The 128,574-nt window shown below is 49.4% G+C and overlaps 1 protein-coding gene, 1 non-coding gene and 1 pseudogene across 4 annotated transcripts; 2 read left to right on the plus strand and 1 right to left on the minus strand.

Moving 5' to 3' along the window:
- Window positions 1–12,200: 12,200 nt before the first annotated feature.
- On the plus strand, window positions 12,201–120,000 carry ABLIM3 (actin binding LIM protein family member 3). Of its 3 annotated transcripts, XM_066272956.1 has the most exons (24): window positions 12,201–12,355; window positions 12,744–12,843; window positions 52,237–52,374; window positions 58,998–59,181; window positions 61,479–61,591; window positions 67,278–67,404; window positions 72,143–72,236; window positions 78,976–79,063; window positions 90,917–90,975; window positions 93,483–93,554; window positions 97,461–97,616; window positions 98,890–98,919; window positions 99,423–99,552; window positions 100,181–100,279; window positions 101,642–101,689; window positions 103,515–103,649; window positions 105,188–105,252; window positions 106,918–107,065; window positions 108,135–108,164; window positions 108,773–108,831; window positions 113,939–113,999; window positions 114,696–114,703; window positions 115,237–115,317; window positions 117,879–120,000. In XM_066272956.1, exons 2-24 carry the CDS (start codon window positions 12,831–12,833, stop codon window positions 117,990–117,992), a joined length of 2,052 nt encoding a protein of 683 aa, XP_066129053.1. In that variant the 5' UTR covers window positions 12,201–12,355; window positions 12,744–12,830; the 3' UTR covers window positions 117,993–120,000. The 3 variants fall into 3 exon arrangements, with proteins under 3 accessions (XP_066129053.1, XP_066129051.1, XP_066129052.1); XM_066272954.1 differs by lacking the exons at window positions 101,642–101,689; window positions 114,696–114,703; window positions 115,237–115,317; window positions 117,879–120,000 and having other exon boundaries at window positions 113,939–114,076; XM_066272955.1 differs by lacking the exons at window positions 97,461–97,616; window positions 98,890–98,919; window positions 114,696–114,703; window positions 115,237–115,317; window positions 117,879–120,000 and having other exon boundaries at window positions 113,939–114,076.
- On the plus strand, window positions 26,657–26,732 carry TRNAT-AGU (transfer RNA threonine (anticodon AGU)). The gene has a single exon. It is a non-coding gene; the product is annotated as a tRNA-Thr (tRNA).
- On the minus strand, window positions 110,897–113,932 carry LOC136333586 (kelch-like protein 9; annotated as a pseudogene).
- Window positions 120,001–128,574: the final 8,574 nt, after the last annotated feature.

Raw genomic sequence — 128,574 nt, forward strand, 5'->3', positions numbered from 1 at the left:
GGCTGGAATTGGACAAGTTATACAAAATCTCCCCACTTTCATTTCCTCAGACATCAAATGAACATCAATCCCATGAGGGCAGGGACTATCTCTATTTAGGACAGCAAAATATATACATTCTCCCAGCACATACAAAGTGTTGTGTGTTTATTAAAGAAATGAATGGGACCTTACTTCCTTATAACAATCTTTTTTTTTTTAATTCTGATGTTGGTTGTTACTTTTAAGATCCTGATTAGAGCCTAACCAGGTGGTGGCGCAGTGGGTAGAGCGTCAAACTGGGGTGCGGAGGACCCAGGTTCGAGACCCCGAGGTTGCCAGCTTGAGCGCAGGCTCATCTGGTTTGAGCAAAGCTCACTAGCTTGGACCCAAGGTCTCTGGCTTTGAGAAAGGGGTTACTCGGTCTGCTGAAGGCCCACGGTCAAGGCACATATGAGAAAGCAATCAATGAACAACTAAGGTGTTGCAACAAAAAACTGATGATTGATGCTTTTTCTTTCTCTCCATTCCTGTCTGTCTGTCCCTATGTATCTCTGACTCTCTCTCTGTCCCTGTAAATAAATAAATAAATAAATAAATAAATAAATAAATAAATAAATAATAAAATCCTGATTAGAGACCTGAATGCTAACGATGACTATTACTAGCTGGACCAAATAACTGAGCGGACACAGGAGGGTATGTGGTGCCCGTTACTGGGCCTGTACCAGTACTGGCAGTGGGAGAAACTGTAGGCTCTAGCGTCAGATCTCTGGGGTTCAAATCTAGCTCCACCACTATAGGAGCTTAGAGATTTGATTTATTCTCTCTAAGCTTTAGTTTCTTCATCTGAAAAACAGAGGTAATAACAATTCCTATCTTACAGGGCTCTTGGGAGAATTCAAGTTAAGTGTGATAATGGATGCAAAGCCCTCACTCAGCACAATGCCTGGCACCCAGCAAGCTCCTGATAAAGAGAGGCTTTATTGTGCTTTTGGCCTCCAGCCTGCGAATCAAGGGCACCTGCTCTGTTACCTCCGCAGAAAGCAGAGTAGAGAGACACGGTGCTGACATCAGAGCCTGGCCCCGGAGACCGGGCTGTCCGGGCTCCCTTCTGCTGCATGCAAAATCAAGAGCTCACCCCTCTCCCTTCCCACCCCACCTGCCTGAACAAGGAGTGTTGGGACAAGGATTCTTCTCTGTGCCCGCTTAGTCATGTTCAAAATACAGCCCCCGTGACGAGACGCACAGCATTTTCATTCAGCTAAAGGGCCAAAAGACACCAATAAAGATGTCAAAGCTAAAAATTGTTTGGAGAGCAAAGAAACAAATGAGGAGAGAAAAGCGCAGCCTTTGACTCAGTAATGAATTTTGCATAAAGGCTCCGTGTCGCGTTGCCCCAGAGAACAAATTGCCACACTCTCTGTATTTCATTTTTCATGAGAGAGAGGGAAAATGGGGGGAAGAACGATATTAGGAGGATAGTAAAGAAAGTGTAGCCAAGCATGTATCTTGATTTGAGTGCATGGACCTAAGCCATGTATATTTTATAACGTAGTGAAAGCTTGGAGCTAAAAAGCAGCATCTGGCCCAATCCTTTCATCTCTGAGATGAATACATTGGAGCATCTGGGCATTAAGTGGCACCTTCAGCTCCATAGTGCCCCACTCAAGAAGAGGAGCCATGGGCTTGTTTCTTCATCCAGTCCTGCCGGACTCGGGGATTTGGCCCCTGGCTGTAAAGGTATTGGCAGGAAACTTGGAGTCCTTCTTCTCCAAATGCACTCTGCTCACTGGTCTGTGAAGTTCACACATTCATTCATGTGATCTTTACTGAGCACTGACTATGGGCCAGACGTCACTCTTGGTACAGCTAGTGCTCAACTTACGACCACGATTGGTTCCGACAGACCGGTCGTAATACGATTTGGTCGTAAGTTGAGTAGGCTATATGTACAGTACTGTGAAATGATGTTATAAAAATCTTTAAGTCGTATTTCATCATAATTTTCTTTCATTATTGTTATATATCATAATTTGTTTTTGTTCATTTTATGCCATTTGTATCATCTCTACACCATTTTGTTTCTTATTTTTACATTCGTCAGGTTTAAGTAAAACACTGCATTACCACCAGTACAACTGGTTTAATATTTGCAAAGACAATTTCCTCTTGGTAGGCATCTTGGGAGGGATTTGATGAAAAATATCCAAGACACAAAACACAAATTGCTGTACCGAGTCTGGGATAACAGTTGAAATGGTGCACGCGGAGATGGTAGTGCTGCCGGAAGCCGGTCCGCACTGTTGTACGCCCAGCTGGGCAATGCTTGCGCTGCCAGACGCGGAGCAGTTGTGGCTAGCGACTGTGGTCGTAAAGTCGAGTGGTCGTAAGTTGCATAGGCCGTAAGTCGATCAATATTTGTACTTGGGTAGACCCAGGTGTCCGCTCCTAATGCATGTACCTTCCAGTGGGCGACACAGTCCATAAAAGTGCACCAAAAGAAAAAAAAAGAAGAAAAGTTGCACAACTTAACTTTTGAGGGTTTTCTATGCTCTGAGGGAAACAGTACCCTGTGACAGAGAGGAACCGGTGGGGGAAGGATGACAACTTAGAAGACCTCACTAGAAGGCAGCAGTCACTAGAGATGAGGTCTGAACCATGAGAAGGAGCCAGTCACATGGAAGTCAGAGGAAAGAGGGTTCGAGTCAGAAAGAACAGCAACCACAAACACCGGGGCAGTGTGGAGGCAGAGCAAACAGGAGGGAAGCCTGTGAGGCTGGAACAGAGTGGGTGAGAGGGAGATGCCAGGAGACGGGGCTGTAGCTATGGGCAAGGCAGCGTGCTGGCTGCAGGCGCTTGCCCATGGTCCCCCTGGAAGGTGGCAGCAGGATCGAGATTCAAACCAGTGGCTCCGGGCTCACAGTCTTCATGGTTCTGTGCACGCTGGGTTGGGCAGGCCCTTCCGTCATGCTGAATCACCCGGTAGTTCAGTGTGACCCTGCCACACTGGACCTTGGCCACACCGTGCTCCTGCTCAGGCCCTAGCTCAGGACAGGCCGCCAGAGGCCAAAGGAGCCTGTAGGAGGAAAGTGGTCAGAGGCCTCAAAACGGAAAGTAAACCCGTCTTCCCTTTGGTCACCGTGAAACATACAGGGGTCAAGTATCAGCCCTGCAAACACAAAGGGCTCATAGAGGCCAACGCTAACTGAACTGATGAATACATTTTCCTGATTAAAAACAAGAAAGAAATAAAATGAAATGAAATGGTCCCTGAGGCTAATGTCGCTTAGACTCTGGCCTCCAATCCTGATCCTCTCATCAGCCCCCCTCCCGCCCCCCACCTAAAGCTAAAAACTAGTATCAGTTAAGTGAATAGTGCTCCAGACCTATTCTTACACCTTAAAATGCATATGTGTGCTCTCCTAGGAGAAGATAGTTTGATTCTGATGCGTTTGTTTTCATATATTGTAGCATCCTAGGTGTGATGCATCCTCTTTTTCTCCGATCAGACAACAGGTCTTGAGAAGCTTTCCAGGTAATTACATAAACACCCACGTTGTTTTGCTAATTCTGTGAACTACTCCTCAGGATGAAATGCCACTGTTTATCTCCCTATGAATTGTCATTTCAAGTGTTTCCAATTTTCTTTGAGTTACAAAATAACCTCGCCTTGAAATCTCCTCCCCTTCCACTTCGGGAGGTTCCTCTATGGCAGACAGGGGCCTCCTCTTAGATGCCATTCCCAAAGGGAAGCAGAACCAGTCCCGGGAATGTCTAAGCACCTACTGGTTGTCCAGACCCCAGAGATCTTTCTTTTTTTTTTTTTCCTTCCAAAGTGAGAAGTGGGGGGGGGGGGCAGCAGACAGACAGACTCCCTCATGCACCCAACTGGGATCCACAAGGCATGCCTACCAGGGGGCGATGCTCTGCCCATCTGGGGCCTTGCTCTGCTGCAATCAGAGCCATTCTAGCACCTGAGGTGGAGGCCATGGAGCCGTCCTCAGCTCCCGGGCCAACTTTGCTCCAATGGTGCCTTGGCTGCGGGAGGGGAAGAGAGAGATAGAGAGAAAGGAGAGGGGGAAGGGTGGAGAAGCAGATGGATGCTTCTGTGTGCCCTGGCTGGGAATCAAACCTGGGACTTGCACATGCTGGGCCGACGCTCTACTGTTGAGCCAACCAGCCAGGGCCAAGACCTTTCTTTATCATCAACTCACTGTAAGACATTAGTCAATGCCAGTGCCTCTGGGGTGCTACAGAAGGAGCTTGCTATGAAGAACTCACAGGGCTCACAATCTAGAGCTCGGTGGCTGTAGGCAGGGGACCTGCAGGGTTCTCTCACAGCTAGAGCGCTGACTCCCTTTCAGAGGTCACAGGTACAGATTGCAATGTGTCACTCCAAGCAGTAGAGCACACTTCTCTGGTGTTCTGAGGAAATAACCACCACACACACACCGCTGACTTCTGTCTGTCTGTCCTTTTCCATGCCTTCCTGGGTATCAGGGGATATGATCACCTTCTGCAAGTTCTGCTTAAATGCCTAAGTTTAAATCTTTCATTTATAATGAGATGAGGGGAGAGTAATCAGCACCTACTTTGCATGGACATTTGTTTTATTGAGCACATGGCTTCTTATTTTGTTCCTGGAACAAGCCTGAGATACACACAAGAAAGGGATACTTGTAATACATATTATAATAATGTTTAGTGGACACTGTTATTCACTGAGTAGATCGAGACACAAGAATTAATTGGTGGCCCAGGGTCACATAGAGAGGGATTGAGGTCAGACCCAGAACGGGGTCTTCTGAGTCCCAGTCCCTTCCTCTGGCGCAAGGCAACTTTGGACTTCCCAGCTGTGTGGCTTAATAACAGAGAGAGACATGAATTCTCAGCAGCTTCTATAGGACTTGGAGGAATGCCATATACAGAGATAAAATTTAGGTCTTAAAGAGCTGAGCGAATAAAGCGGAAAGAAAGCCAAGTTTGGGGAAAGAGGGCATCGAGTTCATTTAACTGAACTTTAAGAAGAGATGAATAAAGCCCAGGGTCTGAAAGCTTGTACCCCACCCATTAATTAAATATGCTCTCAGGGACACTTTAGTTAGCCTGTCATGGGAGGTCTCTGTAGTGGGGTGGCAACCAAGCTAAGGCCTGGAGAATGAGGAGAGCACAGCTTTGCAAAGAAACCGGAGAAGAGAAACCTGGTGTGGAGACAGCAGAGGGGAAGTTCACAAGATGAGCAAAGTCACTGGGAGCCAGGGATCCCCTCTGTGCAGGGAGCCCGAGGGAGAAGGGGCATGAAATAAGGGGGACCCTCTAATGACTGGCTGGGGCAGGGGCGAGGGGAGCTCGGAAGATGGCTCCCAGGAGAAGACGGGACTTGAGGCCATCTTGAGGAAATGCCTGCAAATGACCGGCTTCATTCGAGGGAAGCACAGCAGAGGAGGGCATGACCAGCAGAACTGAAGGCAGAGGAGAAATTGTTGGCGAACAATGAGTGAGACTCAGTCCCTTAATCTGCAAAATGAAAGAACAGGATAGAAGACTCATTGAGGTCCCTTTTCGATACCAGCACAGCGACTGAGCCAGGAGCGGCCTGGCCAAGGAACTGGCGGGGTTGGCTGCATCACGCTCTCGGGTCGCCTAGATTCCCATGGGAGCTGGCCCTGCCCCACCTCCCGGCTTCTGCAGGGAGACTCTCAGGAAGGCGGCTGGGTCTGTGGTCGGATGTGAGCATGGGGCCCCAGCAGAACCTCACGGTGGGGATCGGCTGCCTGGAGCTCCTTTGTAGCCCCCAACACTCTGATCTCAAAGCCAGGTCCTTTGTTCCCCCTAGAAGCTTCCCAAAGACCTCAGGAACCCCTTTGATTTAAAAAAAAAAAAATCTCCATAAAACAATGTGAGGAACAAGAGGAAAAGCGTGGCCCCACCACAAAGCTGTTACAGTTAGAAAAACAGGCCTGTATCTTGCTAATTCCATGTAGGATTCAGGGCTTTCCAGGGAGGATGGAGGTGCAGACATGGAGTTAGGGAGCACCATACGAGCCCCATCTCCTGCAGGGAAGTCCACTCTTTGCTCAGGACCTGGGTTTCAGCACCAACAAGTGGTGCCCCTGAGGCAGGGGTCGGGAACCTATGACTCGCGAGCCAGATGTGGCTCTTTTGATGGCTGCATCTGGCTCATAGACAAATCTTTAATTAAAAATAATAATAACGTTAAAAATATAAAACATTCTCATGTATTACAATCCATTCATTTCCTACCACTCATGTTCATGGTTGCGGGTGGTTGGAGCCAATCACAGCTGTCCTCCGGGACAACACCAAATTTTTATTGGATAATGCTTAACATACATGGGTCATTGTATGGCTCTCACAGAATTACATTTTAAAATATGTGGCGTTCATGGCTCTCTCAGCCAAAATGGTCCCTGACCCCTGCCCTGAGGGATCAAAGGACCCTGCATCAGCCTAGCACGTGGTCAGACTTCCTCCAACTCAAACCGCAGGACTTAGAACCAAAAACATTAAAAGTGGAAGGAACCTCAAGAGTCATGTAGCCCAGTCCTCCATTATAAATGTGGAAGCGTGGGCCCAGCAAGGGTCTTCTTACGAGTCAGTCAGGTTGTTCAGAGGCACTGGATAACTAAAATGTATGAGCACTTACTGGGTGCCGGAGACTGTGCTAACTGTTGTCTCTGTCATTGCTGTTGACACTCACAGTGAGGTAGGTACAGCTATGATCCCTGCTTTACATGAGGAACCTTTGGCCCAGGGAAGTTAAGTCATTTGCCTAAAGTCACACAACTATGAAGAGGAGAGCCAGGTCTCTAATTCAGACCATTGTATCCCACTGCCCCTAGGTTTTCTTCACATCCTGCTGCATCAGGACTGTAATCAGGGCCTGTGACCTCCCAGGCCAGTAGAGCCACTTCCATCCTGGCTCCATTAAGCCTGAACCTGGTCTTGGTCATCTGAAGCCCACTGAGCTCTTCCACAAAGAAGCCACGAGACCTATGGCCAGCAGCCGGTCTCGCCTGCCCTCACACCTCTGGTCCCCCCCTCTGCCGCTCAGTTCTGCGTCTCCTCCTTCCCCCTCCCTGACCCATTACCAGCTCAGACCAGCTGCTCCTTCTTCTTCAGCCTTAGCTCAAATGTCACCTGGTGAGGAGACACCCCTCTTTTAGTGTCTCTTACTGCCCTCTCCTCTCTGACTTTACGGATTGCAATCACATATCTCCATGTTTCTTTCTGTATTGTCTCCTCCCCCGTGTTTCTGCCAGGCACCCTGCTAGGCACGGAATAAACACTCAAGTAGAAGCCATTCCATAAATGGGTCGATGAAAGAACGAACTAAAGAAAAAAATCTTTTTTTTTTTTTTTTGTATTTTTTTTTTTCTGAAGCTGGAAAGGGGGAGAGACAGTCAGACAAACTCCCGCATGCGCCCGACCGGGATCCACCCGGCACGCCCACCAGGGGCGACACTCTGCCCACCAGGGGGCGATGCTCTGCCCCTCCGGGGGGTCGCTCTGCCGCGACCAGAGCCACTCCAGCGCCTGGGGCAGAGGCCAAGGAGCCATCCCCAGCACCTGGGCCATCTTTGCTCTTGGCTGCGGGAGGGGAAGAGAGAGACAGAGAGGAAGGAGGGGGGTGGAGAAGCAAATGGGCGCTTCTCCTATGTGCCCTGGCCGGGAATCGAACCCAGGTCCCCCACACGCCAGGCCAACACTCTACTGCTGAGCCAACTGGCCAGGGCCGAAAAAAATCTTAATTCTTCTTTGAATGAATGTCTGCCAAAATGTCTCAGATCTTGTACCTATCCAAGTGATGTTTGTTAAACCTACATAATCCAAAAGTTCACCTGGAGCCAAGGTACCGTATTTTCCCGTGTATAAGATGCACATTTTTTGAAAAGTTTGGGGTCTAAAAACTGGGTGCATCTCTTACACAGTCGTTGTAGATTTTTTTTACTTGTATTTCCCACTTTTTCTTGCTTGTTTTTGCGCTCATTGTTGAAGACAGTGATGCATCATCAGACACAGATGAGGACAAGCTGATGGATGGGAGTTTTGACAGTGATGAGGAGTTGTATGAATTTTATAATGAATAAAACTTAAGTTCAATAACTTTACGTAATACATTTTTTTTTCAAATTTGGGGTCCCAAAATTAAGATACGTCTTATACATAGGATCATCTTATACATGGGAAAATACAGTAATTAGTGGTGTGTCCTTCTGGGTCCTTTTCTATGCATTATATGTATGGATTATGTTGCATTTATACATATGCCCACAAATATACATATTCCTAAAGTAGAACATACTGTATATATTTTTCTGAAATTTTCTTTTTCATTTTATCACCCACCATTAAAATCCCCCCTCCCCAACCCACTACCACATGTAGATCTGTCTCATGTTGTTAACAACTACATATCATTTTCAAAAATACTGGCCCTGGCCGGTTGACTCAGTGGTAGAGCATTGGCCCGGTATGTGGATGTCCTGGGTTTGATTCCCAGACAGGGCACACAGGAGAAGTACTCATCTGCTTCTTCACCCCTCCCCCTCTTGCTTTTCTCTTTCTCTCTTTCTCTCTCTCCTTCTCCTTCAGCCATGGCTCGATTGGAGTGAGTTGGCCCCAGGTGCTGAGGATGGCTCCATGGCCTCTGCCTCAGGTGCTAGGAAGAACTTGGTTGCTGAGCAATGGAGCAATGCCCCAGATGGGCAAATCATTGCCCCTGGTGGGCTTGCCAGGTGGATCCCAGTCAGGGTACCTGCAGGAGTCTGCCTCTCTGCCTCCCCTCCTCTCACTAAATTAAAAATAAATAAATAAATAATAAAATATAAAATAAAATAAAAAAAAATACTCACTCCTGATGGGATATTCAATAGTCTAGAAATGGCGAGTAGAAACTATGGGGACCCAAGCACCTCTTCCCACCACTCCCACGCCTCAGAGGCCAGAAGGAGTTTGTATTCAAGATGAGAACAAGTAAGAGTGGATTCATGATCGAACAGGAGCAGCGCGGGGTGGGCTGAGGAGGGAGCGTATGACGCGGAAGACGGGTTGCAGAATGGAGCTGGAGGGGAACAAGAGGAAGGCAGGGAGAAGGAAAAACTGGGGACCTAGGCCTGTGTTGGCAAATCACAGCAACGAGGGGGCAGAGTGTGGGACAGGGGAGCTGGAGAGGACCCCCGCCAGGAACAGGAAGTCAGGAAAGCGGGGGCCCCTCTGAGGGGAGCAGAAGACTCAGGGAGTAGCTGGGCAGCAGTCTGGGTGACGCTGGCCCTACCGGTCTCCTCTTTCCCCTTGAAGAAGGTGGGACATTTGCCTCTCAATGGTTTTGCCACCTGGTTTTCCAACATCCAGGAGCATTTGCCTGTTTCCGAGTGACGCCTGTTTATCTCCACGCTGGAGTCTTAAAGTTCAAAATAAACTTCCAAACAAAGGGCCCCTCTGCTCGGTGCTTCTCAGCGCCATTCTCCTGAGAGGACGGAGCCAAGAGCTACTTTCCTGATGACTTTCACAGCCGCGTCCACTGAGAATCCCACCCTCGGCTTCCTCCTGCGTCTTTCCCGCCTGCCTCCATTGTTGTGGACATCCTCACCGGGATGGCATTTTTAGCTTCTTTTAACCCTTTTCTTCCTGTCCTTATAATCATGCAGATTGTTTCCCCAACAGAGGTAATTTGGGGCTTTTCTAGTGGCCCAAGGTTCAATGGTCTCTCCAAACAGCTGAATTCACCTGCTGCCAGTTGGATTTATTATTTAAGAAAAATCCTAGACAAAAAGAATTTGTCCATGAAGCTCCCTGGAATTGGAAAATTCTGAGGCATATTTCCATGGCCACCACCCTATGGGAAAAATACTCACAGGTCTACATAAATGGGAAATGACAGGGCCATCTCTAAAGGTAGGAGTCTGTGAGGGGTGACACCAATAATTACCATACATCATTGTCATATGCACTGTTACACTCAACAATTTTAATACACCCAACAATTGATGAGGTAGGTATCATATTATACCCATTTTACAAAGGAAGAATTTGGGGTTCCTCGAGGCTGAGTATCTCGTCCATGGTCACACTGTTAGTAAGTGAGGGATATGGGACTGAAAATCAGCTGGGCTGGAAACAGTTTTTGACCTCTTAACCAAGACATCATTGGGTTTAATTAATATTCATGGTTTGCTTAGTTACTTATTATCTACTTCCTGCGCCCCCCCCAAAATAAAACTTATGCTCCAGGAGGGGATGGTCCTTGGCTGTCCCATTCACCACTGTATCCCCAGTAGCCAGCACAGGGCTTAGCACAAGTAAATATTCAATAAATGATGGCTGATTGAATGAATTAATGAATGAATACCAAGCTTTTATTTGACTATGCCTTGTAATTGGAAAACTTCTGAACATTGAAGCTTTGAATGATAACTATGTTCACTGAACAGTCTTGTTAATTTTACGTATTTATATTTAACTAAACTTTCTCCCAGGGGAAAAAAAAATCTTTTCCCAAGCATTAGAACCTAGCAAGTAGCATGCAACAGGACAATCAAATGAGAAACAACAGTCTGAAAACATACAGGGCCTCTAAAGAGATCTTTTGGAATGATTTAAATATTTATTAATCACTTATTATGGTTCGAAGCTATTCTAGGCTTCTGCTCTTTTCAGTAGCAAACAGTGGTCTGTGAATCGTCTGGATATTTGTTTCAAATGCAGAGCAAGCAAGCACAAACCTGGGAATCTGCAGTTTTGCAGATATCCTGGGTGGCTGTTTCACAAACAAAACTTTTAAGAGATTTAGGGTTATTCCCCCTCCACTGGAAACAAATCTTATTAAACTATCAAAATGTGTTTCAAATCCACTGACCAATTTCTCTAAAGATTCTTTAATCACTATCACATCTTGAGGTCATGACCATATCAGTTTTTATTTGTTTTTACCTGTGGAAGGCAGAAACACTGAACTTACCTAAAAGGTATTTTTCATGTTTTAAGAGAGGGGCTACCTACCCTGACCCTGTCATCCCAGACCCTGGGGTGCTAAGTCACTTCCTCATGGGACCAAGCTAGAAAAGAGAAGGTCTGGTGCTGTTCTGCCAGAAATTGCTCGTGTCCTAGGGCAGGTAGCTCAGCCTCTCTGACCCACTGTTTCCTGGTCCTTAAGTTGGGGTGTGGGTGTTCATAGCTGTTTGATTCAACACACGTTCTCACTAGGGTCACTTGATAGAGCCGGGATCGTGTGTCTTCCCTGTCTTGTTTTTCTACACTCAAAAGTCATGCTTCTGTGATCATGAATGTGGTTCAGAGGATGACAAGGAGGTAGGCAAAGGGAATGCAAAGAACCCCACCCCACTGAGTTAATCACAATCCCCAAAATCAGAATATAGATTTCTATAATACACACCCAGGAGAACTGATTACAAAACCAAAACTAAACAAACACTTTTGGACAAGAGCTAGATGGCTGTACAAAAAACTGGGTGGACCTGTGAGATTGAGTCATGAGGCCACATACCTGCTGTTTGCCTCAGACAGGGAAGGGTTTCAAGGTAGGTGTTACTACACTTCCCACTTTGAGGGTGGCACAGTGTCAGAGCTAGAAAAGATTTGAAGTGCTCTGTCAACAAATATTTATTAAGATGTACCATACACTGGCGCTGTTCTAGATATTGGGGGTCCTCATAGTGAACCTACTGACAAGATCCACACGTTCATCGCGCTAACATACTAGTGAGGAAGAGAGATGATAAAGAATTGTAACGAATCAGTGATAAGGGGCATAAAGGGGGAGATAGGAACAGAAGTTAAGAGGCTGGGAGACTCTCCCAATGTGTCATCTGTTTGTCCACACGCTCCCTTCTACACACAAGGACAACTAGCCAGAGACAGTAGTGACCAAGCTGGTTAGAAGCAGAGTAAGACATGAAAACCGTCCTCCTACAAAGCCAGTCCTTTCTGCACAGCCTCTCTCGACGTTACTTTATTATCCCTGTCATTGTCTAGCTCTTAGACCCTAAGACCGAGGGAGGGAAACAGAGCTCAAGCACCCCCTTGTTGGCCCCAAGACACAAGATTACCCTCCAACCCCCATCACACCCCAGAACCCCGGGAGAACCCGGGTTGGGCGGGGCCTGGACACGCGCCGACAAGTCCAGCAGGTGGCAGCAGCGAGCTGCCGCCGCCCCCCCCCCCCCCCCCCCCCCCCCCGCGCTGCCACCCTGCGAGCCCGCATCATGGATGTCGAGCTCTCCTATTTCGCTTTGCTCGCCTTGGAATTCGAGACCCCAGACGAGGACCAGGATTCATGAACCCGTCGCAGGGGCCCGGGCAGGGGCCTCTAGCTCCCGACGCTGGCCGAGAGGTGGGTCCCGGGGCGGGTCGCTGCTCTCCGAAGCCGGGCGGGGACGCGCTGCCGGAGGAGCCGGCGCCCCGCGCGCTGCCCCCGCCCTGCCTCCCTGTGGTCCACACCCCCTTTGGGCTCCCGAGCCGCTGGGCTGGAGTAGTTGGGGGTGCGCGCGAGCAGGCGCTGCCAGCGCTCTTCTGCCTCTGATTCTGGTCCGAGGGCAGCAAGATCTGGGCGCCCGCGTCCTCCCCGCCGCCGCCTCCTCCCTGCTCTCACCTGCGCCCATTAGTCCACTCGCCTTCAAGGCCAGTGGCTACAGCCCAGACTGAGAGGGGAGGGGACAGCAGAGGGAGAGAGAGCACCTGAGGATACAGACCTGGCACTGGACTACCTTTTCACCCCCCAGGTGATGAGTGAGGTCGGAAGATCGGAAGATTTTAAAAGCAACCAGGGCCTCCGTATTGAATGAAAGACCTAGTGCAAACGCATCACCATGAACACGAGCAGTAAGTGGGTCCTCCTCTCCTTTGCCATGGGAACAGGGTGGGGGCGGGAGGTGCAGGAGCCTGCGCCGCTGGGGCTGCCTGGAAGGAGGAAGGAAACCTGGCATCTAGGTGGACACATGGCCCCGGACTCCTTTTTGGTCCTTAAGTGCTCCTGGGCAGAGGAATAGGGGGTCTGGCTTTTCGTGATAATTTTGCCAATATTTTATTGGCAGCACGACTTGCCTCTGCAAGGAAGGCTGCGGTTCTCCTTGTAGCCATGCCTGGGAAGGCCTGGGAAGCAGTAGTGTGGCCATTGTCTGACGGTAGGGGCTCCGAGGAGATCTCTCTGTCCACAACTGGAAAGCCTTGGAGAGCTAGGCTTGTCCTGGAGCTGGGAGGAGCAGGGAGGCTGGCCCTCAGTGGGTGGGTCTGGAGATTGTTAAATACCCCTCTGCCCAGCACCTGCAGCCCCGTGGGCCCGCTGCTGATTTCATACACAGCAATAGGCAGGTTAGCCATCCCCAGAAGGAGAGAGAAGAAACAAGCCCTTCGGCCAAGGTCTCTAACATGCCAGAAGCAACAACTGCTTTGCAGAGTCAGGACCAGACATCTTGCTACTGGGCTGGGCCCCAGCTGTTGAGAAATGCAGTCAGAAATACAGGGAGGCCCAGTCCATTCTTGCCAATGTAGTCACTGGGACCATGGGCACCATCCTGAAGGGGAGGTCTGGGTCAAGTCCCCTTCCTTGCTCCTCACAGGCTAAGCTTGTGTGGGTCATTCCAGCAGCAGGTAGGGCCATTGAACCAGGGGATCCCCTGGAAACATTCACTTCCTTGAGTCTCTGACTTTCCCATCAGTCTCCTTTCTGGATCCCAGACTGCTCCTCTGTGAAACGAGAGGAGTTGATGAGAGACCCTTCTCATCTGAGAATCTACAAGATTCTTCTAAAAAAAAAAAAAAAGCTAGCACTAAGCAGCAAGACCGGAAAAATCAGTACCTTCTGAGGCTGTGTTTAGACCAAACCCACAATTTCCTTACCTTTCCTCCACATCAAGGCCGTTGGCAGGGAGGAAAGCAAAGGGAGTGAAAGCCACCGAGATGGAAATGACTTGTATTTATTTACTATGTGTGTGTGTGACTTCTCTCTGCTGCCTGCCTTTGTGTATTACGTAGCTATGCTAAGCAAGGAGGGAGGCTGGACTCCCTGCGCCTCTCTCAGCCAAAGAATTTGCCTCTTGGCTCTGCCAGTCTGGAACGGGGCTCTGGCTTCCCACCAGGCTCGGGAAAGAGCACAGTTCTGTAGACCCAGTCGCGTAGTGGGCCACATGTTTGCCTCTGGTGCTTCCAAACAGATAGAGATGTGAACAGCCTGTCACTTCTCACTATCCCTAACACACGCTGAATTTATCGGAGTCCTTTCTCGCTAATTGACAGGAGAGAAAGGTGGCTTATCTTTTTTTCAAGTAACTAAGGAATAAAGTAACAAGCCACGGACCCTGCCCTCCTCTCTCTCTGGAATTGTGAGGAATTCTTGTCCTGTTAGTAACACTTAGTATTCTTTAAAGAGCAAAACAGAGATTCCTACCTCTTTTTTTTTTTTTTTTTCTTAAAGAGATAACAACCAATAGAGTTGAATACCGCAGAAAATGAAGACTGACAAAAATGTCATTCTGGCTTCATATACTTTTTCTAACGAGGGAGAATGTATTTATTTCCTAGGAATGGTGGAATATCAGAGCAGAATGACCTGGGCAGCTTTGGGGGTCCCTGAGGCCCCCATAAAAGGAAGTGCTACCTGGGGCAGCACTGTGGAGAGATTCGCCCAGCGGCTGGGCTCCATCATCACGAGGCTCCTCCCCCCGCTGAGAGCCTGCAGGTGGAGAGAGGAGAAATCAGACCTCAGTGGAGTGAAAGGGTGACAGGTCATAAGGGCCTGGGAGCAGAGTGTTGACAGGACATCTCTGGGGTGACCTGATCTAAGCCAAAATGCTCTCCCCTTTGGGATGTGACATTCTTAACTTAATCCTGGTGCCTGAACTGGAACCTAAGAGACACTCGTACTTAGTTTTTCTTTCACTTTCGTTTACCGGGTCCTCGCTTTCCACCAGCCACTGTGCTAAGCATCTTACCTGCACGATCACTGCAAACACCCAGCCTGGGAGGTTGGCATCATCGCTCCACCTGTATAGGTGAAATCTGCGGCAGGTTTACAATAGCTTCTTCAAGCCATAGGATGAGTAGTAGGATTATGAAAGGTTCTTGGATGCATAACATTTGACAGTGCGTTCCATTCCTAACCCATGGTTCAAACGTCACTATGGAAGTGGGGGCAAAGCATGAGCTTGTTACTGAGTTCCTCGTCGCTTCATCTGGAGAAGAGGAGCAAGGGGCTGCGGTCTTGGACGGCGTGTAAGAGTTGATAGAGCTTGGTCCCTGGAATCAAGTGGTCCTGGGTTCCAGGTCTCACTTTTTTCATTTACTAGCTCTGTGGTCTTCAGCATGGTTGTCCCATTGCAAAACAGGACTAACGGGACCTCCCTCGGTGTGGAATAGAGACACGTGTTAATAATGCGTTGTGTAAGATTCAGAATTTGGTACCTGGGCATAGCTGGCATCATGTCAGCACTGGTGGTCAGACTGTCGTCGTCACTGCGGTGCTTGCTTTGGCTGTTGCCAGTGTTGACGGTATGACATTAGTAAGCATTATGACCTTATGACATCATTCAACCTCGTGGACGTCATACCTGTACCATAAATTGAGAGGGATTCTACAAGTGTGATTTTCAGGATTAAACTGGGTTATGAGAAAAGGCTTTGCAAACATATGTATCTTGTTTTTATTAGTGAGAAACATGTCTCAGATGGCACAAGCTGGGGAGTGTCAGCGACACGTCAGTGTGTGTTTTTGTTTCATCGAAATCTTTTCTTTTGAAATCTAGCTGAGCCCCAGGACACCGCAGAGCAGGAATTTGAGAGAAAGGGGTAATTTTGGAGATGAGGGAGTGTGGTGGTGGTTCAGACTTGGCAGAATGCAACAGGTGGGGTTCGGCCCTCGGAGCCATTAAGGGAGGGGAAGGAGGGCTCCTTGCAGGGAGAACGAGACCCCAAAGGCTTGGGCAGGACATGCGGGGCTCAGGAACCCTGGGCTAACACCATCACTCCAGTCCCATTGGCGGAGAGCTTCGAAGGAAGAGAAACAGCAATCGTCTCTGCCCTGATCTCTATTTGGAGGGTCTACCATCCAGCCTTTTCCTCCAACAGCCTGGACTCGGCTTAATTCCAAGGATATGTCCTTTGTCTCCTGACCGACTGAGGCAGCCCATACCTGGTTCCTGCCCTCCGCTCCAGCCCCTCCACACTGCCCCATCAACCCTCTGCACCACACTCTGCTTAAAATGCAGATGCCCTCGCTCTTAAGATGCAAGAGGAAACCCTTCGTGAGACCTGCAGAGCCCCACGTGCCCGACCTTGCTCACAACCCCATCTCACCCACAGGCACCATTCTCTGTGTCCCATTTACCTCCTTCCATTCCCTCTAACACCTGTGCCTCCCAACGTTGCATGTCTGGTTCCTCCCTCCCGGAGACCCTCCCGCTCCAGCATCAGCCCCTGTGCCACGCCCACCCCTTCATGCGAGCTGGCCTCCTTACCCTCCAGAGCTGCAGAAGCCGGGGCAGTCCCCAGCCCTGCTCACAGCCCCTGCTGTCTGCTCTCTGTTCCTTCAGGGCCTCGTCTGTCATCACACACGCATCCATGTGATCACAGGCCACTCTCCTGAACCCACACAGCAAGGAAGGAGCTGGCCCCAGTTCCCTGCTCTCCCACAATCCCCAGAGCCAGAAGGATGCCACCACCTAAAGTGCACATTTTTAGGCAATGATACTTTTCGGTTATTTCTTGTCAGTGTCTCCCATTCCCGTGTTGGCCCCAGGATTTCCTAAGCTTCTAGGTCCAAAGCCAGGGAAGACTGTTGACCTTGGCGTGCCACGGGCCCTGAGCACCTGAGTCAGTTCTATGTCCCATAAATGTGGTGTTTCTCGCTCGGGTCGGAACTCCCAGAGCTCCTAAGAGCTATGGCTTCCTTGCTGCAAAACCCAGCGCTGGCTTATCCTTGAGGTAGAAGCATCATGCGTACCGTGTGCAATGATGCCAAGAGCCACCCTCCCTCATTTCACAGCTTCCTCCTGTCCCCAGGCCCCTTCCATCCCATGATGGGTCTCCATCATGGGTTGGCATGCAAACAAGTTTTACTGAAAAGAGTACTGAGGGGTCATACAGCCCCCACAAAGACGGCATAGGGTAAGCAACACCGTGCCGGGGCGGTAAGAACCAGAGCTTTGGGGTATGGATTCCCAAGTTCAAATGCAAGGTCTCTCTCTGGTGTGCTCTTTCTGTGGTCTTGGACAGGATAGTTCATGTCTCTGAACTTGAATTTTATCATCTATAAACTGAGCACTAAACCCAGTGTACATAGTGGTTGTGAGGGCTGAGTGAATTAACAGGAGAAACTCATTGACACTGGATCTCGGGACAGGGAAGGGAACCCAGAGTTGAGCTGTCCACAGAGTAGAGCAAAGTTCTGGAATGACGGTATCATGAGAGGCAAACCCTCTGGTTGAAAATTAGCCCGTTTGGCTGGTATTGTCACCAGCCCGGGTTCTGTACACAGGGAAGCCGGGCTTTCAGGAAGATGACTAAGCGGGTGTTGTATATGGCACGGGTTGAAAAGGGCAATTCAGGAAGCTAAGATCCTAGATGAGACAGCCACCTAGTTTAGAAATCGTCTGAGGGCCAGGGTGTTGACGGTTGTAAGAATAGAAAGAAGTGGAAAGGTCCTTTAAAAAATAAAGTCTGCATGGCCTAGCACCTGATTGAGTTATGGGGTGAAGGAGAGGAGGAGTCAGTCAGGGTCCTGGCAGGGAACAGACCGCCAATGTGAAGGAAGCTAAATAGAAGTCTTTGCAAGCTTGCAAGCATGCGAGAAGGGTGTAGACAAACAAACAAGGAAAGCTGGACGGTCCAGTGCTAGGAGGCTAGTAACAGCAGCCCATTACCACTCATACCACAACTGTCCCCAAGCCTGATGGGGCAAAAACCAATAAATGAACCAGAGACCCAGCAAGCTGTAGGTAAGGCCTGTCTGCTAGGAGCTGTGGCCCCTGGCTGCAGGAGGGCAGCCAGCACATGACAACCCCAAGGAGGGAGGCCAGGGAGTAAATACCCTGACCTCTCCGCTCCTGCCCTGTGATCTCCCGCAGAGCTCCCCATCGGCTCAATCCAACCAAGAGCCAGAGAGCCAGGAAGGCTGTTGATGTCCCATCATGACCAGCTTCCAGGGTTCACTGCAGGGCAGAGTAGGGAGCTGCCTCGGATCTGGGGAGGCAGGGAGTTCCGAACTGAGGACACGCAGCAAACGGAGCGTGATGACCCTCTGCTGATGGCACTGACCAGGTCAGGAACTCGAAGAATTCCTTGAGAAAAAGTGCCATTACACATACAAGCACAGGATGCCCTCTAAAAAAATTCTAAATTTGCAAAACAGAGATGAATGTATACTTTATAAGGACAGAGTTGTTGTTGTTTTTAATAGTTCTTCCTAAATGAAGCAGCTGTGGACAAATGGTTACTTGAGGCTAAGGGGGGGGGGGGAGATAGAGGAATAATGTAAGGAACAATTGAAAAAGCATATAACAATGTGATGAATGTAACACATCTCTGCAAATCACAATGTGATTTCAAGAGTCCTAGCATTGCCCTAGAGGAAGTGATATCAATCCTGAACTCCAGCTTTCCTATCTGGCAAAAGCTTTATCTTGCTCAGATAACATCTGCTGTGGTGAATGGTCCACAGCTGGCTGATACCCAACCTTAGCCAGATACTATTGTAAAAGAACAGAAAACAACCAGAAGTGAGTGAGCACTTCTGCCAATTACATTGTTCTCCTGTAGCTCTTAAGGGCACAGAATGGGACTAAACAGCTGCATTCAGATTCCAGCTCTGCTCTTTACTTGCTGTGTGTCCCTGGGCAAGTCACTTCACTTTTCTGTACCTGACCTCCTCATCTCTGTGATAATCACAGCGGGTATAATAATAATGCCTCTCTCATACAGTTGTTATAAAGAATAAATAAGTTAATCCTCGTGGATATGCTCGTGATTGCTTGAAACAGTGCCTGGCATGTAGCAAGTGTCTGTAAAACGAATAAAAAATAGTGTCTATTAGTTTGCCAGGGCCGCCATAGCAAAGTAATGCAAACCGGTCAGGTTGAACAACAGAAATGGATTCTCTCACAGTTCTGGGGGCTAAACGTCCAAAATCAAGGTTTCAGTAGGATTGGTTCCCTCGAGGGTCATGAGGAAACATCTGTTCCAGGCTTCTCTTCTTGGTCCACGGGAGACTCAGTTGATCCCAGGGTGCCGGGATTCAGTTGACCTTAAGACCAAAGTTAATTCTCTGTCCTATAAATGCTGTGTGCCTCACTCGGATCGGAACTCCCAGAGCTCTTGAACCCTATGGCTTTCTAGGCACAAAACCCACTGCTGGCTCCCCCTCTGGGTGGGAGCATCATGCATACCACACACGCGGGTGCCAGGATCCACCTCCCTCCCTTCATCGCTTCCTCCTGCCCTCAGGCCGCCCTGGGTCTTGTCCCTGTGTCTCTTCATGTGATTTCCCCTCTATGTGCGGTTCCGTGTCTACTTTTGATAATGATACCAGTGCTGTTAGATGAGGCCCACTCTATAACTTCGTTTTAACTTGCTTACCCCTCCCTATAAAGACTCCATTTTGAAATAAGGATAGTGGGGGTCAGGACTCCAACATATAAATTTGGAGGGAGACTATTCTATCCGTAATGTAGTATTTGTTAAGTAAATGACCCCCCAGAAGAAAACTTCACTGTGGGTTGGCTTCCCCTGAATATCAGCCATTCCCCAGGGCTGCAGTAGGGTGCTGATAGTTGATTATTAAACACACGTGTCACAAAGGTTATCTGCCCAGTTTTGATGTTTAAACCCTACTTTCACCACCTGAGAGCCTGGGGGGAAGAGTGCACACGCAGGAGGCTCCCAGAAAGGAGGCTGCAGTGGCTTAGTGGTCCACAGTCGGTCTCTCTGCAGAAAACACGCTTCCCACCCAACCCTCCATTCAGGTCATTATGGGCAACTGTCACATTTCAACAGTGTAACGGAACTTACAGTCATGGTGTTGGTTTTCAGTCTGCCTAGTTCCTGGGAATGTCCAACACGGGGAATAAGAATTGGATTGCTCATTTGCTCACTCAACAAATACTTACTGGCCAAAAGTCTGCACTGGCCCTGATGCTGGGGACTCAGCAGTAAGTATAGCAGACATGGCCCTTGCCTTCAGGGGCAACCAGGGCCAGCTGGTGACCAGCCTAATAGGATATGTTTTATCTGCCCTATACCAGGCTTTCAATGAATTGAATCATTTGCCAACGTTGGGAAATTAGGGAATCAGAATTAAGATTTATAGCTTCTCTTAAAGAAATAACTAGAAGCCCTGGGCAGGTGGCTTTATTGCTTAGAATATTGTCTCAGTATGTCAAGGTTACAGGTTCAATCCCTGGTCAGGGTACATACAAGAATCAACCAATGAGTGGATGAATAAGTAGAACAACAAATAAATGTTTCTCCCTTCCCCCTTCCTTTCTCACTCAAAAAAAAACAAACAACAACAAAATAAAAAACCCAATACTTTTTTTTTTTTCTGAAGCTGGAAACGGGGAGAGACAGACTCCCGCATGCGCCCGACGGGGATCCACCCAGCACGCCCACTAGGGGCGACACTCTGCCCACCAGGGGGCGTCGCTCTATTGCGACCAGAGCCACTCTAGCGCCTGGGGCAGAGGCCAAGGAGCCATCCCCAGCGTCCGGGCCATCTTTGCTCCAATGGAGCCTTGGCTGCGGGAGGGGAAGAGAGAGACAGAGAGGAAGGAGTGGGGGGTGGAGAAGCAAATGGGCGCTTCTCCTATGTGCCCTGGCCGGGAATCGAACCCGGGTCCCCCGCATGCCAGGCCGACGCTCTACCGCTAAGCCAACCGGCCAGGACTAAACCCAATACTTGTAAAAAAGCAAAGAAAACCCCTGGAAGTCTGCATCCCCGGCCCTATTTTCCTGTTGGACAGCAGTCAGGAGGACGGCCTGCTGTCAGTGGGCACACTGGTCTCTAGTGTGTCACAGTTGCCACCACTTCCTATTAAAGTTGCAAAAGAACAGCTTAATATTTTTATGCTACCTTGCTACTGTAAGCATTTGAATTTTTAAACCCCTGTCTAGAAGATGATCCATATAACAGCACAGTGAGAAGTGTAGCTTCACACAGAGACGTGGCAACTGCAGCATAGCTGTTAATTATTATGAAAGAAAGTCCTGTCTGGAGTTCGCGATTGATTGACACTGCCATGCTATTGAAGTCCTCTCGAAGTGAGCAAAATCCGACTGCATGTCCTTACTCCCTCAGCTGAGCTATTCCCAGAAGGGAGATATCATATCCTGTTGGCTATGGTTGGACAAACAATGTCCCACCCCAGCTCCTAAAGGTCAGCTTTGTTTCCAGAGGAACGTATGAGTGGGGGATTAGGCACAGACCAAAGGAAGGATATTCTGGATAACTGGTTCCAGCTCTGGGCACCTTTTCCAGCCAAAGGAAGGTGCCCTGGGAGGCTGAAGGTTCCAGAGATTGCCATGGCGTATAGGACGTGCCTGTGTAGTTGAGGACATCTGGTCAGCAGCGTGAGCTCCATAACACTCAGGTCAGTTTATATACCCACCCAGCTAAGGAGTGGTTACTGAAAGACCACACACTGACCCCATTTGGCTACCCAAGGCCTCTCCTCTGCCAATCTGGGCTTCTCCCTGATAAAGACAGCGAGAGAGCGGATAATGTCAACAGCATTTCTTCAGATAGGGCAGATTTTCTCATTCCCCTGGAAGCAATCAGGGTAGCAAATAATTCATAGAAAGCAAAACACACTGCCTGGCACATAGTAGGTACTCTAAAGATATTTGATGAATTCCTTTATTCACTAAAAGCTCGCTCTCTTTTTCTTCATAATGAAGACCTCCCTGCTAAGCTCCAGGTTCATGTTCCCAACCATCTGCTAAGTTACCCACCAGGATGTTCCAAGACATTTCAACCTAAATTTTAATAAATTTAAATTAACCTCCAATTCAATAAATGTATGTTCTTCAAAGAGAATGAAGGGGGAAACACGGCTCCAGCTCTCTCGGGCCGGTTGATTGCTAGAACCTTCATCTGCCCAGTCACCTATGTTAGTCCTTGCCTATGTTTCCTTTTCCTTCATACTCCCATGTCCACTGTTGTCCACATCTGGTCATTCCTACGTCTCAAATGTGGCCTCAGCTCTCCCCCTCCTCAACTACCATGACTTCTCAATGTCTGTGACAACAGGCATGGCAGCCATTGGAGTGAAAGGTTGGGTGGGGGTGGGGGTGGTGAGGTTGATCTCAAGTTCGGCGGGAAGGAACGGAGCCGTGTGGGCTGCTGGCCACGTGATTCCAGGCTGCACGGGCAGGAAAAGGCAGTGGTACCGCTCCGCATAACCCTGCTTAGCTACGTCTGATGCATTGTGTTCAGGGAGGACAGTGATCAATTGGAGCGTGTCCAGGGAGGAGTGGCCAGCATGGTGGAAGGACTCGAACGTGCCAGGGAGACAGCGCTGCAGGAGCTGTTGGGAGATGCCGGAGTCAGCCCCTCGCACTGGTTTTTGTGTTCGCCTGAGAGTGTGGGTGACAGTTTCACCCGACGCTATTGGAGTGAGCCGGCCACACAGAAGTCTCTAGCCTCTTTCCTGAGTGTATCACCAGGCAGAAAAGGGGTCCAGACAGGCTCCCCTTTGCCGTCCTGTTGCTCCCAGGGCCGGAGCTGCTGCTGTGTTCTGCGACAGCCCCGCCCCTCTCCTGACAGACCTCCACGCTCTACTGCCTGTATCATTTCCAGAGCTGCTTCCTCGCATCTGCTCAATTTTGTGCGAAGCGCAGGTCTTTCTCCATGGGTTGTTATCTCTTGCCCTCACCAGCACCAGCTGGGCCAATGAAACAACTGCGTTGCACTAGTTGAGTGACACAATTGATCTATTTTAAGCACCTGAAGCACCCTGGACCAAGTGCCAATCTTCCCACAGCAGGCTGCTCTCAGCATGCGGGAGCAGGGGCAGCCAACCGGAGGCCTCCTGCTTTGTGAAATCTGGGGAAGCAGCCCAGGGATCCGGACTTTGCCTGGCCAAGGACGATCTAAGGCAACCATAAAATTAGACATTTTCACAGTCAGCATGCACCGTTCTGGAAGGGCAGTTGCCAGTGAGGCCAGGATTACATGGTACAGGAACCTCGAGTGACCATAAATCCCTCTTTCAAAGGGCAGAGATAGAGCCTGGGCCCCTTAGATGCAGGGAGAAGGGACGTGGGAGGGAGCGTTTTTGGAACAAAGAGAAGCCCAACCCACATCCCAGATGCCTTCGCCTCAGATCAATGTTTCCTCCTCCTCCTAATCAAGAGACATTCTTTCCCAACTATAGCCTATCTGAGCGTCAATGTTTTAGAAATAATATTTTTTAATCCTTGCAACAAGCCTTCCTGGGCATTGCCTGTATTCTGATCTAAAGAAGGTCTCCATGTTAATGTTGGCTCACACCATCCTTCCCAGAACTTGCCACCGTCAGTAATTGTTTTATCCAAGAGCTTGTTTTCTTCCTTTCTGTCTATTATCCCCTTTCGACAATAAGCCACACGATGGCTCTGTGACAAGCCTGTCTTTTTTGTTCACTGCCAAGTCCTCCCAACACATTGCCGCGCTTGACACTGAGTGCTGACTGTTAATAATAACAGTTCACATTTCTTGAGCATGTACTGCATACCAGGCACAGTACTAAGCGCTTCGCTGACGGAAGCTCCCTGAAACCTCACAGAAGGCCTGGGAGATACACACTAACGTCATCCTCCTCTTACTAAGGAGAAAAGGTCATTGGCCCCAAATCTCACATTTAATAGGTAATCAACAGCATATATGAATAGATGAGTTTAATGAGGAATATTTATATCTTCTTTTGCATAGAAGGGAAATGAGCTTAAAAAGTTAAGTCACCTGGCCACGGTCCCACGAGCCAGGAAGTGGCGGGACAGGTGTTTGCAACTATGCTGATCTGCCTCCTTCACCCTTCCTGCTTCCTCCTGTTTGCTGTCTTTCCCCATTTTTCTGAGATGAAAGTCACAGGGGGGAGTGGGATTTGGTGTCCCAGCACTGCTGTCCCATTCACTGGGCAGTGACACCAACCCCTGTGCTGGGTATGGCAACATGCCAGACACTGTGAGATCAAGGTGCACAGGACAGGGAGCAGGACCTGGGACTATCTCCTCCCAGCATCCCTGGGAGACGAAGAAACATCACGGTGTTGAGAGGGAAGAGTAAAGAGGAAGACGGGTCCGAGTCCTTTGGGAAACCTGGGGAATACTGTGTGGAGAAGACCTTGAGACATGAATAAACTTCTGTCAGGTGGAGTAGAAGGGAAGGAAGGGGCATTCCAGATGGGTTTATTCACTCATTCTCCCAGGCAAGCATTCCACAAACCCTTCTTGTGCAACTTCTGCATCCCGGGCTCTTGGCTCGGGCAGAGGGCGAAATAAACAGAGGCGGAGTGTTTGGGGAAATGTCAGGAAGTCCAGCTCGCGTACACCCTATAGAGTGTGAGTAGGTGGAAAGTAAGGAAATAAGGCTGGGGAGGTGGGGAGGATCAGATCCTTGAGAGTTTTAAATGCCAGCCTAGAGAGTATTTGTTACAGTCTGAAGCCAATGAGGAGCCAGGAGGGGTTTAGAGCTGAGCAGTGACCCGACCAGAGCTGTGCATTATTTAGGACCATCTCCCCGGCAACACGTACCTGATGGATCAGAGAGCCCGGAAGCAGGGAGAGGCAGGCTAAGTGCAGCGATGCCGCTGTGAGTGGGAGAGGGGAAGGCGTGGGCTGCAGAGATGGTGGTGTGGCTTGGTAGCCCTCTGAGCGTTAATGTCGGTGTGACCGCTCTTACGCCCACAGGTGGACCTGTTATCCGGTTCTGATTTCTGGGACTGTGTGAACTGATACTTTGAAAACTAGGTTACTGACCAAATCAAGATGCCTCGATAGTGTCTTTGGTAAGCACTGGAGCTGTGGAGTCAGACTGCCTGGGTTCAAATTCCAGCTCAGCCACTTACTAGCTGTGCAGCCTCCAGAGTCTCGCTTACCCCAAAGCTTCAGTTTCTCCTTCAGATGGGAACATTAGGGGAGCGCTGAGTGAGGGGCTGGACCCGAAATGCTTAGTACAGTGCTTGACACCCAGGAAACAATATGATTAATAGCGGTCAAGTAACCGGATACATTGGTGTTGGGGAGACCCCCTTTAAATATACAAATTCATCAGTGCACAGTACTTTTAGGATACAGCCACTCCTGAGCATCCCATTGGTACAGGGGAACAGAGGTATGTTTTGATAACCCGGGACTTTTGTTTAGCTAACATGTAAGGCGTGCCTATTCTACATCAGACTATATTCTGAACTTTCCATGAATTACTCGCTTTTAATCCTAGGCATGAGTCAGAGGTGAAATTAATGTTGTAGGGGACATTTTTTATTGAGTAGGAAGCATGTCATACTAGAGCAAGGTTGACACTCTTTTCCTGTAAAGGGCCAGGTAGTAAATAGTTGGAGCTTTCTAGGCCATGTGGTCTCCGTAGCAGGAGAGCAGCCTAAACAGTGTGTCTCAAATGGACGAGGCTACAGTCTAATCAGAATTTACTTAGAAAAATAAATTATGGAGAGGGATTTGGTCCGTGGGCTCAAGTTTGCTGACCCCTATATCCCATCTCTTCCAACTTTGACATTCTGATCCAAAATGATAGCATAGGAATGCCTAATCCTTCTCATTGAGTTCATGTTTATAACTACAAGGGGAGTTTGGCAGAGCAGATGCACTGGGAATATAGACACAGGAAGGACCGGACATTCTGTTTGTGGCCTTCATGTTCGGCATTCCCCTGAATTCACACTCTGGTGTTATATGACTCTTCTCAAGTGGCCACCAAATGCCAGGCGGACCAGGCTGCCCGGGAGCTGTTCAGGAGCCAGATCTCAGGCTGTAGAGAATGACATTCAGGCCAGAGACTCTCCCAAGTGGGAAAACACAGACATTCCGGGCCAGTGCTCCAGTGTCCAGGGCGAAGCCTGCTCCTGCTTTGCTGCCGTTCACATTCCCCTACTCCAAGCCCACATTCCCTTATAATGAAACACAGTGGCCAGAGTGTCTGTCTGACATGCCTTATCATCTCTCCTGATTCTTTGCAAGAACTTCCCCCGATTCCATGTAGTACTAATGGCTGTGGATGGTGGTGTTCAGTGCCTCCCCCAGGGGATGGCATATGACCTAGTCTAGCCAACCAGAGTTTCCGATCTACCTTAGCCACAAGGATTTATTTGCTCAGCGGTGGACATTAGACCCAAGAGAGGCCTGCTCGGGTATTTCCTGAAGTTAGATAGGAAGATATTGGGAAGGAGAAGTATTCATCCAGTTGAGGTTACTGAGCTAAGGAGATGAGGGTCGCGGATACTGTGGCCACGTTTGTCTAACATGTGAGAAAAGACTGTCTTGATGATAGAGAAGTCAGATCTCTGACCGTTTAGTACAATCCCTGCATCCAGCCAGACCTGAGGCCAGAGGCTACCTACCACGCCCCACCCTGAGACCTCTCGGTTGCAAGAACCAAATTAAAAAAAAAAAATCCCTTGGTTCAGGGTGCATTCTAAATAAAGGCACTTTTATGGCCCTGGCCGGTTGGCTCAGTGGTAGAGCGTCAGCCTAGTGTGCAGAAGTCCCGGGTTCGATTCCCGGCCAGGGCACACAGGAGAAGCGCCCATTTGCTTCTCCACCCCTCCCCCTCTCCTTCCTCTCTGTCTCTCTCTTCCCCTCCCGCAGCCGAGGCTCCACTGGAGCAAAGATGGCCCGGGCGCTGGGGATGGCTCCTCGGCCTCTGCCCCAGGCGCTAGAGTGGCTCTGGTCGCAACAGAGCGACGACCTGGAGGGGCAGAGCATCGCCCCCTGGTGGGCAGAGCGTCGCCCCCTGGTGGGCGTGCCGGGTGGATCCCGGTCGGGCGCATGCGGAAGTCTGTCTGACTGTCTCTCCCCATTTCCGGCTTCAGAAAATACAGAAAATAAATAAATAAATAAAATAAAGGCACTTTTATTTATTTATTTATTTATTTATTTATTTATTTATTTATTTATTTTGCTATTCTTCCCATCCTACAATCACCCTCATGTATCAAAATCCTAGCCATCTTCCGGCTAAATTAAAGATGCTTCCGCTCCTGCTTTCTCATATGCACTCCTGTGTGATTTTTTTCCCTCTTCTGAAGTCCCCAGCCCTTGCTTAAAACATCCTTATGGTTACAGGTCATTTGCTATAAGCCAGCATGGTTTATTCATGTGCATTTTGTATCATTCCTAGATCATATGCTCCTAGAGGGCAGGAGCCATGTGTCAGGAGGGTAGAGTATATTTGCTCCCAAACTGCAAGCCCCAGACCACTGGGGAGTCGGAGTATTACTGCTGGAGATGACAAATCCGCATGTGCACCGCGCTTTAGATGCATAATATTCCATCAAATGCACGGGGTTGAGAAGTTCAATATGGCGGAAAGCTCCCAGAACTGTTACACGCCACACCAATATAGAGAGGTTACCAAATATCTTCGACATAAAAAAGGGAGCCCTCAAATGATCTGGATGTGGCTACATGGATGCATACATATGTAAAAATTGTTGAGCTTAACCCTTCAGCTTTGTGTACTAGACTCTGAGCAAGTTATGCCACAATAAAAAATAAAATCTAAAATAAAAATAAGGGAGTCCTCCCACTTGACAAGCCTGCCTATCACTAGTCAATACACAAAAATGAATTTGAGGTAGATCATAGACCTCCATAAACTACAGCTACAACTATACAGCTTCTAGAAGAAAGTACAGGAGAATATGACCTTGAGGGAGGCAAGGACTTCTTAGAACACTTAAAGCAGCAGAAATGGGCAAGAAATTCTAACAGACACTTCACAAAAGAACATATGCAAATGACCAATAAGCCCACAAAAAAGTGCTCAACATCATTAGTCATCAGGGAAATGCAAATTAAAACCACTTTTTTACACCCACCAAAATGGCTAAAATTCCTCAGGCATTGTGTGGGTAATGTAAAATGGTACAACTTTGGAAAATGGTGCATTTCTTAACAAATTCAGCACACAGCTACGGATGATCCGGCAACTCTTCTTCTAGGTGTTCACCCATACCGAGGAGATGAAAACATATCTCTTGCAAAAAAGATTTGTGCAAGAATGTTCCTGGCAGCTTAATTCATAATATCCCAAAGCTGGATACAACCCAGATCTTCCTCTACAGACAAAAGCAGAAACAAATTGTGCTACAATTACACAATGGAATACTACTACTGAGCAAACAAACCAACTGGTGATACATGCAACAGCATGAATGAATCTCAGAAGCATGCTGAGTGAAAGGAGCCAGACACAGAAGAGCACATGCTGTACGATTCCATTATATGGAGTCCAAGAGCAGACAAAACTAATCTATGTGGAAGGAAATCATAACAGGGTTTGCCTCTGGTTAGGGGGAAGAGTGATTGTAAAAGGTGTCAGCAAATCATCTGGAGTGATGGACATGTACCCTATCTTGATTGAGATGTTGTTTACATGGGCTTATATAACGGTTAAAACTCATTGTAATTATCTATTTCATTATTTGTAAATGATATACATACACACAAAGAGAGAGAGAGAGAGAGACCCTTTAAAAGATTCCTAGGCTTAGAAACAGAACTGACTCCAAAATTCAGCTCACCCAACTCTGTGACATCTGCTAGTATCCTCATCAATTCAGTGGGCCCATCCTATTACTTGCTTACCTCAAAAGGCTGTTTCAACTATAACACCTGGGAAAGAGCTTGGTAAACATTTAAGCATTGTACATTCCAACTTATTTTGTTCAAGTGTCTCCCTGGCCTTGACACTCCAGTTATTAGCCTCCTTGAACCCACCACATGCTTCCTAGCCTCAGGGTCCTTGCACGTGCTATTTCTGCACCTGCTCTGTACTTGCCCCTGGGCTTCCACGGCTGGCTTCCTTGCCTTTGTAGTTTCAGCTCAAATGTTTTACTTTCATATTGCCTGTCCCCAACCCTTATTCTGTTCCTTTATTCAGCTAGTCACAGTTTGTAACTATTTGTTTATTTACTTACTATGCATCTTTCCCACAGAGCTGTAAACTCCCAAAGGAGAAGAAAGATGCCTGTTTTATTTACTAGTGTCTCCCCAGTCCTTAGTGCATAGAAATCAGCCAGTAAATATCGCTGAATAAATAACTGCACCAACGAACATGAGCTTTGGTGCTTGGACTCCATCTGCTTGTGCTGACTCTGTACTTTCTGCTCGGAGCCAGGTCTCCCCTGAGGCTTGGGGGATGCCCATGAAGTGACACCAGGATAATGCTAGTTTCACAATAGTGTGCTCTCTCAGGGAAAGCTTTTTCTATCAAGAGGCTCAGGGAAACTGTAGGATACCTTGTCTTTAGGAAGACTGGGACACCTTCTATGTGTAGCTATGCTCTATGGTCCCTCTGTTAGGCTGTAGCCTGGGGTTCTGCATCTTTCTCTAGGTCAAGAAGAATCCGAAGTATAAACAGGCTACCACACAGGGGTTGTCCTCTGTCTCTAGGGCCCTCCGCATCCAAGCCCAGCACAGGGCCCTAGAGCAAGTGCAATGAATGCCTGTGTCCACATCCATCATCTTATTTGCCACTTTTCAGACCTCTGACCCACCTTGGAGAACTTTTCAGCCTAATCCCTCCCCCTCTAATATTCAAAGCACCGTTTTGGGGGGCGCAGGGCTTTCTGGACCTGAATACCGTTGCCCTCAGTGAGGCCGTTTTTCTCCATGGTGTCAGCCCCAGGCCAAGTAGCTGCCCCTGAGTCCAGGGCACTTGGGCATTGCCCACAGCTAATCTGCCTGCAAGAACTCTCTGAAACCTTCTGTTTAAAAACTGGAATGTGTTGGCTGACCTGGATTATTTGGGCTGCCCTGACGTCAGTGCTGTGGGGAAATGCTCTTTGGCACTAGCAAAGTCCACTTGACGGTATGAACTCAGGGAATGCTCCGGTAAGAATATAAGGGGCTTTGAAATAGGGAGATGTGTACCTCTTCCCCCACATCCTCCCTCCGTAGTCAAAATTCTACTTTCTCGCTGTCTCCCTTGAAGTCCGTATTCTTTTCAACAGATAATGTCAATAAGCCCTTTATGTAAGTAGGATTTGGGGCTACTCTGTTTCTCATCAGAGAATCCATCCTGTGCCAATGAGTTTGGGCCTCGGGCCCACATGTTAATTATTGTACCAGGGCTCCTGGAGTCGACTGGGGACAGAATGCCTCTTTGGCGAGAAGAGAGGTACTCTGGTAGGATTTTTTTTTTTTGAAGCATTAATCTAGCTTAGAGAGGCTGACGGAATGAAAACGCTGGTATGCTTCATTGATGTTTGCTCCTTCTTCTCTGAGCTCTTAACTGGGGTTTGAAAAATCAAATGTTAATGAATCTTTGGGGATTTCGTGAACTTATATTGGCAACATGGCAATAACCATTTTTTTGCTGACATTAGTTCCAGGAAATAATAATAGTATTTTAGGATACAGAATGGTGGGAAGGAAGTCTAGCGATGTGATATGTGTGTGTGTGTGTGTGTAGAAAAGAAAGCCCCCTGAACTAGGTATCCGAAGGGGTGTGTTGGAGTCTAGGTACATCTCTTCAGTTCCCTAAGCCTCAGTTTTCTCATCTGTAAAACAGGTAGAATGTTATCTTGCCAGACTCATATGTTTAATGACTGTCAAATGAAGCAATGAATGGAAAACTCTTTGAGTTGGCCTCTGTTTTGCTCGTTATTGAGTAGATGCCTTCTTCTCTTAGCTATTCTTTGAGAGAGAAGGCAGCATTTATTTGAATTGTTGTTTTTTTATTACATTAGGTTGCTGGCTATGTTTCTTCATTATAATTCTACACAGAAATTGAGCACAAGGCAAACCCAGCTTTATTTGGGTTGTAGGTAAATGGGGCAAGGTAGAAAGAGTCCGTTCATTGTGAATCTAATATCCTTATATACAACTGTCCTAATTTCAAGTATTCCATCCCATTGTTAGGCCATGCATCTAACCGTGCGTTTCAGTATCTCATTCAGAAAGCATGGTCTCTATAATTAAATGATGATTAAAAAAAAAAAAAAGAGGTGCAGGACAATAAGCGTAAGATAGAAACTTTTCTCCTTCCTTTGTGTCTGGAAGGACAGTGAGCAACCCAGACCAAGAGAGAAAGAACCCTTTCATCGTGCCCATCAGAGCAGGTGACTAAATTGGCCGACAGGCCCAGAATTTCACCCTTCGGCTCCTTTTACAATTCCCCAGGTGGACGGGGCCTGTCACCGGGATCCGTCAGGTCTAATTTGGGAAGAGCACCCTGCATACGGCTCAGGAGGCCTCGCTTTTGACTACTCCCCTCGGCCATTGTGCTGACACTTCTCAGATGCTCCCGAGACCGCTTCTACCAGTGACTGCCATCACAAGGGCAGTGAAGCAGGAGCAGACAGGACCTCCTCCTGCTGAAAGCCATCTGCCTCAACGTGCATTTTCCAGGACGTGTAACGCGTCTGAACATGGAAGGACCCCTGGCGTGTCTGTTGTGGAGTGGGAATCTCCCTGCGTTGAGAGGCAGTGGGATGTGTTTGAGGGAAGAGAAAGCAAGCCAGCGTGGTTGTCCTCTATGGCTGGTGGGCAGGCGGGTCTGAGATGAGATGGGGGAGACTGGCAGGGAGAGGCCGTGCAGTGCCTCAGAGACCATGACAAGGGGTCGGGCTTTGTCCCAAGAGCAAAGGGAAACCACTGAATGGTGTTAAATGCCACTGGAGGAGGTGCGATCAGAATTAAGCACAATCGGATTTGCATCACGAGATGAGATTTGCATTTTGAAAGCCTCACTCTGGCTACTGTGTGGAGAAGGAGTGGGAAAAGGAGGCCAGTTAGGACCTGTTGGGACCCTCCAGGCTTCAGATGATTGGGCTGAGGCTAGGGGTTGATGGTACAGGACATCTGCTCCAAGGACATGACATGGTCTTGATTCCCTGGCAGCTTTTATACCCTTCGTACTATTGAAAATAAGGATCTGGTATGTATATTAGTTTGCTAAGGCTACTGTAACAAAACACTACTTGTGGGTGGCTTAAACAACCGACAGTTATTTTATGACAGTTCTGGAGGCTAGAAGTCCGAGATCAGGGTGTCAGCAGGGCTGGTTTTTTCTGAGGCCTCTCTCCTTGGCTTGTACGTGGCTCTCTTCTCCCTGTGGCTTCACGTGGTTATCCCTCTGTGCCTGACTATGTCCTAATAGCCTCTTCTTATAAGGACAGCAGTCATACTGGCTTGGAGCTCACCCTAATGTCCTCATTTTAACTTTTTCATCTCTTTAAAGACCCTGTCTCCAAATATAGTCACATCTGATTCCCGACATACTTTATTTTCTTGGATTCCCTATAAAGGGTATTTAGATCACCTGTAGCATTTCTATTCTTTGTTATTGCCCACCCCCACCCCCACAGATCCTCCTAGTAACCACGTTATGTATAGGAAGAGCTGCCTGACCATTTGATGGATTTCATTTGGGTTTTGCTCTTCCACCAGAATGTCGAACTTGACTGTGCTGTGATGTCTATTACAGCGTGGTTCAGCCACAGAAAGTTACTGTCCTGGTGACTGGGTACTTCTTGGGAACAGGTCTGTTGCATTTGCCTTCCTTGTGGGCTCAAGAAGTACCTGTTTTAGGAAACAGCAGTCAAGTTCATCCTGACCAAAAAACTTGACTCCTCATTCCATCCTGCGGGTGTGTCTAAATGTTTGTCTAATGCCCGCAGGAATATTCCAGGGCACATAGACACGAAAAGCATCCCTCCTCAGGTAATGTACATCTGCTAGGGAAATAAAGCAAGCACAAAAGTGACAATATTACAAGGTATACTCTGCTCTTGGTCAGTGGCTTTCAAAATGTGGTCCCCAAAGCAGCTGCATCAACTTCACCTGGGGACTCAGCCCCCACTCGGACCTACTGACTCAGGAATTCTGGGGGTGGGGCCCAGCAATATGTGTTTTGATAAGACATCCCAGGATTCTGAGGCATGCTCAAGTTTGAAAACCTCTGCTTAATCCTAAGAAGAGCATGCCCTAAGGTTTTCTTTTTTGTTTTTTGTTTTGTTTTGTTTGTATTTTTCTGAAGTTGGAAACGGGGAGGCAGTCAGACAGACTCCCGCATGCGCCCGACCGGGATCCACCCGGCATGCCCACCAGGGAGCGATGCTCTGTCCATCTGAGGCGTTGCTCTGTTGCAACCAGAGCCATTCTAGCGCCTGAGGCAGAGGCCATAGAACCATCCTCAGCGCCCGGGCCAACTTTGCTCCAATGGAGCCTTGGCTGTGGGAGGGGAAGAGAGAGACAAAGAGGAAGGAGAGGGGGAGGGCTGGAGAAGCAGATGGGCGCTTCTACTGTGTGCCCTGGCTGGGAATCGAACCCAGGACTCCTGCATGCCAGGCCGATGCTCTACCACTGAGCCAACTGGCCAGGGCTTTCCCTAAGGTTTTAAAGAAAAAGAACTCCTATTTGGAGTGGGGTGGGGGGAGAAGGGAGCTGGCCATATTTCTAGACGTGTGTTTCCTACAAGATAGGCCGTGAAGAGTGGGTTGGAGTTTAATGTTTATGTAGATGATCATATTTACTCCAATTGCCATCTGTATGTTTATGTATTTCTTTTGCGAGAGTAATTAACAGCCTGGACTCTATAACTTGAAAGATCTGCTAGCTGTCCTTCCTTGCATTTTAACTGCCTTGGTGTGAGTTTGAGGCTTCCACCAACATATGCTCAGTTATAGAACGGGTAGTTATGGTTGGAGGCATTTTATTGGGATACTTTCCATTCAAAACACTGCTTGAATTGGAAGTGGAAATTCTCCCTCTATATTCTGAGACAAATAAGACCGAAGCCTTCTTGAATCTCATGGTGGGTAGGGATCATCTAATCCCCTGGTCAGCAAACTGCAGTTCACGAGCCACATGCGGCTCTTTGGCCCCTTGAGTGTGGCTCTTTCACAAAATACCATGTGTGGGCGCTACCTTGATAAGGAATGTACCTACCTATATAGTTTATGTTTAAAAAATTTAGCTCTCAAAAGAAATTTCAATCGTTGTACTGTTGATATTTGGCTCTGTTGACTAATGAGTTTGCCGACCACTGATCTAGTCTAATAACCCAGCTACCAAACCTCAGAGTTGGCCGTGAATGCTGAGTAGCACCAGGACACTCAGCATAGACACATGCCTCTTCTACTAGCCCAGTGAAGAATTCTGTAGCACAGGTGGGCAACCTATGTCTCAAAGGTCAATTCTGGCCCACTGCCTATCTTTATAAAGTTTTATTGGAATGCAGTCATGCGCATTCACCTATATATTTTCTGAGGCTGCATTTGTACTACAATAGTACAAAATTTTAATCCCCACCTTAAGACTTTATACTTTTAAGAACTCTTAAATTGCCAGTGACCCAAACTCAGTTCAAGCTACCCAAGTTAAATGGGAAGCTCTTGGCTCTGTACCTTTGGAGTCAAAGAAAGGTGTGAGTGGAATAGCTGCTCTTGAGATCCAAATAGACTGTCTTCTCTACGTATGACGGTTTCTACCGCACCTCCCATGATTGGGCTCTCCTCCTGCTCACACAATCTGATGAACACTTCTGCCTTCACTGCCCATTTTTGTTTTGCCCCACCCAGTTCACTCTGCTAAATTCAGGTCATTTTTCTGGTATGGTGGATCCTGCAGCTATAACATGAACACTCAACTTGGCATTAAAAGTCCTGGGTTCTGGCCCTGGCCGGTTGGCTCAGCGGTAGAGCGTTGGCCTGGCGTGCGGGGGACCCGGGTTCGATTCCCGGCCAGGGCACATAGGAGAAGCGCCCATTTGCTTCTCCACCCCCCTCTTTCCTCTCTGTCTCTCTCTTCCCCTCCTGCAGCCAAGGCTCCATTGGAGCAAAGATGGCCCGGGCGCTGGGGATGGCTACTTGGCCTCTGCCCCAGGTGCTAGAGTGGCTCTGGTCGTGGCAGAGCGACCCCCCAGAGGGGCAGAGCATCACCCCCTGGTGGGCAGAGCGTGCCCCTGGTGGGCATGCCAGGTGGACCCTGGCCGGGCACATGCAGGAGTCTGTCTGACTGTCTCTCCCCATTTCCAGCTTCAGAAAAATACAAAAAAAAAAAAAAGTCCTGGGTTCTAGTCCTCACTGTGCTATTAAATACAAAAACATGAGAGAAGATGTCGAAGCCCTGAAAATCCAAAACTCCCTCAATAGATAAAAGGGATTGCTTTTATTTTAGAATCAAAGCACAGTTAAGCTGGCACAGGCCTGAAAGTTCATCTTATCCTGCTGGTCTGGGTGGCAAAATGATCCCTAAATGCGTTTTATTTGATTCACATAGTGTTCTTTTTTTGTGTGTTTTATATTTGAGCCAGGCTATAAAAACTGGGAGATTTTACTTTAAAATCCAAAGCTCTGATTTTACTGAGCCCAAGTCCTCGCATGGCAGGAATCAGTCCAAACCAAGCAGGGGCTGCCCACCCTGCTTGGCCACACCCTTCATCTGACCCCAGCCCACTCGCTCATTTGCATGACCTACCTACCTCCTTAAGCACTGAGTTCATGCTCTCCCTCATTTAATACAGCTTTCCATCTGATTCCTATCTGTTGAGCCCAGCGATCACACAGCCCCAGCCAGCTTCCCACACAGGGGAAGCTTGCTACCTAGAAAGGCAGTCCATGTCATCTCTGGGCCGCTCTGACTGCTGGGAAACTTTTCCCTGTATAATCCATCTTTGTTAGCATTCCACAATGGGTAAATGACCTGCCCCAAATCTCCCACTGTGTTGGAGCATTAGAAATCAAAGATGTCAGTATGGCTCATCAAGCTAATGGTCTTTTTACTTCACATGATGGAGGTATTTCTTTCCCACTTCTTCACCCGCTCACTTACCTCCATTGCAATGTAGGGGTGGGAAAGTGTACATTTTAAAAAAAGTCATTTAACATCAATTTTATTTTTTACTGAAAAATTTACATTTACAAATATTCTGCAGAACAGGAGTTGGCAAACTTTTTCCGAAAAAGAGGGAGAGAGTGATTATCTTAGGCTTTGCAGGTCAACTACTCAATTCGGCTGCTTTTGCATATAAGTAGCCATAGATGGTACATAAATGAATGGGCATGGTTGTTTTCCAATAAAACTTTATTTACAAAGACAGACAGTGGGCCAAAATTGATTCTCGAGCCATAGTTTGCCCACTCTTGCCACGGAACCATATAGTGAGCCCACAAAAGAGGTGTGTGTCTATGCTGGGTGTCCCAATTCCATGTGTCTTGCAAAGGCCAACTCAGATACGGCATTTCCAAGTAGCTTGCCCTGGTTCCTCTGCAGGAAGTTATCTCTATGGAAAAAGCATCCCCATAGAGGACTGTGTTCCCATTTCACTTCCACCACCGACTTCTACTAGTCGACTACTCCATCCACCCACCGCTGCTTGGCTAACTTTGTCCATCTCCAGAGTGGCTCCAGGAAGCTTTCCCTGACAGTTTGGATGCTCCCATAGCATAGGCACATGCCTCTGGTTTCACAGAGTGCCTGCAGCAACAAGTGACTAAGAGTAGCTTAAGCAATCTAGACATATCTAGTTAACAGAATAGAAAGTCCAAAGAGGGGCAGATCCAAAGCAGGTTAATTCAGAGGCTCAGCATTGTCCTAAAGCACCTAGATTCCTTCCAGTTTAGGTGGCTCACCTTAGAGTTCATCATGGGCAGTAAGACTGCAGTTCCACTATCCCAAGTGAACAGCAACCTTCAGAAGCCAAGAGCAAAGATAACTTTCCATTCCACCAGACCTTCCCTTGTGTCTTAGCGGCCAGGAGTATATCATATGCTTTGCCTAACTCAATCAATTGTCAAAGAATGAGATTATTAGAATCAGTTTGATCAATCAAAATTCCCTCCCCAGCCCTGGCCAGTTATCTCCGTCATTTAAGGCATCATTCTGAAATGACAAGGTTGCGGCTTGATCCCCGGTCACGGCACATATGGGAAGCAGTAAATGAATGCATAAGTGGAACAACAAGTAAATACTCTGTCTTTTTCTCTTCTCTCTCTCTCTCTCTCTCTCTCTCACCCCCCCTTCTTCTCTCTGTCTCTCTAAAAGCAATCAATAAAAAATAAAATAAAAATTCTCTCCCCAAGTCTGGGAGATGTCACAACCTTTCCTGAAAGATATGGCTGCTCAGGGTTGGATAAACAAAAATGATTTCCCCCCAGGAAAGAAAGGTTAGCAAATGAAGAGATGGATGTCTGTTGGGAAGGAAACAATAGTGTCCCATGCCATACTCCTCTTCTTCTTTTCTGGCTCCTTTCTCACCATTTCCACTGCTGGAGAGTGAGTCACATGAAGGCCGGGACTTGTTCACCTCATTCATCATTGTGTCCTCAACTGTGGGTCATGTTAGAAACATGACTTCCAACATGAAGTGGTCCAGGAATATTTGTTTAGTTTAAACTGATAGATTGGGATTTAGATGGGAAACTGTGATAAATTAGGATACTTATTTCCCCATGTATAAGATGCTCCCATTTATAAGACATACCTTAATTTGGGGGCCTGAAATTTGAAAAAAAAAAGTATTTTATGAAGTTATTGAATTTAAGTTTTATTCATCATAAAATTCATACAACTCCTCATCACTGTCAAAACTCTCATCCACCAGCTTGTCTTCATCTGTGTCTGATGACGAATCACTGTCTTCAACAATGAGCACAAAAACAAGCATGAAATGCAAGTAAAAAAGTCTACAACCACTGTATAAGATGCACCCAGTTTTTAGACCCCAACTTTTTTGAAAAAATGGTGCATCTTAATACATGGGGGAATACGGTAATTGGTTGCAAGTGACAAAACTCTCCATTCTTTTTATTTTTTATTTTTTATTTTTTTAGAAAGGGACTATACTAGATTGGTTGGTATCATTAGGAAGTTTATGAGTGCAGGGGCTTCAGGCCTATCTGGATTCACAGACTAAAGTGAGGAATTTGAGGACCTCTTCATTCTTTCTTTCCATCTCTGGTAAGCTCTCTCAACGTGGGAGGTAAAATGGCACAGGACACCCCGGACTACCTCCTTCCGGCTTAGCAACCCAGATGGCTTCTCCAAGAGCTCCTATAGAAAAACCCCAGGGAGGACTAGCTCATGTGCCTGCCAGTCACGTGGAAGGAGGATTGGAGTTTCCTGATTCGCTGGGCTTGGGCCATTTTCTGGCCGTGTTGAAACAGGGTCAGCCCACCCAAACCCCATGGAATGGGTTCCCTTCGGGAAACAGAGGGTCTTTTGCCAGAAGAAGCAGAGAACAGATGCTGAACAAGCAAAACAACAGATGTCCACTACATTTATGGATGAAAAAAAGCTGTTTGCACGGCCTTATCCATGGGCCAAACAATAACTGAGAACCACTTGCTGAGACACACGGAAAGTAAACATTTTCCCCTACGCCCCCGGACTAGACAAACTCAGTCTGAAACTGAATGATGCTTTGTTTCCCAAAGATAAAAAAGGAACTTTTGTCCTTTGATTTTGGGGAGGACCTTTGTTTTTACAAACTCTTTTATTTCAAAAGGAAGCATTCTTCATTTTTCCTCCTGATATCTCTTAGTCTTTTTATTTATTTTTTCTCGGTTGCTTGCATGTCTTGACTTCTTCCTCCCACGTGTCTTGTACCAAGAACCTACTGAAAGATATTGAAATGCCATCTCCTCATGGTGCTTTCCTCAATTTTTTTTCTTTCTCTCTTTTTTCCCTTCCCAATTAGAAATAATTCATAAAAATCTTAGCATCCCTGTTTGAACTGCTTTGATTCCTTTACCAAACTCTACCTTAGACTATGTAGCGTTTTGGGACATAGAGTCACCATGCATTCATTTGGGAAGTATGCACTGACTGCCTACCAGTACCAGGTGCAGGGGTCAGCATTAGGTATACAATAAAGGGAAACAGTCCCCTATCCATCCTGGAATTCCTGTCGAAGTAGGAAGCATAGTTATCTTCACATCTCCACAATGTTGAGCTTCGTTTTATTGTTGTTGTTGTTTTCATTATTATTATTATATCAAGCTTTGGCATAACACTTAAAATAAAACAGACAGTGTGCTAGGTGCTTTTACATACATGACTTCTGATCCTTTCAAAAGTTCTGAAAGGTGGCCCTGGCTGGTTGGCTCAGTGGTAGAGCGTCGACCTGGTGTGCAGGAGTCCCGGGTTCGATTCCCGGCCAGGGCACACAGGAGAAGCGCCCATCTGCTTCTCCAGCCCTCCCCCTCTCCTTCCTCTCTGTCTCTTTCTTCCCCTCCCGCAGCCAACGCTCCATTGGAACAAAGATGGCCCAGGTGCTGACGATGGCTCTGTGGCCTCTGCCTCAGGCGCTAGAGTGGCTCCGCTCTCAACAGAGCGATGCCCCGGATGGGCAGAGCATCGCCCCCTGGTGGGCATACCGGGTGGATCCCAGTCGGGCACATACAGGAGTCTGTCTGACTGCCTCCCCGTTTCTGGCTTCGGAAAAATACACACACACACACACACACACACACACACACACAAATCTGAAAGGTAAATACTATTATCCCCTTTTTACATATACGGAAACTAAGGCTCAGTGACATGGCACCTTGCTCAATCTCATAAAACCTGTGAGAGGAAGAGACTGGATTTGAACCCAGATCTAACAGGTACCATAGCCTGTTTCCCTCTCCAGTGCACAGAAAATGCTCCATCAATACCCTGTAGAGCAATTAAAATTGGCTTCTGTTTTTTTGTTTTGTTTTTCCTGAAGTTGGAAATGGGGAGGCAGTCAGACAGACTCCCACACGCGCCCGATTGGGATCCACCCGGCATGCCCACCAGGGGGCGATGCTCTGCCCATCTGGGGCGTTGCTCTGTTGCAACCAGAGCCATTCTAGCGCCTGAGGCAGAGGCCACAGAGCCATCCTCAGCGCCCGGGCCAACTTTGCTCCAGTGGAGCCTCCACTGCAGGAGGGGAAGAGAGAGACAGAGAGACAGAGAGAAAGGAGGGGGAGGGGTGGAGAAGCAGATGGGCGCTTCTCCTGTGTGCCCTGGCCGGGAATTGAACCTGGGACTTCTGCACGCCAGGCCAACGCTCTACCACTGAGAGCCAGGGCCTAAAATTGGCTTCTGTTTTTCTGTGGTGGTCGATGCACCGTCTTGCATTTGGAATGCAGGACGGAGACATTGAGTTGTGAATGCTGTGGCGAGGACAAGTCTCTTTACCTTTATGCCTCTTGTGACCCCTGGCAGACATCTTTAAGGCTACATCCATTTGTCCCCAGCCCATACCTCCACAATTTCAAATACCTCTTTTTGAGGGGCCTTGGGCAGTGGTTCCCTCATTGGCAAAACTGTAGATTAGGGAATGTCTAGTAGAACTTTCTACGGTGATGAAAGCGTTCTATTTCTGTGCTAGCCAATTCAGCAGCCACTAGCCACGTGTGGCTATCGATCACCTGAAATGTGGCTAATGTGACGGAGGAACTGAATTTGAAGTTTGATTTAATGTGAATTAATTATAATGTGAATAGCCACATATAACTAATGGCCACCGAATTGGACAGTGCAAACCTAGAATAATCTTTATCATTCTTTCCACCTCTGCTCTTATACATATTATTGGGTTCTAAACAGCATTTCCTAATGAAATAGCATGAAGTACTGCAATGGAATGGAGTAGAAAAAATACCAGGCCATATCATGTGTATTTAGAATAAGTTTTGCTTGTGAAACTTTTGTTTTACACACTCGTGTCATGGGTCATTTGGCAAAATTAATTTATTTCAGTGGGTCATGGTAAAATAATAATAATAAAGTGTGAAAATCTCTGTCCCTGAGTAATGTCACCGAGACCTTGCGAATGACATACTTATGTGATGCTCTCTTAGCCAGCCTAGGGCTCTGCAAGACCTCATTTCAGGAATATTCTGTTCTCCCAGCTCCTACAGGCATCTGATGAGCATGTGACTGCTCTCAGATGGTAATTGGAAGTGACTTTGTGGTCATCTATCTGTCTGGACACAGATTCACAAACTGGTGGCCCACAGGCAGGATCCAGCCCCCACAGATAGGCCTCTCTGGGACCTTAACGTGTTTTTTTTGCAGGACAGTAATCCGCGGGGGGAGGGGGGGGGAGGCTTCTCCGCCTTTATGTAGGCCAGTGTTGCCAGTTTGGTCCCTTGGGTTGATTTTCCAAGAATGTTACCTGCCTGGCCCCTGAAAGTGTTTTGTGTAACAACTGTGTTTCATATGCCTAGGGTATTGGATTTGAAGGGAAACTGACAGGTCACAGAAGGCAACCCTCTTACTTTATAAATAGGAAAACAGTGACCCCAGAAAGAGGAGTGTCCTGCCTAAGGCCTTGCAGAAAGTGAATGGCGGAGTGAAGAGGAGAAGGAACTGATTCCCTCTCAGGGAGCAAGGAATACCAGATACTAATAGAAATCTTAGTAGGACAGAAGAGGAAGGGAGGGAGGGACAGACAGACGGACGGACGGACGGGAGAGAGGAAGAAGCTGGGATGTGCTGGAATGGCAGTAAGCTGTCCCCCAGCCCTGGGCCCGGCTCTCAGGCCAGATCTCAGTGAGGGAGCCTCTGTTGGGGCTTCTAGTGAGTGGGTGATGGCAGAGGGCATCAGAAGGAACCCTGAAGAACTTGGGGCAGTGGGACAAGCCCCTTGAGACACCAAAGAGGGGACTCCCAGGAAACCTGGGCCCTCTGTGAACTGAGGCTGCTTGGGATGGCTTTGAGAATTCCCTGACTCGTGTCACCTACACCTCACTTTGGCCTGTGCTCAGGAGAACTGTCCCTCATCTGGAAAGAAGGTATTTTGTTGCTGGTCCTGATGTGGCCAGTGTGGTGGGGACCCTGAGTACATTCCTCCCCTCACTGAGCCTCAGGGCTGCATCTGTGAAGGTAGGAAAGTGGATGACACTGGGCAGAAGGCGCACTGATCGCTGCCCTGGGGGAAGAGGAAGACACAAGTAGGTGACATGCCGGGCAAGCCCTCCCCACCACAGTCATAGCAGCTTTCGGGCTCTGGACGGGATCACAGCTCCAGTCTGCAAGCACCTGGCAGTGCATGAGAGAAGCTGGCCAGGGGGTGAGGACAAAGGATGAGGGAGGAACCATGGTGATCTGGAAGGGCTTATAAACAAACCCCAGGCTGCCCAAATAAAGCATGTCTGGGAGCCGCATCCAATGGAAGGAGCCCCAGTCTAGGGGATTTCCCTGGATGACCACCAGGTTATCGTGTGTTTGCATTCCATGCATGGTTTGCAGTGGGATCAATATAACCTAGAGGCCAATTCTTCCTTTCAAGAAAAAGTTCATAGCTTAAAGAAAAAAAAGGCAGAACCTCCAGACTAGATGTTTGCTCTATGCCCCCCACTCTGATACTGAAAACCTGTAAGTCAGGGGGAGCCGGGGACCAGCGATGATCTTGGATTTCCCCACAGAGTCTCAGGAAGCAAACATTGTATAAGGCTTAAAACCTCTGGCTCAGAGGCCAAGGGACTGAGTCACTCACAGCACAAAGACAATTGCTGGCTTCCTGAAGTTCCTATTTCCAACATGGTTTCCAGGATCCCAGACAAAACCCAGATAGTATTTTTCAGATAAGCTAGAAAAGCTGGAAAAGGTGCCACAAGGCCCCCGTGCAAGGCAGTCCTGTTCTCCCTCCTGGGGATGCTTGGGCAGGTCCCCTCTATCCCCTCAAGATACACTAGGCACGAGCAGGCCCTGTGGGGAAGGCCCCCAAGCGGGGGAAGACGAGGAGAGAACTGAGCCTCTCCTAGACCCGCTGGTGCCTGTCTGAACCCTAGCTCTACCGCTTACATGGGGAGTGACTTCGGGCAAATGAATTAACCTCCCCGGGACTCGGATTCCCCATCTTTGAAACAGGGACCGCACGGTGTCTGTCTCGAGCGGTTGCTCTCAGAGTGAGATGACATGAAGGTACAAAGCACTTAGCACGGGGCGTGGCACACAGTCACGGCCCGATTCATGGGAGCTATTTCTAGCTATTTTTACAGCTCCTTGGTGATTCTGGCTGGAGATTGTAAAAGTAGTGAGGGACAGAGCGGTGACCAGAGAATTGGTGTTGATTGACAGTAGCCATCCTAAAGAGGAAAAAAAAAGCCAAAGCTGACAGATACCTTGTGGATTTCCCCTTCTCCATCAAATTTCGTGTATTCCTCAGCCATTCTAACACAGCTCTGTAGATCATATTCTTAAAACCCCAGGACTGAGTGTAGCAAGATGGTATTTCCTTTCCCCACCCCTCTATTCAGTGACCGAGGCCTCAGGGCCAGGATGAGCGGCCCAAGACAGACAAGAGGGGCCGCTTCCTGGCTTTGGAGTTTCAAAAGTCTGTGCCCTCCAAACAGGAAGGATTTATTACAGAGCTACATATTCTAGAGACAGCATACATTAGAAAAGGCAGAAAGGGCTCCTTTACCCACCCACCCCCCACCCCCCCAGCTCACAAAAGTGATTCCCTGGCCCAGAGGTGGGGCGGAGAGCCTCAGGGAGGGGAATGAGGATGTGGATCTGTTTGCGTCCTTAGAAGGGGCCCTGTGTCATCCTTAGAAGGGGCCTTGTGTTGGTTGGACACCGCCCCTGTCAGCAGCAAAGGGGTGGGGCGGGGGCCAAACTGACTGAAACTTTGTTTCTGCTTGTCTTGAAATAGGAACCTAGTAGAGTTATAAAAAAGAAAAGAGATTTTTTAAAAAAAATCTTAAAGTCTCTTATTGAATGCAGTCAGATGTATAGCCTTTTTTAAAATTTTTACAATCATGAGATTAATACAGAAATGAGTGAAGCATTAATTTTTTTCTTTCCAAAGTTAGAAATAGGGAGGCAGTCAGACAGATGCCCACATGCGCCTGACCAGGATCCACCCGGCATGCCCACCAGGAGGCGATGCTCTGCCCATCTGGGGCGTTGCTCCATCGCAGCTGGAGCCATTCTAGCGCCTGAGGTGGAGGCCATGGAGCCATCCTCAGTGCCCAGGCCAACTTTGCTCCAGTGGAGCCTTGGCTGCGGGAGGGGAAGAGAGAGATAAAGAGAAAGGAGAGGGGGAAGAGTGGAGAAGCAGATGGGCGCTTCTCCTGTGTGCCCTGGCCAGGAATCGAACCTGGGACTTCCACACACTGGGCTGATGCTCTACCTCTGAGCCAACCAGCCAGGGCCTGAAGAGTTAATTTTATGATATATCTGGACAGCTTTCTGGATTTTCAGGCTGAATGACAAAATGCAGTTCTCATTTAGTTAAGTGACTTCACACAGGTGAAGCATGCATCATCCCCGTGATGGAAGGCAACCCGGCCCCCTTGCCTGACACCCACTGTGGTGAAGGCCCATTTGGGTTCAGTCCAGATCCTTCCTGCTACAGCTAGAGCGTGGCAGCTGGCCGTCTGTCAGGCGAGAACAGCCCGTCTGGCCAAGAGCGTGCCACTCTGACACATGTCCCCACTGCACGTTCCTGGAAGAGGCAGCATGAGCCATGTGGCCAGCCACACGCCATGACCATGGAACAGGCTGGTGAGCCCGGCTGAGAGAGGCTGCGGAGGAGTTTGTTGCAGCAAAGCTTTTACAATATCGTCTTGAGGGTGACAGACTGTGCTGCTGACCCGCTGATACGGGAAGCTATGGCCAGGCCGAGGCCATCTGTGCGAGGACCAAAGGATTCCCAGGGTGTCCCGACCTCTGCTTTGCTGCAGCTGCCAGCACCTGCAGAGCCCGCCTCCCCTGGGGACCAGGTGCACACACCTGTCAGGCTGTACTGCCTGAGCCAGCGAAGCTGCTCAGGGCTGGGCCTGGGGGCACAGTCAGGCCTCATCATCTGCCCTAGATGCTGACTCTGCTGGTCCATTTCCTGGTCTGTACTCTAGTACCTTCCATCATTATTTTTATACCTTTGTGAGATACACACACACATATTTATTTTTATTTTTTTGTATTTTTCTGAAGCTGGAAACGGGGAGAGACAGTCAGACAGACTCCCGCATGCACCCAACCGGGATCCACCCGGCACGCCCACCAGGGGCGAAGCTCTGCCCACCAGGGGGCGATGCTCTGCCCCTCCGGGACGTCGCTCTGCCGCAACCAGAGCCACTCTAGCGCCTGGAACAGAGGCCAAGGAGCCATCCCCAGCGCCTGGGCCATCTTTGCTCCAATGGAGCCTCGGCTGCGGGAGGAGAAGAGAGAGACAGAGAGGAAGGGGGGAGGGGTGGAGAAGCAAATGGGCGCTTCTCCTATGTGCCCTGGCCGGGAATTGAACCCGGGTCCCCCGAACGCCAGGCCGACGCTCTACCGCTGAGCCAACCGGCCAGGGCCACACACACATATTTTTAATCAGCTGGATAACGAATGGATGACTACTGTTGCAGAAAAATGAAATACCCCTTTTAACCTCCCCCAAGCCCACTTCCTCCCCAGATGCAACCACTATGGGCACTTTTGTGTGGCATGCAGTAGAGGTTCTGGAGTCAGACGGCCTGAGTTCAGATCCTGCCTCTGCCATTTACTAACTGTGACCGTGGACAAGCAATCTCAACTCTCTGGGCTGGTTCCCTCATCTGTAAAATAAGGGTAATAATAATTATCTCGTCATGAGTTATGAAAACTCAATGAGATGACATATGTAAATTGCTCTGCAGAGTTCCTGACAGTCACTCTCTAAATACTATGTCTTATCTTTCCAGACCTTTCCTTAAGCATCTTTACCCCTCCTATTTCTTCATGTATGGCTTCATTAAACTCTGCTATGCTTCTGCATCGTGGAACACTGACCTCCAGCCCACCTACTCTAATGCTAAACCTCAGCATGAGTCCAGACCTCTGGTGATGTAGCCTTTTGAGAATTCTCTCGCCACCTGTCCATGACCCTGGGACTGGGTACCAGCTCCGTTCCCCCAGGCTTGCCCTGTCCTTCATTCTGTGATCTAGAACAGTCAGCCTCATGCACTGAGGCAAGCAGAAATTACTGTGTGAGCTCAGAGGCATCCCTTCTCCCTTCTGGGCCTCAGCTTTCTCATCTGTTGTGAAATCACTGGACTCACCTTATTCATCTTTCTATTTATTTGTCAAGTATTTATTGAGCACATATTATGTGCCTGGTACTGAGGGTGCAGTAGTGAACAAGACAGACATGGTTTCTGCCCTCACATTGATCACAGTCTGGTGTAGGTAGCCTCCCAGTCCCTTACTGCCCTAGAAGTCTGGTTCCCGGTACTCACTGGATGAACATAGATGACATTACACATGCGTGACCCTTAGGGGTTACCAAAAGCAGCTCCCACCGTCTCCTTATCTCATTTTTCAGAAAACAGATTACTCACTTAGCATAAGTAAGCACACACAACAAACACACGAGCGTGTCCTCCTGGAAACAGCAGATGTGCCCAAAATACACCGCCCCAGGATAACATAAATCATAGCCTCTCATTCCCACAACAGGAAACACCCAATTCACACATTCCTCTGCAGGATTTATCAGAAGCATGCCAGCCACCCACCTCTGTGGCCTGTGAAACACATAAACAGAAAGTGCTCAGAGTTAAGGGAAGAGAAAAAGGTTGCTTAAGGTGACCAATGGGGCTTTTTCTTGACAATCAGCAAGGAAGGAAAACCAGAAAACCTTTGCCCAAGTTGGACAGGTCCAAAAATGGATATGACGACATTCAAAGCTGAGCTCCGCGGCAAGCAGTAGGGGTCATTTAGAAAGAATTCCGACACTGGATTGGAGATGGGAATACACAGCTTCAGAGGTCCTTTAACTTAATTATCGCTAATATTGAAGTCCAAGCTACATGCCAAGCAATGTCTTAAGCACTTCTATATAATTTAAGTAACTTAATACTCACAAATGACCTGTTATTCCCACTCTAGACATGAGCAAACTGGGAAGGGTACCACACACTTCACCGGCTCAGGGTCCCATACCCAGCAAGGGGCAGGACCGGAACCCAAACTCAGCCCTGCTGTCTCCAGTGCCTAGGCCATGAACCTGTGTGCCTGCCCTTCTCTCCCCTTCCAGTGCGGGCCCCACACCTCTGTGGTCTTACCACAGCAAACGAGATCGGGTCATGGGCCGTGATTCAACTCCCAAGTCAAAGGCAAGGTCCCTGCTGATAACTAGGAGGTACTCTTATCTACAGACCCCGCCCTAACCTTTCTGGCAGACATCTTTGAGATGCGAGGATCCACACTGAGGTCTCCTCGGTGTTTATGTGTTTATCGAACCCCTGTGAACACACCCACTCTGGGCTCTAACGGAGTGCTCGTTTTCCTGGGCCCCCTGCGCTGTTCATTGTCTGCTTGCTATTTCACAGTTCAACCAGGAGCCCCACTGTTTTCATGACACTGCCAACCAATTATTCACAGTTGTTATATTCTCTCTAAGTCAGTTTTGTCGCTCGTTTAATTATACCCCAGCCTAACATAGGTGCCTCTACCTCTGAAAGACCACTCTATTCGAATGTGGGAACATTGTTATCTACAGGGTCAAGTGACCCTCAGGGAAGAAAAAAATATTGTGCAGAACCACGTCAGTAGAGAGAGCATAGCTTAGGTCATGATTTTATAAACAAGAAAGCATGTCATTATCTGCCTCTAATGGTGACTAATAAATCTGATAACATACAACACAGTCAGTTTAAAAGTGAGGCTGGTTAATGGAGAGAAGAGAGCGTGGACAGAGAGAAAGACGCACAGAATCCGTTTTTAATTGGAGGGGACTTTATAAATCATCGTATCCAAGCTCATCGGTGACTAACGAGGGGATTGAGGGCAGGAGAAGTTAGATACGAGTTGCCCAAGATTATAAAACTAGGTAACAGCAGAGAGGGAACTGGAACCCAGGGCACTTCCAGTTCTACCTGTGACACAGAAACACGGGAGAGGAGGAACGGAGGGAGGGAGGAACAGCCAGGTGCATGAACTGGATGCTGAATTTGTTTCCTATGTTCAACTCACGTGCTCCTTTTAACTCCCCAGGAGGCCCGTCACCCCGCCCCTTCCAATATGTTGTTGTGCTCCAGCAATTTTTAAATTACCTTTGTAACATTTGGGAAGAATTGCAAATTTAGTTATGGAATTAAGTTCCATTTGCTTTTAGAACGCTGGAGCTTTCGTATGTGTATAAAAGAGGACTTAATGTTTCAGACCCTTGATTTTTAATCTCAGGGGCATGGACCAGCTGATGTTCTGTCTTAAAAAATTATACTGACAGCTATTGTCAACAGATTTTCTTGCTTTTATCCTTGGAAGGATTAAGATTGTTCAGTCCTGCAGTGCCTGGAAATTTGTGATTTTTTAAAAAAATCGATATGTATCTCATTGCACAGAATCTTTTGTTTCCAGATCAAATTCAGGCTGGGTGAATGTGTGTGTAATTGGTTCCTACTGTAAATTATTTTTTAAATACATCTTTAAAACTCTACAGGGATAATAAAAAATGATTTAAGTCTGAGGTGGTATTCCTGAATTAATTTGTACATGTTATTTTAATATAAACAAAGTCAACCAGGTGTAATTTATTCTTCCCCATTTCAGTGCCTGGTGTCCCATTTGTGAAGCTTTAAGGCTTCAGTGACCTCTGTGGCTGCCACTAGCCATGTGGCTATTGAAATCTAAATTTATATTAATTAAAATGAAATAAAATTTAAAATGAAGCACCTCAGTCACACTAGCCATATTTCAAGTGTCCAGTGGCTGCATAGGGCTTGTGGTTATTATATTGGACACTGTAGATATAGACTGTTTCCATAACTCAGAAAGTTCTATTGGACAGCACTGCTTTAGGACTAGTAATTGGGAATGGCTCTCCCAGGTGTCCTTTACTGGCCAAATAGCATTCGGCAGAAGGCAGAGATTCCCTGCACACACACTTTGGAGACATATCACATGATCCAGATGTTTAAACTTTTTAACTTCATGGGTTATTTCACAAGTAAGCAGAGCTAATGTACTTTGAGGCCATGGCTGCTCTCGGTTGTTGCTCTCAGGATAGGCAGTCCCTAACACATGAGGGGGTTCAAAAATTCATGTGTAAGTCAACATAGAATTCAAAAGATGTCTGCACATACGACAAATGTTATAAATCATGTGACTTTCTAAGATGAATCACTTCGTACCTTCTGAGATAAAAATGACTAGAAATAATAACCAGCAGAAAATCAACAATGAAATTTTAGTGTTTTGGGGTTGGAGAGTTATAGATTGGTGGGAAGAAAAACATTCTTCATGTATACCTACACACACACACACACACACACACACACACAGACTAAGATTAAGTTGCTGATTTCACTAGCCAAGGATACAAAATCTTATTGGAAATGAGGTGCCTTCCAGGGCAGGGTATCTCAGCATAGCTTCCCTTGACCCCCAGAGTTCCAGTTGACAGGGAAAGGTCTTCACACATCTGAAAGTCCAAATCTGGCTACACCACGCCCTTTTGTAATCACAATTTGTGTCGGCAATCTGTAAGAATTTGCACCAAATATGAATGCATTTCTGTTCATGGGGCTTTTTCCAAACATCAGACGTTTGTGGATTTCTGGCCACAGTCAGCATCACCAAAGCAGTACCCTCATCCTCAGGAAAGCAACAAAGTCAATGCTGGACACCCGATCAATAAATGGCCCCAGAAAGCCCATTTTCCCAATTCATCTCCTTACTCTGGTTTATTGCATTTCTATCTGACTCATCCTGCACACCTACTGGGGTATCGCTGGGTGGCAGGTCACACACTGGCTTGCAGGGCTTTGAATTGGAAGTGACACACAACTGCCGTTTATATTTCCTTGCCAAGCAAGTCACCATGTGCCATCCTTCATGTGCCTGGAAAAACAGATCCAAATTTTAGTGAACAGACGGAACAACTACCACACTAGGTCAAGAACCCCTAGACTAGGTGATCTCTAAGTTCCTTTGCAGCTCAAGGTTCCTGGGAGTCCAGAGTAACTTACAATATGCTTATCCAGAGGTTAGCCAGTAAGTCTACATGACTAAGTGGTAGACACCAAGAAGGGATTAAAAAGTACAAATTGGCAGTTATGAATAGTCACTGGGATGTGAAGTAGAGCATAGGGAATATAATCAATACTGTGATGAGCTGTGTATTGCCGGGTGGGTACTAGACTCATCAGGGAGATCACTTCATAAATCATATCAATGTCTAACCACTATGTTGTGCACCTGAAACTAATATAAAATTATATTGAATGTTGAAAAAAAATCAGTGAAGCATCTGGATCTCATCCCTAATTTCTGTCCCTGCTTCCAACTTCAGACGTACCAGAGAGAGCCAAATGTGCACCTCTCAACAGTCACATAGGGTACCGCACTTGTATTTGGCCACCTAGAACACCCCCAAGCCCACAGCCACCAGTCAGGGAAAACCTGGGTCCTTCCTTCCCTTTCCCCACCAGAAAGCTTCCCCACTGCTCTGCTGGCCTTTGAGCCTCTACCAAAGTGCCCATGATGGGAGTGACTCCCTCACAACAGTGGGCTCTGAATAAACAGCTTTTGCTTTTCTATGCGTGAATGAATGAATGAATGAATGGTACCAATTCCCCTTCAACCAGGTGGTCACCTTTCGAGCCAGAACTAAAGTGAGCCTTCTCCTAATAGAGTGTGAGCAGAAGTTTTGGGACTATTACTTCTACTTTGAGAGAACATGAATTGGGTGATTCTCTCTGTGGTGCCACTGGGGTCTTCTTATGAGAGAGAAAACTCAGCTCCTCAGCGACAGAGTTATCCCAGTAGCTTACACATAACGAGGTTGGACCAGACAGCAACTAATATCCCTCCCAACCCTGAGATTTTGAGTTCTGGGCAGATGCCTACTATTACTAAATACCAGATGACCAGATTTTATATACAACAGTCAAGCAAAGTATACCTCAGGGAAAGGAGACTTAGAAAAGTAGCCATGAGAAGGTCAAGGCAAGAGAACAACAGACTCAGTAAGCTAGGAGAGCTCTCTTAAACGTCATTAAATGCTGCCCGCTAAGTTCCGACCCCCAGTGACGTCAACCCTCTATCTCCGCCACCTCTTCTTTCTCAGTTATACTCTTTTGACATTTTCTCAACATTATGGAAAGTGCCGTTCAAAGGCGGCTTTAAGATATGTCCCCTTGTCAACCTCCTCCCAACCAGAGCGCCTCCCTCTGTGCCTCTTTCACAGAAAGTCTGTGTGACTGTTGATCATACTTGTTTTCTAGATGTGAAAACTGAAGTGCAGAGATGGGATGTAATTTCTTAACCAAAAGGCCCATGGGAGACAGTGTCGGCCACCCATTTCTTTGAGACCCAGAGGTCACTTGCGAACCCTAATTCCCTTTCATGAGTTTGGGGCCTGGCTTTGATCCAGACATCACCCAAGAAATGGTATTTCGGGATTAGTTGCCTTGAAATCATCTCCTTCATCTTTGATTTTTCTTCATTTATGAATTTGGCCTCTGTTATTGCAAGGAATGCTTAGGCTCACTCATAAGTCTCTGCCTGCCTACCATGATTTATGAACTCAGAGGTTAGTACCACTCCCTTCTAATGATGCCTTCGATGGGCAGGTTCAGCCTGATGATATGTAGAAGGCACTTTGCTAATAATCATTGGTGCCCTTTCTACTTTTCCGTCCACTTAAGATTATAATAATGTCTCCTGGCAGATTTTTTAAAGAACTTGAAGGGGCCCTGGCCGGTTGGCTCAGTGGTAGAGCGTCGGCGTGGCGTGCAGAAGTCCCAGGTTAGATTCCTGGCCAGGGCACACAGGAGAGGCGCCCATCTGCTTCTCCACCCCTCCCCCTCTCCTTCCTCTCTGTCTCTCTCTTCCCCTCCCGCAGTGAGGCTCCATTGGAGCAAAGATGGTCCGGGCGCTGGGGATGGCTCTGTGGCCTCTGCCTCAGGTGCTAGAGTGGCTCTGGTCACAACATAGTGACGCCCAGGATGGGCAGAGCATTGACCCTGGTGGGCGTGCCGGGTGGATCCCGGTCGGGCGCATGTGGGAGTCTGTCTGACTGTCTCTCCTCGTTTCCAGCTTCAGAAAAATACAAAAAAAAAACAAAAAACTTGAAGGCCTTCTGGATGGTGACCCCTTTGTTTCTTCCCACAGTTCCTTATCAGCAGAATCCTTACAACCCCCGGGGCGGCTCCAGCGTCATCCAGTGCTACCGATGCGGAGACACCTGCAAAGGGGAAGTGGTTCGTGTCCACAACAACCACTTCCACATCCGGTGCTTCACCTGTCAAGGTAGGAGGCCCAATTTCCCAGCTCCCCTCTCAGCTTCCTGGCCATGCCCCCACCTGAGCCGGGCCCAGAGGTAGGCAGAACAAACCCAGGCAACTGAGATGTAAATAAAGGGCTAAAGAGACTTTCCTTGAGCCTCTTTGGATAATTCTCCCTTTAACAGTGTGGTGGAAAGAGGGAGGGAAGGGGGTGGCAAGTGCTGGGATCTGGAAAAGAGAGGGATTCCCAGTGGTAGTGCTGACCCAGAAGGAAACGGCAATCCTGCAAGCTTCCCTTACACCTCGTGAGGGAATCCTGCCCTGTGCCTAAAATTCAACTGAAGAGCGAATGAAAGAGCAAGCTGTCCTGGCTAAGATTCAACATGGCTCTGAGGTGAACACCTGTTCTGTGACAGTGTGACGGTCCTCAAAGGCTAAGTTTAACAAGGGAGAAGGTCCACCTCGACTTCTGTAAGGTTTGTAATTTGGGAACAGATGGATGTTAGGTTACCTGTAATTGTGGCAGCTTATCCATGGTTAGTTTATGCGATCCTAAACGAGACTGAGCCCTGTGGGTTTAGAAAATGTTTGATCTAAAATATGTAACTTCTACCCGCTGGGTCTAGATTTGTCCTCATGAAGTTGGGTGAGCACTCGGTGCTCACTGTTCCCTGTTGCTGCCCTTTGTATACTTGTAGCCGTGTCTTCCCCATGTCTGGTGATGTTGCAGGTTCCTAAACTGGGCCTCACCTGAAATGATGCCAACTTGTATCATCATCCTGGAATCTTCTGCTTTGATCCACTGTGGTTTGTCGCTATCATTCTTAAAGCACAATGCCCAGAACTGACCACAGCCCTCAAGGTCAAGGTCTGCCAATACTATAAGAACCACATTGATGTGACTGATACTTCCTGAGGGGCCCCTCCACACTGTTGCTGTAGACTGAACTTAAAGTCAATTAAACCCCAGATCTTTTCATTTTAGTAACTGCTTCCAACCTCAGCCTCGTGTATCTGAGATTCGCTTCCCCTGCCATTGAGAAGAACCTGGGCTTTCTTTCCTGGGGATCTAACTGGACTGGGCACTAAGCAAATAGATTAAATAGGCCCTAGTTTGTTTATGGAAGCATATATGGGATATAGTTTGATTGATGGGATTTAAATTTTATATTGAGAAATTGCAAACCCCTTTAACGCAAGTTGACCTACAAGAGTATCTTGGTGGTGTTTAAATCGCCAGGAACTTGAGGTAGGACAGAGGGTAAAGATAATGGAATTGTTATAAAGAAGTTTGAGCTATGACTCTGAAATTATAGTCCTAAGAGAGTGTAATTTGTTATCTTTTATTTATGCCAAAATTTAATAGTTTGAAACAATCTTCCAGCTCCAGATTCTCTGGTAACTGGGCAGTTGTCCCAGTCTGAGCTGGCTCTGCTTATCTCTCTGTGCCTCGTCATGATGACATGGTGGGTCAACTGGCTGTGGTTAGCAAGCTGTTGCCCTGAATGGCTCCATATGGCTTCTCATCCTCCAGCAGGCTGGCTTGGACTCACTTGCATGGTGGTCTCAGAATTCAAGGGCAATAAGCAAGACTCGTCAAGACTCAGCTTCTGTCTTACTTGTCAATGTCCCGTTGGCCCAAACAAGTCAGATAGCCTACCCAGGTTCAAGATCATGGAGAAATAAACCTTGCCTTTCCTGAGAGGATCTGCAGCATCAGATTTCAAGGGTGCGAATGCAGAGAAGGGAAGAATTTGGCCACTTTTATAGTCTATCACAGGGAGATGATAGAATCATTTTTAATGAGGATTTTAAGGGGGATGAGGGAGGCTGTTCTTTTCCATGCCAATGTGCTTAGTTAGAGATGAAACAAACGAGAGAGTTTTCTTTCCAGGAATTGGTTACCTTAAAAAACTTTCTCATCTGGAAAATCAAATCTCTATGAATTTCTTTTACAACTCTTTTGAATGTGCACCACGGTGCTGACATGAGAGGAAGGAGTCTGAAGAGGCGGACAACAAAAATAAAAGCAGAAATCCTGCTGGGACTGCCAATGCCAGATTTAATCTCGATGATTTATGCTAAACCTTGAAGACCTTGAGCTCTTACCTTGATTGCTCTACGGATCACAGAGATCAGAGAGGAGGAGGCCAAGCCTGGAGCCTGGTCAAAGTAGGACTGTAATAGGAAGCCTGAGACTGCCTCTGACAAAAGTCTTCCTCCACATGGATTGATAGATGAGAAATAAACTGGCTCTGGAGGAGACAGGACGGAAATACGACTGTACCAACTTTGGTATAAAACTTGCATCAGAATGATTATCTAGGCCCTGGCTGGTTGGCTCAGCGGTAGAGCGTTGACCTGGCGTGTGGGGGACCCGGGTTCGATTCCCGGCCAGGGCACATAGGAGAGGCGCCCATTTGCTTCTCCACCCCCACCCCCTCCTTCCTCTCTGTCTCTCTCTTTCCCTCCCACAGCCAAGGCTCCATTGGAGCAAAGATGGCCCGGGCGCTGGGGATGGCTCCTTGGCCTCTGCCCCGGGCACTGGAGTGGCTCTGGTCGCGGCAGAGTGGCAGAGCGACCCCCCGGAGGGGCAGAGCATCGCCCCCTGGTGGGCAGGGCCTCGCCCCTGGTGGGCGTGCCGGGTGGATCCCAGTTGGGCACATGCAGGAGTCTGTCTGACTGTCTCTCCCCATTTCCAGCTTCAGGAAAAAAAAAAAAAAAAAAAAAAGAACGATTATCTATGGTTAGGGCACACAGGAGAAGCAACCATCTGCATCTCCAACCCTCCCCCTTCTCTCTCTCTTTCTCTTCCCCTCCCACAGCCATGGCTCAATTAATTCGAGTGCATTGGCCCCGGGTGCTGAGGATGGCTCCCTCAAGCCTCTGCCTCAGGCACTAAAAATAGCTCAGTTGTGAGAATGGCCTCAGATAGGCAGAGCAGCGGCCCCAGACAGGAGTCGCCGAGTGGATCCAGGTTGAAGCACGTGTGGGAGTCTGTCTTTCTATCTCCCATCCTCTCACTTAAATTAAAAAAAAAAAGTTACTATCCATAATCCACCTTAAATGGTTTGTGGATACATCGCAGGTGGTAAAACTATAAAGAAAAGCAAGGGAATGACAAGTGTACAATTTGGGACCATGTGGGAAGGGGATGCTTTAGGGAGAGGCCAACAGGCTTCCAAGGCGCTGGTAATGTTCTGTTTCATAACCTGGGCAGTGGATACTGGGGAGTGTACTGTATATTTTACTCTTCTTCTTTAAGCTGTACATACACATTTTATACATTTTCTGCATGCATAATATATTTCATCTAATTTAAATATTTAAAGTAAGGAGCTAGATCACCCTTAGGGGTCCTTCTAACGCTTTGATTTTGAAATTTCGTAGAACTCAAGTCTTGTAGGAAAAGTTGAAAATCAACAGAATTATATAACAGAATCCTGGCCTCTCAGATCTGGATGTTTCCTCAGTTTACCACCTAGCCACCCCCCCTCCAAATTTTACAAATGAGACAACTGAGCTCCAGAGAGGGAGGCAACTTTTTGAAAGTCACACAGCACCTGAGTGGCAGAATAGGAACACAGAAAGAGGTCCAGCGAGCCACAAACAACAGTGCATTCTCCACTGAATCATCCCGGGGCTCTGTGTGAATCCCCCTTGTACACATCGTATATATTTACAGTGAGTGTTTGCTCTGGATTTGCTCAAAGCACTTCTGACTTCTCTGTCCCATTATGAAACCGTACGACCTGCTTTCCTCTTACAGTAGCAGACTATATACAATATTTCTGACTCACAGAATGATAATGGCTTTCCTGGGCATGCTGGTTCTGCATCAGTTCTACATTGCAGACCCTCTCTGTGGCTTTCCTATTTGAATGTTGGACTCTGCTCAGCCTCGGAGACGTCTGCCCCTATGGTGCCAGCTTGCCTGCCATCCCCACGCTCCCCACGGTATTTCCAGGAGCCCCTGAGATGCTTATCAACCTTAACATCCTTTCTACCAAAAACTTCCTCCTTCGGCTCCTTGGGGGGAACGGAGGAACTGACTGTTCCAAGTGTTCTCGTGGCCTCCTGGCTTTCTCCACCAGGAGGGGTGGCTCTGGGGGTGGAGTCGGCAGGGGAAACAAAGGAGAGAAAAGAAGGGAAAAAACAGGAGCCATTTCCAATGGGATCGTAGGCCATGACCTAACTAATTCCACAGACGTGAGGTCAATTGATTCACCACCTGCACACCGCGGAACAGCCTGTACTCTGGCCTCGCCTGCCTTCCAGGCCCGCCATTGTTTGATGGGATGAATTTCATGAAGCCTGGTGGGAGAACCCATCCCTCCCTCCCACCTCTCCCACCATTTCCACCATTCGCCCTGCTTCTCCTGGGGCCTCTGGCTCTCCCTCGCACTGAGCTTACAATGTTTATTTTAGGCACATGGTAAGCCCTGAAGATAGCTCTCTTTCTCCCTAGACCCATAGGATGGTCCAAAGAAGAGCTCGACATTTTACATACAAGTCAACAAAGAGCCCAGACAAGAGAGGGCCAAGTTCATTGTCACCCACAGAGTTAGTGGCAGCGACAAGACCAAAGCCCAAGTGGTCTGACTCCCAAGCCAGCATGTCCCCTGCTGTGCTGCACTGGTCCCCCTGGTGCTGTGACATCTGAGGCTGCCCTCCTCCTCACTTGCCCTGGCCCTTTAAGCCTCCCTCTGGCCTGCAAGGTGAGCAAACACTTGTGAAATATTTCTGGCATCCACCTGGAAGGCCTTCCCATTTTAACGTGGCTGCTTTTGCAGAACAACTTTCCTTTTTCAAGGTGAGGTGGTATTTACTGGGGCGATGTCACCATGTCCAGGCCAGTTCTGCACCCTTATAGCTTCCATGTGCCTAAACATCTGAAACTTGGAAACTCTATCTCATAGGTTTCCCCATTACTGGTCATGCTTGAGAAAACGAACAAAGTCCTCAGAAAATCAATGTAGAAAACCGGAGTGCCCATTTATTCGTGTAAACAAGAGCCATAACTCTCCATTGTGCTGGCCTACGTTGCTCTCAAAGGCAATCTGTGTAGAAAGTTAAGCTGTCAGACAGCACTTGGTGAGCACAGACTCAGAACCCGGGGGCTGGTCAGATGTAGGAATGGGCTCTCCAGCAGCCTTCCTTTGACTGCTGGCCAGCCCCTTCCTGGCCGCCTCATCCTTGCTTTCAGTGGATCAATACACGCAGCAGGTCTGGTGGCCCTGAGAGCCATTTCATCTCTTGGATAAACTTTGCCCCTTTCTGCTCTGCCTAGTGTGTGTTGATTTCCTAACTCCACTCTCAGGGAAATCTCATTTCCCACATTCCCGACTCCTTTGGGGGAAGATAATCCCACATGATTCAATTGTTCAGACACCTGTAATTATATCTACCTGTCCTTCTCTTAGCTGTCCTATACATCTTCATGTTGTCCCCAAGGAGAGCCCAGAATGCCTGGTGAAGTACCTCATAAAATCGTGTTGCCTCTCTATTCACAAGCGTCCAGGCAATCGATCATTTCTGCAACTGTGCAATGGAGAATCATTATAATGTTCTCTCTGTTTTTCTATATGCCTAAGTTGTGTTTTCTTTTTTTAATAATTTTTTTAAATCTTTAAAAACTAGGGGAAAATCCATACTTGGCTTCTCGGTATTCCTCAAAGCCTAAACTTCTTAAGCTAGATCTGGGCCTCCTCCAACTGGCCTGTCAATATTTTCATGTTTTGCTGCCCTCCAATTCCTAAAAACACCACATGTTCCCTAGCCCTGTCTCCACACAAATGTAACTTGCAACTTCCTGCCTCTGTGCTTTAGCTTATTCTGTTCTTCAAAGTTCAACTCAATTGCTACCTCCTCCAAGAAGCCTCCTATGATCCCTCCCCCATTGACGGTGCTCCCTGCTCCTCCCTACTCACAGAATTTTCTGCCTGCACCAGCCCATGGCCTGTCACCCATGATTTATGTTCAATACGGTCTTATCCCTATTTCCATTATTAGCTCTTCACAGTTTGGGGATTGCGTTTCATCACGCATGACCGGGAGCAGATGTGCCCTTTCTGCCTATGGTGAGGACAGATTATAATCTTCAGATCAGCCATACCATTGCCATCCTAAATTGCATCCAGTTTGGGATTCAGAGTACATGGTCCCCATACTGCTCTTCACCTAGCACAGAGTCATGCATCTAAGAAGTGCCCAGGAAATTTTTAACTGAATGATTCTGTATCAAATTCAGGAAACCACCAGCTTATGCAGCATTGTGTGAGCCACATGGACTTAAATTTTCATCCACGTATGGAGAGGATAGTACAACACCAGTGGTCTCGGTTGGTGTGCACCTGAATCAGCTGGGGACTATGCTAAAATGCAGGTGCCCACGCCCCGGCCCCAGGGAGTCTGATTCAGGCTGAGGCATCTGCATTTTACGAAGCCCTCCAGGTGATTCCGATACAAGTGGTCTTCAGGCCACACTTTAAGGAACACTGGTCCCAAAGACCCATGAGTCTGATGTGCCACCATTCTCTGACCACTCGTGACCGCGTCAGACTCTGGCCTTGTCTCCAACAAGAACCTCATGCTTACAGACCCTCCCTGGATTCAATCTGCTCTTGTTTCCCTCCTTGTTTCCTCAAGTGTGCGGCTGTGGCCTGGCCCAGTCGGGCTTCTTCTTTAAGAACCAGGAGTACATCTGCACCCAGGACTACCAGCAACTCTACGGCACCCGCTGTGACAGCTGCCGGGACTTCATCACCGGCGAGGTCATCTCCGCGCTGGGCCGCACCTACCACCCCAAGTGCTTCGTGTGCAGCTTGTGCAGGTGAGCGGAGGCCAGTGGAGGCCAGCGGAGGCCGGGGTCCTCTGCCTGAGCTCCATGGAAGGGAGGAAATGGCCTTTCTCAGGCAGTTCTGGGGCTTCTAGGGCTTTTATGCTGGACACTTGAATTTCTAAGATCTCAGGGGCAGAAGGATCTGCCAGGCTAGTAGTGGTTTTCAAACATTTTAACAGCTGAACCCTTTTTATCAAATGCGATCTAATGTAAAACAATAATTTGTCCTGCAATGAGGGCAGAGTGAGGACCCGAGCCCCCACTCTCAACCTCCCACTTCCCATCAGAAAACCCAAAGGATGGCCCTGGCCATTTGGCTCAGTGGTAGAGCGTCGGCCTGGCATGCAGGAGTCCCGGGTTTGATTCCTGGCCAGGGCACACAGGAGAGGCGCCCATTTGCTTCTCCACCCCTCCCCCTCTCCTTCCTCTCTGTCTTTCTCTTCCCCTCCCGCAGCCGAGGCTCCATTGGAGCAAAGATGGCCCGGGCGCTGGGGATGGCTCTGTGGCCTCTGCCTCAGGTGCTAGAGTGGCTCTGGTTGCAACAGAGCAACGCCCCAGAGGGGCAAAGCATCGCCCCCTGGTGGGCATGCTGGGTGGATCCCGGTCAGGCGCATGCGGGAGTCTGTCTGACTGCCTCCCCGTTTCCAGCTTCGGAAAAATGAAAAAAAAAGAAAAGAAAAGAAAACCCAAAGGAACCACAGAGCACCCTGACCTCTCAGTACTCAGTTTGGAAACCACGCATCTGGCCTGGCTCCCACACCTCAGCCACATGGGCAACAGGGATAGCTGTTTATAATCTTCCTCCATGACTCTGGCGCATGACCCACCTCCCTAAGCCTCAGTTTCTTCATCAGTAAAATGGGTATAAAAACCATTCCAACCTTCACTGATTTGTGAAGATCAATGAGAGGATGCCTACAAAGACTTTAGCTCAGTGACTATTACATAATTGTGTCTGCTTTTATTATTCTTTTCATTATCATAATTATGATCATCTAGCCTCTCAGAATTTCTTATAGGTGAAGAAATGTTCACCCCCTCCCTCCATCCCACCCCCAGCATCCCAATCACTTGTTAACTTAGCAAATATACATTAAGGGTTCCATTGTATGCCAAGTGCCACATTAACGAGATAAAACATAAATAAGACCTCAACTCTGCCCACAAATACATTAAGATTTAATGGACTGCTCTGATTAAGTCATAAGTAAAACACGATTGGAATTTATATAGATAGATATAGACATAGATTATAGATATAGATATATAGATATAAATACAGATGATATATAGATACAAATAGGTATAGGTATAGGTATAGATATAGATAGATATTGGGAAAGGAATCTATAGATTAATTATTTTCTCCATAAAATAACTACCTGGTAGTTACCAATCAGAGTTTCTGACTGAGACCAATGACACAGTGTGTAAGAAGTAGAATTCATTCATTCATCCATCTCTTACAATCTGGGGCCTGGATTCCTAGACCCACTGAAGGTTAGCACAGTAGAGTAAGGTCCATACAGTATAAGATTTTGTCAGGCCCCATAGAGACATGGTACCTCTCCAAGGTCATGCCATGCCCTTGAGTCAGTGCCTGAACTATGATGCAAACACCACTCCACTACCCTTGCCCCCAGCACAACCTCCATTGCCCCATGCACGTTGCCAACCCAAGGGCAGTGGAGCCTTTGGCAGCCTGTGTCAGGGGTTATGCTCAGAGTGCGCGTCACAGGTGTCCCGAACTTCACATGCAAGAGTAGCTGAATGAGGGGATCGACGTGTGGGGAGTTTATATTTGGTTAGGGAGGCAGGCCCATGAATGAGCTTGAGACCTTTGAGCTATGGAACTCAAACTGCACAGAGGCAGAGGAGGGGAGGAAGAGGTTATGTGTGGGCTTCTAAACTTCCCGGACGAAATTTGGTTAAGTTCAGGAGTTGAATGAGTTCTCTTAGACATACAGGAAAAAAATCAAGTTGAGATGGAAAAAGTCCTCCCAGGAAGAAGCCACTACTGTAGGAGGAGTTACAGACCACTTCATTCTAGTGATAAGAAATGTGAGGTCAACGAAGTGTCATTATTCTCACAGTGTTAAAATTGTGTAACTAGCCCACACAGGCCTGCAGTTCTGGTCCTGGCTGTATGAATGGAGCTTGAATTTATCTGGTGTTCTGGAAAGCAAGCTATGTGTTAGCAAAGAGCTCTGAGGACATGTCAGTTCACCCATAGACACAGAATCCCTCCAAAGGAGAGGTGTTGAATTTCTCCCTCGTCCCCCTTGCAGGAAGCCTTTCCCCATTGGAGACAAAGTGACCTTCAGCGGGAAAGAATGTGTGTGTCAGACGTGCTCCCAGTCCATGACCAGCAGTAAGCCCATCAAGATCCGCGGACCAAGCCGTGAGTCCTCCCCATCGGGCACCCACTGGGCACCTCCTCGTCTGCGGGCACTGTCTCCCAGGACTCCCCTGTCCCAGCTCCGCTCATGGCCTGGAGGGAAGTACAGGAGGTTCCCACCCTGGAGGACTTCTGAATCATGACCCAGTTGGCACACGGCCCAGACTGACAAGCTTCCCTAAGCACAGATGCAGGGCGGGCAGCTGCCTGACTATAAACAGAGACAGCTTGTGCCATTGGGTGGGGCTTTTCTGGGATGAGCCAGTCTTCCGATCCTACCTCCCCTCTGGATCCACACTCCCGTGGGCCCCCGAACAGAGCTGACCTAGAATGTTGCTGCTAGTGGCTCTCCATTTTTACAAACTCCACTAAAAATCAGCACTCAGGCATGTCTTACAGAAGAGAATGTATGGGAGCAAACCACAAGGGCCGCGCTGGTGTCTTAGAGTGTGTTCTTGGACCATTCCGTCAGCTGCCCTGCAGAGCTGGTAGGATACAGATTCCCAGGCCCCCTCTGAACTTACAGGAATGGAACCTAGAGATCTTCACTCTTAATAAGCTTCCTGGGTAATTCATCTGCTGTTCCTAAAACTAAGGATCACTGTCTAGGGATGAGGGGGACATCTGCCACACTATAGTAAACATTACATGTTGTCATTTAGGGGTAGGCTGAAGATCAGGAGTGTACTTGGGAAGAGGCATTCTAATTTGTGGAATGTCCGTTCCATTCAAGTATGTCTGGCAGTGAGATGGCTACACCACTGTTCCCAGACACCCTTGTCAGGCTGCTGATGGTGTGCACCCACACATACACACGTGGAGCTGGCCCCCTGTATCTCAGGAAACCACGCTAGGCTCTGCGGTGCTCTCGTGTTACAGGACACTCGCTGACCTTATCGACAGAATCAATGAAAACCCATTAGCCTCCTGTGCGGCAAAGTGATGCTGGTGCGGGGGGCTGTCAGCCATCGCACCAGCAGAGCCAGCACGCCAGGGCTGCCTCCTCCCAAGGTGGGCAGCACAGAACACCCCGAGTCAACAGGGCTCACTCCCAGGGGCTCCATTAGGTCCTCCCAGAGTGGCGCGCTGGGGAGAAAGACCATGGGAAGGCTCCCTCCCTCGCCCGCCCTTCCTCTCAGTCAAATCGGATCTGGTTGCGGAATGTTTAGCCCTCCTGTGGATGTCCTTGATGAGGCTCAAGAACAGTGTGCTGCTCTGAGCAGGTTTCCATCTCAAGGTGGCCGAGTGCACACACCGTTATCTTCCATGACTCCTGGAAAGCATCATGCAGAATGACAGCAAGGCTGAGATGCCGGGATGCTGGGATGCAGGACTGTGACCCTGGGACGGATGCTGCCGTGGTCCCCGGAGACCAGTGCAACCACTTGTGAGGCAGTAGAGAGAGGGGAGCTGGGAGTCGGGGGCCTGCCAATCATCTGTGTGATGCAAAGCAGCTATATAGCCTCCCTGAGGCTCAGTTCACCCAGCTTTGTAGAAAGCAAATGTGTTAGTACACAGGAATCAGACTAGCATACTTCATGGTGTGTTATGCTCTCTAACTATAAAGTGAGGTATGCTGTTGACGTGGAGATTGAATCTAGAAAGCGCATCAAAGGAGAACGGGGAAGAAGGTTCCTGAATCTCTGGTTATTTCCCTCAGCTTGTGTTACTGTGTGCATTGGATCTCGCCTGAGAGACTCTTCAGCTGAGTGTGGGAGTCTTGCATGTGAGTGTGTCCTCACGGAGAGGCTGCTCGATGTCTCCACCATTATTCTGCAAATCAGGAGGCAGAGGATGGTGAGGACGAATGAATGATGGGAAGCAAGTGAGCATAGGGGCAGCTCTCCTGGGCGGTGGGGGGGTGGGGGGGACCCAGGACTGTCGCTCATCTTGTCTCTCACGAAGTCAAGACATCAATCTGTGGATCTGCAGACATATTTCACAGAGGTGTTCTCTGCGTGGAGGTCATCACTGTCCGTGCTGCAAATGACCAGAGGGAATGTGGGAAGGTCTGCTGAGTTCCCAAAGGACAGAGAGAACCAAAACCCGCTTCTAGAGAGCGCTAAGATGAGGAACGTATCGTGGAAAAGGAAAAAGGAAGAAAAATGTGGCGTATTTTTTCACTTATTTATTTTTAATTTTTATTTATTGATTTTAGAGAGAAGAAGGGAGAGAGAGAGAAGAACATCAATTTGTTGTTCCACTTAACTTAGGCATTCATTGTTTGATCCTTTTATGTGCCCTGACTGGGGATCGAACCCGCAACTTTGACGCATCAGCACAGTGCTCTAACCAACTAAGCTACCTGGCCAGGGCAACACCGTGGGGTATTTTTGATCTACGGGAATCCGAAGTTTCTTCTCTGGATGGTGAATAAAGGCCCAATAGCAGTATAGTACTCAAAAGAGGTCAAGAAGAATACTCAGGAACTGTTAAGAGAAAAAAATCATGTGACTTTCCATAGGAAGAAGACAGGTTTCCTCACTGACAAGAGTCAGCAGCAGTGACAGCATCACTGTCATCCCCATCACCATCACCATGACAACCATCACCACAGCTAACATTGACTATTACTATTGTCAAGCAACAGGCTAAGTTTTTTACATATAATATCTCATTTAATCATTCCAACTCTATTAGAGAGATAAGAGTAATTGTTTTATAGATGACAGAAATGAGGCTCACAGAGCATAAATGACTTGCCCAGAGTCACATAGGCAGGAAGTAACGGAACTGGGATGTGAGCCCAGGCAGTCTGGCCCTGGAGCCTATTCCCTGACATCCTCTACCAAAGACATGATGTGCGGATTGGGAAGCGGTCTGCCTCTGGGTTCATTGCCTAAAACAAGGTGGGGAGCCTGCTATGACTCACAGAACTCACTCATTTTTGCTGATCTGAGTGAAATAAATTGGAAACAGTTAAAAAAAACAAAACTAAAAATGGCTGCCTGGGGTCCATAGAGACCTCAGTAAATGGAGAGGTTTGGGAGGAACAGGCAGAGTCATCAGACCTTCTGCCAGCTGAGGGCTGTCATTTCAGGATAGAGAGGACCGTGTGAGGAGTGGACAGCTGGCTCTGCAGAAACCAACGAGGGACAGGGTGTGGTCGTGACAGGAGACTTACAGGCTCCAGGATGGGGGGGTGCCTGCGGCCCCACCAGGGGCCTAGAGTGAAAGGAGGAAGAAAGGTGGGGGGAAGGGTTCTGATAAACATGAAGCCAGAACAATGGCGGACCAGCAGTCAAACATGAAAGGAAAAACCGCATGGAAAAGATGTCCCAGAGTTCTCAGGAGGGGTCAGTAGGCCTTCCCCACCACAGGGAGATTGCTTCTGGCCTCAGGTCTGAGATTGGAGAATGCAGAGAATATGGGTTAAAAACAGGAGAACGTGAAATAATTATGACGGCAACCGCACGTTGGGCTCATACGTGCCACACACAGTGCTCAGTCCTTGTGGGCCCGATTTCAAGTCCTCCTCACACCAGTCTTATAAGGAAGACACTCAGATGAGGAAGCTGGGGCCTGGCAGTCACAGAACTAGCAAGTGGGGGAGCTGGGGTTCACTGCTCCCCACCGCCAGCCTCTTACCCCTCACTCTAAACTCTCAGCTCAACCTCTAACCACTATACATACTACCTCCCAAATTTTAACTCAGAGTGCTAAGTTCATCCCACTTAGATCACTACAACTTACAGAAATGAGACTCATTCTTAGGATTTGGCCATGAAAGCACGAAGTATTACTGGACAGGGAGAGAATTGTGTTGTTGGCCAATAACACGCCTATGTCCATGGAACCACAAGTGAATTTGATCAGTGGATGACCATTTCAAGCAAGGAAAAGCAAAGTTTAAGAAATGAAGAATAAGAGAGAAACTGTAGTTGTCTTTAAATACTTGAAGGAAATGTCCTTCAAGTGGAAAAAGAGGTCGATTATTCCTGATTGCATAAAATGGGAGGTCTCACAAGGAGTCGGGTCTCGGCTCCATATAAAGAAGGCAGTCCTAAAATTCCTGCTTGTCCAAAGACAAAGTAGACTTCCTCAGAAGGAGTGAGCTGCCATCCCTGGAGGTGACTAAGCAGAGGATGGTGCCCCCCTGTCAAAATGCTGCAGATTCCTGCATTGGGTGAGACTGTGACCAACTGCTCTGTGAATTCTATGCCCCTGTGGAATTATTTACCCTATTGGGGAGGCCCGTGGAGACACAAGTGCGGTATTTGTGGCCTGAAAAGCTAGACCGACACCTGAACCTTCAAGTTCTTCTATGCCAAGCATGGGCAAGTCACTCCAGACTCCCGGCTGTCAGAAGGAAGGAGGTGCCTAACCTCTCTAAACTGTTACATTCTGAAGCCTGTGATTATTGCAATGGGGGAGGGGGGTAGTTTATCCCAGGAGAAAAGGAAGGAAAAAATAAACCCCAAAATATTTCCCCAGTCCCCATCTGAAAGCCTGGGGACTTGAAGCATTTTGCAGTCGGAGAAGTGCCTGCCCCAGCCTGAGCTAAGAGATGCTAGAAAGGTGCTAAGTAGCCAAGAGGCGGGGACTGTGGGAGCTGCCTCGGTCAACACTTCATCAGGGCACAGGCCTCCCAAGCCTGCAGGGGCACCCCGCTCGCTCGATGTGCGGACTCATCATCTTCTCTCCCAGGACGGGCCCCCAGCTGGACGGGAGGGCCTCCAGCCGGGCTCTCCCCACGCGGTGTGCAGTTTTCTTTCTCCCCACTGCTCCGAGTGTGCGTTTGTCTCGTGGCGCCAAAAGGGAGGCTTGTCCTCTGGTACCCTTTGCCCCATGACCCTTTCCTGCTCCAGAGCGGGCCATCCGGTCAGCGAGGCCCCAGTTCCCAGCATCTCCCAAGTTTTTTGGATGCTGGCTCCATTTCCTGCCCCTCCCCAGACACGGGAGGAGCAACAGGCAGCCGCTGGCTCTCCCTCCCCCATTCTTTGGCCCCAGAACACATTCCAGAGTGATGGGGATGGAGAGTGAGGGCACCCTTCTGGTTTGGGACAGTCTCCTTTTTAATCCTTGCTGCTTGGGGAGGCGAATGTTTGGTACAGGAGCACACTGGGGAGAGGGCAGGCATGGTCAATTCTATCCCTCGCCTGAGCAGTGTAAGGCCTGCTCGTTCACACTCATGCCAAGCGTGGTGCTAGACAAGAGAATAGATTTAACCACGAAACACAAACCAGGCCCTTGCCATTGAGCGAACAGCCGAAGGGAGAGAAAAACTAGATGCTAAGCTTATCCCCTGGAGCAGTGCGCCTCAGACTTGACTGCAGCCAAGACCTTGGTAGAATGCTGTAGGTCTGGGGGGGCCTTCACTGCCGCTGGCACGTGTGCAGGCTGCAGGTGGCGCTGGTGCTGCAGGTCCCAGGTCGCAGGAGGTAGCAGGAGCTTCGTAAGCTACTGGAGAGCAGGCCAGGCAGTGCAGGGTCCTCTTTGGATGAACAGTGGTCAGGATGACAAGCAGGGAGCTTTCTGGAGGATCCCTGGGAGGTTTTTCTTTCTCCCTCAGACTACTGTCGAGCAGACAGGGCTCCCATGGCCTTTTCTCGCACCCAGTAGAGCTCCGGACAGGTGCCCGTGCCAGGGTGGGAGCCGTGGTGGGCACACGTATTCACAGAGAGGCACCCTTGACCTGGGCTCAGGGGCCCAGGCTGCTTTGCTCAGCAGCGTGCTCTTGTGTTTGCAGACTGTGCTGGGTGCAAGGAGGAGATCAAGCACGGCCAGTCGCTGCTGGCACTGGACAAGCAGTGGCACGTCAGCTGTTTCAAATGCCAGACCTGCAGCGTCATCCTCACCGGGGAGTACATCAGCAAGTGGGTCTCCCTGCCCTCCCGCCCCGGCTCCTCGGGCCCCCGCACTCTTCCAGGCCACCCTATCTGGCACTCGCCTGAGTCTCCAGTAGCTTCTCCCTTCACTTCCATCCTCTTCTCATCCCCCTGCTCCCCACCGTGTGTCCTTTGCCCGATGCTCTCCTCCCTTCTTCACGTGCTCGCCCCCTTCCCCTGGTCTCGGGTCCCACCCTCTCCTCAGAGGGGGCCTCACACCATCTCGTACCACCTCCGGTCCCCAGTACTGGCCCTCATGATGCCCTCTTTGTGTCTTTCACCCAGGCCAACACCATTTGCAGTTATTTATCCATGCTAACTTTTCAGTAATGACAATAATAGTAGCTACCATTTACAGAGTTTGTATTATATACAAGGAACATACTAACTGTTATGTATAGATGATCACAGTAAAACCCAGAACTACACTCTTGAGTTATTTATCCCCATTTTAAAAGCTGTGAAAACTGAAGCTTGGGGGAGTAAGTAACTTGCTCCGGTGATAATATTTAATGTCTGTCCTCACCAGGGTGGCGACTTTGTTTTATACACTGCCACCTTTAACACAGTGCCCAACCCGTAATCAATAATATAGTTGTTGAATGAATTTAATAGAGATATGAGCAGATGGTGGGCACACAGATTTAGAAAGAGGACCCACCTTTTAATGACCTGTGATCCGCAAAACTAGACAACCCCCTTCCTGCCAGGCATAGTGACTGCATTTATATACTTAAGTACCAAAAAGAAATGATGGCTGCCGACACCCACAACCCTGACATTTGATGACCCCAGGTGCCTCCTGGGTACCACTCACTGGCCCGATGCTGGGGCACAGCGAGCATGTTGAGTGCAGCGCACATGGTTTCCACTGTTAAGAAAGTTAAGAGTCTAATAAGGGAAGTAAGCTGTATACATAAAAAATCATGACCCCGGGAGCTATATGATAGGGAGCTCAAGAGTCGTTTTATTCCTTAAGACCTCTTTGATCATAAGTGACAGAAAACCCAATTCAAATTCACTTAAAAGCAAAAATGGAAGTTTACTGAGTCATAGGAATGGGAAGGCCAGAAGCGTACTGGCTGGCAGCATGGCTGAGTCCAGGGGCTTAAAGAGATGTCATCAGCACTTTAGAAGTCTCTCTTTCTCCTCCCTCTCTCTCTCTCTCTTTCTCTCTCTTTCTCTCCCAGCTCTGTTCTCCTCTGTGTTGAATTCATTTTCAACCAGGCTCTCCCAACTAGTAAGATGACCACCAGCAACTCTAATTTCCCCCCATCAGCTTAGCAAGCCCAGCAGAGAGAGAGGTCTCTTTCCTAAGAACTCCAGCAAAAGTCCCACAGTTGCCTCTGATTGGCCATCCTTGGGTTACACACCCATTCCTAAACCAATCACTGGCCAGGAGGATGTGGACCGCCCCCCCCCCCAATAGAGCCGGAGAGCAGCCCTCTGTGGCCCACAGTAACTGCAAGGAAGAGGGGTGGCCAGGTACTGCTACCAGCAGAAAAGGAGACATGCTGGCCGGACAGCACAGGTCAGTGTCAGAAGTCCAAGAGAAGGGCTGGGAAGATTCAGGGAAAGGAGGGATCTCTTCTAATTAATAAGAACTGGAATCTGGAATCTGTGAGAGTTTCGTGAAAGATGCTGACATTTAAACTGAACCTTAGAAAGGGGGGAAATTTTTGAAAATACAAAGAAGGAAAACTTCTAGGCAGGATACCTGGCCTAGGCAAGGGTAGGGAGATGTGGGACACATCTGTCCTGTTTTCTGGGGCTCAGGCGCGTGAACAGGTACAGCAGGGTGTCTGCAGCTGCAGAGGTGAACTGAGGTCGCGTCACTGAGACCAAACGAAATGCCATAGGAGTAGGATTTTAACATTCCCCTTTGTGCTTGCCAAGCAAGGAGTGCCCTTAGTGAGTTAGTCGCCAGCCAGTAGTCCTTGAGTCTGGGAGCTAAGTCAGAACTCTCCGGGTGAAGAAGGGTTTGCTCTGAGCCCCTCTCAGGAAGGCCCAGCCTGAGCTGCCCACCACACCTGGGTCCTCTGCAGCCTGGCTCTGGGCTCTTCAACCATCTGCCAGCGGAGTGGTGGATGCTCAGAAGCACTGGCTCTGGCACTGATGCCCATTTAGAAGCCCAGCCTACATGACCTTGGCAAGACACTTAATTTCTTTGAGCCTCAGTCTCTTCATTTATAAAAATGGGGATAAGGAGATGACCTACCACACAGCTTTGTATTGTATAAAGGCCCAGCAATCTGTGCTTTATACCTAAGAACTACCTAGTAAATATTAATTTTACATTCTGTTTCTTTTTAGAATCATGGATATTTCAAATTCCCAAAGGTCTTACTAACCCATGGGTCCAAATGAGGTGGTGTTGGCATTTTTACCCAGATTGGGCTGGCTCACTATTCCTCCCTCCTGACAAATGACTGTCCCCCGGCAGAGTCAGCCTCCCACACCCATAGACTGTGGAGGGTTGGGGGATGCTTGTTTCATGCTCTCACAGTCTCCCTGCCAGGCTTTGCTGGGTGTCAGCCCTCAATGCTGCCTCTCCCTCAGGAACTCACTGCCTGCCCTGCTGCCAGGGTGGGCTCCCAGCATCCCAACAGGGCAACAACCTGGATAAAGAACAATGATATGCCTGTCCCTTAGGTGTTTATGTTTGTGAGCCAGTTCTGTTACACTCAAAAGGACAGATGTCGTCAGCACTTCCGAGAGATGCCATCAGATCTAATCCTTAGCACTAGGCAGGGTCCAGAGCTGAACTGAGCGCTCTGATGTTCCCAACTACCTCCATGTTGGCCCTTGATAGCTGAGCCCCACACATCCTCCTTGAAGACCCCTCTCTCATCAACCATAGGGGTTTCTCTGCCTGCCTTTGCCAAGTGCTCACTGGAGGCCAGCGTTTTGCTGAGTCCTAGGACAAACTGGAGCCGTGTCCTTTATCCTCACAAAAATCTGGATGAGAATCCCGACCGCCTGGGTATGAATTCAGTTCTAGGTACAATGAGCTGGATCACCTACTGTGTGGGGGAACCGACAGTTCCGACCTCCTAGGATTGCCTTAAGGACCAAAGGAAATACTCTATATAAAACACCGTCAGAGGCCCGGCCGCAGCCAAGCAATGAATGTCAGTGGCTATTAGTGGGGGGTGGGGGGGGTAAGAATAACAACAGTCTTATTACTGCCTGGTAAGTTACACGCACTGGGCAAAAACGGAGGGGGCGGTCGGGAGAGGTTCCTGTTATCTACTGATCCAGGAACACAGTCAGATGGTTCTTTCACCACTGGTGAAAATTTTAATTAGAAGAGGAGCCCTGAAGGATATGCAAAGAATTGATCACATTGATTGTCTCCTGGTTTTCCTGGAAGAGAAACTGGGAGGGGCTGGTAGGAGGGTGAAGACTTACTTCCCTTTATGCCTTTGTAATGTGCCAAGGGCAAATATTATCTAGACTAAATAACTCTTAATATATTTTAAAATACTTTTTTTTAAAAGAGCCTTTTGGGGTAACGGGAAGAGACTGGGTCTGGAGAGCCTGTCGGAGGGGGAAGAAGGAGAGTATAGGAACATCAGGCCAGCAGCTGACCAGTGCTTCCCAGATGTGCTCCGAGTTTGTGAGGATGCAGATTCTCTGATTCCACAGATCTGAGGAATGTCTGGCAGTTTGCATTTTTGTTTGTTTGTTTGTTTGCTTGCTTGCTTGCTTGCATGTTTGGAGAGAGGAAGGGTGTGAGAGAGAGCAAGAAAGATAAAAACATTGATTTGTTGTTCCACTTATTTATGCATTCATTGGTTGATCCTTGTATGTGCCCTGACCAGGAATCCAACCCTCAACCTTGGCATATTGGGACGATGCTCTAACCCAGTGGTCCCCAAACCCTGGGCCACGAACCGGTACCAGTCCGTGGGCCATTTGGTACTGGACCGCAGAGAAAGAATAAATAACTTACATTATTTCCGTTTTATTTATATTTAAGTCTGAGTGATGTTTTATTTTTTAAAAATGACCAGAGTCCCTCTGTTACATCCGTCTAAGACTCACTCTTTTTTTTTTTTTTTTTTCTTTTCTTTTCTGAAGCTGGAAATGGGGAGAGACAGTCAGACAGACTCCCTCATGCGCCCGACCGGGATCCACCCGGCACGCCCACCAGAGGCGAAGCTCTGCCCCTCCAGGGCATCGCTCTGCCGCGACCAGAGCCACTCTAGCGCCTGGGGCAGAGGTCAAGGAGCCATCCCCAGCGCCCAGGCCATCTTTGTTCCAATGGAGCTTTGGCTGCGGGAGGGGAAGAGAGAGACAGAGAGGAAGGAGGGGGGGGTGGAGAAGCAAATGGGCGCTTCTCCTATGTGCCCTGGCCAGAAATCGAACCCGGGTCCCCTGCACGCCAGGCCGACGCTCTACCGCTGAGCCAACTGGCCAGGGCTAAGACTCACTCTTGACGCTTGTCTCAGTCACGTGATAAATTTATCCGTCCCACCCTAAAGGCTGGTCCGTGAAAATATTTTCTGACATTAAACCGGTCTGTGGCCCAAAAAAGGTTGGGGACCACTGGTCTAACCAACTGAGCTTCCCAGCCAAGACCTAAGGAGTTTTCATTTTTAACAAGCTCCTCCAGTGCTTCCAATTTGGGCCCATTCCCCGTCGGCTACAGGTCCTGGAACCTCCACGTGACCACCCCCCCAGATCCCCAACTTCCTCTTCCTGTGTGGATTTCCTCTTGCAGGGATGGCGTTCCGTACTGCGAGTCCGACTACCACTCCCAGTTTGGCATTAAATGCGAGACGTGTGACCGATACATCAGCGGCAGGGTCTTGGAGGTGAGTGGGTACAAATAACTGTGAAGATGTTTGACGAGGAAGGCCTGTGACTCCAAAGAGTCATCACTGAGGATGGAGAAAGTCACCCCACCCCCTTCTTCCACAGCCTCCACCTCCCCTGCTTCCTCTTCCCCAGAGTGGCTTGCTACTTGACCTTGAGCAGATAACCTTGCCTCTCTGGGAACCCCCAAAATGAGAAACCAGACAAAATTACTCCTGGCTCAGAAATGCTGTGATGGGAATATCAGTGATCTATCAGACCCAAGTAGATTACGGTGGAGTAATAATTAGGCTTTTCTTCCCAACCCTGCTAGAGAATGGAAACCGGTGGTGGTTGTTTTTTTTTTTTTAAGCACTTAGTAAATGTGCTGATTTAAGAACCAGCTTGTCTAGCAACCTGCTCCCTAAGCCCTTCTCTGGCTGGTCCATCGCCATGGCAACAGCTCTCCTCTGCCTCTAACGCACAGCTTGCTCTGCCAGTGAGAAATAAGCTGCAGCCCCCTTGCTGAGCCCCCTGGACACAGGCCTCCCTGGCCGTCCTCCCCACACCTGTGAACCCAGGAGGCCATCTCTGCTTTGGGACCACCTACTTTGAGTTGTTAGAAACAAGGAAGAGCCTGACCTGTGGTGGCGCAGTGGATAAAGCGTCGACCTGGAAATGCTGAGGTCGCCGGTTTGAAACCCTGGGCTTGCCTGGTCAAGGCACATATGGGAGTTGATGCTTCCTGCTCCTCCCCCTTCTCTCTCTCTGTCTCTCTCTTCTCTCCCTCTCTCTCTCTCCTTTCTAAAATGAATAAATAAATAAAATAAATAAATAAATAAAATTATAAAAAAAAAAAAAAAAAAGAAACAAGGAAGAGTTCGGTGTAAAGGAAAAACAGCCTAAGAGCGGGAAAAGTTGGGTCCTAATGTTTACCAAGCTGCTAACTCAGTTTCAGATAGGGAGTGAGTATCTTTGCCTTTCCAGACCTCAGTCTCCCCATCTGACAGTGGCTGGGGGACAGCATACTGGGTCTATCTTGTGGGCAGGCCCGCTCATTCTGAGAAATCTGGCCAGTTGACTGTGGCTATCTGGAGTCAGTACTGTGTTAAGAAGGATTCTGCAGCCACATCTGGGCTCAGCAGGAGAGGGACCAGGAAAGGACATCTCTGAGGAGATGCTCTGAAGCTGAGGCCTGAGGATGAGGAGACTGTCCCATGGCGAGCTAAAGGAAGATGAGCTTGGCCCACTCAGGAAACAGAGGAAAAGACCAGTGTGGCTGAATTATATAAACCGGAGCCAGAGGAAGGTGGCATGTGTCATTCAGGGCACATTATAGAGGGCTGTGTAGGAGTTCGGATTTTACAGTAAATACCATGGGAAGCCAGTAGAGAGCTTTAACCCAAGGAGCAACGTGGTAGGATTATGTTTATAAAAGACGATAGGGCGTCAGAGAGAATAAGCTAAACAGATGCGCAGAGCTGATAAAGTATTCAGCATTTCCAGGGAGCCGAGGAGTGCAACACGGAAGATAAGGCCTGAAACGAGTGCAGGTCGGGTACTGGGCCCGGGTTTCCAAGGTGGTGCCGGGGTGAGGGGTTCGCATGTGATGCACCTGGCAACAGGAGGCTGTGGACAGACCTAGCGGAAGAGACCTGTAGAGAGACAACAGAGGTACATGGGCTAAAGCTGAAGGAAAGAAACCGGACGTGGGAGACGAGCGAGGAGCCCTGGCCCTGTGGGAAGAGAAGGACTCAAGAGGCCCAGTGGCAGTGGAAACATCCACCTCCCTGTCTCTGAGATTATAGAAGTTGATTTCCAATAGCTCTGCAACGGGGAGGCTATGGGTAGACATGAAAATTGAAGGAGAAGAGGCCAATGGTTGGACCAAAGTGTCAGGCCCGAATTCTGGTGTTGCCCTCTGCAGAAGTAGGGGTGGCTGGGAAGGAAGCTGATCTGGGCAGAAACACGGTGAGTTCGTTCGGGACAGGTTGTGATGGAAATTCCAGCATGGCTTCAAGAGGGCAGCCAGCAATATGCATCAGAGCTCAGAGACAAGTTCAGGCCTGGAGGGACCAATATAAAAAATGCTAGGATTTGAATAATAGCCAGCACCATGGGGGCCATCAGGATTTCAGAGAGGGGGTGGGGAGGAGAGTGGGCTGAAGGCAACCTCGGGGGTTAGCTGCTTACAGGTGGCAGGAGGGAACTGAGGAGTTATCAGAGAAAGAGGAAGAGCAGTCGGGGTGAGGGGTGAACAGGGCAGGGGCAGTGAGAGGCCAGCCCTTCAGAAAAGATGCGAGGTCAGCGTGGCGGTCCGAGTCCGCAGGGCAGGTAAGGGCTGCGTGGGCTGTGAGGCGGTGGGGTGTGGAGAAAGTCACCTGCAGCAGAACCATTTGTCGGGTCTGCAGGATTGTGTGGGAGAGGCGTCCCGATTGTAGTGGGGTCAAGGGTCAGTGAGATGGGAGATCATAAAAGCAGACTTCTCTTTCGAGAAGAGGGGGGGAGGAAATCTTTGATTACACGCAGGGCTGCAAATGGGAATTTGTCCCAGCATTTCCAAGCTGCTCTGAAACTGTGTCAGTGGTGGCCGACCGTCTTTCCCTGCCCGTTACTGTTAGCACTGTGGGAGCCTTCTCTTCTCTGGAAGCTGTTGTAACTGCTTTTCAATTGATTCCATTTGTGCAAGCCTCCATTAGCATCTTGGGCATATTGGTTTCTTTTTTTCCTAGAGCTGGAAGAGACGTTTAGCAATCAACTAGTTCACCCTCCCCGTTTTACAGATGAGAAAAGTGAGCCCCAAGGCACGTGATGCTTATTCAAGGTCATGTGCAGTATTTACAGGAAAGAGGGAGCAAAAGCGAGGACTCCAGGCTCCTCTGTCCCACACTGCTGCCCACAGCTCCCAGCCACTTGGGTCTTTGAAGCCACGTTGTGTCATGAAAAATACACGGCTGGCGTGGAACGGACCTGGCTCCCAATTTTACCGCATCTAGCCATGAAACCTTAATCACGTCACTTTTTCTGAATCTTAGAGCCTTTGTCCATCAATGGAGAATGCAACTGTTATTTAACTCCTAATAGAATTTTTTTTTTATTTCACACTAACATAATGGATGTGTTTAGCATCTTTTGTTCTAATATTTGGTCTTTGACTCTGATTCTTGACATCTCATAAAATCCCTTGGACGCTTGGTGGGCTCCCAGGTTGGGGGCCGGACACCAGAAAGACTAAGTAAGCCGTGAGAAGACACTTAGAACTCAGCCTCATCCCACATCCACCCAGAAGGGGAGAGGTTCTGGAGACTGAGTTAATCATCACTAACTCACTGATGATGCCTAGGTAGCGAAGCCTCCAATGTACCAAAAGTACAGGGTAGAGCGAGCTTCCAGGCTGGCAAGCACGTGGAGCCCCGGAGGGCGGTACACTGCAAGAGGGCACGGAAGCTCCTCCCCTCCGCCCACACACCTTGCCCTTATGCGTCCCTTCCATCTGGATGTCCACCTGTGTCCTTCATTACATCCTTTTATAATAGGTTGGTAAGCATAAATATTCCCCTCAGTTCTGTGAGCCATTCCAGCAAATTATAAAACCCAAGTCAGGGGCCGTGAGAACCCCTATTTATAGCCAGTCAATCAGAAGTACAGGTGACATCCTGGGACTTGAGAATGGTATCTGAAGTGTGTGTTGGGTAGGGGGAGGGATAGGCCTTACCCTGTGGGGTCTGACACTCGCTCCTTGTGGTTAGCGTCAGAACTGAGTTAAATTCTAGGATACCCAATTGATGTCACAGAGAATTGCTTGATGGAGGAAAAGGAAACCGCACATGTCTTGTGTCAGAAGCGCTATGAGTGTGGTAGTAGTGTGAGGATTAAGGAGGCACACAGAAGCATGATTTTCCTTTATAGTTAGTCAGGACGTTTTTGGTTACAAGCGCAGAAACTATATTCAAATGGCCAAAAAGAAATGTATCGCTCCTATAATAATAAAGAGCCCAGGAGTAATTGGCTTCAGGCACAGCGGGATCCAGGGCTCAGCCAAGTGCATTCAGGATATCTCGCCATGTTGGCTCCACTTTCTTCTGTGTTGGCTTTATTCTCAGGAAGGCTCTCCTTTGTGATGGGGAGGCTGGACACCAGCTGCTCCAGGCTTACATCCTTGCGATCAGTCAGCATCCCCAGTGGAAGGAGAGCTTCTCTTTTCTAATAGCTCAACAAACATCCTGGGACTGACTCTTTCTAAACAACCTCAGGCTCATCACTAAACCAGTGCCTGGGACCAGACCTAGAATACGCGACTGGTGAGGTCAGCCCTATGCAGCCACGTGGACTGACATGGGGAATGGGAAGTCCCACCCAGGAAAGGCTTGATGCTATTTCTGGAAGGAGGAGGAAGGATGTTGGCCAAGCAAAAATAACAGCTGCCCACTACAGAGCCCACCACACTGCCAGGTACACAATAGGCACTTAATTAGATCCCATTTCCCCTTCCCATCCCCTCCCCAGGCCACCCCGCAGTCCCCCTTCAGTGACAGAGCTGAGTATGATGAGCACCAGGCACATGCCTTCCTTCCAGGCATGTATCCTCGCCGAGGAGAACCACATTCCTGGCGCCCATGCACTGTTTCTCCTAATCTTGTGTGTGGTTCTTCGTTCTCTCCATTATGGCCCCATTTTTCAGGTGCTAAATCTTTGCCATGGTTCTTCACTATTTTCCTGACTTCAGTTTGTTAACGGACAGGATATCTCATCTTATCTCATGGACTTGGTTTCCCTTAGGCTGGTTCCAGCTGCCTTGGCCTCCTACCCCCGCCTCCTTTCCTCCCTCCCCTGCTCAAGTTGTTTGCAACGTTCCCCCCCTCCCCCGCCAGGGTGCTGAGATGGGCACGGAGCCTTTCAGCTGGGGCTGGGTGGAGGTTGCATGACACTAGGAAGATGCCAAGCTTCAGTTTTGCCAACATGCTATTGCCACCCTGGAAAAACAGGTCTATAATCCAAACGAAAAAGAGACACAAAGTAGGAAGAGGCTACTAATTAAACCAATTATCCCTGTCACGTCCGGGAGAGTCCGTGCCTTGCGTCTCAGCTTGGGAAATAGCAGGCTTCTTCTGAAGTTTGAACACAATTGCTTCGGTGCCAAGAATGACATTTTATCATTGGTGGGAGCCATGCAAATACCCAAGACTAAAACAAGGAATATTGGAGGGGTTTTTTTATTCCTTTTAAAAAAAAACTGTTCCTTTCACATTCTTGCTAACTTTTTTAGACTAAATCAAATATTTCCAGAATTGGCAAGCCTATGCCCAAACTCCCTCCCCCCCAAAAAAAGGTTTGGAATAAGCCTTCAACATTATGTAATTATAATTTTTGAATTGGAACTCATTAGCATGAGACCAAGTGTCAGCTTAGGGGTTAGGGGGTGCTTTAACAATTCCTACCAATATCCATCAATTTCCCCTAGACATGCCCCCCCAAAGAACACCTTGCCCTAACCTGTAAAATATACCTTCAAAACAAGCCCCGCCTTCTGACCCAGCCGCTGCACCAGGCCCCTCCCATGTAGAAGTCCTGGAGCTGCCAGGAAGGGACCTGGAGCATCAGGGCCTCTTGGCTGGGAGTTTAGCGTCAGAACTATTCGCGCAAAAGTGAGCACTGGGCTGGCGACTGGCCCTCGTGAGTCTAGCGCCAACATTGCTACTGGCTTCAGTGAAGCCTGAGTCCCAACCTTCTCTGACGTTACTTCTTCCCCTAGGGAAGAATCGATAGCTGCAACATTTTCATTTTTACTTAAAGTAATGGTAGGAAAGGAAAGTGGGACCAGGGAAGGGGGCTCCCCCAAGGCCAGACGAGAGAGAGCTAGGGATAGGGGTGGAGGCCCCCAGGTACAACAGTCATGGGAGGGGTGGCCTGGGGGTCAGAGGCTCCCCACCAGGCCCTGGCTCAGCGGGTCCCTTTGTGTGTCCACTGTGGACTCCGAGTCTGTCCTTCGCCTGCCACTCTCACTGTTTTTGTCCTGTCTGTGAATCTCATACACTCTTTCTGAACCGATACTTTGAATGGTCTTTAAGTTGGCTCGACTTAAGTATAAGAAAACTTATATAACACAATAGGAAACCAGGATCACTTGCCATATTGCTTGTAACCAAAATAAATACTGTTCTAGCTTGATTCCATTGCTTGTGGAGGCTCCAAGTCTCGCACCTGTGCTCATTCTTTAAAAAAAATGGTAGATCAGGAACTTTGGGGTAGATGGGAAGTGCAAGCTGCACCAAACTGATACTTTCTCCTTGAAAAAAAAATATGAAGAATTAATAGAGGTCTGAAAAGGAGACCGTTGTTTCCATTGATCCATTGTTATTAAATCCTGGGCCTGTGTCCTATTTAACACCACCTGCTGTACCAACGGAGTGAGGGCCCCGCTCTGGGAGAAATGCTGGGATGTCCTCAAAGAAAGATGGCTTCCTCATCTGGAAATAAGGTGGGGCTGGTGGCCTCCAAAGGGCCCTTCTCCTGCAAGAACAGAAGTGCAGGTCTCCAGAGACGTCCCCTGAACTTCCATAGGGACCCATGGTGTAGAATTACTAAGTTTCCTGGGTGAACTTCTAGATAGTTCTGGACTCCCCTGGGTAGACTGTCCCAACCTCAGGGCCATGAAAATGCCAGCAACACTAATGTGTCCAGGAAATGTTCAAACCCCGCCTGCCCCGCTGGACGGCAGCCCCATGCCTGACCTCCTGTTTCTTCTTTTTATTTCCGTAGGCAGGAGGGAAGCACTATCACCCCACCTGTGCCAGATGTGTACGCTGCCACCAGATGTTCACTGAAGGGGAGGAGATGTACCTCACAGGTATACAAACCTGACCCTCCGTAAGGCATTCCGATCCAATTGTGGCTGGAAAGGAGATACAATCTCCTTTTATTTCAGTGTTATCTTTGCTTTTGGCTTATTTTCAAATTTGCAATTAATTCGCCCCTCTCTGGGTGGTTGGAGAAAGTTGCCGGTGTGGCTAATATGAAGTGACATGTAATCTGCCTCCCATCCCTGTGCGCCTCCGCCCGCTGCTTGGCTGGCCTGCTTCCCTGGCAGTGCTCCGAGCAGACTCCCCCGGCTCCGCCTGGGGGTGGGAGGTTGAGCTGAACAAGGCCAAGGGGTCAGAAAACCTCAGAGGGATGCTGCCTGAGTTGCAGCATCACAGCCTCTACTCCACCTCCCTCTCCCCTCCCTTCTCCCTACATCTCAGAGTGTCACCCAGGCTGCTGCCCGGGTCTTCCCACGGACTCTCAGGAGGTGCAGAGGAAAATGGGAGGGGACCAGCAGTCTCTTAGAAGCAGGTCAGGACTGGTTTCCCTCTGCCCCTTTCCAGGGCCCAACCCTCTGGCTCCAGGATTCTTGCAACTGTCTCCTGATCAGTCTCCAGGCTCTATTTAGTTCTTCATCCTCTGCCCAGTCCGTCATTCAAGGTCATCATGGTGTTCTTGGCACAGCCCTCTTAAGAGGTCTGTGGGGCCCCTCCTTATCCACCAGTTTAACCTAGCATTCAGGGCCCTATCATGACGTCTCAAACTGCCTGTCTACCCTTCAACCAACCCAACCCTTAAGCTGCCCAATTTCAATTGTTTCTTGATCCATTCAACAACTATTTCTCCAGTCCCTACCATGTGTGGGCTCCGTGCTGGGGTGCATAGTGAGTTCTCACCACAGTCTACCCCCATTGCCCTACAGTCCAGTGGGGGGAATGGATCGTAGCCCATAATCACACAGACAACGGTCAACCGGGACAAGTTTTATGACGGGGAGAAGTGTGGGACTATGGGATCACATCACGGGGTGAGGAGGAGCGTCAGGGAAGGTTCCCAGAGGAAGAGCTGGGACCTGAAGGATGAGTGGCTGTTAACTGGGCAAAGAGGGGAGGGGTGGGGTGCGCCAACCTGAGGGGACAGGATCTGCTAGGCTCTGAGGTGGGTAAAGAAATGGCAAGTGTTGGAGACCTCGGGGAGTCGGTGTGGCGGCCATGCATAGGTAGGTGGGCAAGAGCGGGCCAGGCCTGCCCTTGTGGCTGAGATGGTGCTCAGTCCTTCAGGTGAACTCATGGGCCTCATGCCTCCGGGTTTTGTTTGCGAACCTTGTCTTCAATAAGAACGCTTGTCTTCCCGTGCCCCCCTTTGAAAATCCTGTCATTCCCAACCCCTTTAGTCACCACCCACTTCATAAACCTCCCAGGTGCCCTGACCCCACTGACAACTTAACGTACTCCCTCCTCCCTGGGTCCCCATGTCCCCTTGTTTATACCTGACCCCCTCCAGCTTATGGTCGAGTATCGGCCTGTCCCTGAGAGCCCTTGCTCCTGGCCTTGGCCCCGCCGCCTTGACATTGGTCCCACAAGTACTCACTCTACAGGTGATCACTGTTGGCTGAACTGCTATGATTAGCCACCCCAGACGTGTGAATAATTGGCTCAAGGAGGAGCAAGGACCCTTCCTTCCGGCTTACCTACAAGGCAGATCTAAGGCCAGAGAGGCAGCCACATAGAGCATGTCTTCCTATCAAGCTTGTTGTAGCCACAAGTGCCCGGGTCCAGAAGCTCCTGTAAGACAAAATGAGTCCCTTTGCCTAGAGCAGGGTCTCTCAACCAGGGCACTATTGACATTTGGGGCCAGATAGTTCTTAGGTACGGGGACTGGATGTATCCCCTTCCCACTGTGACAAACAAAAATGTCCCAGACATTGCTAAGTGTCACCTGGAGGCAAAATCATCCCTGGGTAAGAACCACAGGTCTAGACATAGAGGGTGTGATATTGAGTAGGACACTTGAAACCACATCAATACAATATATTTAAAAATAGAGAGAGAGAGAGAGAGAGAGAGAGAAAGAAAGAAAGAAAGAAAGAAAGAAAGAAAGAAAGAAAAAGAAGAGAAGAAAAAAGAGAAGAAAAAAGAAAAGAAAAGAACACAAGTCTATAGCTATCCAACAGACTCTTCAATGCTGGAGCAGAAATTCCTGTGTTGGAATTTCTAGATAACCATTTTTAAAATGCTATGACTCTGCAACTACTTGTTTGTGTGTACAGTCACACAGGAGTTAGAGGTGGAAGGATCCCACAGGTCCTCCAAGACTATAAAGTAACAACCCCCATTATATAGATGGGGAAAGTGAAGCCCAGAGAGAAGAAGAGCCTTGCATGAGAACCAGAGCATGCAGGGGCCAGAACGGGACAGGCCTTATAACTCCCACTCCACAGCTCTCTGCACCTCACCTTCTGGGACCCAGGGCCTGCCTGCTTACTCAGGTCCCTGCAAGCCGCAGGGGTCTCAAACTCAACTCAGCATGTGGGCTGCAGAGCAAGATCACAGCCGTTTGGCGGGCCGCACTAGGTCTACAAAAGGCAACTGTTACGCAACACTTTTCTCACTGCAGTTGAAAACAAAAAAAAATCAGTACAACAAGCACAATTGTACATGCAGTTTACTCAGTGTCACAAAACGACCAGAAACTGTAGTTCGCATCACAACTGCTGTTAATTAAGCTAATATCTAGCTAGGATGCTAGAGAAATGAAAAATACAAGTAGGCCCCTAGGCTTACTTAATTTTATCCAAAATATTTTGAACTTCGTGGATTAGTCTGCGGGCCGCACAAAATTGTTCGGCGGGCCGCGAGTTTGAAACCCCTGCTGCAAGGACTAGACCTGCCATTCCTGTGAGCATCGATCCCTCCATGCCTGGGTCCCTGAGTGGTTCCTGCTGCAGGACCCTGTGTTATGTGCTAGGAAGCCCGCCTGAGTCTCCGTGACCACCTTGGGAATCTAGATTCCGCACTTGGTTTGAAAAATCTGTTGCATGGTATTCCTCTCCCCCTTCCCTGGCTCCACTGCTTCCTAAGTTTTGACTTAGGAAATCTCTTAACTCTCTGAACCTTGGTTGCCTAACCTGTCAAATCAGCTTGTAACAGTCCCTATGTAGAGGCATGCTAAGTTCCTGACACGTGGTAGATAACCTCTTGGATCATTCATTTAACAAAAACCTGCTGAGCATCGTCTGTGGGCCTGCTCTGTCCTAACAACTGGAGGTGTAGGAGTGAGCCAGGCAGACATGTCCCTGCACTCGTGAAGCACCTGTCCTCATGCACCACTGTCTCCCAAGGCCTGCCCCGACCAGAGCGTCTCAGAATGCTGGAAGAGTTAAGTGAGGAAGTGAACGGCTTTGTGATCGTGAGGCCTGTCACCATTCCCCTTAATTATCCCGCTCCCTACCCTGCTGGCTCCTGGGAGAGTGGGAGTAATTGCAGGGCCTTCAAGGACCTGCCTTGGGAGATGCCAAGTGATCCTGGAATAAGGGGGCCAGGCTGTCCAATGCCAGAGTCATGCTGACTTGGGCTGTGGGCGTTTCGGAGAGAGGATGTCAGCTACCGAGGGAGTAGGGGTGTGACTGTGATTGCCTTGGACAGCCTCCCTGGGTGGAGGCACCAGAACTTGAAATAATATTCCCCAGAAATGGCAAGGAAACTGTCCTCCCAGGGAGCAGAGGAGTGGTGAGAAACTGGCTTAGAGCCAGGACTCCCGGGTTCAAGGATCAGCACCTCCCCTAATGGACTGTGACTTTTCTCTGAGTCTCTTCCTTCACCTATACAATGAGAAGAATGACACCGCGTTTCATTCATCCTGAGGCCCTGCCAGGTGGCGGGCTCTCTGGGATGGGCTGGGTGCTCTGAGGTGAAGGAGGCAGGTGTCCTTGCTTCCGGGGTGGCGTGTCCTCTCAGGGGAGAGAAACCTGACCCCAGCAGAAGTGCAGACAGTCAGCGGCGAGCTGGGCTAAGTGCTGTGGAGGGGGAACTTGGGGACAATGGAGCACGTTTTAAGACTCCTCATCTAGTCAAGATCTTGAAAGCGAGTGGGAGGTGGGAGGGTGAAGAGGGAAGGAAGTTTCTGGAGGCAGAGAGAGAGAGAGAACAGCAGGTGCAAAGGCCCACGGTGGAAGGAAGCACCGCACAGCGGAGAAAGCGTGGCTGGCCCACACTCCCAGTGCTCTGAGAACAAGCACACGCCACAGGGCCCTCCTGCAAAACTGGGAGATGACTGTGAGGGTGCTCAGTGCCCCACAGAGCACACACAGGAGAGACAGTGTTAGGAACCTGCCGAGCGCATGAGCCCCGCTCGGCCAGTTCCATAGCCAGACTCAGAAGGCATCTCTGTGGAGGCAGGAGCTTCTTCCGGTCAGCTTATTTGTGTTCTAATTGCTCTGTGATGGCTTTCTGAGGGGCTCTAATTGGGAAAAACCTGACATCTGTCTGGATGAGAAATTCCAAGGCCCCAGGAGAGAAGAGCAAGTTTTCTTTTATTTAAATTCTGTTGTGCATTCAGTCTTCTCACTGTTCTTGTAAAGATGCCAAATTTCTAATCTGTTTGTTGTCCAAAGCCTCCCTTTGGGCATCACCAGGGAACTGGGTCACTGATTTTGTGCAGCAAAAATAATCACCAAAATGCTTCAGGTTCAGGGCAAAACTTACACTGAAGTCACAAAGGTGACAGTTGCTGGATCAGTGCGAGTTTTTCCGAACCCAGAATGTAGCTCACGGAGAATAACACTGGAAACAAGAATTCAGCTGCACACTTTTAAACAGGACCCTGTTGTCATTTGTATATTTAATTAAACATCAGGACGGAAGTCATTTATGCAATTCTAGGACAAACGCTACTCTGCTAAGGAAAATATTATAACAAATTATAGGCCTTGATAATAATAATAATTAATAAATAAATAAACTGCCACCAGCTGATATCTGTGGAGCACTTTCTATATGAAAGTTTTAAATACAATATCCCGTTTTATCATCATAACCCTATGAACCATAAATCATTACTCCTGCATTTTAGAGAATAAGGGAGTTTGGAGAGGTGATGTCCCTGGGCCGAGGTTAGCTAGCCTGTTTTGCTAGGGTTTCCTTTCATTTGTTATTAGAACTCTTAACCTATGGTTCATAGCTGGGCTTCTGAATCTGATGAGTCCCCTGAAATGACTTGCTGAAGGTTGCATGTACGTGTGTCTCTTTAAGGAGAGGGTCTGTAGCTCTCACAGAATTGTGTGGGGTCCATGGCCCAAAATAAAGAGCCTTAGTTCAGTGTGAATGCAAATCCAGAACGGTGCCCTGAAAGCTTCCTGTGATAATTACCCCAAACCCAGTCTATTTCAGGTCACCTTTTTTTTCTTTTTTTCTTTTTTTTTTTAGTTCAGATAATACAGGGTCCTGGTACCAGGAGGTGTGTGTTTCCAGCACAGCTGGGTTGGTATTTAGCTGAGGCATCTTTGTCCTCTCACAAGCACCATACAGGAGGTTCACTGAGCTAATAGCTGTCCAAGAGAGGTGTTGCCCGTTGTTATGGGTTATGGAATGCCAGCCCTCCGTCGTAATCAACTCATCTCATCAAACCACACTTGAAAAGGCACAGACGTCATCTTGGTTGCTATAATTTAGTAGATTAGCATTGTTATTTTAAATTGGATCTCTCTGCTGACAGCTTAGGTTGTAGGAGTTATGCTTAAAAACTTTCAGTCTCATGTTTTCCCAATCCTGCTACATAATTTTAGACTCTTCAAACATATCCTGCTACCGTGCTAAATTGGTATTTCCTAAAGTCTGACTCTACTAAGTGTATTTCATTTTAAATAGAGTACATTTTAATTTTTGATGAGCTGCAATTTTTTTTGGGGGGGGGGTACCAAACATCTTGAATCCTATAGCTAGGAGAGCGTAGTAGTTTTAAGTTCGTGTGTTAAAGTCTGTTTCCAACTTGCTCCTCTCCAGTCACCACAGACTCAAGACAGTGTGGCCATTTTCTCACCAGGCACATGTCACATCCACTTCCCTGGCCAATCTGTCCATGTTGATCGAAATTAGGTCCAGAGTAGCAATTTCCCCGGTTGCTTCCTCTATTTTCTGGGAAACAATATTGCCTGCGGGGCAAGTCAAGAACTTGTCAGATACTCGCAATTCAGCTCGAGATGTTTTATTAGTCTGGACTTTTTAGGTGACAGAAACCCCACTCAAATGACATCAGGCAAAAGAGGACTGAACAGCTCGCATAACCGAGAAGCACTCAGGAGTAGCAGCTGGGTTGAGAGGCCCACGGTGTCAGCAGGGGATTCCTCTCCCTGCTGCTTTTTGTAGGTGGCCTTGTGCTCTCCTGGCCCAGACTGGCTGCCTCTGTGAGAGGGGAAGGAGGGCATGGCCAACCCCTGCCACCATGTGTGCAGAGGGGTAGTGTCCCCTGCAAGGCTCAGCAGAGAAGTCCCAGAGAGAGTCCGAGAAGCCTGATTTGGGGCACATGCCCACATCCATGCTGGGCAGGAGACAATGATGGTCAAGTGGGCTAAGCTCACCCAATTGCCCATCTGAGAACAGGATAATAGGCCCCACGTCACCAAGCTGTTGTGAGGATTAAAGGAGGGAATGCAGGGGAAAGGCTTAGCACAGAGCCCGGCCCAACAGCTCCGCCAGCCTAAGCTTATGATAAACACCCAGTAAGGCAGAAATGGCCCTTCCCGGTGATGCTGTGCACTCATAAATTCCGGCTTTTGTCAACGTCATCATCATTGTCAATAACGCTTGGCACAGGGCTCAGCATATGTGCTTATAAATGTTATCATGATTATTTATCATGGTCAGTTTTTATTATCATTATCATATTAGTTATCATTACTATTTTTTAGTTAAGTACTACTGTTATAAAGAGCATAGCATAAGAGCTGGCACAGGCACTCTCTAGGTATTAGTTCTAATAATAACAACAACAATAATAAAAATATTTAGTGCCTGACACATGTAAGCACGAACACATTTTAATTACCGACCTAACTGTTACCTTCAGCAGCTATGATTTCCTATGAAGTACTCGGCACTGCCATTCATCCTCTCCTCGTCCCACTTCATGTCCGTGGTAACTAGCTTCCTGGCAGCTAAGTGGGTTTGCCCCGCAGCCTCTTTATGAAGCTTCAAGCCCACTTGACAGTGTCAGCTCCAAGCAAGCTGGTCTTTTCTACTTCTCCCGGGGTGTCCTCGTCCCTGGGCACGAGCCCAGCCTCCCAGAAGGGCACTCTGGCCGCTTCTGCTTAGTGACTCCACCTGCACAGCCAGTCCTCTGCTTGCTGCAAGCTCCTCGCCCAGCCGGGCCCCAGTCCTGGGGACAGCAGAGGAAACACCACCCACGCCCCTGCAAGCCTTTCCTTACTGCCTTCCCCTTACCCAAACTGGATCCTGGAAAACACATGTTCTTCTGGAAGGGGAGGGAAAACAACAATCATAACAAAAACAGCTAACACTTACATGGTGCCTGCCCAAAGGCGGACCCTGTTCTCAGTGCTCTGCGTGTGCAGAGGGCCACCCTCACCTACAGGAGAGAGTTCCAAGTTGCCCTGGGGATGTCTGAAAGCACCAACAGTACTAAAACCTATATATACGATGCGTCTGCCTATAGCTACATACCTGTGTAAAATTCACATAACATAAAAGTAACCATTTTAAAGTGTACCACTCAGTGACATTCAGTACATTCACAGTGCTGTGCAACCACCACTATCTAAATCCAAAACATTTTCATCACCCCAAAAGGAAGCCTGTACCCATTAAGCTATTGGTCCTCATATCCTTTCCTCCTAAACCCTGGCAACCACCAATCTGCTTTCTGTCTCTGCATATTTATCTATTTTTTTGGATACTTCATACAGATGGAATCATGTCATATGTGGCCCTTCGTGTCTGGCTTCATTCACGTAGCATAAGGCTATCCAAGTTCATCCGGGTTGTAGCGTGTACCAATGGTTCATTCCTTCTTACGGCTGAGTAATATTCCATTCTGTGGATGCACCAGACTTGTTATCTGGGTGGGGGATTTCAAAGGAGCCGTTCCGAGGCCCTAGCACGTCTAAGTGGCAAAGGTGGTGCTGCTGACATAGAGGCAGAACTCAGAAATTTTACCCTGTTGTACTCAAGAGAAATCAGAGAACCAGCTGGCTGGGATCGGGGGTTGGAAACTCAACCGCCTGCTTAAACTACTGAAATGGGTGAGAAGGGCTGGGAGGCAGCAGCAGGAAGGGTCGCTGGCCACCTGCATTCATTCATATTCAAAAATACTTAAGAAAACACTGTGCTGCCCAAACAGCCTTGGGTGGGACAGCTTCAGTCACTGCTCTATTTGTAACCCCAGCTAGGCATTCTGGGAGCTCATGGCACCAGCTTCAGTTTTGGCATAAAATATCCACTAATTCAAAAAAAATGATAAAGAGTTGGCAAATTGAATTTCAAGGTCCAACAGAGAGGTGAGTGGGTTCTCAAACATTAAATAAGTCCCCAATGTGACAGGTGCTATAACCAGTCAGATAAGACTGAATGCTGACTCGGCTATGGATTAAAAACAGCCTTAATACCTGGCTCGGGGACAGTTTGAGAGAATTAGATCTCCATCTCTGATTCAGCTGATGCAGAAACTGCTAATCCTTCACTTCCATAACCTTTGCAGGAGGTTCTAAGTGCAGAACCTGGAATTGCGGGTGACAGCCACGAGTGTGGCTCGTGGAACCAGGAGTCTAACAGGCAATAAATGTTGAATTTTTACAAGTTAGAGTCCTGTCTCATAAAATTGATTTCTTTATTTCATGACATTCCTAAGGGAACAAATTTTGAGCATTAACTGGTATATTTAGCCTTGAGGTTCTCCAATTTAAGGTCATAAATCACCCGGGGAGCTTGTTAAAATCACAGGTTTCCAGGCCCCACCTCCAGGAAATTGATTTCAGGGGCTCTTTCCAGGGTCCAGGAAGCTGCATTCACCGGGTGGTCCACAAGTCACCCTTTGACAAACCCCGTTCTAGTAAATATTTGTGTAGATGTTCAATCTAAAATCATAGCTGTTGAATCAAAGTCTAGATTCTACAACTTGTCTAAATCTCGAAGCCCAGCTTAGAGAATTCACCTGGCCTAAAATAGAATATCATGTTTCTTTTGTTTCTTCATTCACTCAGTGAGTATTAATTAAGGATCTGCTGCCCCTGCAGCAGGTAAGACAGATATGAGTCACACTTCTTATGGAACTTATATTCTAGTCGAAATCATTGCATTGCGGTAAATAATTATTTTCCCATACAGAGAAGCCTGTTAAGACGGAAAGATGACATCTGCATGGTTGGGAGAGAGAGTAAACATTCATGGGTGTAGCTACCACATGATGCAACTCCTCAACAATATCCCTACTGAGCATTACACACCCAGCGTGTGCTTACATACTTCCAGGGACAGGAAGTTCACTTGCAGAGTGAGCCTATTCAAATTTCAGACATTAAATTTTCCTTCCCTGAAACTTTTGCTTTTGATCCTTGTTCTCCTTTACAGACATGACGAACAAGTCAATCCCTCTTCCCACAGAGTAGCATTAAAATACTCACACCAAAATAAATCCTTCTCACCCTTCTGTGATGGTTACCATCCTCCTCTGGGTGCATACCACTGTCCTTTTTTAAAAGACATTCATTCATTTCTTTGTTAAGCTCACAGGAGCCAGGCAGTGTTTTGGGCTCTGGGGATAAAGCTCAGAGAAGAGGTCGCCGACCTCCCTCTCCGTTCGCTAGGGAGGTCCCTACTCTGTCAGTGCCCATTGCAGAGCTATTACCTAAGGGAGGAAGCTCAGCAGACTAGAATTTCATAGGGATCTTCATGAACAAACTGTCTTTTCTTACCTTCATTTATCTACATTTATTGCTGACCACCAACAAATCCCTCCACGCTTTAATTTAAATGATACTCTGCCAACTCCCAAATTTCTTTTTTTTCTTTCATGCTCAATTATATTTTATTTCTCCCTTTTATTTCTGACCCCTCACATCTTACAAACGTGCTTTCTTGTGTGCGGAGTGCTGAAGCGATTTGAACTCAGGTTTATTTCAGAACAGACATATCAGTGGCATGCAGAGACCATCTCATCTGACCCCTCCCTTTACACATGATTTCCCCCTATGAGAACTTCTGCCTGACCTTTTACCTTTGCTCTGCCTCTTTCACTTAATCTCCTGACCTCAGACATCTGTGTCCACCTCATCCATTTCCTACAGTGACCTGTAACATGTGCTTCCTGCCAGAGCCACAGTGGTAAACAACTCCTGGTGGATTTCGCAGCAGCTCAGAGAGGACCCGGAAATGCTCTCTCTAGTAACTCCCCAAAGCGAGGATCCCCACCCACCACTTGGTAGTAGACACGCCCTGAGGTGGCTGGATCAAGCCACAGACCCAGAGTCCCTCTACTGGGCTCTGAGAGCCATTGCACTTTACGTAGAAGGAATTAAACTCGTGCTGAATCATTAGGGAACACCCAAGAACGTCAGCAAACAAGAATCTGAGATCCCTATCCCACAAAGAGCAAAATGGCCCTAGAATTAGAATTTCAGGGATGAAAATAATCTCCAGGACCATTCAAAGCCCACCTCGTGGTCATTCAGATGAAGAGGCTGGGACCCATAAACAGGAGGTGTTAGGGGCCGAGCAGAAACAAGAGCCCAGGGCTCCTTATTCCAGGCCCTTCCTCTCTTCACTGCACTTTCGGGTCAGATTGTTCAACCTTAAACCAAGCCCCTGTTACTTAGCCAGTACTCCAGTGCTGGTGTTCCAGGCAGCAAACCATAATGGCGAGTAGGTCCTAAAAACCAAATCAGACAAACAAATGCCATCTGGGTGCTCAGGAATCTAGCCATTTGCTGGCTCCTTTCCTTTCAGGGCTGGTTACAAGAGGAATGGCACCAGGGAGATAATATGCTGCTATTTTTTCCTTCTAATCCAGGACACCTGTCCCTTCTTTGGGGAATGTGTAATATCTGGGGCTCCTTCTCGACATGTGACGGGCCACCTGTTGCTCATGCCTTTCCAAATTGGCCTTTCAGTGTGGGGCTGGCCAACTGGCTTCCCACCCACAAGAAAATGCGATGGACTAAATTTGAAGAGTCTGGAGACTCTTCGGAATTTCCAGGTCAAGACAATGCTCATAAGCAGAATATGCATCACGATACTTCTCCCCCTTAAACGTGATACCTCTGGGCAACCGTCATAAGTCTCTGAAGAGGAAGGAAGGCTGGGGTTCACCATGCTCTGTCGCTTTACTTCACCTCCACTGCCATGCATTCATTCAACATACATCTATTAACCACCTGCCACGTGTCACTCACTGCCAGTCGTCCACTCATCTATTCACCCCACAAACATGTACGGAGACTCCGCTGAGAGCGAAGTCCCATGCTGGGTGCTTGGGGGATCAAGCAATGAGTAAAGCCCAGCTCCTGCCCAGGAAGAGCTCTTAATTTAGTTGGGGGTGATAAATCCACACGTTACTATGATTTAGGGCCATACGTGTTGAGAGATACAAAGAACGATGGACAACAGCAGAGAGAGAAGCCCCTCTCAGCTGGCAGGTAAGAAAGTTTGCAAGAAGATGTTATGTGAGACGTGGACCTTGAGGAACGGCTAGGATTTGAACAGGTGGATAGAGTGCACCGGTGGCTGAATCCATGCAGCAGCAGAGAGCCAGGAAAACCAGGGGTCCCCCTGGCTGCTCTGTAGGGCACATATGCTGTTGAGGGAGCACATGGGGGAGGGGTGGGGGAGAGATTTTAATGCTGGTAGGTGTAAAACATCTGAGCCTTTGTTACTTCCCCCCCCCCCCCCCCCAGGTTCTGAGGTTTGGCACCCAATCTGCAAACAGGCAGCCCGGGCAGAGAAGAAGTTAAAGGTAAGCAAGCCCAGCCAGGTTTTTGCCACAGGTTGGGGGCACTGAGCTGTGGTAGAAGTCATTGCTTAGTGTGCATGCTCCCAAGTGGGTGCCTGTGTCCTTGGGTTTCCTTAATGGGAACACCCACCTATTAGGGCTTTTGAAGGGATTAAGACGTTGGGTGTGAGAGCACTTTGAAACCTGTACAGCAGTGTCCTAATGAGAGTCTGTAAGTGTTTCTGGGGTGAGGTTACACTTTAACCATTGCTTACCAAGATGGCAGCCTCTCTGAGGTACTCCAGCCCAAGGTCTTTTATAAACAATAACGGTTAATATTGTCACAGGGGTTGAGAGTTGGCAGAGGATGTTCACAGCTACTATCTGACGTGATTCCTTTAATGTCACAGGGCACATGGGGCTTTGCCTGTGAGAAAAGCAGGGTCTAAAGAGGGTGGTGATTTGCCTGCAGTAATGCACCAGGCAGCTCAGCAGGCGTCTCCAGGCGCCCACGGGACCAGCTGGGGTCCCATGTCCCTCTGCCCTCCGGTGCTCTGACGAGCACCAGGGAGTGCTGTGACTCTGGGTTCATGATCCAAGAACTGCAGGGAGGGCCCTGTCCCTGGGTCCCTGCTGCCGTGGAGGAGACACCTGGGGTGTGTGTTGGGGGCTCTCAGTGATCAAGGTGTCCTTACACACTGGCCCTCTTGTATCAACTTGGTCCCTTGAGACTGTATGAAGTCACCCGCTAGAGTTTCAGCTAAAAACTCATGTACAGTTTCTGACCAGCTGGTGAAATGGGTGTCTCTTTTGCCAACTCATCCACCTAATGTAAGTTTGGGGAAAGAGCCAGTTTATTGATGTATAAATTTTGAGCCATGAGGGTTTTTTTTCCTGTTTCTTCCACAGCCTCTACCTTTTAAGGTATTACAAACACCTAATCATCTTCTTCTTTGGGGTGTTTCTCAAATTTCAGTCACCCTTCTGCAACCCGGATGCTTTGTGCATATCTATGCACCACCCGTATCACTATACATACTGCTCACAAAATTTAGGGGAGATTTCAAAATGAATATGAAGCAATAAAAAAAAAAGAAGCATTTAATTTTTTTTTTATTTAACAAGAACATCAGAAAAGCAAAGGACAAGTCAAAGTTGTTCAATTATGCAAATGAGATGCAAAACCAACTTTTTTTTCAAAAGGCTAACAGTACGTTCCCCTGGTCCCCTAATTTTTGTGAGCAGTGTAGTTGATATTTTTCTTTTTCTCTGAGTGGACGCTCTCCTTGTGAGACTCTGCCTGTGGACATCTGCCTGTGAGAAAACCGAGGTCTAAGACAGCAGTGACTTGCCCACAGTGATGCAGCCAGGCAGAATTGTTTTTTCCTCAACTAAACTTATTTTAAAACAAACCTTTATCTCACCAAGTGGAAAAACCAGTATTACTTGCTATAAATAGAAGGTAACCATAAAATAAATTCAGTGAAAATGAAATAATTCTTAAGAATACATCTGGGAAATGCCAGCTAGATTATGTTGCCTGCACTCTCTTTGTTTAAAAAAAAAAAGGTGGGGGTGGTGTTGGGGCATTAGCAATTGTCAGGACAGTTGCTGAAATGCATTAGCACGACACTGAGACTTCCTCCTTGAGCTAAGAGGACTGAAAGAGAATTGTACCCTTTACTCTCTCACGCTGGGACTCGTATGATCAAACGTTCCCCTTAAATCCATCTCCCCAGAGCCACACGCATTCACAAGCCACAGATTGGGAAACACTGCTCAACAGCCCGGCTTGCAATGCTTTAAGTTGTAGGAGGAGAGATCTGAAAGGGAATTGACAGTCCCCGATGCCAGCCCCTTAGTTTTCCAGGGTAGGAATCCGAGACCCCTAAAATCACGTAGTTCATCAGTGATCCCTGGTTCCCTATCTGTTTGCTTTTTAACCACAGCGTGCTGCCGCTCTCTGAGATGCCCCAGGATTGACACAGTGTCGTGTTGCTAAGGAAGCCATTGGTCCTTCACTGCCATTGTTGAGAGAAAGACTTTTTAAATTGATCACATAGGTTGATGTCATTTTACTATACACAGTCAGTACCTTGTGCAATTACATGAAGTCCAGCCTACTTTTACGTTTTGTATAAACAAACTACCAAGGAATGAGTACTAACCAATTTTATTCATTTAAAATAAATACATATTGACTAGGATTACCCCAATAGAAAAGTGTTATGAGTAACTTCCTATCTAAAAGGCCAATGACAAATTTGTAAAAAAAACAAACAAACAAAAAACAAATTCATAATCAGTCCAGCAGCCTGAAGTCCTGTGCATTTCTGACTGCATTCACACTCAGACGTCGGGTTAGAAGGCAGAAAATAAAAGGAAAGTACAGAAATAGCCAGACAGTGCTTCTAATAGTATTGTTAACGCTCCCCCAAGAGCTGCGTTCTTACACCCCGTCTACCCCTTCCCACCAAGTCGGAGGCGCGGTGTCTCACCCCTTCTGTCTCCGTCTCTCGTCTCTCGCGCAGCACCGGCGGACGTCTGAGACTTCCATCTCGCCCCCTGGATCCAGCATTGGGTCCCCCAACAGAGTCATCTGCGTATGTATCCCTGTTCAGCCGCAGAAAGGGGTTGTTGTCCCCCAGCCTGGAATCTAAAGGGGAGCTAGGACCGCGGTCAGGTTTCCCATCCAGCCCGAATCTCCTGTTACCTCATGTGGCCTGACATATGCTGGGCTCTGTGCTGGGTCCTGAGGATACAGTGGGGGACAGGGAGGACATGGCCCCTGCCCTTGGGGGGCACGGATTAGTGAACACAGCTACAGGGATACTGTCGAGATTGGTGGGTGCACGAGAAAGAAAGTGCAACAGCGAGCGCCCTTGACAAGCTTGGAAGCCAGTTCCATGTGCGTCCCTCCCCATCACTTAACTGAGACAAGGGCAAGATACAAATTTGGGGTCAGGGTGCTATTCAGAGTGGGTATTGGATGGGATGTCGATGTGGAGACAGTGGTGTGCGATAAAGAGGCAGAAAGGAAGGAGAAGCCGTATGAATGTGGAAACATGTGCAAACATCAAGAAGAGCTTTCTGGTCACGTGAGAAGTCCGGGGATGGAGTAAAGCTTGTGCATGTGTCTGAGCTCCCATCCCCAGGGGCAATCAAACACAGAGATGCTCACCACAGCCAAGGATGTGGCAAAGGGGACAAGAGTTGAGTTAGATGACCTCAGAGGTCCCTTGGATATGTCATTTATTGCCAGATCATTATTTTACTCCTAATCCACATCCAGTTTCCTCCTTAATCACTGGATAATGCCCATTGATGGGACCATTTCCTTTCTTCCTCTGTTTAAATGGAAAAAAAAAAGATGTAAGAGTAATCACTGGTTGCATTTCAATATGGGTCAATACTGCCATGTGGCTCTCACAAAAGGCAAGTGTCTTTGATCATAGGCTGTCCTTATTGACGATTCCTGTGCAGGACATGAGAATTGGTTGTCCCTGGTGCTATGAATGGGGCCAGACCACAGCAGGATTACTGAGCTTAGCTGCAGGGCCTACTCCGTGAGAAGGTTATTGACCAAAGTGGACCTGTCTCCAGAAGACAGTTCCCAAGGTGTGTGAGCTCGGGATATTGAGAACCGCACTATGATGCCTTCAAGCCCTGGCTGGTCTCCCTCGGGCACTGAGGAGCTTTGCTCACCTTTGAGCAAAGCTCAAAGTGAGGCCCTGATGATGTCCACCCTGGAGGTCTGGAGGAAGCACCTCGGGCTGCCCCTGTGAGAAGCAGCTCGGCTACAGGTGACCTGGGGCACCTGCATGTGCCTTCCAGCTGGGGGCTGACACACGGAGATCAGTTACCCCCACACCCCGGTTCAGGCCTGTGTCTTCCCCTCTGTATCCTCCCACCCTCCCGCTAAGGGCACCTCGCCTTCAGCGACTCTGGGGAATGACTGCACCTGTTATGGGAGCCATGTTTTAAGTCAGACCATTCCAAACATGGCTTCCAAATTCCGGGGAGAATCCATCCAACTGCTTTTGGGATAGGAAATAACAGGCAGAATTATAGAGTTGTATTTTTCTGAAGCTGGAAACGGGGAGGCAGTCAGACAGACTCCCGCATGCGCCCGACCGGGATCCACCCGGCATGCCCACCAGGGGGCGATGCTCTGCCCATCTGGGGCGTCACTCTGTCGCGACCAGAGCCACTCTAGCGCCTGAGGCAGAGGCCAAGGAGCCATCCCCAGCGCCCGGGCCATCTTTTGCTCCAATGGAGCCTCAGCTGCGGGAGGGGAAGAGAGAGACAGAGAGGAAGGAGAGGGGGAGGGGTGGAGAAGCAGATGGGCGCCTCTCCTGTGTGCCCTGGCCAGGAATCGAACCCGGGACTCCTGCACGCCAGGCCAACGCTCTACCACTGAGCCAACCGGCCAGGGCCAAGTATTGGTTTAAGTTTTATAAATACTGAGGTTTGGTAGTAAAATAAAATGACTAGTGTACCTGGAGGGACAGGTTCATTCCAACTTTGCCCCACCCCCTACTGACTACTAGAATCATCTCCAGGTGACCTGACTTGGACCAGCTCCATGTGGTCTCTTCCTTCCTTCCTGGCTAATTATGTTAGGATGCCTGTGTCCAGTCACTGTAAACTCATTTATAAACAGTAACCAAGGCAGCTATAGGAAGATACATAAATTTAGTGTTTTAAGGTTTGGAGTAAAGTGCCAAGAAGAATATTGATGGGTTGAATCAAGTTTTCAAGGTGCCAAAAGCTCTCAAGGTCAAGACCTAACACCCCAGAACGAAAGGCAGCAGTTACTTCTGCAAGCAGACTCTCCTAATAAGGCTCCATTTACCCACACGCCCCAAGAGTGGGACAGATATGATGCCTGACCCAGGCAGGGTCTGGCAGAGATGAGATGGCACACTTCAAAGGGTTTAAGTGAGACAGGTTTTGTGACGGGAGTGTTTGCAGAGGTGTGGGCAGCATCCCGGGACGACAAGAGCAGGAAATTGTCACCACTCTCAGCCCAGGGAAAAAGGATGGTCAGAGCCAGGGCTATGGAATAGCAGTCCCAGACAGGAGCCAGGCCCAAGCACAGCTAGCAGGGCAGGTGCAGGGGTGACCGGTACACAGCCTCCTCACTCACCTCCCACTCCGCAGGTGCCCCCTTTGGCAAACCCAGAGCCTATGATCCAGTCCATGGGACCTCAGAGCCAAGATCGGTGCAAGGAGGAGTGGACAGTGGGTCTAGGGGCAAAGGGGAAAGAGTAGAACAGTGCCCAAACAGCAGGCGGACGGGACAGGGTGGAATAGAGGAAGGGCTTTGGGAAGTGCTTAACATACCAACACTTCTAAGGTCTCGAGGAAAGCTGCTCTCTCTACAGTCATCTTGGCCCTCAGACTTACCTGACCCCCAAAGCCCTCGGAGAATGTTATGGATAACATAGTCTCCAGAGATTCCTATCTAGTGGCCTCTCTTAATCAGCCTCACCTCGGGACCTTGCAAGCCACCATAGTTATGGGGGACAGGTCCTGGTTAACCACAGCAGACACCAAAGGAGCCATTGGAGGAGGCCGACATGGAAAGAACACGGCTTCAGGAACCATGAGACATGGACTGTCCATGCGAGGGGAAGCCGTCTCCTCACACATGCAGTTCTAGAGAACTGAACTCAAATGAAGTCAGGTAGTACGTAGTTCGAGGCTTGGTTCGGTCCTACGTAAGGAGCCACTTTCTGAGTGCTGCCCTGGGACAGCTGTAAGCCAGTGAACTGCCCACCCTGGGGAACAGAAAGGGCAGGCTCTCAGGTTAGGCTGGCTGGGTCGGAATTCTGGTTTTGCTACGTATTAGCTATAGGAGCTGGGGCAAGTTAGTTGCTTTCTCTGTGCCTGTTTCCTTATTCAAAAATGCAGATAATATTAGTACCTCCTCTTAGAGCCGTGAGTCGCCTGGATTCACTGAGTTGACCCGTAGAAAGGGTTCAGAACAGTGTCTCGTTCATAATAAGTGCTCCCAAACGTTAGCTAGTGTTTTCTATCGTGCTTATTTCTGTGTTCATTGTCTTCATCATCCTCTTCAGGAATGCTGTGAATGGGGTGTCTTCACTCTGTGGGGTCAGAAGGCAGTTTGCACCCAGGCTGTGTAGTTCAGACTAGATTCAAACCAACTAGCCAAGTGGTGCGAGTTGCAGAACCTTCTGAGCCTCAGTTTCCTCATCCAGAAAATAGAAAAGAGTACTGACACTTCACAGACACGCCATGCCATTTGGAGGAGACAAATCCCGTAAAGCACAGGGCCCCCCACGTCCCCTGTGCACACTGTCAGCCCTTTGGGATGGGTGGGCTCTGAGGCCTGTCTTGTCCTCACATCCTACGGGTCTGGCGTCCTAAAGCTTTGTCGTTCCTGGGAACTTGAGAAGCTCGTTCTCCCTGTGCCCGGTTTTGCTTTCCTCTGTCCTTTCCGCTCATCTTTCTGCTTCTTTCCTGTGCACCTGCTTCTCCCCCAGGCTAAGGTGGATAATGAGATCCTTAATTACAAAGACCTGGCAGCTCTCCCCAAGGTAAAGTCCATCTACGAGGTACAGCGCCCCGACCTCATTTCCTACGAGCCTCATTCCAGATACACGTCTGACGAGATGCTGGAGAGATGTGGCTATGGGGAGGTATGGCATCTCGCCCCTGTCCCCGGGGCTGCTGGAGGAGAGGAGGGCCCCTGGGTGCCCAGTCCCCGCCATCACAGACACTTTGCACTCCACAGTGTTGGCCCCAGACTCTTTCAAACTGGAATTTACAGTCGACATTTAAAAATCAGGCGATTTTCATCCAAAAATCTGGCCTTACTTGAATAACTAGAGCTGACGACACTACACCAGTATGTCCACCATCTAGAGATGGGGAGCAGTGCCCTGCTGTAGACTGGTCATGGGCTTCCAGTTCCCGAATGCCCACTGCTCCCTGAGAACCCCAGCATTGAAGCTGAGAACTTGTAATTACTTACCACTTGAACTATTGTTTTTCTTACAGTGGAGAAATTTTACACACAGCCCATGGCTCCTATCCCCTGCCACGCTTAATGGCCATTTGGGTTTATAATACCGGCTAGTTGGGCTTCTAGTGTTTGCACCTGGCTTTCGGTCCCTGTGCTCAGAGCAAGAGAGAAATTCTTAGAAAAACTCAGCCATCAGATGGCTTTTGAAATAATGAAATGCTTGCTAGACAAGAGAAAGTGTTCTCTGGAGAAGGCAGGGTGGCCACAACCCTGGAGGTCCCGGCAGTCAGTGTTCTGGGAGATTTCTAATCCCATCCCAGACTCTTGAGCTGAGATCATTTGGAGCAGACGAAGGCACAGATCTGGGTCCCCGTCCCTGTCCCACCGCTGTCCCTGTCATCTATGAAAGGGAGTGGCTTCCGTCTGATGTGAGAACCCGGTGCTGAGACTCTCAGAGTTCTAGCCCCTGAAATGTGCCAGCAAAAGGGACCTAATGTTTGGCAGAAGCTAACTCTCCACAGGGCAGAGATGGCCCTTGCTTGGCCTCACCTTTGGATCCCCTACCCTGGGCACTGTCCCCATGAACCACAGAGGGATCATAAGCTGGTAAAGGGACAAGGAAGGGTCACGAAATGACTCTGAGCTTGCGTGGAGAGGCCTGAGTCCAGGTGACGACCCTGCCACTTCTTCTCTGAGTCCCTCTGAGCCGTCCCGTTCCTTCTCTGGGCCTTGGGTTTCCCATTTGCAAAAAAGGGCATAATCTCAAGGTTTCCTGTCACCTGTCAGTATGGCTGATACCTGGGACTCTAGGGAGGGGCTATATGGACAGGGAGGCCAAGGGGCAGCTAAGGCCCTCTCTTTGCTTAACCATTTAACTGCTCTCTGTCCCTCCCTCTCACCCTCTTCTCTCTCCTTCCACGACTGCCTTCAAACTCCTCGCTTCTAAGTCGCTGGGAATGTTATCTCCCTACTCCCAGGTAATTAGCTGGTTTGGGGAGACCTTTTCTATAATTGTGTCCCTTTAGGTTGACCAAATAGGCCCTGATTTCACCCTCCCCAACCCCCCAAAGGACCTGAGCCCCTGACCCAACCAGGGCAGCAATAGGGAGACAGGAGCATGACCAGGAGGAAGGGGCGATGGCATAAAGGGTGGAAATGCTTGGGGCCAAACCTGATGTGCCCTTTCTACCCAGAACTGACCTCCCTGATGCTTCCGTGATCTGCGGCCAGGATGCCAGGGACCTGACCCACAGGCTCCATGCAAGGGCCTGTCAGTCATGGGTGAAGGCCCCGAAAACTCTCTTCACCCTTCCTTAGGCTGTGCGTGTGACCCAAGGAGCAGGTCCCTGTATTCAGAAGGGCAGCGCCATGCCTTAGCCCCTAGAATCTGGATCCCCTGTCACTCACTACCACCCCACCTCCTTGGGCCACAGGCCCGCCTAATTGCTAACCTTGCTCACAGCCCCCCTTTCTCCCCCAGGACATCTACGAGAACATGGACCTCCGGCAGAGACGGGCCTCCAGCCCGGGATACATCGATTCCCCCACCTACAGCCGGCAAGGCATGTCCCCCACCTTCTCCCGCTCGCCTCACCATTACTACCGCTCTGGTAAGGAAGGGGGAGGCCCCAAAGGGACAGGGCGAGCCTGGGGGACGCTCCAGTAGCTTGATGTCCCCTGCCACAGAGACAGAACAGGTCTTCCCCGAGATCTCCATCACAGCATGGCCTCTGCAGGCCTGTGGCCACCCAGGTGGCCGGCTGGGCCTCACTGAGTCCCTGCAGGTGCCCTTGGCAGGGGACAGGAAGAGCAGCTGCGGGAAAATGGGCGGTGAGCGGCCAGGAGAGGAAAGTGGCAGGCAGCCCAAGGCCCTCGCTGGGGATGACACTTCGGGCCTCATGCTTGGCCCTGCCCTTCCTCAGCAGCCCTGCCCCACCCAGGCCAGGCAGGCCAGCCCCGAGGTTAGGGGTGAAGCCAGCAGAGCAGTCAAGGGAGGAGTAGGTGGGGAAAGGGTGGAGATGCCCCCTGAAGCTTGGGGATTTTATCCTTCCACCACGGCATCTGACTTTGGGGGAAGCGGGAAACAAAGTCGGGCCAGTTTCTGCAGACACAGTGCATGCGCGCAGCCGTCCCCGCCGTCCCTGCTGCCGCCACACCATCGCCCCTCGCCTGCCACTGCATTAATGCCTGTTTTCTCTGCCTCTGTTCTTTCTGGGGACCACTGCCTGCCCGCTCCAGGGCCCGAGAGTGGCCGGAGCTCTCCATATCATAGCCAGTTAGATGTGAGGTCCTCCACTCCGACCTCCTACCAGGCTCCCAAGCACTTTCACATCCCAGGTAGGCCGCCAGCCCGGATTCCGGCAAGGATGCATGCTCCGTGGGGTCGCCGGGCACCCTGCTCCCTGCTCCGGCACGTGGAGAAGTGGTTCCTGGGAACCCTCCCTAACCAGTCACCCGAACTAACCCACCCTCCAGCCCCGGCACACCCACAGCCTTTAGTCCACTCACTTGACAGAGTCAGCCTTGGCCAGGACCGCAGGAAGCAGCCCAGGGAAATGCCTGTTGTGTCCAGGGACCGCGATGAGACACAACAGTAGTCAGGCTGAAAGTCAGGGACTTTTGCATCAAAACTCTTAAGAGTTGAATCTTGATCGTGCTGCTGATGTATAAACTTCTGTTATCCCTTCTGTACGGCCTGGCACTGGTTTGGACCCTGAGGTTCTGGCTGTGCCGAAACCAGCCCGGCTCCTGCCTTCATGGTGTTTATGTTCTGATGTGTGGAGAGAGATCATAAATGAGTAAACAAATAAGTAAAAGGATAATTTCAGGTAATGGTAGGTGCTGTAAACATAATAAAACGGTATGTAATATAGTGACTGGGGTGTGGGGAAGGCTGGGCTAGGTGAGGTCAGGGAGGGCTTCTTGGAGGTGGTGACATTGAAGCCAAAAAATGATAGGGAATCATCCTTGTGAAGATTTCAGGGAAAAACATCCTGGCAGAGTGAACAGCAAGTAGACACTGAACTGGCAGCAGGTCAATGTGGCTAGAGTTGGTCAGGCCGAGGGACAGTGGTAGGTGACCTTCTAGGTGGGATTTGGACAAGAGATCACCCTGAGTGACAGCAGAGCCGGGCCTAGACTACTCTCCCAATGCTGAGCTCAGGTTTTCACTCCCTACTCACTTTTCCCTAGGAGCTCATCCTGCTGTTCATCTACACCTTTCTCAACCGTCTCAGAAAGCTCCCATCCTGTCTGTTTTTTAGGAGGGGGGAGATAATGCTGAACCATGCTGCAGCATTCTGGGACTTCCATGTGGAATGAGGCACGGCTGCTGGGTGGAGGCTGGGGACACCTTCCTGCACAGGGTCCTGCTGAGCACGCACCCGCCTTTTAACTGCATGCTCACCATTCAAGCCCCAAGTCCCTCCCTCAGCACCATTTAAATCCACCCATTCCTCTCTCTTCACCTTTCTTGGCACCTGATGATATGAGGTTGGAAGTTCAGCTTTGGGAGAGGAAGTCCACTGGGGAGAGATGGTGGACCCTTGGGAAAACTTGATGACCATCTCTCTCTTCTGAGATCGACTGACCGACTGCTGTCTCCTTTTCTCCTGTCTCTCTCTCTCTTTCTCTCTCTCTCTCTCTCTCTCTCTCTCTCTCTCTCCCCTCCCTGCTGTCCCCTCTGGGTCTGTCTGGCAGCTGGAGAAAGTAACATCTACCGGAAACCCCCGATCTACAAGCGGCATGGTATGGTCAGAGGCAGAGAGAGCACGGCCAGGCAGGGGGTGTGGGGCAGTTAACACCTGAGCCGATGGTTCTGCATGCGTCACCAAGGACACATGCGAGGCTGCACCTCGGTCCTTCCTATTAACTGCCCTCCTCCAGTCACTCCAGGTGGCACTGCAGAAGAGTTTGGTGATGTTATAAAAGAGAAAGGGAGACCTCATATTCCCTAAATCCATTGCCACCTTCTTCCCAAACCCTGTCCCTATGCTTGGTGTCCTAGGTTCCATGGTCAGAGTCAGCCTTGTCAGCGTGCCCCTGGGAGACGCTCCCAGGGCTTTGATACTCAGCCGTTCATCACTGAAACCTGGCGGTTCTCGCAGAAGCACTTACTGAGCCTCAGTTGAATAAGCACGTCTCTTAGCTGAGGATGCAGGGACGCAGCTGTCACCCTGTCACCTCCCGTGCCCACAGGTCTAGTGCGATAACAGAGCTGGTGGAAAATGGAGCCGGTGGAAGCAGGCCTGGGCGGGGATATGAACTCCCTGAGCTGGTGGGAGGGACGGCACACGTGTAAATAGTAGCTCTGGATACTTAGGACCAGATAATTCAGACAAGCATCCTTGATTTTGGAGGGCGCTGGGCTGAGGTCCAGGGGAGTCTGCAAGCATGTGCACATCTGTGTGTGGCTGCAGAGGACATACCACATGGCCCAAGTGGCCACAGAAAGTCACCAACCCTGACAAAGCTAGTTTGACTTTGTATCCAGAAGAGGGCCCCAGATCCCAGTCCCCTCAGGACTGCATGGAATCTTCCAGATGGCTCTGAGAGGCAGCACCAAAGCTGGGAGTCTGGGATGCAGGGGGACTGAGTGGACAAGATGGGGGTGAAATGGCTTAATGAGGTTGGTTGGGGCGGGACCCCCATCAGAGAGGACCAGAAAGCCTTGGAGTCGAGTGCTGCGGGGGGAGGGGCACGGCCCGGAGCTGCCCGAGGCCATCCTGGACCCTCTGCTGCCCTGCTGCCCGGAGCCTGGAGTTCGTCCCTGCAGCTTCCCTCCTGAGGAACTGTCGTGAGGCTGTGCGCGTTTCCCTAGCCCTCTCTCTGCCCTAGTCAGCCTCTAGCCAGGCTTTGGTGCTGAAGTCACTGCCCTTGGAGGTTTTGTGCCTGCGATGGGTTTGATGGTCACCCACCCCTGTTGTGAAATTCACGTGGAAGCTTGAAGCCGGATGGCACGTGAGCCAACAGACCAAGTCCAATGCTCACAGGTGAAGCAACGGAGACAGAGAGGGGAAGGATTTGCTCACTGTTACCACTGAGTGGCTCCCTGTCCAGTGCTCCTTCCTTCGGTCATAATCTCCCCAAGAAGGACCTGGCGTTTCAGTGTGAGAAGGTTGACCTAACATAACATGCAGCATGGTCCTGCCTGCAATCCCCAGGGTGTGGCTTGCATCCACAGGCAGGCTTCTAGAGGGTAAGGAAGGTAAGGGCTAGGCTCACCTGGGACGTGTCTGCTCTGACTTGCAGGAGCCACGGCCTCAGTGTTCGCTTAGGAGCATACCTGGGAGTCCATGGAACGTGATAGAAGGGGCCCTGAGGTTCGGGTCCGATCCAGTGCTGGTCAAACTTGCTGTGTGGTCCTGAGCAAGCCCCTGTCCTCTCTGGTGTTCAGATCCCCAACTGTCAAATACGGGCATGGCCGCAGTGCTTTTCCAGCGCAGGTGCTCCCTGTCCCAGATGTGGGCCTCTAAGTGGCCTCACTCCCCTGGGCTGCAGCCTGGCTGAGACATGGAGAACAGCCTAGAACACTCTGCCTCCCTAAAGCGCTCTCTCTTTGCATCCTTTGCAGGTGATTTGTCAACAGCAACCAAAAGCAAAACAAGTGAGGACATCAGCCAGGCCTCCAAGTACAGTCCAGCCTACTCCTCAGACCCCTACTATGCCACAGAGTCTGAGTACTGGACCTACCACGGGTCCCCCAAAGGTAGTGTGCCCCACAGGGGAGCCAAGGCCAGAGCCCTGTCACTTACACCAGGGACCCAGGGAGCCAGGACAGTCACCCACTCCTTCACATGGTCGTTCGTTTATTTATTTGGCAAACACTGAGGGCCAGCCATGGGCCCTAGGGAGACACTGGGAAGCAAAGCAAACAAGACCATGATCTTGCCCTTGTGGAGAAGACACAGGTCCTAAATAGAGGGGAGGTGATACACAGGAGGTCAGAGGGCATGCTCTCCAGTCTAGGAGACGACCAGATCCTCTCAGATGCAGGGACTCTGCTGCTACAGGAGGGTGAGGAGGCGGCAAGCCAACAGAGCAGAGATGCATCTGCAAAGATCCAAGATGGGAGAGTGGGCTCCACGGGGGAAGGAAAAGGCTGTCAGCTTCACCCTGAGCCCAGAGCGGGTGGAAGGAGGTGGTGAGGGTCCAGATCCCACTGGGCCATATGGGTTTTGGTCCTTCTCTTAAACAGTGGAAAGCCATTCAAAGTGATGCCATGATCAGCTTTGTGTTTGTAAGAGACCACTTGGCTGTAGGGTAGAAAACAGTGTGGAGGATTGGAAAGAGAGGCTGTAGGCAGATGGAAGGCTGCTGTAGGCACCCTGGCAAGGGCTCTTAGTGGTCCTCAAGGTGCAACCCCAGCCAATCAGGCATCCCAAGCTGTCTCTTCAAGTATGGAGAGGAGCTTTCATCCAGTGCCGTTTTGATTCAATGCACACCTTTGGTTGAATGTTGTTCTAACCAAAGCTTCTGAGGAGCTGAGATGACCCCCTTCCCCACCCTCAAAGGAGTCTCTGTTTAGAAAGGAGATAAGACACCAGCACTACTATAACCCAAAGTGCACAGTGATCAGTGTCGTAAGACACAGATAAGTATTCAGAGGCTGCACAGGCAGAAAGGACCACGCCCATCAGGTGATCTGGTGGTGGAAGGGGGATCTTAAATAAAACTGTTTTAATCACAAAAGCATAAACAAAACAAAAAAGAAAAAGAAAATCCAACTCTAAATGGCTTAGGCCAAATCTGGATTTTCTGGGTCACCTGACTGAAAGTTTTTGTGGCACAGCTGAATCTAGAGGTGAATGAATGTCACCAGGACTTGTCCTGTCCCCTGGGTTGGGTGGCTTCATTTTCAGGCTGGCTCTGCCCTCATCACAGCAGAATGAGCTCCAGTAGGTCCAGGCTTACCTCCTACTCTTGGCAGAAAGAGGACTTCTCTCTCTCCAGTGTCAGGCAAAGTCCCAACACCATGGCTCATTAGCTCTGTTCGGGCAGCTAGCTTCACATGTGCCTCACAGCCCAAGAATGGGAAGGGAGGCTGGGCATCTCCACACAGGGAGGCCCACGGCGGAGTAGCCGTTCACCAAGCGCACTTGTGCAGGGCCACTCGGCTAGGAAGTGGAGGCGCATGGGAAACCCCCACCTGTCTGGGTTCTTCTGCCCCACCCCGCCGTACCCTCCCTCGGGAGCAGGCCAAGTGGGGAGCACGTGCAGGAGCTGATCCTAGCTGTCCTTTGGCAGTGCCCCGGGCCAGAAGGTTCTCGTCTGGAGGGGAGGAGGACGACTTTGACCGCAGCATGCACAAGGTGAGCAGGCCGCACCACTGAGATGCTTCAACCGTGTGTTACTGAGGATTTTTGCATTGGCGAGGGACAGGAACCAGATTCAAACCCACTTTTCTTTCAAACTCCTTTTTTGATGGAGAAAAAAACCCCGGCATAACTGAAAAGTCAGATGGTAGGCTGAGCTTAGGGATTAGGAGATCCGGCTGCTCAGAGAACTGTCAGAGGAAGTCGTCTCTCTGCTCTCGTGCGGACTCGCCTCTGCGCCGGCCTCGCGCTCCGCGGGTTCCGGTCCTGTCGTGGCAGGCGGGTGCGGCGCCTCTCCCGCGTGGCTGGTGGGAAGGGAAAGTGGCGCCACTGCGGGGGAAAACTGTTGGGCAGTTCCTCCAGAACACCAAGTGTAGAATGACCACGTGACCCAGCAGTTCCACCTCTAGATATATACGCCGAGGATTTCAAAACCAGTAGTCGAATATATGTGCATACAGGGTCCTAACAGCACTATTCACAATAGCCAAGACGTGGAAGCAACCCAAATGTTTATCAGCTCCCGAATGGATAAAAAGTGGTCTATCCACACAGTGGAACATGATTCAGCCGTAAGATGTGGATAAACCTCAAAAACATGATGCTTGGTGGAAGAAGCCAGACACAAGAGCCCATGTAGTATTGTACGATCTCATTTACATGAAATACCCCGAATGAGGAAATCCGTAGAGACAGAACACAGATGGGCGATTACCAGGGACGGGGAGGAGAGAGAGATAGGGAATGGCTGCTTAACGGGTACAGGGGGTTTTTTAGGAGTGATAACAATGTTTTGGAACTAGATAGAGATGGTGGTTGTATTAAATGCCACTAAACTGTTCGCTCTGAAATGGTTACATTTATATTATGTGAATTTCACCTCTCTATATAAAAAATAATTTTTTTTTTCTGAAGCTGGAAACGGGGAGAGACAGTCAGACAGACTCCCGCATGCGCCCGACCGGGATCCACCCGGCACGCCCACCAGGGGCGACGCTCTGCCCACCAGGGGGCGATGCTCTGCCCCTGGGGGGGGGGGGAGTCGCTCTGCTGTGACCAGAGCCACTCTAGCGCCTGGGGCAGAGGCCAAGGAGCCATCCCCAGCACCCAGGCCATCTTTGCTCCAGTGGAGCCTTGGCTGCGGGAGGGGAAGAGAGAGACAGAGAGGAAGGAGGGGGGGTGGAGAAGCAAATGGACGCTTCTCCTGTGTGCCCTGGCCGGGAATCGAACCCGGGTCCCCCGCTCGCCAGGCCGACGCTCTACCGCTGAGCCAAACGGCCAGGGCCAAATAAAAATTTTTGTTTAAAAACTGGGTGTCAGGAAACCCCAATAGGATTCCCGGGAAGGCTTTCGCCGACCCAGCTGGAGCCATCAGCCTGTCACTGAACTAATCACTGTGGCCAGGGCAATTCAGTCCTGTCGCTGGCCAGACCTGCTCTTTGTGCCCACCGTCAGAGTCCCACCCAGACTGCAGGACCACTCGTGAAAGGGAGATGAAGTCCCAAAAGAAAACACAAGTGCTGAAAGGAGGGAGGGACACGGGGAAGGCAGGAATGACAGAGGCTCGCTACAGGGAGACCAGCCACTCAGCCTTTCCCAGGCCGGTTCCATCTCAGGTTCTCGGCTTCCTTCTAACTTCCGCTCGCTCCTCCCCCACCCCAGCTCCAGAGTGGAATTGGCCGGCTGATTCTGAAAGAGGAGATGAAGGCCCAGTCCAGCTCGTACGCAGACCCCTGGACCCCGCCCAGGAGCTCCACCAGCAGCCGGGAGGCCCTGCACACCTCCGGCTACGAGATGTCCCTCAATGGCTGTAAGCACTGCCCTGGAGGACGCCAGGCGGGGGCTTTTCCTCCCTACCCCGTCAATGAATCTGAACTCCTCCCAGTCTGTGCTAGAAGACAGACTTGCCGAGGGCTGTGTGGGGCGCTCACTAAGACCACGCTGGTCCCTGAGCCGCCACTTCTGCTTCTTGGGGTGATTTCCAGTCAGGTTCAATGTAAACAAAAACATCTTCTAATCATTTGAATGTCTCAGGGATATAAGGGGCTACCTCCTGAGGTAGGGAGCCTCCTCTCACTGGAGGGACACAGGTGCTTTGCCTCTTGCTGTAATCTCCCTGTTCCCGGGCGCACGCATGCTCCGTCTGCCTCCTCTTATCTTACCCTGTGGGAGCCCGTCCTGCCAGGAAATCCTATCTCAAGTCAATACCTGATGGATAATAACCATGTCTAGAATAATCACCTCGACATATTTGTCAATACGTGATGAATAGTAACCTAATCAAGGATAATCATCCTGGCTCTAGAGATCAAAGATAGGGGGGCGGGCAGGAGAGACTGCGACAAAGCCAGTTTTATTCAGTGTTGTGTATGTGCCCCACACTATGCTAGTACCTTCTGGTATCATATCATATATTCTTTGCAGTCACCCTCCCTCCGCCTTTTACAGATGAGGAACAGAAGCATGGTTAGGTGACGTGTAGAAGTGAGGTAGCTACTAATGGCAGAGCCAAGATAAGCTGAGAGCCGGGTTCCCTGTTTGACCACTGAGGGGCATGGATTTAACCCCTGCCATGGCTCAGTGCGGTACACCACCAGTGCTGCTCAAAATTCAACTCCATTCAGTGGCATCGGTGCAGCAAATATCACAGAGCACCTGCCATGTGCCAGGTGCCAGGCTAGGAGCTGGGAGGGGGAGGGAGGATGGGGTACAAGTATAATTACCGCCCAGTGAGAAAGGAAGTAAGGAAAGAGGCCCCTCCTCCCCTCCAGCCTGGGGGGCCCAGGTATGGGAGTCATGTGTGCTTACCCCCTGAACTGTCTACCCACCGTGTCTGTCTGTCCCCATGAACACTGAGCCCTGGTTTTTCTCTCTTGCAGCCCCTCGGTCCCACTACCTGGCTGACAGTGGTATGTCCTGCCCGCCCACCCTCAGCCCCTGGTGTCCTGTGAGGGCCAGCTGAGTCCGCCACAGGTCCCCCGTAGCTGGGATGAGTATGTAGTGTGGGGGTCCCAGCACAGTCCTCATCTCAGTAGTTCCCCCTCCTCCATGTGTTTGCCAGCTGCTGGGCCACGATGTCTGGTTCTAGAGCCAGGGTTGACATGCCCGATAGCTCCCAGAGGGAAAGAGTGTGCACTCTCCCCCCAAGGCGAGAGCATGCCTGCCTGGGTTCCGAGCTCAGCTCCACCTGCACGGCTTTGTCCAGAGCCACCCTGTAGCCAGGATAGGTGTCCATCTCAAGAGGCTAGATGTGTGCAGGACAAGGCCAGAAGACCATGGAAATAGGTGCTTCTGGTGGGCCTAGCATTCTGCCATGGTGAGGCACCCCTAAGATGGTCAGTTGTAAGCCTGGAGAGCTGTGGAAGGAGCTGGTGGCCTCCAATTATGGCCCCTTTGCCCCGGGGTTGAGGAGTAGTATTGGGTTGAGGAGTAGTATTGGCCATTTGCAGCCAGATGAGCTCAGGGAGAGGGGCCCCCAGCTTGAAGCCCCTAGTAATTGCTTTGTCCTTCTTTTCAGACCCCCTCATCTCCAAGTCCGCCTCCCTGCCTGCCTACAGAAGAAACGGGCTGCACAGGGTAAGAGGCCATGCGGGGACATCTCTCCACGATGTCAGCGATTAGCTCATTGCTGTGATGCTGATGGCGATTGCTTAGGGGTGGAACCTGGACAGAGGCCATGGGGTAGAGGCGAACTGGAGGAACCCAGAGGCACTGACTGTCCTCTTCCCTGTGAGCCCTGTGAGCCCTGGGAGAACAGGAGCCCCCACGGGAGAGGCTGGTGAATGCCTGGCCCTGTGCTAAGCTCTTCACGAGCACTAACTCATTCACCTTGTGAGGCAGTTACTACAGAGGCATGGAGAGGTGGGGTGACTTGCTCAAACTCTCACTCCCATTCAGCTCCATTCAGTGGCATCTGTGTAGCAAATGTCACAGAGTACCTGCTATGCGCCAGGTGTGGGGCTAGGAGCTGGGAGGGGGAGGAAGGATGGGATACAAGTACAAAAGCCAGGATGCTAGCCCACAGCCCAGACCTGACTGCCTGCACCACTTGCCTGCCATGGTTTGGAGCCCTCTGAGCTCTTTGGTGGCCTGCCACATAAAACTTTCACAGAAACAAAGAGTTGGTGTAAGGACCAAAAGAGAATAAAAAATGAGGCTGTGAGACTGGCCAGGTGATGGGGGAGAGCGGGGACATTGAGATAGATGTTTATTAACTGAGCACGTACTAAGTGCCAGGCGCTGTTCTGCCGGGGGGTCCTGCAGTGGATAAAGTTGCTGCTCCAGGGAACTTGGGTTCTGGTTGGGGGGGACAGACAACCTGCCAGTAAAGGGGCAGTTTGCTGTCAGGTGGTCATAAGTGCTAAGATGGAACTCAAAGCAGGGGGTAGGGAGAGAGGCGGTCAGAGAGGGATGGATTTAAGCAAGGCCTGAAGGTGCAGAAGACCAGCAAGAGCCATCCAGATAGAGGGAAGCACAGTATCACAGGCCCTGGGTGGGGAGGGCACATGACCAGCATGGAATGAGCGTGGCAATGAAGCCTGACCGGGATGTCATAGGGCCTTGCACGGATGTCATCGGGCCTTGCACACTGGTAAGGACTTCGGAGGGTTTCCAGTAACTGTGCTGGGTGACCTGACTCAGATTTTTTTTATTAATTTTAATGGGGTGACATAGATCAATCAGGGTACATAGGTTCAGAGAAAACATCTCCAGATTATTCTGACATTTGATTATGTTGCATACCCATCACCCAAACTCAAATTGTCTTCCGTCACCTTCTATCTGGTTTTCTTTGTGCCCCTCCCCTCTCCCCACTCCTTTTTTTTTTTTTTTTTTTTTAACTCAGCAGCCTTCTGTTTATTATCTTAGGTTAGTGCTGGCAGACTCCCTTCAATGTTTTGCAGTCAAAGATGAACACAATTATACATTTACTACAATCACCTATAATTTGACTTACATAACACCAAAAGACAACTAACATTTTTTTACACATCTTTTTACATTTGTTAAAACAGCTTTCTATGTTGAATATTTTTAGAATGCATTTAACCATTTGATAAACATACTAAGTCAAACAATACAGATAACATCAGTTACCTTTTTATCTAATAAGTCAACGAACCGTTGGAAGATTCAACTGAAGGGGAAGAACGAGATCATCCATTACACATTGCAAAGATTTAACACCTTAGTCCTAGGAATGATTTGAAGGTGTCGAAAGAGGCGATTCTCTAGACTGTGACCCAGGGTGGAAATACTGTGAGAGTACAAGCTCGAATGCCACCAAGGGACTCTGGAAGATCAAAAACTTTATGCCACTCATCCTTTTCTGGGTCATATTTCTGGACAATCTCTACCATACAACGATTCCAAGAATATCCACCTACAACATAGATTTTATTTTCAAATACAGCAATTCCAACATCGCTTTGGCCTCTTAACATAGCAGCAATTGGTGTCCACTGGTCAAGGGTTGGTGAATAGTATTCACAACTTAGAACATCATCATATTCATCATCACTTGTTCCTCTGAAGTGACTGCCACCAATGGCATAGAGCTTGTCTCCAACTGTACACATACAATGCAGACTTCTGACTGTCATCATTGGAGCCTTCTGTGTCCATCTGTCTGTATCTGGGTCAAAACACATGAGCTCATTTTGGAAAGTGTTATAAGTAAAACCTCCTGAAATATACATCAAGCCTCCATATACTGCTCCTGCATGGCCATAGTGGGGTTCACTCGTTTTTGTAACATAGCTCCACTCATTCATTCTTGGATTGTAACATTCCACTGTGGCCAGTTCCCCAGCTTCATTTAGTCCCCCAACAGTGTACAAATGTCCTTTGAGGGCACTCAAGTGGAAAAACGTGCGCTTTTCATTTAATGATGCAAACTGCATCCGTTTATTATACCGAGGATCAAATCTGAAAACTGTATCAACAGCACCTTTTGTATCATAATTACTTTGACCACCAACTACATAAAGGAAGTTTCCAATGACAGCAATGCCATGCTGGTTACGAGGAGCACCCATGGGGGCTAAGGACCTCTACTCTTGTACCCTTTCATCATACACTCGCAATTCTTTTTTTCTTTTTTTTTTTTTCTTTTTTTTCTGTATTTTTCTGAAGCCGGAAACGGGGAGAAACAGTCAGACAGACTCCCGCATGCGCCCGACCGGGATCCACCCAGCACGCCCACCAGGGGGTGACGCTCTGCTCACCAGGGGGCGATGCTCTGCCCCTCCAGGGCGTCGCTCTGTTGTGACCAGAGCCACTCTAGCGCCTGGGGCAGAGGCCGAGGAGCCATCCCCAGCGCCCGGGCCATCTTTGCTCCAGTGGAGCCTCAGCTGCGGGAGGGGAAGAGAGAGACAGAGAGGAAGGAGAGGGGGAGGGGTGGAGAAGCAGATGGGCGCTTCTCCTGTGTGCCCTGGCCAGGAATCGAACCCGGGACTTCTGCATGCCAGGCCGACGCTCTACCACTGAGCCAACTGGCCAGGGCCACACCCGCAATTCTTTACTGACAACCAGCTGCTGCCTCAAAACTCCTCCTAATATAACCAAGTGTGTCGAGTCAGATCGAATGGCAGTTCTGTCAGACTGCATCACAGGCTGCATATACAGCATCATTCGGTAATTGCAAGCTTCCAGAAGCAAATTCACACAGGTATTGTCCGTTCCCATGAAATCTACTGTCTGCACATAATTGATGAGGTCCTGTGGTGTCATTAGTGGAAATCTAATATTCTTCATTAATTTCGCAGCATAATCCATCTGAGGGTCTTCCAACCTTAGCCAGCGACAGGCAGCCTTGAAGAGCTCAAGTTCAGTACAGTGCTTAAGACTATTACTGGAAAGCACGAAGGCAAGCCATTCGAAAGGGAGTTTGAGAAACTCCCCAGTACTCAATAATGCAGGAAAATTCTTCAGGATAAAATTATTGGCATATTTACCCACTTCTATAAGATTATAGGTGTTAGCTATTTGCCCAACTTCAACACAGTTATCTAAAGATACTCCTGAAATAAGAAACACTTTACAGAAGTCCAAAACAGGTAAAATGTGTAAAAAGCTGGCAGCTTCAAGTGTGTCCTGAAGATTATCCATATTAAGAAAAAGTTTTGCAGACCAACTTTGTTAACCCCATGAAGCTTAATGCACATTAAATCTTGTTCTTTCATTCCACCTGTGAACTTAGCCTTGAAATAATCACTAGCAGACACATCATAACTCTGTGAACGGGATAGATTTCCTCTCCATCACCTGATACCAGGGCCACATCACAAAGCAATCCTTCTATTCTAAGCTGATCAAAGCTTTGCAATACCACCGAACTGTGAGTATTGTTGGTAAAAAAAATCGTGTGGTTCTGGCCTTACTAGGCTGTAAATGTGCGGAGACGCCCATTTCTCAGTTACCTGGAGACACTTTCATGGGAAAGCCTCTTGCACAAGGATGCATGCCACAGAAAGGGGTTAAAACCACCGGAACGCTTTCGAGGAAACGAGTACGTGCGAAGAGCAGGAGCGCTCACTTTCCTTGTCAAGGGCAAGCAGTCACCATCGCACCCCGCAGGCGGCCCAGTTAGCTCTCCACTTCAAACGGTAGCGCAGCAGGCCCACAAACGGCTGTGGACCTCAAATATGACTGTTATGCAAATGAGTCATTACCGGATGGCAGTTAAGTTACCCGGTTCACCTAGGCCGGCGACTTGCGCTGCGGCTCTTCCCGCAGCTCCGCTCTGGGCCGAGGGGGAGGCGCTGCCACATACCGCCCCTCCGCGGCCCCTGGGCTGCGAGCCCCGGCACCTCAGCGAGCCGCCCCGTGCGTCCTCCACGGTCACTTAAACGTTGCCGCCGCTACGGGACTGTCTTGGAACAAGGGCCTAGCCCCGGACGCTGAGCCAGCCCTACCGGAAAGACCTAGTCCCGGGATCCCTCAGGCTAGGAGCCCTGACTCAGATTTTGAATGGGCTCCCTCACTGCTGTGTGGACTAGAGACTACAGGCCAGAAGTGGAAGCTGTAGACCTGTTGGTCTGGGTTGGCGTTGAGCATAGGGAAGGGATCTGAGCTCTGCTGGAGAAGGACGGCTGGTGTTGATAAACCTGTCTGTCCTGCTTAAGGGCTCACAGGTCCTGTACACTGTGCGCTCGGAGCCTGGACTGGCGTTCACACCACAGCTATTCATTAAAAGTATTTTCTATATGCCAGACACCACTCCCGGGCCTGGCATACATCAGTGAGCAAGCAAGACAAAACCCTGCCCTTGGCGCTTCTGCTCTTCATAGGGAGAAGCAGAAAACAAATCAAATTATATAGAATGTAGACGGCAGGAAGTGCTACAGGGAAGGAGGGGAATGTGGAGCAGGATAAGGGAGACGGGAGATCGGGGGAGAGGGCGACAGGCATTTTTAAATCGGGTTGTCAGGGCAGATCTGATGAGAGATCTGTGTCACGAGCTGTGACACACCAGTAAATAAATATTTATTGAGTGTTTATTACGTGCCAGCCCTGGGCACTAGGGATAGGGCAGTGAGTTCGATCACCCAACTCGAGACTGAGGCTCCTGCGAGGGCCCCGTGTCCCAAAGCCCTGGACCGTTTTCTGGAGCTGGGTGAGTACTTCAGGGAGGCGGAGGTGAGCCTGCCTCAGGCCAGCCCTGGCTCTGTCTCCCTTGCAGACGCCCAGCGCAGACCTCTTCCACTACGACAGCATGAATGCCGTCAACTGGGGCATGCGAGGTGAGTGCAGCCTCCCTGGAACTCACGGGACCTCAGATGCACTGCTCCTAGCTGTGGCATGACCCTCAATAACGGACAGCTACAGACTCACGCTGGGCTCTGTCCAAACCCCACATTCCCACTCCCGCCCACTTCCCAGTCCCTCCCTTTCCACTCCTCGCCCCTCATCCTCTCAGATCCCTGGCCTTGGGTGATCTCCAGGCCATCTGTCCCACCCGGGTTCCCAGAGGCGTCCGGGAGCACTGTTGTCCAGGACTGCTGAGCTCGAGTTCCCTGTCAGCTCTGGGTGCCCGGAAACACTCGGAGCCAAAGTGCACTGCTCCCAGCAAAGGTTCCCGAGCTCTGGGCCGCCTGCCAGCAGCGCTGCCCCGCCAGCCTCCACCAGGCCTACCGCAGGCTCGGGCAGGAGGGTAGCTCCAGGAAAGGCCTGGAGGATCCCCCTAAAAGATGGAGAGCCTTCTCTGTTTGCTCAGACTCATCTTACTTCTCTTCTAAATATCTCAAAAAAGTCATTTCCCCCCTTAAACCATGTCTCTGGATCAGCCCAGCCTGTCTCTAGCCACCCATTGTACTTCTGCCGGCCTTGGTTTGGGATGAATTCAGCCAGGACAGGGTCCTAAGGCAGAGGCCAGCGTAGTAATGCAGCGCAAAGACCAATGTGTTGCCACTGTGTGCGTGTCTCTTTTCTTTCTGCAGAGTACAAGGTAAAGGACACACGTAGACCCGGCAGGACTCTGAGATGCGGGGAGCCGCTACATTGGGGACCAGCAGGAGCATGACAGCACTGTCTATGCAGGAAAGGGGGCATCGATAAATAACCCCAGGGGTCCTCTTAAGACCAGCATTTCCAGTTCCTTAGTCCACTTTCCCCAATTCCCTTCCCATGACTCTTGCCTCCTGAAGTCAGACAGTTTCCCGTGGCCTCAGAGACTTTCTAGGGGGCCCCAAATCACCAGATATGAGACATTTACATTTAGAAGGTCTTGTGCCCACATTAATGCCAAATGCCACCAAGCTTATCCCTAGCAGATTAGGGGACTCTGGGGTCCTGACTTTTGGGAAAAGATGGCTTGAGGCTGCCTGGCGACCCCAAGGAAGACAGACCCAGTCCTCCCTCCAGACTTTAACCTCTGATCCTTTCTGGATAGAGAAAGGGGCCCAGACACTAAACGTGGCTGAAAGGGCTGGCCCACCTCCCTCACCCAGCCTGCCACCCCACCCCCATGCTTTCTCTTAGATCTACCCTTATGAACTGCTGCTGGTGACCACAAGGGGCAGAAACCGACTGCCCAAGGACGTGGACCGGACGCGACTGGAGGTAAGGCTGGGAAGGTGAGCAGGGGTCTGTGGGTTCGCAGGGATTCCAGCAGCTGCCTGGTCCAACCCAGCTCGGCAGGGGCCAGTGAAACGAGCGGCCTTAAGGTCACACCTTGTTGAAAAAGCAGAGGCTCTGACCCAGTTTCCTCAGCCCAGGACTGTTCCGTGCCGCCTCCTGTTCAGTGAGGGTCTGTGCTGCACCGGCACCATGTGTGCTCCCGAAGGCTGACGCCTCTGCAGGTGCAAGAGAAGAGCTGGCTTTGTCCTGCTCCCAGAGGCCCGCAGTCTGGCTGATGAGAAGAAATCTAGCACTGGTTCTACGCTGGACTGTATAGAAAACCAGTGCCTGTTGAGGGGAGGATGGGGAGGCAGCACTGTGCGGAGGTCAGAGCAGGAGAAGGTCCCTAAGAGGGCAGCTTGGCAAGTTCTCTCCCCCATAAAGCAGAGTGACTGTCTTGTTTCCCTCAAGTTGCCTAGTGACATAATGAAACAACACACACAGAGCCCTGGGCATTGAGTCAGGCGGAGTCCTGAGTAGCAAGCACTCCACCAATGTGTGATTGCTCTTAGAGAAGACCACAAAAGCTGGGCTGGATGACCAGGTTTCCACCAAGAGGAAGGATTTGGCTGGACTTTTAGGGTGGGAAGGTTTAGGTGGATGGGGGGGGGGGGCATCTGCAGCGGGAACAGCACAGATGAAGGCACAAAGGTGGCCCGAGCATGGCATTGGGCTTTCGAGCAGCCCCGTATATTTGGTGTGGAGTTCCAGTCCCTGGCCACTTTTGATGCGGGAGCACCTGCTGAACTTTCCACCCCAGGGTCTCTCCCCACCTCTCTCTGGAATGCCCTTCCTATATCACCAGCCTCCTCTCTCCTCAGGGTTGCATTCTAGTGATACTGTACCCAGACTTCCGCAGGGCCTCCCCAGGATGTGTCTGTCACTCACCTCTTCCTCCAGCCTCCCCCCAAGCCCTCTGTCTCGCATGTAGATCCATTTCCTCCGCCTGCCAAAGCCTGTCTGTCACCCACCACATGGCCCGGACTGGGAGAGGTGTCAGGAAATGTGTGTGAAATTGAATGCAGGCTTCCAGGAGAGGAGGCCCGGCACTCCTTGGGACAGGACGAGGCTGGTATCAGCCGCCATGACCTGACAGAGTAGGAATTCACTCAGAGGAGAGAGAGCACTGGGGCAGTAGGAGGGCGATGTGAGTGGCTCCGGAATCTCTGAGTCCCTCCAGCTCCAGCATGCTGGGGTAGCAGCGAAAATGCGGATCATTTGGTCCACTTGTGTAACGGGAGGCCCTCCTTTCACTGTCTGGCAGTGAGAGTGGCTTCCAGTGCTGAAGGGGACAGCTCCCGCGGCCGCCTGGTGGAGCACCAGGGTTAAGGGATGGACATGTGCGTCCTGGAGGACCAGTTGCTCTCCCACATCCTCCAGGGCACCCAGAAGCTCAGAGCAGGGAACTACACCTTCCCTGAGCATCAGAATCACCCAGAGAGCTTTTTAAAAATACTAATTCCAGGCTCCACCCTTAGACCAACTAAGTCACAGGCTGGGGAAGGAGCTCAGGCCTCGTATTTTTCAGACTGGCAGGCATGTCTAATGTGTAACCTGAGCTGAGACGGCTGGGCTAGAGACACTGCCCTAGCCCCCTGCCCCGTTCAGGCAGTGGACTGAACAGAGTCAATTAGCTAATATAATTGCTACCAACAGATCATCCCAATGGTTCCAGAAACTTTTCAAGCAGAATATATGCCACACAGTTCTCTCTTAAAACAATTTTAAATTTTATTTTGAAAAATTTCAGGATTCCAAAAAGGTTGCAAGAATAGTAAAATGAGCATCCAACTGCCCTTCACCTAAATGCACAAATTGTTAATATTTTGCAACATTGTAAGTGTCGTGTATTTCTAAATCTAAAAGATTTGGCCGATGTGTCAGCTTTCAAGACTGCTTGTGAGGAAGGGGAAGGAGAGCTGAGGGGTGGAGTGGGGGCTGCTGTGGAATGCAGAACCATGTTCATTTACAGCCTATTTGTTTTTACATAGGAAAGAGCTGAAAGGATATTTTATTGGGGTAAATATGGACAGCAGTGTTTTTTCATGGGCTAGCCTAACAGCCATCCAGATCATTTGTAAAAAATATATATATATTCATAAGATGAAATACACCCTACAATCTTGGCTACGCCGCCTATCTCTCCCAAAGGACAGAGGAGTAGCATTAACCCATGCACACTCCTGATCGCAGAATGAATGCACAGAGTGGGGATACAGAAAGGTGAGGTCAACCAGGATGCATCCAGGGGCACTTAGGTGAAGCGGAAGTCCCACCTGAATCTTGAGCAGGGGGGCCTCTCCAGCCAGACCAGCTCCAGAGGCCCCTCCGATGAAACATTCATTCAACACATCTCCACCCCACACCTGCTGGGGTCAGGCACCATGCCAGGCACTCTGCATCCAGAGGAAACATACAGGGACCGCTCTTGCATCCACCTGCCCCCAGCCTCCACCTCACATCCTCAAGCTGTTTCCTCTCTTTCCCCGCCCACTTCCTTTTAGCGCCACCTGTCCCAGGAGGAGTTCTACCAAGTCTTTGGCATGACCATCTCCGAATTTGACCGGCTGGCCCTCTGGAAGAGGAACGAACTGAAGAAGCAAGCCCGGCTGTTCTAGACAGAAGCTCTATAAATATATATGCACTTATATAAATATATATGTAAAATCTCTATACTGGAGCTTGGTATAACCCTCTTGTGTAACAGGCCATGCTGCCTGCCGTGAGACTTGCTTTTCTGTACTGTCAGGCAAGCCCACCTCATCAAGATATTTTTATGCTCCTCACTTTCTCTTTTCTAAATGCAGTGGGGTTTGGGACGGGATTTGAGGGGATGCCCATCCTTTTACTGGGGATCCTTTTTATACTGAAACATCTGTCCTAACTTGAGTCCCCCAAGGTCCAACCCTCTTTCCTAAAGGCGGTGCCTGAAGAAGTCTCTTCTCTCTGCTTCTGGCTCTTTCCCCAGGCTCCAGGGTGGAGGCTGACCATGCAGTTTTCATATCTTATTGGCCCCAGAGGGGCCCTCCCACGGGAGGATCCACAGCGACCTCCCAAAGTCACTGAGCACCTTTGAGAGCACTTGCAGAATGTTCTCATCTCCCACAATCAGGAGCTCGGCGCTCCCTGGGGGGATGCAGTTAGAAGTGTGGGCCTCTGATCTGCTCCTTACAGCAGTCAACAGAAGTGGACAGGGCCTTGGCCACCACTCTGCTCTTTCAGTCCTCCCCCTCCTGTCCTTGATCCTGACCTCTCCCTGGTCCAAATCTACCACTCATGGTAGGGACAGAAAAGGCACTTCCTTTTCTTCTACCACATCCAGCTGGCCTGTTTGCCTGGCCCTGACGTGGAGGACCAGAGGGAAGGCGGGGCAGGGGGGGCGGGAGGCCAAACGGGGCATCTGTTAGCATTGGAGCTGCAGGAATTCTTGGGAGCCTCCTCTCCCATCACTGCTCCCAGCACCTCCTGACCCCCACTCCCTGTGGAGGAGAAGCCCATAGTGCAGCCTGTATTCTCCAGCCTTACTACAATCTATGTGCCTGATCAACGCAGCACACCACAGGGCTCACGTCCCCGCCACAGCTCCCACCGAACAAGCAGACGGACAACCTCTAACTAACATCCCTCTCAAGGTAACACAGGCCTCGTTCCAAAGAAAGGTTCCTGGTCTGTGCCTGCTGGTCCTGCCGTCAGGGCCACCCAGCCAGCCCCTGACTCCCACTGCAAAGCTGGCCAAGTTTCATAGCGGAAACTTTCTGAAGAATGGCTGCTTCTGAGATTCCGAAATGAAGCCCTGGCCACCACCACTCCCGACCTTCCTGGATTTCCCCAGTGGCTGCGTGTCCTGCCTCCTTGCCTTCTAGAACAGGGGTTAAGCCTTAGCTTTCTCCCCGTCCTGACCTTCTACCCTGAGTTGCTGATGTACGTTGCGGTCCGTTTCTTCCTGGACATGCCTTGAGGCAGGCAATGTTGAGGGCTTGGAGGAAGGATGAATAAATGGAAATGACAATTATGAGTCTCAAGAGGCTGGTGATGTGACATGGCAAATGTAGAACTGAGTTCCACTCAACAAACCCTCCCTGAGCACCTGCTGTATACTGAGCACGGACGGGGGAGGGAGATGGGAACATGGGGATGACTGGCACAGGCTCTGGTCTGGGGGACATGCCTGCTGACTGCGGGTATCGTGAAGCGTGTCCTTGCACAGGACGGATGTGGAAGGCGGAACGTGACGGGAGACGGCATAGGAAGACGTTTGTGGCGTTACTGAAGAGCCATGTGCGGTTGGTACAAACAAAGGAGAGCTTTCTGGAAAAGACTGCCTTTGAGCAAAGTGCGGGAAGTGTCTTTGTAAACTGGGAGGAGATGATCACTTGAAAGGGTGAGAGGATGAGGGGCTGGAAGAGAGGTCTAATGTGCTCTCGTTTAAAATATCAACCCTCTCTGTAACTTCTCTTTGTGGCCAATGTTTTTCAACTGTCCTGACCCTTTAGAAATGTCCCCAGCCAGACGCAATCATTGAGACTCCCTCATTATCACTGGTTGAGAACTTGGCAAGATTGGAAGGGCTTTTGTTATTGTTGTTGGATATTTTTGTTTCCCATAAAGGCACATGATTTCAACCCAGACCTGTGTCCTCCTGTTGTTTGTAGTGGGAGTGGAGATGAGGGACATGGGAAGCACTGACCCATGCACATTGTTTCAAAATAAGAGTCCAGACAGTAGCTCTCCCATGGCCTCAGTCTTCCCTTCTGTAAAGTAAGAAGATTGGACAAGGTAAGCCTCACCCAGATTGGTCCCTGTAGAACAAGGGGTCCTGCAAGATGGTAGAGGATGCTCTAACAACACATAAGGTTCTGTGATCTACACAATAATAGTAATATTTCTCATTATTAAGTACCAGCAATGATCCGGGTCCTCTGCTGAGGACTTTCCATCCACCATCTTATCTAAGCCTCTGTAAGAGCCCAAGAGGTAGCCATTGCTCTTATCTCTATCTCACAGATAAGGAAACAGCTTTGAGAAGGCTACATGATTACCAATTCCAGCCTGCCCAACTGGAGACACCAGCTTATCCACTCTTATCAGTCAGGATGTTTTCCGTTCCAAGTAAAGAGTGCCTTCTTAAAAGTGGCTTAAACAATGAGAACACAGATTGTCTTGCACAACCGGAAGTCCAAGGTGCAGGACTAGTCAATCTAACAGCTCATTCCATTAGTCACCCAGTGTTTTTGTTTGGTTTTTGGTTTTTGTTTGTTTTTGCATCTCTTCATCATCAGCACAGTTGTGACCCTCATGTTTACAAAAGGCTGCTGTGGCTTCTGCCATCATGTCCTCACACAACCACATCAAAAAAGCAGGAAAGAATGTGTGTGTATTGTAATCAGAAAGACTTTCCCAGAACTCCTCAGTAGACTTCACGGGCCCCACTGGCCAAAAGTAGGGAACAGACCATAACCTTGCTGCAGAGAATGCTGGGAAACCGAGCATTTGGCATTTTCAGCCTCTACAGTGGGAGGAAGGCGTCCTGCTCATAAGGGAAACAGGGCAGACAGGACTAGCCTCTGAGTAAGTGAATCACAGTTTCACTCCCACAGCTCTGCCCCCCCAGAGACTCACAGTGCACACTGCCAGAAGTCCTGCAGTACCTTTGCTTTACGCCAGTGATCCATAACCTACCTTGATAAAACTGTTTAAGAAATGTTTGACTTCCTGTAGTTCATCTAAGATAGACGCTTTTTTCATATTTTGACATCTTTGAAAATGAAATGTGGCTCAGAGCTGGCTCTTTTTCCTGACTTCTCATCCTATAATTCTCCTATGTGCCATTCCCAGTACAGTCCCTCCAGACAAATGGCTCAAATGTGCAAAGGGGCACTCAAGAATGTTCCCCTTAAGCCATGGCCCGATAGCTCGGTTGGTCAGAGGGTCATCTGGAAGTACAGAAGTTCCTGGTTCAGCCCCCAGTCAGGACACATACAGGAATAGTTCAATATTCCTGTTTCTCTGTCTCTCTCTCTGGCTTGCTCTCTTAAAAAAAAAAAGTTCCCTTGCCCCCTGTCTACTTGTGCACCTGACAAATATTTACTTATTGAGCATATGCTGCCAGGTAGGAGCCCTGAGGATCCAGCAGTGTGTAAGGCAGGTGTGAGCTCTTGTGTAGCTCTGGTCTGGAGGAGAAAACAGGTTGTTAATAAGTAAACAGAAGAAATGGTCCATGAGGTAACTGCTACAGAGACAACAAATAGGGTGCTGGAGAGAGGAACAGAAAGGAACTCACTTCCTGTATTTACTAAAGGCTGTAAAGGGAAAAGTAGGGTTGGGAGCACTCTAGGCACAGAGAACAGTATATGCAAAGGCCCTGGCGTTGGTAAGAGCTGGAAGTATTTGAGAAACTAAAAGTGTCAGTGAGGACTGAGTAGAGCAAGTGAAGGGGAGAGTGAGCTTAGAAGAGCAGAAACCAGAATGCACAGAAGGTCTCGAAGGATACCTCTTATTCATTCAGACTTTGTGGAGATTATCTGCCTTGCACTGTGGTTGTTAATATCCCGGATGCAGGGAGAATCACTCTAAGCCTTGCTGCTGAAGGGTGCTCCCCGACCAGCAGCACTGGAGTCCCCTGGGAGCTTGTAAGAAATGCTGTATCTCATGTCCCATTCCCAGCCTACTCGATCTGCCTCTGTATTTTAATAAGATAATAACCATTAATAGTTCAGTGATTCACACACATAGAGAAGTTGGAGAAGCACTGCTCGAAACCATCATCCTTTCATGGACAACTACAGAACCATTGTTAGACTCTGAAGTTCTAGAAAGGAGCCCTTTCCCCATGCACATAACCTTTTTGGACACTGGGGGGCAATCTTACATTAATAAAGCAGAACACAATAGGGGGAGGGGGGCACAGAAATCACAGAAGGTTAGATCATAATGTCTATATACAATGGCCACATTTTGCAGCCAAGGAAACTGGCCCACTGAGTGTTGGAGCAGGTAGGACTAGCAGCCAGCTGCCCTGCGCCTGGAGCCACTCGTCCTCACAGGCACCTGGTGCGGGAACATGGGGGCCACTGTGGAAGGTGTCAGCAGCTGCACTAGCCACTGAACAGAGCCAAACATGGAGCTGAAGGGCTTAAAGTTTAAGGAGAACAAAGCGCTACTAAATTTCATAGCAATTAATTTCACAGAATGATGCCAACTCTGTTAATGCCCCATGTGGAATTAAGTTTTCAATGCTTCATTCCACATCAGACTTTGAGTTGCTAAAAACCTCGACTGCACCGTGATAAACACGTGCTCTTATATACACAGCTACAAGCTGCTGCCAAGCCCTTCAGAAGCACTGGAGCAAGACCCTTATAAATAAAATCTACCCTGACCAGGCAATGGCGCAGTGGATAGAGCGTTGGACTGGGACGTGGAGGACCCAGGTTTAAAACCTCAAGATCACTGGGCTAAGCCTGGGCTCATCCGACTTGAGTACAGGTTCACCAGCTTGAGTGTGAGGTCGCCAGCTTGAGCACAGGGTTGCTGGCTTGAGTGTGGGATCATAGACATGACCCCATGGTCACTGGCTTAAGCCCAAAGGTTGCTGGCTTGAGCCCAAGGTCTCTGGCTTGAGCAAGGGGTCATTTGCTCTGCTGTAACCCTCCTGGTCAAGGCACATATGAGAAAGCAGTCAACAAACAATTAAGGTGCCACAAAGAAGAACTGATGCTTCTCATCTCTCTCCCTTCCTGTCTGTCCCTATCTATAACTCTTTCTGTGTCTCTCTGTCTCAATCTATAAATAAATAAATAAAATCTAGAAGCTGTGACGATGAGGGCCGGCATCTCATTACCACCCAAGAGCCCTCTTGCCTCTTACCTGGGTCTGATTGGCACAGGGAGGAACACAGCCAGGAGAGACCAAAAGCATGCAGTCCTCGGGGCAAATTAGGGCCAAGGTCACAAAAGTCAAGTGACATCTGTGCCCATGATCAAAAGAGTCTCCTTCTCAGGAGGAACTATCCCAGTGTTTCCCAAATTTCAGTCATTCAAACACCGCCTTCACACTTTCCACAAGATGATTTATTCACTCAGTCCTGCTTACCTATTATTTTTATTTCAATTAACTCATATCTGATGTTTCTGTTTTAAACAATATAATTGAAATAATGCGTTTGTAAGGACTGGCTACATGTTTTAAATACAAATTCAGACAAATTCATCAAATCCTTAAATACACTGGCCTGTGTCACAGCTCCCACCGCCAGCAGTGATCTGAAGGCCACACGGCAGGAAACGCTGCTGCCGTTGATAGAAGTGGGGAAGGAGAAGGAGACACGCACTCCTTAAATTTCCTAGTCATGACTGGTCTTTGGGAGCCAAAGGGGAGCTGGCAGAAGATGCCACAGAGAGAGGCGAACACAAGCTGCCCTGCCATTCCAGTGGGGCCCGATGCACCCCTGCCCACCGCAGGGGGCCAAGACTGTCGTGGACCCTGGGTGGCCCCAGGGCATCATGCCCGCAGGAAGTCCCTGGGCCTTGCTGAGGCTGTCACTGGGTGCAGCGCCTTCCCCTGCTGCTCTGGGGGTCAGGAGAGGGTGATGGAGATCGAGAGAAAGGGGCAACCGCTCTGTTTCCATTCCTGGGGATCTGAGCTGGCCTTGAAGCCAACCCCATCCCGTCAGTCTCCCCCCCCCCCCGTTTCCCCGGAGCAAACAAATTCCCTTTTTGTTTAAGCTGCTTTGAGTTGTGATTCTGTTGCTTGCTACCAAAGGAGTCATGAAAAACACACTGGCTTCCAGAGTGAAGTAACGTTGGCGTGGAGTCTCGCATGCGTGCCTTTGCTCCCGTGTGAGAGAGAGTGATGACAGTTGACACGGTGCAGGCATCTGGCCCCGAGGGATCACGGGTTGGGAGGTAAGGCTCACAGGGCAGCCAAGTGGATACAATGAAGGGCTCAAAATCTGCCTCAGTCCATCACTAAAAAGTGAATTTAAGTCCTGACTCCAAGGACCCTTTTGTGCCCAAAACCCTCTCATGGATAAAAAATTGACCATCATACAAAAGTGTAACTGTCTCTCTAACACACCGTCTTGATCACCTGGATCAGGAGAAAACTGTCCCAATGTTCTTCTGACAGAATAATAGCGCGCGCGTGCACACACACACACACACACACACACAATGCCACAGACTGGGTAACTGGAGCTGGAAACTGGGTAGTCCTCTCATCTAAGAGTATCGGGTGTTCCTGCAGAGAGGGGGAACCTGGCAGAATCTCACGGTTTGATTTACAGAAAGCACCCTGCAGGGGGCAGCCTGGGGGTGTGGCTGAGACTGCAGCAGCCCTTGCTACATCAGTAAGCATCTGATGTCTTCTAAGGAAACCCACGTTGATTACAATAACAACTCAGGCTTCCGACGGTGTGTCAGGCCCTGTGCTAAATGCTTTTCGTGTCTCATTTGATCCTTTGGGCACTACGTTTATCCTCATTTTACAGATGAGGAAATTGAGCCTTTGATCAGTAGTTTTGTCAAGGTTTCACAGTTGTATGTGGCACAGTCTGAACTTGAAGTCAGGGGTGTCTCACCCCAAAGTCCGTGCACTTGGCTCTGCATAGAGCTCCTCCCTACAGAGAGGGATTTGGAGAGCCCTTCCTCCATGCCAGGCAAGGCACCAGGCACTCTGCGTCTGCACACAGTTGAATGTAAGCCTCACGACCCCCATGGGAGGGAGGTGCCACTAGCCCTGACTTTTAGATGAGGTTTTTGGGGTTCAGAGTGGCTGGAGATCATGCTCTTGACTGGGTACCAAACTCAGATCTACTTGTTGCAAAGTCATGCTCTTTGTGTCCCACAAACTGAAGAGAGTGACACTGTGGGGGCAGGAGGAGTGTGGCTCTGGTGTCATGAGGTCGGGAGCCCTGGGCACCACTCCTGGGTCTGCCCCTAAGGTCTGCTGGGATTTCAGCCAAGACTTCCTCTCTTGGCCTTAGTTTCCTCATCTGACAAATGAAGGTACCAGATAGCTAACCTCTCAGACTCCTGTCTGCTCTAAAGATTTTCTAGTGTCAGTTGAAGAAATTCACATTGGGCCTCTGTAACCTGGCATCTGCCTGATGCCTAAAGGTGAAGGTGGACACACATCCCGCCTTCCAGCAGAGAGCTAATCCGCACTGCGCTGCTAACTGCTGGCCATCACTGCTGCCCTCGGGGTGAGGCACCCGGCTGGACAGACTCCCCGGAAGTCCTCTTGGGTCCACAGTTCCCCCAGCGTTCCATGTGGGGGGAGGCTGTAGACCAGATGAAGCCCACAGGGGTGTTTTAGTTGGCTCTTGCAATGTTTTAAGACAATTGATATTAGTTGCCAATATTTTATAACAAAAGAGATGTTACACTAAAATCTGCATTTATGGATTCTTTTGAAAAGTTTGAACACCTGGCCGCTTCAAGCCGATGTTCCCACTGACCACAGTGGCCCAGGTTGCTGGCTATCGGCCTATCAGCTGAGACAAGAGGGCCCTGCTTGGTCACTGCCACCGCGCCTCCCATGGCCAGCTCACCACACCTCCCGCCCTGGCCCTGGGGCACTGCAGTCTGAAGCAGCCAAGGGTGCTCTTTTCTTGAGAAAGCACCCACGAGGAAGGGCAGGGCTTCAAGCAGCATTTGGGCATAAACACAAAAGCCCCTTTTCTTCCAGATACAACCAGTGCACGGGGCTCTGGTGACCACTGAAGCTCAGCCCCGCAGCCTGGGCACGGGTAGGTAGGAGCCCCTGTCCTGGAACAGAAACCAAAGGTGCGACAAGGAGGGGTTTCATCCAGCCGTGAAACTCGCTTTCTCCCCGCAGCCGCCACTCCGATCTCTATCTGCTTTCCGGGGCCCAGGGTGGACCAGTAGGCATGTGTCATTTCCCTGGATAGGGGCTATAATGGCAACATTGTGCTGAGGGGAACAAGAGAGGTTTTCATCCAGCCACCAGCATGGAGCAGACATTCGAGCAAGGGGCTCCGGGGTTCACCCTGCACAAAGCAGCTCGGGAGAGGGGCCCTCGCCGAGGAGGGCCCCATGGACTGGGCTGCATGTCTGCAGCGGCGCGGCACGCAGTGGGGGCGGAGAGCGCAAGGGCACTGCTCACAGACACCCGCACTGCAACGTCATTTCCTGCTGCGGATAAATAAGCAAATAATCCCAGAGACTAAACGGGACTCCCCCCCCCCCCAATGACACAAGCATTCATAGAAGCCTCCTGAGTGCTTGAGCATTTCTTCACTGCCTCACTCCACAAGACACTGCACTAAGAACCGCATAGTCAGTAAGACGCAGCACCCACCCCTGCGGAGCCTGCAATCCAGGGGCGCCAAGGAGAGGCCGGGAGAGGAGTAGGAAATTCTACACTGATGACCCAATGGAAGAACTGAGCCACACAGCGACAGAGACTGCTCAAATATCCAGATGTGCACCCCCATCTGGGTGTTTCTTCCTCTTCCCAAGGTCTCCTGAGATCAATGCTTGACTACTCCGAGGAAGGGTGGGTTGGGGCTTAGGGAGGAAGGCACCCTGAATGCGACAATAAGGAAACTGGACTCTACCCTGTGAGCAGGGGGAGCCATCCCATGTTATATGGGGGATCTGATTGCAGTCCTGTTATGGTCACTCCGGTGGCCCTGGCGGAAGCAGACCTGGGGACAACGTGACAAGTGAGAAGGCAAGTATGTTTCTCCCACTGGGACAAAGAACCTTTAGCATCCAAATTTTTCTTTCCCAGGGCTTTCCAGTTCCACCTGATAAGCTGAGAATGAGATTGGAAAGTCTCACTTGTTTTCACAAGACTGGGAGCAAGAGGGAGTTGAAAGCCTTCTTCCTGGTATTGTTCCCTGGGCCCGAATTTGATATCTTTTGACAGAGCTGAAGCTCTTCACACAGCACTCTTTAGACCCACACCAGCAAACCTGGAAGACTTGGTGCCGACCAAGAAGGGAGGGGAGGATGTGAGGCAGGGCCTAAAAGTCCCGTCCAGACAGGTGTGCCCAACAGGGAAATGGGGAGTGGAGGTGAACACCAAGCATCCACAGCCTCCCTCTCCACCGCTGCCCGGGGCTTCCCACCCACGCCCCAGTCTCCTGCCAAACCAAACGGCGTTGCCGACATATCCGGCAGCTTTCTATCTCTGTGTCTTTGCTCGTACTGTTTTCTCTGCCTGTAATGTTATATCCTCAATGCGGGCTCACCCAAATAAATGTCTGTTGGCCAGTACTGTCGCCATGGTGAATGAGTAAGAAATTCATGATTTGTCTTGATGAACTCCGAAAGCACTTTACTCTATACTCTGGTGCTTTTCACATAATAATTTGTAATTAAATTATTTTATTTATTTATTTATTTATTTTTTTGTATTTTTCTGAAGCTGGAAACGGGGAGAGACAGTCAGACAGACTCCCGCATACGCCCGACCGGGATCCACCCGGCACGCCCACCAGGGGCGAAGCTCTGCCCACCAGGGGGGCGATGCTCTGCCCCTCCGGGGGGTCGCTCTGTTGCGACCAGAGCCACTCTAGTGCCTGGGGCAGAGGCCAAGGAGCCATCCCCAGCACCCGGGCCATCTTTGCTCCAATGGAGCCTTGGCTGCAGGAGGGGAAGAGAGAGACAGAGAGGAAGGAGGGGTGGGAGTGGAGAAGCAAATGGGCGCTTCTCCTATGTGCCCTGGCCAGGAATCGAACCCGGGTCCCCTGCACGCCAGGCCGATGCTCTACCGCTGAGCCAACCGGCCAGGGCTAATTAAATTATTTTGTACATGTTTATTTCCCCTATTAGATTGTAGATTCCTTGAAGAGAGTATTCCTACTTAGTGTTAGTTCTCCCAATAGAAACTTTAAACAGAGTGAAATAAATATTCCTAACTGAACTGGTAAAAAGTGGATATAGCTTTCAGGGTAACTATAGACCTTATTAAAGGAAAAGTATAGAAAACATATAAATATATATAAATTATTCCTTTTCCAAAACTCACAAGTAGTCTCCTCATCCATCCCTTTGTTTTCCTGACAACAACCAAGCTGTAGTCAAGTTAGTCAACAGTGCCACCCAGTGGACATTATGGGTAATTATATAAACCAGGACCACTATACCCTCACAGAAACTTAATTGTTAATCCTTAGAACTAAGCGTGCACAGGTCATATTCTCACGTTTTTACATCTTTTTCAGACCACAGC

Source organism: Saccopteryx bilineata, chromosome 4, assembly GCF_036850765.1.
Source record: "Saccopteryx bilineata isolate mSacBil1 chromosome 4, mSacBil1_pri_phased_curated, whole genome shotgun sequence".
Classification (NCBI taxonomy): Eukaryota; Metazoa; Chordata; class Mammalia; order Chiroptera; family Emballonuridae; genus Saccopteryx; species Saccopteryx bilineata.

Coding starts and splice junctions, on each gene's coding strand:
- ABLIM3 (XM_066272956.1), top strand. Junction 90,976..93,482: donor GGGCAGAGAAGAAGTTAAAG/GTAAGCAAGCCC, acceptor TCTCTCGCGCAG/CACCGGCGGACGTCTGAGAC. Junction 103,650..105,187: donor CTACCACGGGTCCCCCAAAG/GTAGTGTGCCCC, acceptor GTCCTTTGGCAG/TGCCCCGGGCCAGAAGGTTC.